At 38.6% G+C, this 144,179-nt stretch overlaps 7 protein-coding genes across 10 annotated transcripts in view; 3 read left to right on the top strand and 4 right to left on the bottom strand.

Annotated features, from left to right (window-relative positions):
• Window positions 1-38,755, top strand: part of LOC130915910 (basic helix-loop-helix ARNT-like protein 1) — a 57,580-nt gene extending 18,825 nt beyond the window's left edge. Inside the window, exons 5-20 of one of the 2 annotated variants that reach the window (XM_057836129.1) lie at window positions 933-953; window positions 1,085-1,117; window positions 4,445-4,474; window positions 4,640-4,797; window positions 5,218-5,297; window positions 10,504-10,596; window positions 10,821-10,938; window positions 17,788-17,937; window positions 20,065-20,311; window positions 24,742-24,848; window positions 27,844-27,994; window positions 28,076-28,155; window positions 28,272-28,380; window positions 29,519-29,612; window positions 31,071-31,164; window positions 31,518-38,755. In XM_057836129.1, the coding sequence (XP_057692112.1) occupies window positions 933-953; window positions 1,085-1,117; window positions 4,445-4,474; window positions 4,640-4,797; window positions 5,218-5,297; window positions 10,504-10,596; window positions 10,821-10,938; window positions 17,788-17,937; window positions 20,065-20,311; window positions 24,742-24,848; window positions 27,844-27,994; window positions 28,076-28,155; window positions 28,272-28,380; window positions 29,519-29,612; window positions 31,071-31,164; window positions 31,518-31,675 (1,723 nt within the window). In that variant the 3' untranslated portion in view covers window positions 31,676-38,755. Of the gene's footprint in view, window positions 1-932; window positions 954-1,084; window positions 1,118-4,444; window positions 4,475-4,639; window positions 4,798-5,217; window positions 5,298-10,503; window positions 10,597-10,820; window positions 10,939-17,787; window positions 17,938-20,064; window positions 20,312-24,741; window positions 24,849-27,843; window positions 27,995-28,075; window positions 28,156-28,268; window positions 28,381-29,518; window positions 29,613-31,070; window positions 31,165-31,517 lie in introns of both variants that reach the window. The other variant, XM_057836128.1, reaches the window with a different exon arrangement.
• A 6,654-nt stretch (window positions 38,756-45,409) lies between these two features.
• Window positions 45,410-59,729, top strand: LOC130915914 (cytochrome c oxidase assembly protein COX16 homolog, mitochondrial). 2 transcript variants are annotated; one of them, XM_057836139.1, is made up of 5 exons: window positions 45,410-45,548; window positions 48,435-48,512; window positions 53,481-53,537; window positions 54,795-54,928; window positions 56,164-59,729. In XM_057836139.1, exons 1-4 carry the CDS (start codon window positions 45,489-45,491, stop codon window positions 54,894-54,896), a joined length of 297 nt encoding a protein of 98 aa, XP_057692122.1. In that variant the 5' UTR covers window positions 45,410-45,488; the 3' UTR covers window positions 54,897-54,928; window positions 56,164-59,729. The 2 variants fall into 2 exon arrangements, with proteins under 2 accessions (XP_057692122.1, XP_057692121.1); XM_057836138.1 differs by having other exon boundaries at window positions 54,795-59,719.
• Window positions 55,536-116,297, bottom strand: LOC130915913 (BTB/POZ domain-containing protein 10-like). Of its 2 annotated transcripts, none has more exons than XM_057836137.1 (8): window positions 116,228-116,297; window positions 92,438-92,672; window positions 88,316-88,631; window positions 85,873-85,975; window positions 79,492-79,612; window positions 71,782-71,979; window positions 65,342-65,452; window positions 55,536-62,442 (listed from the first exon to the last, which is right to left on the bottom strand). In XM_057836137.1, exons 2-8 carry the CDS (start codon window positions 92,616-92,618, stop codon window positions 62,018-62,020), a joined length of 1,455 nt encoding a protein of 484 aa, XP_057692120.1. In that variant the 5' UTR covers window positions 92,619-92,672; window positions 116,228-116,297; the 3' UTR covers window positions 55,536-62,017. The 2 variants fall into 2 exon arrangements, with proteins under 2 accessions (XP_057692120.1, XP_057692119.1); XM_057836136.1 differs by lacking the exon at window positions 116,228-116,297 and adding an exon at window positions 104,140-105,024 and having other exon boundaries at window positions 92,438-92,676.
• A 902-nt stretch (window positions 116,298-117,199) lies between these two features.
• Window positions 117,200-117,642, bottom strand: LOC130916651 (parathyroid hormone-like). Its single transcript, XM_057837525.1, has 2 exons — window positions 117,560-117,642; window positions 117,200-117,452 (listed from the first exon to the last, which is right to left on the bottom strand). The coding sequence occupies exons 1-2, from the start codon at window positions 117,640-117,642 to the stop codon at window positions 117,200-117,202; spliced, it is 336 nt and encodes a 111-aa protein (XP_057693508.1).
• A 9,703-nt stretch (window positions 117,643-127,345) lies between these two features.
• On the top strand, window positions 127,346-139,576 carry LOC130916251 (THO complex subunit 2-like). Its single transcript, XM_057836829.1, has 3 exons — window positions 127,346-127,429; window positions 131,056-132,393; window positions 139,170-139,576. Exons 2-3 carry the CDS (start codon window positions 131,062-131,064, stop codon window positions 139,314-139,316), a joined length of 1,479 nt encoding a protein of 492 aa, XP_057692812.1. The 5' UTR covers window positions 127,346-127,429; window positions 131,056-131,061; the 3' UTR covers window positions 139,317-139,576.
• LOC130916253 (phosphatidylinositol N-acetylglucosaminyltransferase subunit Y-like) lies at window positions 139,457-140,506 on the bottom strand. Its single transcript, XM_057836831.1, has one exon. The coding sequence runs from the start codon at window positions 140,504-140,506 to the stop codon at window positions 140,294-140,296; it is 213 nt and encodes a 70-aa protein (XP_057692814.1). The 3' UTR covers window positions 139,457-140,293.
• Window positions 140,507-140,605: 99 nt separating this feature from the next.
• On the bottom strand, window positions 140,606-141,218 carry LOC130916252 (protein preY, mitochondrial-like). Its single transcript, XM_057836830.1, has 2 exons — window positions 140,945-141,218; window positions 140,606-140,754 (listed from the first exon to the last, which is right to left on the bottom strand). Exons 1-2 carry the CDS (start codon window positions 141,145-141,147, stop codon window positions 140,619-140,621), a joined length of 339 nt encoding a protein of 112 aa, XP_057692813.1. The 5' UTR covers window positions 141,148-141,218; the 3' UTR covers window positions 140,606-140,618.
• Window positions 141,219-144,179: the final 2,961 nt, after the last annotated feature.

The following is a 144,179-nucleotide window of genomic DNA, read 5'->3' as shown; positions in this document are numbered from 1 at the left end:
AATAAAAGCTAAACAGTACAAGAGGGTTTGTGTACTCACCTGTGATAGACAGACATGGGACTTAGCAAAACACGGACTTTTTCTTATAAACACAACTTGAACCTACTGCTGAACAACTGAAAGACAAGGAGCACTGAACTATCTCTCTTCCCCTCTCGCTATAAAAAATAACTTGCGCTCAGAAGAGGACCCAAAGCGCGACCGCCTTGCCTGTCTCATACACAAATTGATTTTTGAGTCTTTTGAAAAGGAGTAAATCTCTCGCTCAGTAACCAGCAGCATCCATCATAACGTTGTGCGTGCGTTCATTAAAGGTGTCTGGGCAGCAGACGTGTCTTGAATTTCATTCCGCTACTAGCGGCTGTCATAAAGTTATTAGGGAAAATCATTGTTTTTGAACATTTATGAATTGTAATTGAATCGGGATGCATCTAATAATAGATTTTGTGGCACTCCCTTAGTCTTCAAAAAAGCACGGTGGAATAACCTTGACCAAAAATATCGCTGTATCACAGTATTGTGATTACACCTCTAAAATGTATGATTTTTACCTATTTAGATTAATGGTAAACTATCTTTCTTCATTAAAAAACATTTAGTTTTGACCCCCCAAAAAATTGTTGATAAATGTCAATAAATGAATGCAAGTAAATATCGAATGCAATGACAAAAAATTCGCGCAAGTTGCATGTTGTTTTTAGGTCGTTGTTTTGTGGAATTTTTTTTTTTTTTAAACGACTGTATGAGATGGGGTAGACATATATGCACCAGTTATGATGACTCAATATGATTTGTTTGTGAACCATTGTTTTCTTAGGCAGAGTTTGCTAAAAAAAAAAATACCATTTGCAATATAACACATTTTAAATCCTTGAAGGGACCCTGAAAGCTTTATAATCAAAACTAACAGATAAATGTGTCTTTCTCTTCAGAATCGATGGCTTCCCATTTGAGTAAGTTCAATCATGCAACAGTCATGAGCCACCAGATTTTTGTTGACTACCAAGAAAATACCATGCCAAGCTTTTTACACTGCTGCATGTATTCAAATGTTTGGTTAACATGTAATCTCTCCTTCTTGCAGTGATATGGACTCTGATAAAGATAAATTGGGAAGGTAAGTTGCCATCCTTGCATGAGATTTTACAATTATCCATATATTTCGTAAAAGAATAAGGAAATATACAATAAAAATGCATTGAAATTGATGTCCTGTGGCGGCATTAACAAATAAATCATCACGTTAGTCTTCAGCATGTGACTTTGCAGCAAGCACTTATACAGAACTGTATTTCCAGTTACTGACCAGTGGTGTTTATTTGCTCGAGTGCAATAGAGATTAACTGTTGAAGGGGGAGTATTCCAGCAGGACGCTGTCTTTTTTTATCATGCCAGATCTTCTCCAATCAATTTTATGCAAAAGAGTTGCTAGCAAAAAAGCCCAATTGGAACTAAGGCTGAACGATATTTGGGGGGAAAAAAAAAACATTGTGACTTTTTGGGGGTTTGCGATATGTTTCGATATACTGTATATTGCAATATTAGAACTAGAAGAATTTTCACCAGATAATTTGAATAGGTCAGTGTGGGAAGTCTTTGGTTGACTCACCATGTTATTGTACTAGTGTAGTGCTGCAATGATTAATCGATTAACTCGAGTATTCGATTAGAAAAAAAAAGATTCAAATTAAATTTTGCTGCTTCGAGTATTCGTTTAATTATTGTGGCATTGTCATGGTTTATTTTGAAAGTGTTTGCAGTCAGTTTTATAGATTTGAGTGGTTACACTGCCCTCTAGTCTGCCTCATTTCACATGGCTGAATCCAGCTGCTCCATGTTAAAACCAATATAAGCTAAGTTTTTGTTTGCGCTAATGTTTTTTTTTTTAATGCATTCATAATTTAGTTTATGGGTATATTTAGCCATTTTTGCGGGTACATGTGTCTGAACCATTTGTTAAGAGCATTGTTTAAAAAAAAAAGTTAATGTTTTATAGCATTTAAGCTAGCGGACTTTTGCTATGTAAGTTAGCCAATTGTTCTTTTGTTGTACATAGATCCTTATTTAATTGTTTTTCTATACCATTTGATGCTCAGCTCAGGTATTTTAATTTTTCATGTTTCTTATCCGATTACGCGATTATTCGACAAACTAGTTCATCGATTAATCGACTACTAAAATAATCAATAGCTGCAGCCCTCTACTAGTGTATTGCATTCTGTGTTTTATTGGAGTTTCTTTGTCATTCATCCGTATATTCTTATTTTTTTCCTTTATTTTATATTCTTTAAACAATTTATCATATTTCATAAAAATGTCATCTTAGTTTCAGTGTTTTTTTTATTGTTGCATTATAGATTTAAGGTGCTTCAATTTGGGAAGGCACCTCTGTGAATGATGAAGATTGCTGTACGTAAAAGGGATACAGGAAGCTATGTATCTGCACACTTGCTGCTTTTATGAAGCAAACCAAAAGTTTACGTGTTCAAATAATAATAATAATCGCAAATCCTGCGATAGGACTGTTGCACATGCGCATATCGCTATGGCGCCATTCAAACGATATATTTTGCAGGCCTAACCGGAACCTTAAATAAAGTCGTTTCTGAATGAGAGTTTCTGTAACCTGAGACAATTAATCCCTGTATGGAAAATGTGACATTAACATTCCCTCTACATGGTTAGATATTTTATTTATACTCAGCATTAATGATAATCCATACAAATCATTGCAAATATTTTTTTTTTTTAATGCAAATATTGTTGAGTTTTTATCAAAGATGCACAGATACCGATACTAGTATCGGCAGGGGGGCGCCGATCCGGCCCAAAATGGTGGTATCGGTATTGGCGAGTACCAACAAAGACGGCGCCCATACCATTTACCGGTCCATTATTATAACATTTGACCGCGGCCTTTTTTTTTCTCCTGGCCCTCACTACACTTTGTCTCTGTGTTGTGTGATGACACGTGAACACCAAACAGCTATCGCTATTGGCCTGCTCCAGACCAATGAGAACGGGCCAATAGCCACTTCTGACAAATGACATGGCCGACATGGCCAACATGGCGGCGGTCGGGAAATATTTCAAAATAGAAATCCCGTCAATTAAAATAAATGGCTGCGTGCAAGATTTGCGGCCTGAAAGTTTCGAGATGTGGAGTTAAATCGGCCAGTTTCAATACCTCGAACCTGATAAAACATTTGAAGATGAAACGTGAATGAGTTTGAGCCTGCAAGAGCAGGACTGCTCTCCAGAGGAAGGGCGCTGGACATGTGCAACAATCTCTGGTCAGTTCACTACGTCAACTTTACTTTGTCTTTTACTTAAAGAAATGCTGCAGTAATTTGGGAACTGTTTCCAAAGTAGGGTTGCCACCTTTCAGAAATAGAGATAAGGGACCGCCCCCTCCCGAAAAAAGGAGGCTAATAGAGAGACGGAATGCTGTGGTCAATTATTATTACTTATAATTGTTGCGTCCGCAAATGCGGAAATAAGGTTGAACCTCGAAGCGGACAACAAGCGGGGGATACGTACAAGGGTTTAATGATTGCAAACAAAAAATAACACGCGATCGCGGGATAGTAGAAATAACAAAAGGAGTCCGTGACAGCAAGTCGACGGAGCTCAATACTACAAACTCGAAGGTTAACTAAGACGATAGGCAGCGAGCCAAAAAGCCAAAATAAAAACACTCAAATACCTACACAGGGTAGAGGTTACAAACGAGTGCAGCACACTAACAGAAAAAAACCAATGCAGGGGCATAACAAGCAAATGTAGCGAGACTATAGTGCGAGATGTCAAATGGCGATCAGCAAGGCAAAATACCTTTGAGATCACCCGTGCTTAAATGCTGCGTTGATGAGCTCGCATTGGATTCAGGTGTGACGTCAGGAACGCCCCCACTAACAGCCCAGCAACAAAACACAATCTAACCAGCAGCAGAATGTGACAATAATTTCATGAAAGTTGCACTGTTTGGCCTTTGAGAGGTTTAAAAAAAGTTTACTCAGTTCATTCGGAGTTTATTATTATGAACTTATTTGTACTTTCTTACTGTTGGGCTAGTATTATACTTTGTACTAGTCTTTTTCCTATTTTGCAAAGGTAAGCAACAGCCTGACAAAGCCTTGATAGCAATGATTTCACATCCAATTATGTAGCTCTTTGGGGGGGGGGAATTATATATATATATAAACGGGGTGGTATCGGCATGGTATCGGTATCGGCCGATACTGCACAGCCAGGTATCGGTATCGGGGCCAAAAAATGGTATCGGTGCAACACTAGTTTTTATTATGCTTTTAATATTATAATTTTTGAGCGGTACAGTATAAGAAGGCTTGTCTCTTTTTCCGAAACTGATTATGTTCATTAGCCCATGGAGGGAGTGTACTTGGTCATATTTTCACTATGCATATTTATTTTCTTTTCGCAGTGACCAACCAGGTCGGATAAAGAATGCCAGGTATAACTTGTTTGTTATTATTTCTCTTTGATTTGAGAAAGCATTTGTTCATGTTAAGGAAAACACCAGGATCAAATCTAGAGTACAACTTGGAATAAAGCATGTAACACAACTCCACATGTACAGTAAGTGTTAATGCTCACTTTCCTCTATGCTTCTACACAGAGAGGCTCATAGCCAGATCGAGAAGCGTCGAAGGGACAAGATGAACAGTTTTATTGATGAATTGGCATCACTGGTGCCAACATGTAATGCCATGTCTCGTAAACTGGATAAGCTCACAGTTCTTCGCATGGCTGTTCAGCATATGAAGACACTCAGAGGTTAGAATGAACTACACCAGTGAATGAGTGCAGTTCTACAAATTCCAAATTAATAGCTGCCTAAACATAAACAAACCTTTTTCACAATCTTTGAAGCAACTTTCAGAATACCAGAACAACTGTTGTATTGATCCAGGCAATATCCATCAATTTTCTCCAATTTATTTTCTATGAAGTTCTGACTATGTAATTTCAAACAATGTTTACATGGCCATTGGTCCTTCTGGTTATTGTATAGTCAAATACAGTAAATTACCTACTTTTGATCAAACTGCTTCCCTCACTGCTAATCGATTATCACTTTGCTGCATTGACTGTTTAAAAGAAATTAGTTGGTCAGGTAGAAAAAACGAGTGCAATAAAAAAAACTTTTCAAATTTATTCCCGGTCCATGATGACTACATTTTCTGTCGTATGCAGGAGCAGCAAATCCCTATACAGAGGCCAACTACAAGCCTTCCTTCCTGTCAGATGATGAGCTGAAACATTTGATCCTAAGGGTGAGTACTACACATAATGGACTACACTATTAATTGCACAATATACATATTGCAGGGTGATTCAAAAAGAATGCGCCAAAGTCATGAAATTCAATCAAACTGAAAAACATGGAGTGATGGTAGCATCTTCTCTCTTTCATGCTTCTATCTATGAGAAGAAGCTCCCCAACACCAGCAGCACTCATGCGGTCCGATATAAGGACACTTTTACTGTAGAGACTATACACTTTGCTGTGTACTCCTTACCCTTGCGACGCCAGACAGTATAGAAGTCATTGGTTCCAAAACGATCTTTGTCTTATCACTCCACCGTATAGAGTCCCAGAAGTGTAGTTTTATGTCAGCATTGACCCTTGCCAATACCGATCTGACTTTTTGTACATTGGCTTAAGGAGATGACACCCCTCTGCAGTATGCGCTGTAATGTGTGATGGGAAATATTCACTGCAGTATGCCTTTGTAATTCTTGAGCTAACCGCAGAGAACTTGCATAGTGATTTTTTTACTCCTAGCTTTTTCAAAAAGGTGACGCTCATGTTGAGCTTTTAACTTCATTGGATGGCCAACATACTGTGTATGATTGGATTTCCATCTTTTTTAAATACTCGCACTACTTGTGCTACAGTGTTTTGACTGACAAGTACCAGTAAAGCTTTACTGATCTTCTTGTGACCCTCACCCTTTCTGTCTAAAGAAATTATTTTCTTTCTGAGATCTTGAGAAATTTCTTGTCCATGTGGTGGCATTGCTGACAACATGTATTGAGGTGTTTCCTCATTAGTCAACTTCCCTTTTATATGGTAAACGGAGTAACACTTATGTATATCGTACCTTTCAACCTTCAAGACACTCAAAGCACTTTAATTCTATAGATGCTCATTTACGTACTGATGACGCAGCATCAGGAGCAACATGGAGTTCAGTATCGTGCACAAGGATACAGTGGGGCAAATAAGTATTTAGTCAACCAGTGTTTCCCATAGGATTTTTTGAAACTGTGGTGGTGGGCTGCATCGGAGTCGGACAGCCTCACCATGTCGTGCCACAGCGAATTTTTTTTTTTTTTCTTCATTTTTTTCTTCCCCCAAGAAGAACCATAACAAAGATATATTTGAAATATTTCATTAGCTAGGCTAATGTTATAGCTCTCAGCTACGGTACATGTATGTAAAATGCGTAGCTGATTACAGCTACGTTACCCTATGTAATAATGTGACTTTTTTTCTCGTAGCAATAGTACGACTTACATCTCGTAGTGACTCAGGGTTGGCAACCCAAACTGTTGAAAGAGCCATATTTGACCCCCCCCCCCCCCCCAAAAAAAAAAAAAAAAAAAAAAAACACACAAAAAAACTGATAAAGTATGTCTGGAGCAGCAAAAAATTCAAAGCCTTGTACAAGCCTTATAATTATCAATACTAGCTATATTGGCCTACTATAAAAATGACTAAGTTGGCTAGAAATACATAATTAGCCTTCATGATTAAATGTCTATTTTCCCTGCAGTGGATCCTATAGCGCACCACGTGACTACTCTGTTGTACGATGCCACCACAAGTTTAACTTCATTACTATATTAATGAATTGAAAGAATGTTTGTGCCATGTTTGTCCTCCTACAAAATCCTATTAAAACAAAAAATATATTTCCCTTCCTGAACTTTTTCCATTTAAAAAAAAAAAAAAAGCGCTAAAGAGCCGCATGCGGCCCGAGAGCCGCGGGTTTCAGACCGCCGTCGTAGTCCTCCTTTTTCCTTTTTATTTGACCCTCGTAAGTACTACATTACCACAACAATAACAGTCCTTCTGTCAACTGACCCATTTACAGGACTGGGGGAATTCTAATAGCCGTGTAAAGACTTTTACTTGATTCGGTGAGAAGGTGAATAGTTTTTTCCCCGTTGTTCATGAACTAAATTTCCACACAAACGCACATCGAGGTACCATTAACTTAGCAAGGAGAGGTATGAGAGTCATTTTTCGAGTGTCCCAGAGCTCGCGAAATTGGGGGGGGGGCATTTATCAAAGTTTCGTCAGCCGTAATTGTCTGAAGTTGGCGCGCCGGTGTTGTGCCGAAAAATAGCCACTCCACGCGAAATGTCCCCCCTGACGGGAGCGCCCACACGTCACTCGTACAAACAGCCTTTTCTTACCAATCGATGGACACGGAAACCACGTTCTTGTACCGTGAATATGTATCATTTTACTCTGCTTGAACTAATAAATATTTTACTGTGACCAACGCTCTGAAAATAGAGCAAGGCTTTATTTTGGGCCCTGCCTCTCCGCGCAAGTTCAATCAAAGTTTGCTTTCCGTCCAAGACGGCCGTCCACCGCTCACTTTCGCCGAAAAGTCCGATCCAAACTATTGTAATGCCCCGGATATGGGGAAGAAGGAGAGAAGTCTGTATTTGCTTACCCACTTGATTGTGGTAACAATAATACAGAAAAACAATAACAAAATAACAGCGTGCTGCTAAGACATGCGACCGCTATCTCCCGCTATCTCGCTCGTTCTCCCATTCTTCCTACTTGTTCCCCTTGCGTCTCTTAAATAAATAAATAAATAAATAAAATAGTACTCTAAAAAGCTACTCTACTACCCGCGCGCGCTCTCGCGGGTAGTAGAGTGGAGTGGGCTACAGCTGTGTAATCGGCTGACTGACGCATCTGATTATTATCTTTTTTTTTTTTTCGGCGGGGGGGCAAACGAGACTGTGGCATTTGTGGGAAACACTGAACCAGCAATTGTGCAAGTTCTCCTACTTGAAAAGATTAGAAAGGCCTGTAATTGTCGACATGGGTAAACCTCAACCATGAGAGACAGAATGTGGAAAAAAAACAGAATCACATTGTTTGATTTTTTAAGAATTTATTTCCAAATTAGAGTGGAAAATAAGTATTTGGTCACTTACAAACAAGCAAGATTTCTGGCTATCAACTTCTTCTAACGAGGCTCCACTCGTTACCTGGATTAATTGCACCTGTTTTAACTCATTATCGGTATAAAAGACACCTGTCCACAACCTCACTCAGTCACACTCCAAACTCCACTATGGCCAAGACCAAAGACCTGTCGAAGGACACCAGAGAAAAAATTGTAGACCTGCACCAGCCTGGGAAGTCTGAATCTGCGATAGGTAAAACACTTTAAAGAATTCAACTGTGGGAGCAATTATTAGAAAATGGAAGGCATAGAAGACCACTGATAATCTCCCTCGATCTGGGGCTCCATGCAAGATCTCACCCCGTGGCGTCAAAATGATAACAAAAACGGTGAGCAAAAATCCCCGAACCACATGGAGGGACCTAGTGAATGACCTACAGAGAGCTGGGACCACAGTAACAAAGGCTACTATCAGTAACAATGCGCCGCCAGGGACTCGAATCCTGCACTGCCAGACGTGTCCCCCTGCTGAAGCCAGTGCACGTCCAGGCCCGTCTGTGGTTCGCTAGAGAGCATTTGGATGATCCAGAAGAGGACTGACAATGTTTTATGGTCAGATGAAACCAAAATAGAAGTTTGTGGTAGAAACACAGGTTCTCGTGTTTGAAGGAGAAAGAATAGTGAATTGCATCCGAAGAACACCATACCCATTGTGAAGCATGGGGGTGGACTAATCTGTGTAAAGGAAAGAATGAATGGGGCCATGTATCGAGAGATTTTGAGTGAAAATCTCCTTCCGTCAGCAAGGGCATTGAAGATGAGACGTGGCTGGGTCTTTCAGCATGACAATGATCCCAAACACACAGCCAGGGCAACAAAGGAGTGGCTTTGTAAGAAGCATTTCAAGGTCCTGGAGTGGCCTAGCCTGTCTGCAGATCTCAACCCCATAGAAAATCTGTGGAGGGAGTTGAAAGTCTGTGTTGCCCAACGACAGCCCCCAAACATCACTGCTCTAGAGGAGATCTGCATGGAGGAATGGGCCAAAATACCAGCAACAGTGTGTGAAAAGCTTGTGAAGAGTTAAAGAAAACATTTGGCCGCTGCTATTGCCAACAAAGGGTACATAACAAAGTATTGTGATGAACTTGTGGTATTTACCAAATACTTATTTTCCACCATGATTTGCAAATAAATTCTTTAAAAATCAAACAATGTGATTTTGTATTTTTTTTCCACATTCTGTCTCTCATGGTTGAGGTTTACCCATGTTGACAATTACAGGCCTCTCTAATATTTTCAAGTGGGAGAACTTGCACAAGTAGTGGTTGACTAAATACTTATTTGCCCCACTGTACGTGATCGGATCGGGACAGCGCACGACATCTGGTTTGGTGAACGACTATTTAGATTCACCGGAAATCTTATTTGGGGCAAATTTTTCTGCTTTTACCCAAATGCTTTGATCGGGTTGTATCTATTTCTGCAGATGATCGCTACAGATTTGGTATGACAATTTCTTTTTGACTGTGCACATTCATTAATATTGGTCTAAATTAATGGCCCACATTTGCAGGATTGTTTTCCAATGTAGTTTGCAATTCAAACAGTTTCTGTAAAGAAAAAAAAGGATTTCTGAAATGTACAGTATATCTACTGTGTGTATATATACACAGGGGTTGGACAAAATAATGGAAACACCTAAAAAAAAAAAACAATTTAATTTGGTGTAGGTAGTCTTTTGCGGCGATTACAGCCTCAATTCTCCGAGGTATTGATTCATACAACTTGTGAATTGTTTCCAAAGGAATTTTAAGCCATTTTTCTGTTAGAATACCCTCTAACTCGTTTAAGCTAGGTTCATACCGCAGGTCTTAATGCAAAAATCCGATTTTTTTTTTCTTTTGACAAAAAATCTGAATTGTGCATCAAGACCTGCGGTATTAACCCAGCCTTAGAGACTATGATGGTGGAAATCGACGTCTTAATTTAACCTCTAAAACTAACCATAAATGCTCAATAATGTTGAGGTCTGGGGATTGTGCCGGCCATAAGAGATGCTCAACTTCATTAGAATGTTCCTCATGCCATTCTTTAACAATTATGTTCAATGGTTATGATGCCAAAATGTTAGGTGTTTCCATTAGTTTGTCCAACCCCTGCATATACTGTATGTGTTTAAATTTGTGCATTGTTTTCCAGTTTGTTAACTAAACTAAATGTACAAAGGCCAAGTTAGTTTTGCACTGTAGGTTTTTTTATATTCTATTTTTTTTTTTTTTTTTTTTTTTTTTTTTTTTGCATGATCTGTTCTTTGATGCAGGCTGCTGATGGTTTCCTGTTCGTGGTTGGATGTGATCGTGGAAAGATTCTTTTTGTTTCTGAATCGGTTTACAAGATTCTTAACTACAGCCAGGTATGCATTGAATGTTTGCTGCACAGTGTGGGAAAATATCTGTATTATAAAACTGATCATGTTTCTTCTCAGTCTGTATAAGTACAAAAAACTGCAGATTGGACTTGTGTTTGATACACACTCTTAACACAAGCTACTCAATACAAATACTATAAACCCTGCAGGAAATGGGAGTAATGATGAAGTGAAACAATTGACATTTCTGTGCTGATATCTGCTTTCAGAATGACCTCATAGGTCAGAGTCTCTTTGACTACCTTCATCCTAAGGACATTGCCAAGGTCAAAGAACAGCTGTCTTCTTCCGATACAGCCCCCCGTGAGAGGCTAATTGATGCTAAAAGTAAGCAAATTCCTTATCAATGTCTTTTGAACAGTCTATAAAATATTAAAGAATAGGTGCACAAAAATGTCTAGTCTATCATCCTAAGCAGGCATACAACCAGAGATGTATTCTTGTTTCTACAGTAAATAAACAATTACAAACAATTGATAACTAATAAATGATCAGACAAATGATCATTACCATCCATTTATTTTATAGGTGACATTTATATATTTACTGCATAATGACGTGTGTTTGTACAGTATATAAACAGGGTTCCTGCAGATCCTTGAAAACTCTTAAAAGGCACTGAATTTATTATTTCCCAAATAAAGCTTGAATTGGCATTAAAATGTCATAAATCCAATTTTCAAAAGTCCTAAAAATGTGAGGAAGTACGATTACTTGCTCACATTACTTGCTCAGTACACGAAGTATTGTAATTTCAGGACTATAGAGTGCAAAATTTCCAAAAATTGAAGAAAAAAATCATATCCAGAAATAATATATATGCTGCACCAGACTATAAGCCTGGAGGTCCATGTCTTAATATAAGATTTTTACATAAAGTGATGTTACACACAAATATTTGATTGATCAAAAATAACTATTAACCAAATGAACACGCATTAACAAATCAAATTGCATCCTCTTCGTTCATATGCTAGGTTATGCAGCTACGACTGGAGCACATGACATCACATCCCATGGCGTTTCTTTTTCCCTTCAATTTTGGTTTGTTGTCCAGTTGAGCTTAAATTTGATGTTAAACGGCATTAAAAGTCTTGAATTTTAGCTTTGAGGTTTAAGAACTCTGTGTGAACTAATAATTATTTACTGTATTTATGGATATTTTCCAAACATCTTAATGCTGATTAAAGTGGGCTACTTTATCTGGTTTGACTGATAACAGTATTTTGGAAGTGGGGAAAAATGTACTTCCTGAAATTATTTGACCACATTGATATTAGTGGATATGAATGAAGTATTTCATTCATTCAAGAAGTACTGACATCTGGGAACTGAAGGGGTGTCCTTGTCTTTAAATAGCCCAATTCTCACCAGGGTAGAAAGACAGGCAGAACCAAAAGACATAATTGTTTCGTTTTGTTTTTGGTTCGTCTTTGTGTAGTTTTTGTCGATTAATCCTCGAGCAGTTTTTTTTTTTTTTTTAAATTTGTTTTTTTATTGAATTTTCCAAAACCAAACACACTTGAAATGACAAACACCAAACCAAAACAAAGCACAACCCAAAAGAAAGAAAGAAAAAAAAAAAATACATAATACATAAATAATACCACTAATTTACAGTATCATGGCCTGACCTTCAATTTCCCCTTAATCATCTTGTTGACATGTCAAAGTTCTTTAATATCATTTAAATTGGTGACCTATTTTTCCTTTCTAAAGTCTCTCCATTTCTTCCATTTGTCTTCGAATTGTCTTTCTTGTATTCATAGTCTAAATGTAATTCTCTCCATTTCACATATCTCTTCCACTGTACACATCCACTGTTCCGCAGTTGGATGGTCAGCTTTATACCACAGTCTCGTGATTACTTTTTTGCTTGCTGTCATCAACACTTTAACAAAGTACTGATCAACCTTTTGTATTGTTTCCCGAGTTAGATTCCCCATATAAAGTACCTTGAATGTTCTTGGGATCCCATACCCTGTTATTTTTCTCAGATCATTCCAGATTGTATCCCAATATTCTTTTAATTTTTTACAAGACCAGAATATGTGTAAATGTCCCACATCCATATGCCCGCATGCCCTCCAGCACGGTTGTTGGGCAGATACGATTTCTTTTCTTTGCAAAGGGGTTAGAAAGAACCGTACGATGTTTTTCCAATTAAATTCTCTCCAAACCTTGGAGCTAGTGGATGTGCACAGTGTCTCACACATCCTTGACCATTCTTCCTTGGTTATTTGTGCTTTGAGTTCTTTCTCCCATTTTTCTTTGATATATAAAGATGTGTGTGTCTGACATGACATAAATGCTTTATAAAGTTCAGGGATAACTTTACATTTCTCCCCATCATAAGCTTTCTTGAACACCTTAATGATCTCATTTTCAGTTACACTCTTAACCTCTTTGTCATAATAGTCTTTTAATTGTATATACCTATAATGGTCGTCGTCCTCCAGTCCAAATCCCTGCCTCAATTTTTCAAAACTCTGCAGCTTGCCTCCTTCCACCACTTTACATATTGCTGTGATGCCTTTTTTAGCCCAACTCCTAAACCCTTTATCATTTAGTCCTGGTGTGAAACCATCATCGAAACTTTTATAATCAACACCAGGTTCATACCAGCACTAAATCAGGTCTAGAGGCACAAGAGCAGTTCTGTCTTAACAATTACCATTACTAAAAACAAGATGTAAACTGCTACTGCTAGTTATGACAAAACCACCGAATGCAGCACTTCTCATGATAATACTCACTCTGGGGGAAAACAATACAGTATTTTCAAATAATTATACCAACCTGGACCACACGGATCGCAAACTTTAAGGGGATGTTCACCACGCTCAAGCTAATGCTAACGCGAATACTATGCTAACCCTACGAGTTACCTTTTAGTGTATAATGATATCTCAGCACAAACTTTGCAAAGGCTAAAGCACCATTGCATATTCTCTTTTGCCAAGATAAGAAAGCAAAATTTAGTGCCATGCGTTGTGCCATAATAAGCAAGCCTGGAGTGAAACATAGCTTGAAGAATTAGGTGAGTGTATGTGTGTGTGGGGGGATTGGGCAGCACGCCACATGAGTGACACAGCAAAACATGGCTACAATGCAGGCTGACTAACTACAGTGCAATAAGAAAATGTCATACATTGTGAATACATAATAGAAACTGGCGCATTTTCTTCTTGTCAGATGAAAACTGGCATTCGTCTCATAACTGTTTTACTGTCCTAAGTCACGTTTTTAGCTTTATGTTGTCTCCTCATCGTCATGAAAAAAATACTTTGTCAACAAAATATTCTCGTTATAGTCATTGTTGATTAAAACATCAATATGCCCAACTATTTGATTGAAATGAACAATAGGCAAGTATTAATCTCAGCCATATTGGGCCTCCTGGCATTGCATCTTGTTTAGGCAGATTTTTAAAATTATATATGTATATAGCAATTCTTGTACTTACTGTAAGTATTTTAAGTACTGAAAATAATAATCATACTTTTAGTGTAATATAAATAGCTGCAGTTGCGTAAACCTTTGTCAAAATCACACAGATGAAAAAACAGTCAGCTTTAACTAAAACCACCCAAACATTTATAGGTTTTCAAATTTTAATGAGGATTGTATGCAAAGAATGACAGTACTAAAAATAATAATCATACTTTTAGTGTAATAGAAATAGCTGCAATTGTGTAAACCCAGACTGAAATTGTCTTTTACAGTGGTATGAAAAACTATCTGAACCTTTTGGAATTTCTCACATATCTGCCTAAAATCACCATCAAATGTGATCTGAGCTTTGTCAAAATCACACAGATGAATAACAGTGTCTGCGTTAACTAAAACCACCAACATTTATAGGTTTTATGTTTTAAAGAGGATTAAAGAGCAAATTCAAACCAATTTTTACCAAGCAATTTAAGTTGGGTGTGTGCCCAATCACTGATGAGTGGTTTAAAGCTGCCCTGCCCAGTATAAAACACATACCTGGTAAGATTTTTTTTTGATGAGAAGCATTGTCTTATGTGCATCATAGCTCGGGCAAAAGAGCTGTCTGAAGATGCGATCAAGGATCGTTGATTTGTATAAAGCTAGGAAAGGATACAAAACCATCTCTAAAAGTCTGGATGTTCATCAATCGACAGTCAGAGAAGTTGTCTACAAATGGAAAGAATTTGGCACTGTTGCTTCTCTCCCAAGGAGTGGCCGGGCCCCAAAGATGATGCCCAGAGTTCAGCGCAGAATACTCAGAGAGGTAAAAAGAACACTAGAGTGTCTGCTAAGACTTGCAGAAATCACTGGCACAGTCCAATATCTCTGTGCACACATCAACTACTGTATATGTAAAACTATGGCCAAGAATGGTGTTCATGGGAGTACTCCAGGGAGGAGGCCATGCTGTCAAAAAACATTGTTGCTTGTTTAATGTTCACAAAAAGGCACTTGGACACTCCACAGATGTTTTGGCAAAATATTTTGTGGACTGATGAAACCAAAGTATAGTTGTTGAGGAGAAACACACAATGTCATGTGTGGAAGAAAAATGGAAAAGCTCACCAACATCAACACCTCATCCCCACCGTGAAGCATGGTGGAGGGAGCATCATGATTTGGGGCTGTTTTGCTTCGTCAGAGCCTGGACAACTTGTAATCATTAATGGAAGAATTAATTCAAAAGTTAATCGGGATATTTTGCAGGAAAACCTGAGACCTGTCAGACAGTTGAAGCTAAAAAGAGGATGGATGCTGAAACAAGACAATGATCCAAAAAACATAAGAAAATCAACATTAGAATGGTTTCAGAAGAACAAAATACACGTTTTTGGACTGGCCAAGTCAAAGTTCTGACTTGAACCACATCAAGATGCTGTGGCATGGACTAAAGACACAGATTCATGCCAGACATCCCAAGAATCTGACTGAACTACAACAGTTTTTACGAGAGGAATGGGCCAAGATTAGTCCTAATCGATGTTCCGTAGCGTCTGGTTGAAGTTATTGCTGCTAGTGATGCACGATAATGCATTTTTCAACCGATACCGATAACCGATAATTTCCTCCTCATTCCATCCGATAACCGATAATGTCAAGCCGATAATTCTATTAAAAGATTTATGTAAAATTTTAAAGTATACACAAAAGAAAATATTACTGTGCAAAAATATAATTTATTGCTCTTTTTTTTTTCATTACAGTGTATGAACAAGTCGTCAATTCAAACATCTAAATAATGACAGATTGTCTGACATTGTGTAATGGTAAACCTTTGGCAACAATTACTTACAGAGTAAATACCTAAGTTGCACAAAAATGCATTTAAAAGTAAGCCATTCCTAACATATATAACATTAATCCGCTGCAAAACACACCTCCTTAAAACTAGTCAGTTTTAAGTGTAAATCTATTGGCAATAAGTGAAATTATCTGCCATCGCTTCAAGTGTATTTCTCTCAGATTTCTTGGAAGAAAAATAGCTAGCTAAAAATAATCTTAACAGCCTTGTTTTAAGCAATACATTATTATACTTACTCCTAAAAAAAAAAAAAAAAAAAAAAAAACTTGAAGAAGGAAAGATTTTGAATAATATTTGTGGCTACAGAATATTGATTTAAGAATTTGATTATCTACTGTGACTGTAATTGAGCAAAGAAATAAGTTAAATAATTTGAAAAGTGATTGCTAATGTTATATGCTTTGTTGCACACTGTGAAAATGATTACCTCAAAAGAGCGAGATGTCATGTACCCATTCTGCAGCGCTTTGTTTACATTTGCGGCTTTCACGACATTTGCGTTACAGCAGCTAAACTGCTACACGGCAGTACTATTTGGACGGAGTTGGCGCTCGCATCCGTGTGCGTGTTGTTTTGTGCCTGAGTTTTATTAAGCCGAAAATAAAGGCAGCGTTACAAAGTCATCTGACCGCTCGTCATTTCACATTCTGAATGCATTACTGACTGGCTGACTACGTTTTCTCCATGTTTAAATTATCTTATAACCACTGTGCCGTCATGATAAGCTTGCTTACCGGACATCACTTTTTCATGAAGAATGGTGGTCGTATAAACTGCATTATTTCTTTTATCCAGGGCTTTGGTTCTCGTGTCATTAAGGTAAAAAAAAAAAACTGTGTCTCGTCTCGGCGGCAGCTACATTCGTACCGGATAATCCGCCCGGCCGGTTCGCCGCGGCGTATTCGGGTCCTGGCTCTGCTCGCACGCCATGGGGGAACGCTCGAGAAACCGGGGTGTTCGCCGGAGGTCCAGAGGCCGGGGAACCGGGCTCGGCCCGCCCCGCCTATGGCGAGGCGGCGGCGGCCTGCCAGACTGGCCAAAGCGGCGGGCTCCGTCGGAATTTACCACCCGCCTTGGGCTGCATTCCCAAACAGCCCGACTCTGTATCGTCACAAGCCCTGTAGTTTAGCTTAGTGTTTACAATAGCTTTAGCATTCCTGCTAGCAGCAGCCTCGTATATGTTCCAAAATTCTTTGTGATGCAGTTTTAAATGGCTGCTGGGTTAGTGGTTTTGAATGAGGACGCGTTCTTTCTGCCTCGTGGAACTTGTACGGTACATGTTTCGCAGATGGCGAGAGCGTCATTTTTTTAGTAACAGCCGCCATAATATTCAACTACTTCTTGTCTTGTAACTCCGCCTCCTCAACCCCTCCTCCCTCAGGGGCTTCAGAGAGGGGAGGGGTTGAGGAGGCGGCGTGCTGAATTCTTCGGTTGAGCACATTTGGAGGCAAACTCAAGTATATAATTATCGGATTGCATTATCGGTTGAATTTTTTTTATTATCTGGATTATCTGTGTGACGTCATAATTGCCATTATCGGCCGATAATTATCGGTGACCGATATTATCGTGTATCTTTCAAAGGGGTGGGCACAAAATATTAAATGTGATGGTTCACTTATTTTTGCCCCTTCTGTCATTGTTTGCATACTATGCTCATTAAAATATGAAAACCTAAAAATGTTTGGGTGGTTTTAGTTAAAACAGACACTGCTTTTTCATCTGTGTGATTTTGACAAAGATCAGATCACATTGATGGTGATTTTATGCACAAAGGTGGAAAAAATTCCAAAAGGTTCAGGTACTTTTTCATCCCGCCGTATGTTTGACTTTCTAAACCATGTTGTTTTTTGTGGCGTTTGCGTTGTTGTTTTTTGCAGCTGGTCTTCCAGTGAAAACGGACATCACGCCTGGGCCGTCAAGACTTTGTTCTGGTGCCAGACGGTCGTTTTTTTGTAGGATGAAGTGCAACAGGCCGTCTGTCAAAGTAGAGGATAAAGACTTTCCCTCAACCTGCTCAAAGAAAAAAGGTAATTCTAGCCACCCAAATATTTATTTCCCTACATCCATCTTTTTTTAAAGCCACATCCTCGTTATAACCAGGACTCACGCTTCTCTTACCACATGGCATTACACAACAAAGGAAGTTGGCCTTTTAGGTGCATATTCATTTAACCAAAAGATATCTGCGAAAGCAACATAGGGCAGAATTTTAAATGCAAAACTTATTCATAGTAATGATTAGACAACTTATGCACAAATTATTAAAATTAGTCTTTTTTTTTTTTTTAACTGTAAATGTACTGAAAACTGGAATTTACCAATGAGTTTATATGTAGTTGTTTTAAATAGTAACTTTTAAATGGAAATATCACATTACTTTAATCCTTGTTCTGTTCAAGCACTAGAATTTGTTGTATTTTCTGCTGTCATTGGCAGTAGTCACTCAACCATCAGAGTACACGCTTGATCATGCAGTTTGAACAGCGATCAAAATGCTAGTTCATCAAAGGCTTCAAAGTTTTGTGTGCAAGTTTTTGAATCAACCATTTATTGGGAATAAGAACTGGACAAACTGGACAAATCCTTACCTATAGCATTTGCCTTCATTCGCTCCCAACTTTTCAATGCTCAGGGCTCAGGGTTTTACATCTGTGAAGAAGCCCATGTCGCCATGTAGGGTATTTGGTCGGATTTTGTTGCATTCATCACTGCCTCACAGCTAAAATATTTTTAACTCAAGTGAAATGCAACAGCTTGTTTGCCACTTCAGATCAACTCCAAAAAATTGCGAACATCGTTAAAGGGGAGGTATTGCATATTTTGTAGGCGTATGGTATCATTATAAAGCACATTCAAGTAACAATTTCACCTTGAGTTGATTAGTGAAAGCTATTTGTTTCAAACACAACTTAATAGAAAATTGCTTTAGCATCATGGCTGTCTCAAATGGCTGAAAATGGGACTGTCTCATTAGGAACCCCTTCCCCAAGGTACCCTATTCTTTTTGGAGCGGTCTTTAAGTAAATTAGTGATTGTTTGAGAGATTGTTGCAGGACTCATCTGATTGGTAAACATACACACTACGGTACATACAGTGCCAACTAGCTTGTTTACATTTGTAAAAATTTTTGAAGCCAGACAAAAAATGACTTTCGTTTACCCGTGACTTTTCTGTTATAACGCGGCCAAATCTGAGCTGTCACATTAGCTGCTACTTTTGGTGGACGGTGGGTAGCATAACGTTCCATATGTCGAAGCAAGGGAGGTGCTATGCATAAAAGTAGGTGCTGTAAATAACTTTAAAAAAAACATGAGAGGCAATCAAAATGTTATTCAAATTCCTTTGACGGATTCAATTAAATATGTTATTGTGTGATGCTGCCAAATTATAATCTGAATTTATCACGTGTTTATTAAATGCATAAATATATGTAATATATAGCCATAATATATAAATAAATGTACTACATGTCAGTATATGCAATTTGCGAGCTTTCCAATAATATCAACTTTTTAAAAATATAAGATGGAGAGAGGGCATCTCTCATACCTTGAGACCTCTGTGCATTGGCTTAGATGTGTCAAATCGCTCTTTCAGAGAGTGCTTATCTGAATAGAAAAACAGTGAAATGTAAAGTAAAGTACAGTAAAATTGAATTTTAGGGGCTGTTCCACTCATATTTTGTGCTTTATCAAATGCTTTCAAACATTTTTTTTTTTTTTTTGGTCCCAGGACAATTGCAAGTTTGAGTACTTTGTATTTGGATTGCTTAACAGTGGAACGATGGGATGTCAAATGTCTCCCAATTCTAGAATGACTTCTATTTTAATTGCAGTAAAGCAATAAGTAATGCATTTTTAAGTTTTGTTTTCACACCAAATATCAGTTAAAAATCCTTGGCTTTATAAGTACCACCATCATGACCAACATTAAAATACAATAATATTGTTGGCCTAAGTGTTCATTCAAAACGCAAAATTGTACCTCTAGTGGAAGCCTGGATCCCACTCGTGGTACATTTATCAATCTTAATGGCAGGTACACATCATAATAACCACACAGAATGCTCTTGATCCTATAACGCATAGCACATGAAAGTTTAAATATTAACAACTCGACCTATTGTTATAGACTTGTTGTATTTTCATTACAGCTGATCGCAAAAGCTTCTGCACCATCCATAGCACAGGGTACCTAAAAAGTTGGCCGCCAACAAAAATGGGTCTCGATGAAGACAATGAGCCTGACAACGAAGGTTGCAACTTGAGCTGCTTGGTAGCCATTGGTCGGCTGCACCCGCATATTGTCCCCCAGCCAAGTCTGGCAGATATCAGAGTGAAGCCCACCGAGTATGTTTCCCGGCATGCCATTGACGGCAAATTTGTCTTCGTTGATCAGAGGTGAGTCAACAAAATGTCAATCAGCAACTCGATCTTTTGCATCCGAATTGTTGACTTGTCATCACTTTAGACACTAATTTCCCATTGAGCTCAACTATATTTTGAGTACATGCAACTACAGACTAAATTCAAAATTGTCATACAAAAAGAAATTGGTACTTTTTTGTTAATCCATTAAGGGAAAATGTCCTTTCAAACACTCTTTTTAACCAGTGATGAGTGGGCAGGGATAATATACACGCCTCACTTGGCAAAAATACTAATTGTCTGTGTCAGTGTTTTATGCCTCAAACTAACTGGTTAATAATTTAACTATTTTTTTATTAAAACATCTCCCCCTATCAGTTATTATGACTCATCCTACTGACCAGGAGATAATTCTGCACACAGGAACCTATTCCTTAGTCTAAACCAGGGGTGCCCAAGTCAGGTCCTCGAGAGCCCCTATCCAGCTTGTTTTCCATGTTGCCCTCCTCCAATACACCTGAATCAAATAATCCGGATCATTCTCAGGCTCCTGCAGCGCCTACTGATGAGATCATCATTTGATTCAGGTGTGTTAAAGGAGGGAGACGTGAAAAACAAGCTGGGTAGGGGCTCTTAAGGACCAGACTTTGGCACCCCTGGTCTAAACCAAAGTTCTAAATTGCCTTCCTCTAAATTAGAAAAATGTGATCATCCAGTCCCAAAACAGCAAATAGAACCTAAGCCTAAGGATACTGCTGATGGATGAATCCATCTATTCAGTGAATGATTACTGTCAGGTCTCCCAGTTCAATGGACTGGACATCCATTGCCATCAGTGGCATCAATAGGCCTGTCACGATAATTATTAAAATAGAATTAGAAATTAGAATTTCCCAGAAACTATCACAATAAAAGTATAGTTTGTTGATATTTTTTACCCTGACGACATAATACAGCATACAGTGTAAATTATCACGGAAACACTTAGTCTTGAAAAATGAGATTTTGCAATTTTTCTTCGTACGTATCACGGTAAATTGATGAGATTTACTTCTCTAACGATAAATGACGATAAAGTCGCCCAAGTGGACTGTTATATTATTTGAAAATCTGAATCAATGCATTAAATACAAATTAATCGTTTGTCGTTGTTTTATCTATCAGCTTTCAATTTAGCAATTGTACACACAGTCTAAACATTAAGTATATAAAAATGTCTTTTAAAGAATAAGAATTCAAGTATGAACATTTATAACAGCTTGTATGACTTGAACAATGTACAGCATTATAAAAATCAATACAACGACTGTGCAAACATGTCATTATAACACAAATGACTGACAGCTTGAACAGTACACTTCAAACGACCACTTATTGTTAATGGCTGCTGTGACATAATTACTCAACACAAGTGTGTGCTTTAAGCTTTAAGCTTTTTTTTTCCACAGCATTTTTTAATACATGCAAGCACACATCCACCCACCCCCACATAGACACAACCACTTTAAAGCTATATTGCTTTTATGGCAATGAAACATTGAAGATTTTATGATGACAGAAATGACACAGAATAAAGCAAGCACATACAGAAAAATAGCTGTGGCCATTACAGTCATATTATAGGCTTCACTGTTGGATTATACTTTATGCTGAATGCTTTACATAAAAACTTCATAAAAGCTATCAGAAAAATCACGCACACACTGAGATACAAAATAACGCCACATACTGATTGCAAGATTCAGTCCGTGCCCAATCCACTCAATAAGTTCAGCCATTTTGACAAGGTTAGAGCCACTGACTCCTTCATGTTCATTTGTAGCGTTAGCCGGCAGCGTTAGCCTGTGGCCTGGCTACCAGTAGAAAGCACTGAAAGCACCCTCTCCTAAAATCGTGAGAACCAGGGAGGACAGCGAGTGAAAGCCCGTCTGGAGGCTGCCAAAAGTCTACTTAATGTCGGGTGAAAGATTGGCGAATCTTTCTTAAGCCCGACTCCATCACGTTTGTGTGTAGCGTTAGCTGCTAGAGTTAGCCTACCGGGCTTCTGTTTGTTTGATTTCCTGATAGCCTTTCATACATAAGCACACTGACTGCTTTCTTAAAGGGTAATCAACATAGCCGAACAACACAGTGTCAAAGGGGGGCAAAAAGACTTTTTTTTTTTTTTTTTAAATTAAATTACCAAATTTACTGACATGGTCAAAATTACGTCGGTCATCGTGAAGAATTTCGGTAACGGTAAATTTTCGGTAAACCGCCCGGATCTACTGTGTAGTATGGGTGGAAAACTTTTGGTACCTCCCGATACGGTACGATTTGCGATACAAAGCTCACGATAACAAGGATCTTACGATATGGCGGTACAACAATTATCGATAGATTGGTTAGTAAATCATTCTACAAAACAAGAAATAAACAGATAAACAAGCTATCTTCATCCTTCTGCTGTAAGTTTATCACTTGTAGACGTCCAATCCATTTGAACTGGAGGTTAGCAGCGAATAATGAATGGGCAGGGATTCAAACTCAACAGGAAGAGACTTGTAAATGCCCTGAAAATCGGAAAGAATGACTGTAAAGGCCCTGGTTTCGAATGAATGAACGTTCATTCGCCCTTCCCAGTCATAATGGATTGCGTGTGGAGCACTGTAAATGTCAGCCATCCAGTTAAGCGGGGCACTATTATGGTGTAAGATTTTGGTAGCAACTTGTTTTTTTTTGTTTTGTTTTTTTAAATAAAAACATTGGCCCTTTTTAAAACGATATCTCGATTATAGGCATGAGCGTATCGATAACCTTTCAGGATGCAAAATATCACAATCAACATTTCAATATTTCGATATCACACACCTACTCTGCAGTTACTTGAGCCAGATCGATGGCAAAATACGCAGTGTCAGACACCAATGATCAGTGGTGGAATATAACAAAGTGAAAGTACTTCGTTCGTTACTGTACCTAATTACATTTTTGTGTATCTGTACTGTACTGAAGTACAAATATGAAGTGGTACTTTTTACTTCACTACATTTTATAGCAGTTAGCAGTACTTTTTACTCTACTACTTTTTAAATTGTCACCTGCGTTTTCATGCACCCGGCGGAATTGATGAGCCCTGTGCAACTATACCGTAACTGAGCACTAGAGGCAACAACACGAGTACAAGCAAGATTAGGCAGATGAACAATATATTGACAAATAAAAACCACCACACTCTTGTACAGTGGGTGGCGGTATGCAGCTGATAGTTGCTTGCAATCTGCCGTTAAGCTAAGTTTTGGAGTTTTTTAGCTTGTTAAGCTTCTGTCTATAGTGCAGTAAATTTTATTGCTTGTTTTTTCAATTTCAAATAAAACTCAGCAGTTATTAAATTTTTTGGTTCTTTCTGTAAATATTTACTCAGATATGTGTGTAGGTATATTTTTGCATCTGGAGAAAACACTTTTCACTTGTAAATTTTAAAGCAAGTACTTTTGTGCTTGTGTCATTTTTTTCTGAGATAATGGTACTTTTACTAAGTAATTTTTTGCACCTGTATCTGTACTTTTACTTAAGTAGTAAAAAAAAGTACTTCATCCACCACTGCCAATGATATGCCACATGTCTATCAGTATGTCTGTGAGTCTTGCATTCTGCAGAGAGCTACAGGGGTTGGACAAAATAATGGAAAGATCTTAAAACCAAATCAACCAAAACTAATATGGTGTACGTCCGCCTTTTGCGGCAGTTACAGCCTCAGTTCGCAGAGGTATTGATTCATACAACTTGTGAATTGTTTCCAGAGGAATTTTAAGCCAATCTTCGGTTAGAATAACCTCTAAGTGTTGTAGAGACGATGGCGGTGGAAATCGACCTCTTAATTGAATCTCTAAAACTGACCATAAATGCTCAATAATGTTGAGGTTTGGGGATTGTTCCGGCCATATGAGATGCTCACCTTCATTAGTATGTTCCTCATGCCAGTTTTGAACAATTATGTTCAATGGTTATGATGCAAAAATGTTAGGTGTTTCCATTATATTGCCTAACCCCTGTAGTTGTCTTACAGAAGTAGAGAAAGAATGTTGATAGTAAATTTTGTGTACCCTGAAAAACTATCGTTTGCCATTTCATAAATTGCAGTGCTAAGTGGATATAGTAATTATCGTGATGATGGTCATTCACTGCCAACCCCCCTAGTACAAATGGATTGACACCTATTTCCATCAATAGCGGTGAATAAGTGGAAAATGATAACACATAATGAGTGACTGAACAAAATTACGGTAACAAATCAAGTGTAAAGAAAGTTTTTGTCTGCCAATGAAGGGTTCAGATTTCAGAACACTGCCATTAAATTTTGGCATAGAATATATACTTACATATTTGCCATAATTGTCTAAAGTATTGTGATTTAATGCTGTTTAGTGGAAATGTGGCTTTAACGGCCAAATTAAGTTGTTTTTTTGCCCTCTCTTTAACAGAGCAACCGCAATCCTCGCCTACCTGCCTCAGGAGCTTCTTGGAACTTCTTTCTATGAGTACTTCCACCAAGATGACATCGGCCATCTGGCAGAGTGCCATCGACAAGGTATTTTTTGAAAGGCATTCGTCTTATTAAATCAAGTAAACCTTTTTTTAATTACTGGATGACAGTTGATTACAATTTACATTCCCATAAATCTGTTTACCTTAACTGTTGTGGCCATCTTGAAAATGTTATCATTTGATTTTTTTTTCTGTCAACCTGAAGATAAAGGCTAAATTATGATATAGATGGATTTTGGCTGTAATTTTTTTCCCCAGAATTGGCATAAAATTGTTTTTAGTGGACTTAAAAAGGTCTTGTAAAGTCTTAAATGTAACCTTTTGAGACCTACAAGAAACATCTTTCAGTAATCCCTCACATCCTAAAAAAAAGTTAAAAAGATTATTATTTTATTTACATGTATTTACACATTATTTCACATACTGTATACTGTAAAGTACAGTATTTAAATCTGTTTACAATAATAACAGTACCTCATGCATTCACTGCGTGATCCGTGGGGGAACTTGTCGGCACACCTCCTGGATGTCGTGAAGGTCCACTCGCAAGACAAGCGAGCATGTAGCTTGGATATGACGCTTAGTTTGCCATCCATCCATCCATTCATCATCGACCGGTTAGTCCGGGGTCGGGTTGCGGAGGCAACAGCTTTAGCAAGGAAGCCCAGAATTGTCTCTCCCCAGCCACTTCAACCAGCTCGTCCGGCGGGATCCCAAGGTGTTCCCAGGACAGCCGAGAGACATACTCTCCAGCGTGTCCTGGGTCGTTACTCTCCAGCGTGTCCTGGGTCGTCCCCGGGCCTCCCGCTGGTGGGACATTCCCGGAACACCTCTCCAGGGAGGCGTCCAGGAGGCATTCGAACCAGATGCCCGAGCCACCTCAACTGGCTCCTCTCAACGCGGGGGAGTAGCGGCTCAACACAGAGTCCCTCCCGGATGACCGAGCTTCTCACCCTATCTCTAAGGGAGAGCCCGGACACTAAGGATGCAACAATACTCGGTTTTATATTGAACCGTTCGATACGCCCTCTTCGATTCAATACGCAAATCATTCGATCCAAATGAAAAGCTCCTAAAATGTATTTTCTGAATTTATTTTTGTCGCCTCTCTCGTTAAAATGTCCGGCGCAGCTTTGCCTTGAAAAAACAAACTCTGCTGCTTGAAGTCCCCCTCCTCCACTTCTCCTCCAAACTGCATGAAAGGTGGGAGCTGAGGCGCAATATCGTACAGATACATTGTTTGGCAGCATTTTGGGTGAGCTGATATGCTATCCCCACTCCGACATATTAGACAAAGACTGTCTTTGCAGATACGTTCAACAAAGTTCGCCAAAATATATTGTTGCCAACTTGGCTGCTACGAATAACCTTGCTTTGACAATAGGTTAAGATCGTGGGTCACAGAGAGCTAACTCGCGGTTACATGACGAACAATGAGTGGCAAATTAAGAGCGCTGTACTTCAAACTCATCCTGTTAATGAAACTCTATTGTCAAATGCTCGTGTTGTGCAGTAATGAGCAGACGTGACTTCTGTGGTGTTTGTTAACTTTTTTTAATGCCCGACGACACTCGCGCGCACACACTAGATGTCATCAAATAGCAACCTAGATGTGCTACGTTAGATCTCCCCAAGTCCCCTGCCATTGGCTGCGTGAGCCCAGAGTGATCATGGGACGCGTAGTCCATATACCACATCGATGAAATAAAAACCGCCGTGACTGAATGGAAGTTAAGCAGGCCAAATCAATCCATACCAGTGACTATAGATAAGGCTGCAAATATTGTTAATTCAGTACGTAACACAGATGGACTCAGACCACAAATAGGATGTTTCTCTCATTTGGTAAACATACCTGCTAAAAAAGTAATAGCTATCAACAGTGTGCCCCACCTCACTTTACGAACAGTAAAGATTGTTCTCAGCACTTTTATTCAAAATTTCTTCAGATCAGTAAGATATAAGCACATACATATTATGCACTATAATACATGTTTATAAGATGGCATTGTTGTTTTTGCATGTGAGCAAAAAAAAAAAAAAAAAAGAAAAAGAAAAAAAGAAATAAATAAACACTTGTATTTTTGTTTCAGAGCATTACATTTATTGAATCAAATCAAAAATCGTGTCCCTCGTACCGAACCATGACTTCACTGTATCGTTGCATCCCCACCGGACACCCTGCGGAGGAAAATCATTTTAGACGCTTGTATCCGGGATCTTGTCCTTTCAGTCACGACCCACAGCTCGTGACCATAGGCGAGGGTAGGAACGCAGATCGACTGGTTTACCGAGAGCTTTGTCTTTTGTCTCAGCTCCTGCTTCACCACTACGGGCCGGTGCAGAGCCCATCACTGTGGTTAGTTTGTGAGTAACATAAAAGTTTAAATTCCCCTCCATGGATGTCGGAGGTGTCAAAACGGGTAAAAACGGTGAAAGGTACTGCTGAATATCCCCTCAGAGGTCCTGGAGGTGTTTGGAAGGTTAGAGTGTCCCATTTTTGGATAAAAAAGTTTAAATTTCCCTAGAGGTTGTGGTGGTTCGTAGTGGGATTTGGTTGCTTTCAAAGCTGGTACAAATGGTGAAAAGTACCACCAAATATAACCCGGCGTAGGTGTTGAAATTACCCCGTGACACTGGCGTTAGAACAAAGGTGCACGAGATAAATTCGCTCTCATTTGTTCTCGTCAATCTCCATACCGGAGGCTGCGTTGGTGCACATCCAATCCGCTCATGGGATAAAGCCACTGTTATTGGCGGTCACGTTTGTCAATCGCCAAAGGAGAGGCTGCGTTGGTGCACATCCAATCCGCTCATGGGATAAAGCCACTGTTATTGGCAGTCTCGTTTATTAATCACCATAGGGAAGGCTCCGATGGTGCGCAGCCAATAAGCTCACGGGATAAAGCTACTCGTATTGGTGGTGTAGTCATCTATTGGAGCTCTATAGGTAGAGCAGCAACAGACTACAATAAAGACGGAGAAAGTGAGCCAAGTGTCACATAAATCATTTAATTAATTTCTTTGGTGTACTGTAGTGCTGCAGATGAGAGAGAAGATTAACACCAACTGTTACAAGTTCAAGATCAAAGATGGCTCTTTCATCACATTGAGGAGCCGATGGTTTAGCTTTATGAACCCGTGGACCAAGGAGGTGGAATACATTGTCTCCACTAACACCGTTGTGTCGTAAGTGGCAAAGGACAAATACAGGATGTGAGAAAATTATGTTGTGAAACAGATGACTTCCACATGGTTGTCTCTCACTAGGTGTCCTTTGATGGAAGGATCAGAATATACTCAATCTGCTGCCTCCCCACAGAGTATGGACAGTGTTCTACCTTCAGAGGGTAAGCTCAAAATACTGACTTGCACATTACAAACTGCAACCATGACCATGGTCTGCTATCAATGATCCTTTACTAAGGGGAAAAAACTACTATTCTGGGTTTCTGTTCACTAGTAGGTGGAGGAAGACGGGCGTTGCAGACGGTGCCTGGTATTCCTGGTGGCACAAGAGCAGGAGCTGGAAAAATTGGAAGAATGATTGCAGAGGAAGTGATGGAAATCCAAAGGTAAGGGAATATTGCTCTTGTAACTGCAGCAACATACTGTAGTTGTAAGGCAACAAAAAGCACTGTAAAATAGGATATCATACAGAAAACTTAGTGTTAGAGAAGCACACCAATGGTCCATCATTTTTTTATGAAAAAAATGTTAAGTTCAATGGACTTTTTTAAACGAAGTAAATTGTAATTAAGTGCAGTGACCCCTCGCTAATTCACGCCCTCAGTCCATCGCGGATTTTTTTTTTCAATTAATACAGATAACCCGATTCTGTCAGGCAGTGCACTGGAGTTGCTTATTAAAGTTAATGATGATTGACAGACGTTTGTCTGATCCTGCCAGAGAAGTGAACTTCAAAGTGCCGCATGCGTAAATCATCATTTAACTTATTAAACAGTTGCTGTGGCAACTCATTGTGTGTAAGTAAGCAGCTTGAGCGGATTTGAGTGGACTCACTCAATGAAGTATTTCATAAAGCCAAACATTTTTCTGCTCAGTTCTTTTTTAAAAGTCATTCGGTAGGACTGTAACGTGTTTAAAACTTTTGACATTTGAAGTGCTTAAAAACCATTTATTGAAATATACATATACTAGTATTTTTTTTATTTATTATTATTATACTTTGGGGAAAAAAAGTGAAAAACATGTCTTCTATCTCTTTCCACTGCTAAATCTGAATGAATACATTGAACATACACACAAAAAAAATGTTTTCTACTTCGCATTTTTCACTTATTGCAGCGGGTTCTGGTCCTTGTTAACCGCGAAAAATGAGGGATCACTGTAAATAGTTTGGTTGAAGTATTCATGCAATCAAAATGTGTTAAAATGAAGTCCTTATCTACTTAAACATTGATGTTTGAAAGTAATTATTATTGTGCTCTAAATGTGTAGTTTAATGTCAGTAAATTATTCTGATGAAAGTAAGATTTTGTAAAATTCCAAGGATATCGTAATTGAAATAGTCCATTTAAATGACATCATTTATTGCCATGCCCTCACAGTTCAAATTGATTAACGTTAAAATATCAAATGTGGGTTATATTGCTCAGCACTAGTCCAAATGTGTTATTGGCTGTTTAAATACTAGTATATATTTTTAATCTCTTATGGCTATTGTCAAATCATTCACTCTTTTGATTGCAGGATCCGGGGCTCCTCTCCTTCCAGCTGTGGTTCCAGCCCTTTGAACATTACCAGTACCCCTCCGCCGGACACTTGCTCTCCTGGGGGAAAGAAGGTGATAAGGGTGCACACAGACACACAATATCTACTGGAAAATATAGTCCTGATGTCATTGTCAAGTCTATGTGGCCCAACAGATGAACAAGAATGCACAAGTGTATTCTTGCAGAGTTAACTACAGGATGTGTGCTCCACTTATCAGCTGGGAGTCTCTTTCTGAAAATACTTGCTTGAGAGATCAATCTTTGCAACTTTTAATGAAATGCAGGTTCCTGCAATCTCAAATTTGTCATCAAATTGAAAAAGATATATACATCATTCTTGGTGATGATGGAGTTTAATATAAATTGGTGTTTTGATGCAAAAATTGGTTGATAACATATATGGTCAGATTGCTATGATTTAACTTCACAGTTGCATATTGCCCTATATTGGTAAATTATTTTTTTTGGTTAAATTGACCAGTTTTGTAGATGTTCTTCACCATTGGGGAGCAGTTCATTTGGCACTATATTGCAAACAGCATTCGCTTATACGCCATGACTCAGTTATAGATTTAAATTATATCACATTCATAAACCGTAGGGTTTAATACGAAATTTGTCCCCCTTTTGCAGCTAGAACGTTATCAACTTTTATTTAGAATATACAGTCAGAATATACAATATTTATTCAACCGTATATTTATTTATTAAACTTGCGTGTTTGTCAAGGGAAAACACTGTAACAATATTTTCCAGAGCCACTACTGAAGTCCATGCAGGAGGAAGTATTTCTATTGCAAATGGTATCAAAAGCAAAAACAAATCTGCTTGGCACAAGGAAACAATTCAAATCAAACTAGAATACTGGTGCAATTATCGGATCTAACTAGGGCTGCAGCTATCGAATATTTTAATAGTCGATTAATCGATGGACTAGTTAGTTTGAATAATCGAGTAATCGGAAAAGGAACATGAAAAATTAAAATACCTGAGCTGAGTCTCAAACGCTATAATTTTTTTTTTTTAAATGAGGATCTATTTACAACAAAAGAACAATTGGCTATCTTACATAGAAAAAGTTTTTTTTTTTTTTTTTTACAATTCTCTTAACAAATGGTTGAGACACATATTCCCACAAAAAAGGGCTAAATATATCTATAAACTAAATTATGAATGACATTAGCTCAAACAAAAACTTTGGAACGTTGGTCTTAACAGGGAGCAGTTGGATTCAGCCATGTGAAAAGAGGCAGACCAGAAGGCAGTGTATCCACTCTAATCAATAAAACTAGATGCAAACACTTTCAAAATAAACCATTACAACGCCACTTTAATTACACGAATACTCGAAGCAACAAAATTTAATTCGAATATTTTGTTCTAATCGAATACTCGAGTTAATCGATTAATCGTTGCAGCACTAGATCTAACACATTTTAATGTAATGTCATTCTTCTAATTTGTTTTGTTGAATTTGAAGGTGAATAACGTCATCTGAAATGTCTGCCTGTGATATGTCATGTTAATAGATTCACAATGGAGGAACCCCTGATCTGGCCACCACCGGGATCCTTCCTGGACCTGATTCAGTCGGCTACCCCTACTCCAACCAGTCCATCATGAGTGAGTTTTACATCCATTACAATTCCAACACAATTACAAACTGGATTGCAAAAATATTGAAACTAATGATGTGGAAGTGAAAATTTCAATATATTATTAAAAATAGAATATAAATGACAAATCAAAATTTTAAACTGAGAAATATATCATTTTAATGAAAAAATATTTGGGGTCTGTAATTCATAATACTTCCACGTCATTGATTAATTTGTATAGTATCACAACTTTTTGGGAATCTGGTTTATACGTGACTAGATGCTAATTTCTGTAGCAAACTTAAAAATACAGCACGCGCTCATTTTTTTTTGATGCACTCAACACTCGGGGCTAATTGATGGCACCCCTCACTACAGGCGACAACTCCCACCTGAGTATCGACATCATGGACGAGCCCGGCTCCAGCAGCCCCAGCAATGATGAAGCAGCCATGGCTGTCATCATGTCCCTTCTGGAGGCGGACGCCGGCCTAGGCGGCCCAGTGGACTTCAGCGACCTGCCTTGGCCTTTGTGAAGAAGCTCAAGGATGTGAAAGACAAACAAAGACCCCCTTCCAGCACCAGAGTCACCAGTAAAGAGTTCAGTCAAAAGGAAATGACTTTCCTCTTATATTTCCCTTTCTGTTTCCTGCACTTTCTGGCCAGCTCCATTGCAAAAGTCTCATTACGAACCAAGAGATGGAAAGATGAGTACTTTTTCAGTGAGAGTTGCCTTCGCAGCAACCAAATGACGGTAGCAGTGACCTTTTGGAACGCTGCTTCTCTGTCAGCTGCCGAGGTCCAAAAAAAACAGCAAAGTCTGAAACATGGGTAGGTTGAAGCGAAGAACGGAGTGTCAGTGTCCGCTTTAGACTACGTGTGGACCCTCTGGATCTTTTCTAAGAAGACACTTGACTTCAACAGTTCCACATGAAGGTGTATTCCACTTCTTTATATAGCGAGGGAGGCATCAGGCTCAGACTTCCACTTGTTAAACTGTGCATTGCATCGCGGTTTGAGTGACTCTTTCTGAAAGTTCCACTTTGCTCAAACTTGCGCATTTGAGTGGACAATCTTGATGAGGAAAGATCTGTCATGGCCTTTTTAGCGACTCTTCAAACAAAGACCATGTTAGAATTTGACAAGAGCAGCAGACTGAAGGGCTTTTAAGGCATAAAAAGTGCCCCCATCGTTTATTTTGACGCTTGCACACTGTCCAGTCAAAGACTTCCTGGTAAGCTCTAAATAACATCAAACTGTGTTCTCAGTCACAAAACCATTTCAAAACATTATCTCGCTGTAACTCAGACCCTGAAAAAGTCCACACTTGGTTGTTCTTTGTTTAAAGGAAAATTAGACCATGAACAAAAGAGTTTAGGGGCACGTTGAAAATAGTTATTTGTCCTTTTTTGAGGATCTGAGGCAGAGAAGTCCTAATATTATGAGATTAAAGTCAGTGTTCGTTATCGTAATACTTTGTGGCTTTTTCCCCCCTCGTATCACTTTTCAGGGAGTTCTTGGGTTATGATGTCCTCGACCTACGATGTTTCGACTTTACGACACCCGTGCCTAGTCTGACATTTAGTCCCCAGCGTTGTAGTTTCTGCATAGTTATTTTAGGCCAGCTAGGTATCTTTTAGCCAGCTGGATAGACCCTTTTTCACCCTCCTTTTTTCATATTATGGCTCGAAAGAAGAAAGCTCGGTTTACGAGGTCCAGCCAAAAAAATGCAATCACCATGGAAATGACGGCGAAAGGAAAGACACATTGGTAAAGATTTGCGCTGCATTCAGACCAATGTTTTGCGCAAAATCGCTTTTTTCGCCAAAAGCCAATTGTGTGTTGACACAGGGCTTACGTCGCCCGCAGTCGAAGTCCGCGAAACGTAAAGACAGTAATGTAAGGAATCTGATAGCATGTATGCTTCAGGTTGCAACGTCAATGTGTTGAGTGCTGCGTTTTCTGGGCTGTCCCTAAACGCACCGCCTAGAGTGAGTGAGAGAGGGAAGGATGGACATACCAAGATTGTTCACAGTAGTCGTATTCTGTGTGTTCGGTTGCAAACCATTGAAAACTAACTCACCATTCACCTCAGCAGTAGTGGTAAGTACAGCATCTTATTCATTTTTTTTAACGTAAATAATGACTTTAACGGTGAAATCAGACTTAGGCAGAAATTTGGGTTACGTCGCCAGCGTAGGAACGGAACTCTTTCGTAACACAAGGACTCCCTGTCTTCTAAAAAAAATTATATGCTAATCATTTTTTCAGAAAAAAAATCTTGAGTGTGTACATGCTCTTATGTGGGTGAAGTTCAAAGTGAACATTGTAATGTAATCGTAAATTGTATCTGATTGTGACTATTTCTAAGAATACTATGGATTTCCGCATGATCCTAAACAAAATATTATCCTAAAATTCTGACTTTCATTTCCTAATATGACGTACTGCTTGCAACATTACAAGTTCTCAGCATAATAATGTGTTCTTGTATTAATATTTTCCTGTCAAACTACCAACTTAATGCTTTAAACATTTCAATTTTTTTTTAATGAGAGTCAGCGTGGCCCTAAACTCTTTTGTGTGAATTTGTCTAAAAATGTTACTAGGGAATTTGGTCCATTTAGTACGTAGAGCACTCGCATACTACATGAAACTCACTGCAGACATACTGTAACACTTGAAGACAATGGCTAGAAAAAAACCTGACAAAAAACGCCACCTAAAATCCAGCCGAGTATGAAGAATGGCTATACTGTATTTCATGGTGGCGTTATATACTGAAAGCGGTTATATTTGAGACAGGATGTCAGGAGGCCCCCTGCCCATATGGAGATAGCATGGCACAATGCTAAATACAACCCAAAAGTCATGGAGGTGGAAAAGAGTGTTATAAAGAAAAGAGTAGTACAACTATTTGATGGCACATTCTTCATTAGAGCCAGTTAGTTTTCAAAACCTATTTCAGTTGACATTAAATCGAATGGAAAAAAATCTGTCCAAATCTGTCCATTGGCTCATGAACTATTTCAATTTAAGGGAAAGACAACACCTAGTATAAACAATCTATTTAAGTATGTCATTAGTGATTTTCTTAGACCTCTAATAATAGAAAAAAATAATGTTTAAAGGTGCTTTGAAATACTGCACAGTGATCCCTCGCTACTTCGCGCTACTAACTTTGTTCCCTCAGTCCATCGCGTTTTTTCCCCCCAATTAAAAACTAAATTAATGCAGTATTTTATAGAGCTGTCCCGATCCGATCACGTACAGGGGGGCAAATAAGTATATAGTCAACCACTAATTGTGCAAGTTCTCCCACTTGAAAATATTAGAGAGGCCTGTAATTGTCAACATGGTTAAACGTCAACCATGAGAGACAGAATGTGGGAAAGAAAAAAAAAACAGAAAATCACAGTTTGATTTTTAAAGAATTTATTTGCATTTGGAAAATAAGTATTTGGTTAATACCAAAAGTTCATCTCAATACTTTGTTATGTACCCTTTGTTGGCAATAACGGAGGCCAAACGTTTTCTGTAACTCTTCACAAGCTTTATACACACTTTTGCTGGTATTTTGGCCCATTCCTCCATGCAGATCTCCTCTAGAGCAGTGATGTTTTGGGGCTGTCGTTGGGCAACACGGACTTTCAACTCCCTTCGCAGATTTTCAATGGGGTTGAGACCTGGAGACTGGCTAGGCCACTCCAGGACCTTGAAATGCACTTACGAAGCCACTCCTGTGTTGCCCTGGCTGTGTGTTTAGGATTATTGTCATGCTGAAAGACCCAGCCACGTCTCATCTTCAATGCCCTTGCTGATGGAAGGGGATTTTCACTCAAAATCTCTCGATACATGGCCCCATTCATCCTTTCCTTTACACAGATCAGTCGTCCTGGTCCCTTTGCAGAAAATCAGCCCCAAAGCATGATGTTTTCACCCCCATGCTTCACAGTGGGTATGGTGCAATTCAGTATTCTTTTTCCTCCTAACAAGAGAACCTGTGTTTCTACCACAAAGTTCTATTTTGGTTTCATCTGACCATAACACATTCTCCCAGTCCTCTTCTGGATCATCCAAATGCTCTCTAGCGAACCGCCGTGTAGTTTCTTCAGCAGGGGGACACGTCTGGCAGTGCAGGATTTGAGTCCCTGGCGGCGCATTGTGTTACTGATAGTAGCCTTTGTTACTGTGGTCCCAGCTCTCTGTAGGTCATTCACTAGGTCCCCCCGTGTGAGTCTGGGATTTTTGCTCCCCTTTCTTGTTATCATTTTGACGCCACGGGGTGAGGAGGGAGTTGAAAGTCCGTGTTGCCCAACGACAGCCCCAAAACATCACTGCTCTAGAAGAGATCTGCATGGAGGAATGGGCCAAAAATACCAACAACAGTGTGTGAGGGTACATAACAAAGTATTGAGATGAACTTTTGGTATAGACCAAATACTTATTTTCCACCATGATTTGCAAATAAATTCTTTAAAAATCAAACAATGTTATTTTCAGTTTTTTTCCCCACATTCCTTCTCTCATGGTTGAGGTTTACCCATGTTGACAATTACAGGCCTCCCTAATATTTTCAAGTGGGAGAACTTGCACAATTAGTGTTTGACTAAATACTTATTTGCCCCACTGTAGCCTCTGACTCTCGTTCCTACCACTTTTCTTGGTCAGGCAGTGCATTGGAGTTGCTTATTAAAGTTAACGATGTTTGACAGACGTTAAAGGTTTGATCTTGCCAGAGACGCTTGGAAGTCAAAGCATCAAAGCGCCACATGCGTCAATCATCGTTTAACTTGTTAAACAGTTGCTGTGGCAACTCATTATGTGGACGTGAGCAGCTTGAGCGGATTTGAGTGGACTCACTCAATGAAGCAATTAATAAAGACAAGTATTTCCTACTTTATTGTTTAAGAATAATTCGGTGAGAGAGTAGCATGTTTAAAATTTATCATTATCTCATTTGAAGGAACTGAATATATATTGCGGGAAACACTCCGGTGACTTGAAGTTCCGCTTTGAGATGTGTGATACATCATTGGAAAGCTTAATATCTCAATTTTCTGGGGGAAGAACCATTTTTAACAGGAGGGCATTTTTTATTTTTAAAAATTTTAAACAGCAAAACCCTAACTGTAAGTGAGAGCATGAGAGGGCATAATTAAAGACGCCATGATTTTAACGAGATATTACCGCTTACTTACCTCTTTTCGATCAAAAACTCATGTAGCTTGTATCACCGAGTGTCAAGACACTGTGCCAATTCACAGCTGGATTTTGGGTATTTTATGGGTGAAACATGGTAATAAAACAAGGGTCGTGATGCAGAAATCGCAGACATCAAGGAGTGGTCGAGATTTTCTTTTTCATATATTTACCCTTTTAAACATTTTTTTTTCTATTTTTCTTTGTTTGGATTGATTATTTATCTTCTAAAATATTGTAGGAAAATGCGACAGTAACAAAAAAAATACAATTAAGCAATAGTTATGAGGTAGATATCCGTGACCTATTTAAAGACACTATTTTTTTCACTGTGATGTAATTTGTTTAAAAGTTTAAAATATGTGCGTGAATATTTTTTTTTTAAGTCATTTATTTTTGTTTTTTTAACTAAATATTAGACATCAATTAATGACGCCAAAAATTATAGACATTTCGAATAATAAATATAATGACTTCTTTTTATGACCGGGTTGAAACAAAAGCGGTTGCGCGGTGTCTGTAAACGGGTCTCCAGGGTAAAACAGACAAATAAAAATACTTTGGGGGCTTAATGCGCCATGAAACTGCTATGGCAGCATATAGACGTATTGTTCTATCAAACACAACAGTTCTTTTGGCTGAAAATACAGCAGTTTACTTTAAAGAGGGGTGCAAGAGCAGAAACTGCTTTTTCAGCCTTTTCTGTGTTTTCCGCCATATACATAAGATAATTTTTTCAATTATAGTTTGAGGAAAAAAGTGAAAAAAACATTTCTTATATGTATTTCTTGTCAATGCTAAATCTGAATAAATACATGGAACACACACACGCAAAAAAAAAGGGTGGAGGGGGCGCTACTTCGCGGTTTTTCACTAATAGCTGCGGGTTCTAGTCCCCATTAACTGCAAAAAACGAGGGATCACTGTAGTAACTTACTTTAAAATGATAACGTGCCATATTTTGGACACAATCCTACCCCAAAAAGTTATCCTAGATCCTAATTAGTCTTCCTTTCTCAGCTGCCTTAACCCTGCTTACGAAACCATCTAGAACAGAATATGATTTCACACCCAGATTGAGCTCAGATGTTTGCAGTATGCTAGCATGCTATCCATAGGCTTCCTATTCTCTTGTTGCTGTTCTGTCTTTCTGTCAACACGTACTAGTTAGAACAGCGCTAGAAAGCAAGACATGATCAAGTAAACGTTCCCCGATGCATTGTTTTTTGGTGGAATAACTATGAAATGGTTTAAAAAAAAAAAAAATTAAAAAAAATAATTTTTGAGATGTACATTACATTATTACAGTCATTTTTGTTTTCACAGCACCTTTAAACGCCCCCAAAAATTATGCTGCGTATGTGCAGAGCCATGTGAAGGCTGTGAATCAGATAAAGGAATGCTCATAAACGCCAATATTCTCAAACACACGTATGATATAGTAATAAAATGAATTGGCACACAACTATTTTACTAACTGTACCTGTTCAATCTGTCGCAGTCTTCCTCTTTTCTCCATCTGAGAGAGAGTAAAGCTCATTTCACCTCTTGGGTCTCCCTATATCATGCAGCTTCATCCCTCAATATCCTGAACACTGGCATTCTGACACGTTTTTTGTGAAGAGAGAAAATCTGCGTATAAAACGACTATTAGAGTGATGGCTGACGCAATTTTATTCTGTATAGCTGCATGATACAAAGTGTATGAGTGATCACAAAAAAGGGCAGACGATGTGGGAAACTTGCATTTGATTAGCTAAAATTTCAAAATTTCTGCCACTATTCATGATGACCACCGTATTTTTCGGACTATAAGTCGCAACTGAGTATAAGTCGCACCAGCCCAAAAGTGCAACATATAACATATAAGTCGCACCGGACTATGTCGCATTTTTGGGGCAAATTTACTTGATAAAATCCAACACATAGAACAGATATGTCATCTTGAAAGGAAATTTAAAATAAAAATAAAATAGAGAACAACATGCTGAATAAGTGTACAGTATGATGTTGTTACATGATACATGAACAACGAAATGCAAACGTGGCCGGTATGTTAACGTAACAGAGCTATTAAGAGTTATTCAGATAACTATAGCATAAAAAAGATATTTACAAGTTTACCAAACCATCAGTGTCACTCCAAAACACCAAAATAACATGTGAAATTATATAATAATGTGTTGATAATTTCACACATAAGTCGCTCCAGAGTATAAGTCGCACCGCCATCCAAACTATGAAAAAAAAACAAAACTGCGACTTATAGTCCGAAAAAAAAACGGTACTTCCGGGAAAATAAGGGCTTTTATTGGCGTTTTTCTCCACAATTACGCATCAGGCAAAAACTTTTTTTTTTAAAATATTAAAGTAATTTTCTGAAATGCACATAACATAGGTGCTGTATTTGTTAATACCATAGTGTGTATTGGAAAGTCGGAATGTTTTCAATTACATTATTTAACAAACAGTATGAGGATAAGCAGTATAGAAGATCCCAAACCTCGAAAATCCTACTGTAACAAAATGCTCCTCTCCATCATGTGATCACCCCAAGATATTGTTTTCTTCTGAATATCGAGGAATAGGGGGAAGATAACCTCGAAAAATTAGTACAGAAAGTCAATACGGTAGAAAAAAATTACAAATGGGCTTTCCCGTCAACTTCGGCGCACTCAATCCACCATTTTACGAGCAAAAAGTAATTTAAAAAATTTTTGGAATATGCCACAAAAGCTAGTTCTCTCCACACGGGCAGGATTTTATTTTTTCATATAATTGCTTTCTTAAAGTCTCTCTATTTATGATTTTGCTAACACTCAATCATCAGATTGTTAGCGCAGCCCCAATTCCAAGCGCTCCATTTGAGCCGAGCTACAGGTAGAAGACAGACTGTCGGGTTGTCCAATCTGTCTGCTGTAGTGCTTTTTCCTGTGTTTTTAAAAGCTAGACACTACAATAAAGTGTTTTCCGTGTCGATTACCCGTCCCACTGGGACAATAATGTATCAAACTATAAATATTATGTTAAGAGTATACTTTATGCAAATATATGACTATGATGAGTGTATTGTATCGCAGTGAAATATTTTTAAAATAAAACTATTCATCTCTGTCAGTTCAGATGTGTGTGTTTGTATTATTTGGAATAAAAAAAAAACTTTCACCTTCATGGTTGCTTTGCTTGGGCATTTTCATCCAATCAAGCAGATCTGCTGTCTTTTTACATTATGATTGACTTAAAATATGTTGTCAAAATACTTCGCAACAGAGTTAAAACTTGCGACTTCTGTTTTACAATTCCTCTAACCAAAACAACAGTGGAGTGGCATTACTCATCAAAATCCCTAGAAAAAAGACAATTTGGAAATGCCGCCTCCATCTGCCATGATCATGTCACGTGAGGACAACATGAAGAAATAGCCTAAGAGTCGCCAAAATCAAAGTAGTTTTGTATTTTGTTGATTTAATGGCGGTGGATGGAATCGCAGTCAGGGACCTGAAAAGCTCTGAAGCAGCCAGTTGAATGTCCTAATACATGAATATGGGAATTTTGTGTTCATGAAGGCAGATGTCAAACCAAGACCGTGCCATTACAAAGCAATAACTGGTATAAATATGTTCAATTTGACCATAATTATGTGTGATGCGTCACAGCTAAGACATCATTAGCATTGCATTAGCTTCAAAAATCAAGAAAAAGAAAACACTCATCTACTACAAGCCATACTCAGGCTTTTTACCCTAAATCAAGGGCGTGGGTTTGCATAGGGATGCTAGGGACATAACACTACCGACTTTTTAGGATGATCAAATTGCCCCACCATTTTTTAAGCAACATTATTTGCATTATATAATGACTTCAGTTCTATATGTCATTTAGATTGTATTCACATATGCCGTAAGGATGGAATTAACCCTACTATTATCAAGTGATTTATTTTCATTATGTTCAGACTTACATTTACCCCTTTTAACTTGCTGAATGTGCCAGTCCATTTTTTCCCCCTCAAACGCATGTTTGATTGGTTGATTACTTATACAACATGTTGACAACATGTCGCCTCCTCTGCCCCCTTCAAAGAGGAAGGATATTAGGTTGTTTTTTTTTCTCCAGCCAACAGCACCAGCAGCTACTGCAAGTAATGTAAAAAGACGTCAATGTGGTGGAGGTGGGGAACACACCACAAATTTTGCTACTGATAATCCAACCTGAGTTAACATTAAACTGTGTGAATTTGCTAACCTGCAAAACTCGAGTAGGAAGCTGCTTAGAGAGAAGTGTCCTCCTGTATGTGCTTTCTCCTTAAACTGTTATAAATGTAGTGAACCGAGGTTTGCTCCCTTCTCAATTATCATTTTTATTTTAGTTATGTGGCATTAAAACAGCCCAAAGGAGCTTTCATTTTCTGTTGCGTTTGGCTGTGCCTGTGGACAAAAGCCGTATCTGAAGGAAGGCTCCATTTTTATTTATTTTTGTTATTTCCTGAAGAAGTTTTTTTCAGTTATATTTAATTAATTTATTCAGACAATGTTGAGTTGTCTTAAAACAAATGTTAATTTTTTTTTGCATTTGCATAGTTAACTGATTATTAAAGTTTGAATTTATTGTGTATGTTAATGTAATTTATGTTCAAATATCGCAATTTAAATTGGCTAATAAAATCCAGACATTTGTTTTCAAAATGTTTCTTTAGTAGTTTTTGAAAACAAAGGTTTGACTCGAACGGTTTAGCACCTGAACCAATACATATGAAAGTTATCATAAGTCAATACAGACTTATTTTGCATTGATCGTTTAGCCTATCAATTAATTAGGTTGATATTCGTTAGAAATGTAGCCCTGACCCCCATTCACCCAATCAGTTTGGTCTTATTAATGTCCTGTCCCCCAATGTTGAGACCAAACCTATGCCCTTACCCTAAATGCATAAATTCAAGTGTTACATGTTGTTGTTCAATTGTTGTTTTATGCTCCACCTTAATTAATAATTTTTTAATAATTTTATAAATTGTGATTTATTGACCTGTTTTGCACATGCACCAATTGTTTTAAATAAAAAAAGAAATGGAATCGTGTTGTCCAAAAGTTTTATTGCGATCAATATCTGCAATAAAAAATAATGAAATACTATTTGTGTTTATATGTACAGTTCCCTCCATAATTATTGGATTTATAATAATTTTGTGTTTTTTAGCTTCTAATATTTTTTTTTCTCCTAAATAATATGGGACCTGAATGGAAAAAAAGAGAAAAATCCAACCTTCAATACAAGTGCATTTATTCAGTGGGGGAAAAAAATCCCACATAAAGAAATAATTATTTGACATCAAATAAAGTGTGTCACAATTATTAGCACCCCTGGTGTTAATACTTCGTACAACCCCCTTTTGCCAACAAAACAGCACCTAATCTTCTCCTACAATGTTTCACAAAATGGGAAAAGACGGAAAGAGGGATCTTCAGCCATTCCTCTTTGCAGAATCTCTCTAAATCATCCAGAGGCCTGGGTCCTCTCCTCTATACTCTCCTCTTCAGCTCACTCCACAGGTTTTCAATGGGGTTGAGGTCTGGGGACTGAGATGGCCATGGGAGGAGCTTGATTTTGTGTCTGGTGAACCATTTCTGTGTAGATTTGGCCATATGTTTCGGGTCATTGTCTTGCTGACAGACCCAGTGACGACCCATCTTCAGCTTTTGGGCAGAGGGCAACAGATTTTGATTTAAAATGTCCTGGTATTTCAAAGCATTCATGATGCCATGCACCATAACAAGGTTCCCAGGGCCTTTGGAAGCGAAACAGCCCCACAGCATCACTGACCCACCCCCATACTTCACAGTGGGTATGAGGTGCATGCCATCATTGGCAAGGACGTACGTGGTTGTCAATGGCATCGACCTACTTGGACGCCAGTTGAATGTCAGCAGCTGTAATGGTAAGGTTTTGGTCAAAAATCGCAACCACCCATGTTTTTCTGCTGTTAAAAATGAAAGGGAAATTTTGACTGTTTGAAATGAATGGAAAGACGTACGTGGCCATCAATGGCATGCCATTAGAAACGAATGGGTAAGTTTGGGGCAAACTTGGGGGGGAACTCGATTTCTTGAAATTAGAAAAATAGCTAGCCGAAATTAAGCTTAACAGATTTATTTTAAGCAAAAAAAAAAGTACAGTGGGGAGAACAAATATTTGATACACTGCCGATTTTGCTGGTTTTCCCACTTGCAAGCCATGTAGAGGTCTGTAATTTGCATCATAAGTTCTCTTGAACTGTGAGGGACGGAATGTAATACAAAAATCCAGAAAATCACATTGTATAGTTTTTAAATAATAAATTTGTATTTAACTGCATGAAATAAGTATTTGATACATTACCAACTAGTAAATATTTCGGCTCTTAGTTCTTTTTTAAGAACCCCTCCTGTTCTCACTCATTACCGGAAGTAACTGCACCTGTTTGAACTTCTTACCTGTATAAAACACACCTGTTCACATGCTCAAACAAACAAACTCCAACCTCTCCACAATGGCCTAGACCAAACAGCTGTGTAAGGACATCAGGGATAAAATAATAGACCTGCACAAGGCTGGGATGGGCTACAGGAAAATAAGCAAGCATCTTGGTGAGAAGGTAACAACTGTTGGAGCGATTATTAGAAAATGGAAGAAGTTCAAGTTGACGGTCAATCAGGCTCGTTCTGGGGCTCCATGCAAGATCTCACCTCGTGGGGCATCACTGATCATGAGGAAGGTGAGGGATCAGCCCAGAACTACACGGCAGGACCTGGTCAATGACCTGAAGAGAGCTGGAACCACAGTCTCGAAGAAAACCATCGGAAACACATTACGCCGTCATGGATTAAAATCCTACAGCGCACGCAAGGTCCCGCTGCTGAAGCCAGTGCATGTCCAGACACATCTGAAGTTTGCCACTGACCATCTGGATGATCCAGACGAGCAATGGGAGAAGGTCATGTGGTCGGATGAGACCAAAATTGAACTTTTTGGTCTAAACTCGGCTCATCGTGTTTGGAGGAAAAAGAAGGATGAGTACAACCCCAAGAACACCATACCAACCGTGAAACATGGAGGAGGAAACATCATTTTTTGGGGCTGCATCTCTGCCAAGGATACAGGACGACTGCACCGTATTGAGGGGAGGATGGATGGGGCTATGTATCGCCAGATCTTGGCTGACAACCTCCTTCCTTCAGTGAGAGCCCTGAAGATGGGTTGTGGCTGGGTCTTCCAGCATGACAACGACCCAAAGCACACAGCCAAGGCAACTAAAGAGTGGCTCCGTAAGAAGCATCTTAAGGTCCTGGAGTGGCCTAGCCAGTCACCAGATCTGAACCCGATAGAAAATCTATGGAGGGAGCTGAAAGTCCGTGTTGCCCGGCAGCAGCCCCGAAACCTGAAGGCTCTGGAGAAGATCTGCGTGGAGGAGTGGGCCAAAATCTCTGCTGCAGTGTGTGCAAACCTTGTCAAGGATTACAGGAAACATTTGGTATCTGTAATAGCAAACAAAAATTTCTGTACCAAATATTAAGTTCAATTTTTGTGATGTATAAAATACTTATTTCATGCAATTAAATGCAAATTTATTATTTAAAAATCATACAACGTGATTTTCTTTTTTTTTTTTTTTTTTTTTTGTATTAGATTCCGTCCCTCACAGTTGAAGAGAATTTATGATACAAATTACAGACCTCTACATGCTTTGCAAGTGGGAAAACCAGCAAAATCGGCAGTGTATCAAATACTTGTTCTCCCCACTGTATATTAATCTAAAAAAAAAAATGTTTGTCAGAAATGTTCTCAATGTTTTGAACAGTATCCATTCTTGAGTTATTTGAAAGCATTTTTTCTGGATTTAGGTGAAAAATGACTTTTAGATGTATGGGCTGAACAAGTACAAATAGTAATATTTACTTAAAGTAAGGAAGAATCTGACGCATTAATCTGTTAACTAGCCTTTAATACTCAAACAATATGGAGAAAATTATTCGACTGGATTTAAGAAAAATTAACAGATTAAGATTGTGTGTTATATGTATATTAAGGAAAACAAGTGGACCTTCAAAATTATTCTCCTAGTTATTTAAAACATTCTAGATGTTAAAAAAGAGTGGGGAAACCATTTATTTTCTTATTAGTTTACATTTTAAATGAAACAAAAATAAAAATTGGTAAAATATAAAAATTATATTTTAAATAAAAAGATCAGGGAAATAAATCTTTTTTCTTTTTTTTTTTTTTTTTACCCCTCATTCTTTCTTTTCTGCTCGCTTGGGCGTCACCAACATATGCATAAAATATAACATGCTAATTAATTAATGAAAAACATTAAAGACATTAGAATAGTAGGAAGCTTGTTGACGTGTTTCCTGAGTTTCTGTACTGTAACTGATAGTTTGGCAATGACATAACTGGGTTAAATTGCGATTTTTGTGCATTCACAACAATAAAGAGTGAATTATTCATCATTACGATGATCAGAAGAAATAAAAACATGCGAAATGACATATTGGAACCATTCGTTGCACTACGGAGTTCGGACATATTATCACGTTGAACCAAACCCGGAACTTCATACCATAGATATCACATATATAGAACTAGATATCAAAAGTCGGAGTCGACTGCATCAGTAACTGGCGGCCATTTTAAAGCAGTTAACTCCTCGGTGGGGTCTAATGCAATTAATTGAAGTTGAGTGATTTTATCCACGAAAATAAACTTAACTGGCCGAAATCTTGACGGATTTTGAATGAGTTTGGTTTATAACAAACCGTGTTAACGTATGTATAGCTTAGGCTGTCTTATGGAAAAGATGTACAATTATTTTTAACCACGAACTTAATTTACGGCATCTCTAACGTTTATGAATGACCAGGCCATTTGAAGATGTTGTGATTCATAGATATTTCAAAGTACGCAATCTGCTAACGACTTTAATGTTACATTGAGGGTATGCCACTGACACAAAATGGCCGAAAAGTGGTAATGACCGTCCTGATTGGCTTACAGCGCGCATTGTGCATCTAGTTGTGTATATATATTTGATATTTTAGCTACAAGATGCGCACTTGCTATGTAACCTTTGGATTTCATAAACATTGGCGTTTAACCACAAAAAGTAAATTATGTTTAACTTGAAAGCACTGCAGAAGAACAAGACTGTTAGATATGGGGTGCCAATGCTTGTAAGTACATGTTTGTATGTTTAATTGCATCTTTGTGTGGATGTCAGTGTTGTCATAGAGGCTTTTTAATTTTTTTAAATTTTTTATTTATTTAAAGAATTTGTGTTAAATGCAGTGTTACTTTATTACATGATAAAAGAGAGCAACCATACATTAACAATACCCATCTTGTAGAGCCTTAGCAATGTGGAAGTTAATTTTAAAGTCAATGTTACTGTCATTGCACTGCTAATGCCACAACATTGTCACATGCATCTCACTAAGTAATATATTCGAAGACATCTGCCACAATCAGGGTACTGCATAATATGCACACTACATCTGGTGTATTTGCACAGTAACATTATAGCATATTTACACTGTTACATCAACATCAATGCACAAACTGTCATTTGCACTCTCATATCAAGTCAGCCATCGGTCTCCTGAGTACTGTAAATTGTCATCTACCCACTGTTACATTGGTATGGAAAAGTATCTGAACCTTTTGGAATTCCTCACATTTCTGCATAAAATCAACAAACGTGATCTGATATTTGTCAAAATCACACAGAAATAAAAACAGTGTCTGCTTTAACTAGGACCACCCAACCATTTATAGGTTTTCATATTTTAATGAGGATAGTATGCAAACAATGGCAGAAGGGGGAAAATAAGTAAGTGAACCATTACATTTAATATTTAGTTGCCCCCTTTGACAGCAATAACTTCAATCAAAATCTTCCTGTAGCTGCAGATCAGTCTGGCACATCGATCAGGACTAATGTTGGCCCATTCTTCTCTACAAAACTGCTGTAGTTCGGTCAGATTCATGGGATGTCTGGCATCAACCGCTGTCTTTAGGTCATGCCACAGCATCTCGATGGGGTTCAAGTCTGGACTTTGACTTGGCCACTCCAAAACGTGTATGTTGTTCTCTTGAAACCATTCTGAAGTTGATTTTTGTTTTGGATCATTGTCTTGTTGCAACATCCATACTCCTTTTAGCTTCAACTGTCTGACAAACGGCCTCAGGTTTTCCTGCAAAACATCCTGATAAACTTTTGAATTCATTCTTCCATTAATGATTGCAAATTTTCTTGGCCCTGAATCAGCAAAACAGCCCCAAATCATGATGCTCCCTCCACCATGCTTCACTTTAAGGATGAGGTGTTGATGTTGGTGAGCTGTTCCATTTCCCACCCTTTTTATCTTGTGTGTTACTCCCTAAAAATTCAACTTTGGTTTCATCAGTCCACAAAATATTTTGCCAAAACTTCTATGGATTGTCCAAGTGCCTTTTTGCAAACATTAAATGAGCAGCAATGGTTTATTTATTTATTTTTATTTTTTAGACAGCAATGGATTACTCTGTGGAGTCCTTCCATGAACACCATTCTTGGCCATAGTTTTACATATAGTTGATGTGTGCATATAGATATTGGACTGTTCAGTTATTTCTGTAAGTCTTTAGCAGACACTCTTTTTTACCCGTCTGAGTATTCTGCGCTGAACTCTTAGAGTCATCTTTGGTGGACGGCCACTCCTTGGGAGAGAAGCAACTGTGCCAAACTCTCTCCATTTGTAGACAACTTCTTCGGCTGTCGATTGATGAACATCCAGACTTTTCGAGATGGTTTTATATCCTTTCCCAGCTTTATAGAAATCAACAATCCTTGATCACAGGTCTTCAGACAGCTCTTTTGACCAATCCATGATGCACATCAAACAGTGCTTCTCATCAAGACAATTCTTACCAGGTGTGTGTTTTATAGTGAGCAGGGCCGCTTTAAACCACTCATCAGTGATTGGGCACACACCTGACAATTGTTTGGCAAAAATTGGTTTCAATTGCTCTTTAAGTCTCCTTAGGCAGAGGGTTCCCTACTTAGTTTTTCCCCCTTCTGACATTGTTTGCATGCTATCCTCAATAAAATATGAAAACCTATCAATGTTTGGGTGGTCCTAGTTAAAGCAGACACTGTTTTTATATCTGTGTGATTTTGACAAAGATCAGATCACATTTGATGGTGATTATCACATTTGTTGATTTTATGCAGAAATGTAAGAAATTCCAAAAGTTTCAGATACTTTTTCATACCACTGTATATTTCCACTACATCACCACTTGTTGCTCGTCACTTATTCGCTTTATTCCCAATCTGTGTGCACTATAACCTGGGCTTTTATACTGGCCAGCCCAGTCACCAAACAAGCTTTAAATCTCTCTGTACTCTGTACAATGACAATAAAGGCTTTCTATTCTATTCTATTCTATTCTATTCTATTCTATTCTATTCTATTCTATTCTATTCTATTCTATTCTATTCTATTCTAATAAGCTAATCGTTGAGTAAAAAATGTCAATATTTGTTCGATATAGAAAAAAATAGCATAAATTTTAACAGTTATAAACACGTGTTTTCAATAAAGACATCATTATTAGCTCTCTCTCTAAATGAAGGGTAAGGATGAAAGATGAAAATGATTCAAACTGAAATATAAAATGAAAAAAACGAAATTCATACTCTTTACAGTATAGCTCTATACGGTAGGTTTGAGGTACCAGCAGTATGTTGTTGATACTTATGATAAATATTATTTTCAATTATTAATCATGATTGTATTTTTTTAAACATTATTTTTTTTATTATGATAAATTTTCAAATTAATGCGATGTTAATAAAAACTAAATTAAAATGAGTAACACACTTTTTTTTTTTCCCCCATCGTATTTAACTCATTGCATGACAGACGTCCAATTCATTTAGATGGGGAAGGCTTTTTGTAGTTTGAATGCTGATTTTTTTTCTGCCAATGACAGCGAATGAATTCAATGAGATAATTCATGTTCAAGTTTAACAAATACTCGTTAAATGTAAAATTTGAGTGTTTGTGTGGTTTCAGCTGCTGGTGGTTGGCGGTTCTTTTGGCCTGCGGGAGTTCGCGCAGATTCGCTACGACGCCCAGAAGCTCAGGAGAAAAGTGGGTCATTGTAACAAAAAGGCTGCCAAAAAGTCAATACTTTTATTTTAAAAGAGCATAGCTCTCTTTTGTAGACCACTGTATCACTGCACCTAACTATTTGTAAAATGAAAACAACAATGTTTTACACATTAAATACAAATGTATCTTACAGAATCTAACTACCATACAGTATGGCATTATTTGGCTCGCCGAAAAATCACTGACTATTTTAGCAATTTGTCTACGATTTGGCTCTGCTCTTTTGATTTGTAATTTTGGCTGGAAATGTACATTAGAACAAAAAACTGCGCTGAGAAATGTTGGACTAAACTGTGTTACTGTATCATAGTTTTTGAAGCAGATGTTTGAAAATATTTTGCTGCTGTTTCTTGTTGGGTTTTTTTCTTTTAAGTATACAATATTTACTGTAACTTTTCAGTTTAAACCATGAAAAAGAATATTTTTTCATATTGTTTTCATTTTTTAAAAAGTAAAAAAAAAAAAAAAAAAACTCAAACATTCAAAAACATAAACGAAGAAGAAAATTTGGACCAGGGGCACACAGTAAGAGGATTTGGACCATTTTTAGGGATGCAGTGTTTAAATGATTGATTACCCTAAGTTTCGGACTATAGGCCGCTACTTTTTCCCCTCATTTTGAATCCTGCGGCTTATAGTCCAGTGTGGCTTATTTGTTGATTTATTTGCGTTAATAGGTAACAATTTAATTGACAGCAGCGTCATAAGACTGCCATAAGACCGTCATAATGATGAAATGACACTATTATGGGCATTACTGAATGCTTATGACAGATGTCATGAAGTGTCATCCGGCAAATTATGTCACTAACTCCATTTTTGTCCAGCTCGGCTCTTTAACATCCATTCAAAAGTGAGACAATTTGCCGGATGACACATAATGACATCTGTCATAAGCATTCATTAATGCTCATTGCAGTGTTATGTCATAGTTATGATGGTCTTATGACAGTCTTATGGCACCACTGTCAAATAAAGTGTTCCCAAATACCATAACTAGCAACTAATGATATGACTAGAACAGTAACTGTCATTAATCATTAGCAAAGAACATGAATTGTGATTGTAATATACATCTGTGGCCCTGCAATGCATGCGAGGTGTCATGTTGGACGACGACAGTGTTGGCAGCAGTAGTTGACTGTCTCCCCTAAGGGAGCAGTGATGGCCAAATGAAGCTGCTTGAAGCAATGAAGCTTTGAAACCAATTGGTTCAAAGCTCCATGGGGTTCATTTGGTCTTATGACACTCTTATGATTTCCTTGTCAAATAAAGTGTTACCGGTTAATATGTTTTGGTGTGAATATCTCATGATACAGTGAGGACAGCTGCAGCTTAGATTCCAGTGCGGCTGATCTATGAATAAATGCTGTTTTCGTGTCCAATTTGGTAGTCATGTGCGCCTTATAGTCCGAAAATTACGGTAATTGGATTGTCGATTTATTGCCAATTGTTTGTGGTAGCAAAACTGTATAATTAAGTAATAAGAAAATGAGGGTATACTTTCACTCATTGGCAGCCATTGACTTCCAATCCAATTTGACGGGGAGAGCTCAAATTCAAATTGGAGTGGACGTCCATCGACGTCAATGGCAGCGATCATTAGAGGTGTGCATCGGCACTGCCCTCACGATTCGATTCGGTTACGATTCGGAGGGCCACGATTGGATTCGATTGGATTCGATTCAGAGGGTCACGATTCGATTCGGTTCGATTCGGCAATGCATCGCGATGCATTAAAGCCTGGGATGCATTAAAATTCTAAAGCAAAGCATATATTTCGTGAATCATGAGGCAACACAAGCGGTCAGACATTAAACAACTTTTTATGGGCTCTTGTGTCACTCCTGGTTGAAGTCAAATGAAAATACTTCCATATCTATCTATATATATATGTATACACAGTTGTGGTCAAAAGTTTACATACACTTGTGAAGAACATAATGTCATGGCTCTCTTGAGTTTCCAGTTATTTCTACAACTCTTATTTTTCTCCGATAGAGTGATTGGAACAGATACTTCTTTGTCACAAAAAACATTCATGAAGTTTGGTTCTTTTATGACTTTATAATGGGTTAACAGAAAAAGTGATCAAATCTGCTGGGTCAAAAATATACATACAGCAACACGAATTAGCAATTTCTTGTGAGTGATTATTGACTTGAACAATCATTGACTTGAACGAGTCAGGAAAGTCACTTGGAGCCATTTCAAAGCAGCTGCAGGTCCCAAGAGCAACAGTGCAAACAATTGTTTGTAAGTATAAAGTGCATGGCACTGTTTTGTCACTGCCACGATCAGGAAGAAAACGCAAGCTATCACCTGCTGCTGAGAGAAAATTGGTCAGGAGGGTGAAGATTCAACCGAGAATCACCAAAAAGCAGATCTGCCAAGAATTAGAAGAGCTGGAACACAGGTGTCAGTGTCCACAGTCAAGCGTGTTTTGCATCTCCATGGACTGACAGGCTGCCGTGCAAGAAGGAAGCCCTTGCTCCAAAAGCGGCACCTTATGGCTCGACTGAAGTTTGCTGCTGATCACATGGACAAAGATAAGACCTTCTGGAGGAAAGTTCTGTGGTCAGACGAAACAAAAACCGAGCTGTTTGGCCACAATGCCCAGCAATATGTTTGGAGGAGAAAGGATGAGGCCTTTAACCTCAAGTACACCATGCCTACCGTCAAGCACGGTGGTGGTAGTATTATGCTGTGGGGCTGTTGTGCTGCCAATGGAACTGGTGCTTTACAGAGAGTAAATGGGATCATGAAGGAGGATTACCTTCAAATTCTTCAAGATAACCTAACGTCATCAGCCCGAAGATTGGGTCTTGGGCGCAGTTGGGTGTTCCAACAGGACAATGACCCCAAACACACATCAAAAGTGGTAATGGAAGGGCTAAATCAGGCTAGAATTAAGGTTTTCGAATGGCCTTCCCAAAGTCCTGACTTAAACCCCGTAGAGAACTTGTGGACAATGCTGAAGAAACAAGTCCATGTCAGAAAGCCATCAAATTTAACTGAACTGCACCAATTCTGTCAAGAGGAGTGGTCAAAGATTCAACCAGAAGCTTGCCAGAAGCTTGTGGATGGCTACCAAAAGCGCCTAATCGAAGTGAAAATGGCCAACAGACATGTTACCAAATATTAGCGCTGCTGTATGTATATTTTTGACCCAGCAGATTTGATCACTTTTTTTCTGTTCACCCATAATAAAGTCATAAAAGCCATAATATATTTCTATATATATATAAAAATCACAGCATTTAATTAGTGCTTTGAATGAGACCAGGGCTTTCTCTTTTTTTTGTACACACAGTAGCAGCCTTTCACACAGTGCAACATCTGAACTCTTGTGCAAAATCAGTAATAACAGTCACTGTATTTTAGTCACAACGACCCATCAATAAAAATATTCAAGTAAATATTAAAGAAAATGACAAAGAAAATATTGTAGTTCAGCAGCATCTTTATCGCAATATCAATCCAGGGATCAGTTCAGTTGCAAACAAAACATCAACTAAATCGCAATGTAGAACAAAAGTAAAATGTAAGCCTAGCCCACTATATATGTGCAATCAACTTAGAAATGCAATCAGTAACTACCACATAACAATAAAAAATGATGTATTAAAATGAAGTGCAGCAGCATTTTAGCAGCCATAACAATCTGTTTCAACATGAGGAAATATCAGTTTTTTGCAATCGAGAGAGCAGAGAGATAGTAGAGGTTAGATCGGGCCTAAAAAAATCCAGCCCGACCCGACATGGCCAGCTGGTATTGAAGCCCGACCCGGCCCGAGCCCGATCAATTAACTAGATTTGCAGGCCCCGCCCGAAATTTTTTTTTTTTGGGTTGGAGTGACGCGGGAAAAAAACGCAGCAGCAGCAATTTATTTTGATTTCTTCGAGTTGGCAAAAAAAACGCAAGTTTTCTTAATGTTTACATAGTCTACATATTTTTATGATCATTATAAAAGCATTTACACAACGAAATAAAGCTGGGAAAGTTTAATATAAAAAAAAAAAAAAAACATACGGTTTTGCAGACACACAGAGGAGAAGATTCAAAAGGATCACATTTGTGTTGCCTTTGTGTGCATAAAAAAAAAGTGTATTTCGTAACAAATTCTCAGTTGGCAGAAAAAAAACCGCAAGTTTTCTTAATGTTTAAATAGTCTACATATTTTTGTGATCATTATAAACGCATTTACACAACGAAATAACGCTGTGAAAGTTCAATATAAAAAAAACATGCGGTTTTGCAGACACACAGAGGAGAAGATTGAAAAGGATCACATTTGTGTTGCCTTTGTGTGCATAAATAAAAGTGTCTTTCGTAACGAATCGCAAGCGCCACAGTGGGAGGAGAAGAAAAAGCGGGCGGCGCCACTGCGTTCATGTGCGTGCACAAGCAAATTCACAATACAAAGAGCCTGCTCTCGGTTTTATCCCATTTTTAAAAATAATTTATTAGTCCGGCGAGGCGGCCCGACCCGCCCCAAACGTGAATGCTTAACATTTTGGGCCCGACCCTCTAAGAGATAGGACATAATATAACAATGGCTGAAGCGGAGAAAGAGAGCGAGAAAGATTATTGATGCACCTAAGACATTGAAAGCAGACATCTGGAGACATTTTGACTTCTACGAGGTTGGTGGGAAACTTGACCAGAGTTATGCAGCGTGTAAAAAATGAAACATGAGAATAATAATACAAATGGGGAAACCAAATCAATTGCATCACCGGAATTGCGCAGGGAAGATTTTTGAACGTACTTATATATTTTAAAATGCGCTGAATCGATTCGGCTTGTTGTCCGCATCGAATTGAATCAAATCGTCCATGCCCCTCATCGGGATGCATCGCTGCATCGATTATTGTTGCGACCACTATCGATCATTCATTATACTGAATTAATGTGGCCTATTTGACTATTTTGTGTGGTTTCAGCTGGATCCCTCACTAGAGGCCAAAGTGAGGCCTGTCACTTTGGAGCAAGAGTATGAGGTAAGAAAAAAAAATCATTTTTCATCCTGAGCTTTTTGGTCAAGTACAGTGGTACCTCGACATACAATCCTTTCGACATCCGACGTAAAATTTGACTCTTCATTTGTCTCGACATTTGACGACATGCTCGAAATACGATGATTTACAACAGCGTCGCAGTTTTATTGTTTTCCCGCACGGTGGATTTCTTTTTGAGAGAAATTAGCATGGGTCCCAAGAAGGTTAGTGCAAGTGGTGAAAAAAGGAAAAAGGTGACGCCTACTATTGAAATGAAGATGGAAATGATAGAAAAATATGAGCGTGGTGTGCGCGTCAGTGAACGGGCTGGAAAAATTTCAATTATTTCGACAATCCTCCTCTGTTATTATAGTAACAACAGCAAGGAAGTTGCCAGCTTCGTCAGATTTTTAATCATTATTTCAGAATTTGTGCAACTCTGCTGCTGAAGCCGACGCCAACAACCACAACAGAACATTAAAAGAGAAAGTAAAAGCTTCCCACTCTGATGCACATCTCTCATTTTCTCGACAATTACAGGCCTCTCTAATATTTTCAAGTGGGAGAACTTGCACAATTAGTGGTTGACTAAATACTTATTTGCCCCACTGTATATTATTATATTGTAGCGTGTACAAGTACAATGCTATCCTGGTGATGATAATGCACACTCAGCAGAAAGAAAGTACATTATTTTCAATTAATTGTACCCACTTGGACGCCACAAACTGTATATAAAAAAATAAGATGACGCTCGCCACACTAAATGCTAATGCTAACGAGAAAGCAAATGCTATGCTAACGCTCTGAGCTGCCTAGCCAAACATCATCGCGTTTGCGACAGCGTCACCACCCCCTTCCCTCTTCCCCCCTCTTGCTCTGCACTTTTCTGAGCAGGCAGGCGGATGTGCGACGAAGTCAGACAACTTGCGCTACATTCAACCAAATTGTAGTCACGCACTAACAGTCACATCAAATCCTCGGTAACAGACTGTGCTGTAACCCTTATTTAGACTGTCAAAAACATGCAGTCGTCTGTCAATGTTCGTTCCAAATTATTGGAAACCTGTTTTTTTTTTAACACTAAAACCTTTGAATTTTTGCAGACATTTTGAGTATTCGTCGACGAAAACTTCGACATTTTGAAATGCTGAAAATATGACGAAGACTAATACGTATTTTCGTCAACAAGACTAAGACAAAAATTAAAAGGGCTGCCTATAATAACATGCTCTTCGCCATCTTGTTTTGTGGGAGCAGAAGATGATCATCAATGTGGACGAATGGAAGAACGTCCGTGGCCCCCGGCCGTGGGAGGACTCTCGGCAGTACCAGGAGCAGATGCGCCGCAAGGAAACGTGACCGCAGGGAGCCACGACACACACTGCTTTTATGTATGCACAGTGAGATATGAGTTGAACCTCAACCAAAAGTCCAAAGAATATGGAATCAGAACTGTGTCAGAAAACTTTTGGCGTCAAAATAAACCTCCTAAATTGCAAACAGAAAATATGATTTCGAATGGAAGACAAGCAAACACAAGTCTATGAAATCTAAAACTAAACACTTGCAATCTTTACAATTCGCTTTTTCCTTCTATAACTATAAATAATATGTTAATGAAAGTATACTTTCTGCACATAGTGATCCCTCGCTACTTCGCGCTTCAAACATCATGCCCTCAATCCATCGTGGATTTTTTTCAATAAAAAAACAAAACAAAACAGTATTTTATTTACAAATGTTAATATCTATGCATGTACAGTAATCCCTCACTACTTCGCGCTTCAAAATTTGCGCCCTCAGTCCATCGCAAATTTTTTTCAGTTAAAAAAAAATATATATACCGTAATTTCTGGACTATTGGGCGCCTCACCCAGTGCATTTTTAAAGGAAAAACCATTTTGTACATACATAAGCCTCTCCTGGCTATAAGCCGTGTGTGCCCACTTAGTAACATGAGATATTGACAAAGAAATACACACAGTTTTCAAAATTTTAATAACACACCTTAACTTTTCATTCCAATCAGCGCCAGCAAACACGGCAGTTATATAGCAGCGGCACAGAAGTTACATAGCATCAGCACGGCGGTACAGCACAAATTGGGCTGGTTTTTAAAAACATAAAAGTTTTTGTTAGCAATCTTCATCTTCCTCCTGTGCATTCAAACCATGGAAGTCTTCACCCGCAGTGTCAGATATGAAGACGCTCAGATACACTTCGCCACGCACTTAACAAATTACATTTGCAGTGCTTAAAAACCATTCATAAAAATATACATGAAAGCATTTTTTTTTAAATTATACTTTGGGATAAAAAGGGGAAAACAAGTCTTTTATGTAACTCTTTCCAATGCTGTTAAATCTGAATGAATACATTGAAGACACTTTTTTTATTAAATTCCAAATAAGCTTGATCCCCATTAACCACGAAAAACGAGGGATCACTGGAAATGACTATGTATATGAGTGTATTGTATTGCTGTGATTTTTAAAATCAAACCATTTGTTCCTGTCAGTTCAGATGTGTTTTTTTATTATTTGGAGCTTAAATTCTGTCAGCTTCATGTTTCTTTTGCTTGTGTATTTTCAGGCGATTAAGCAGATCTTTTGTTTTTTTCCATTAGGATGGACATCTAAGTCATCAGACTGCTTCACAATAAAGCTGCCACTGTTATTTTATAGCATTTGTTGAGCAACCTGAATTAATTTCAATATAACTAGATGCTCCGTAGTGACAACATGCTTTCTGTTAGTGTGCTAAATCCTCTAAAATGTTTGAAACTAATCATGTCTTCAAAGAACCAAGTCAACATATCAAGATCAGTGTTTATTGTCTAAAATGAATTCAATATACATTGACATCAGCATGTTCTTGCAGCAGTGCCTAACATGTGCAATATTGTCAAGTCAGCCAGGAGAGACCCTTCTCCTTGGTTGGGACAAGAATAATAGACCCTGCGGCGAGTAGATTTGCTTGCAAATCCATCACAAGTGTAAAAAGACTTGTAGCGGTAGTGCGGTTTCAGTCAAAAACCAAATGGCAGAAAAAGTGACATCCAGTGGTCATATTGAATGTGGATTCTTGTAAAACCACTTCAAAAAATTTAAACCGAGTGTCTCCAATTGGCCACAACTGTAACTGTAGCCTCACCATGGCGACGACATGCACAATAAAATGGGTCATTCCGGAATCGGAGGATATTTTACGACCTATCCTTCAAATTTTAAATAATCCAGAACCTACAGCAGTTTATGAGTAAATTTACTGGTCCTTAGACCAAATCTAAAAGATCAAAAACTAGTGTGCTATGAAAGGCTGTAACAAGGAACATGCATGCCCTTTCCTGGCTATCTTACATTCGTGAAGTTGGCCCCCCATCAGATGCAAATTTATAAAAAAAAAAAAAAAAAAAAATCATGTCAATCATGTGTGCTATGTTTGTGCTGTGAAAAGTTTTGTTTGTTCTGTCATTTTTTAGATAATTACAATTGTTTTATAGGTCAATCTGACGTCATCCAGCCCCTCATTTCGATTAAATGGCTAAAAATAGTGACAATCGTTAATGCTGTAAAAGGTTTCGTTTGTGCTATCGTTTTTGCGATATTAATTTCGAGTGATGACGTCTCACAGCCCCCATTTCCTGCAAAATGGACCCGAAGGGTTGATCATTTGTTTATGCTTCGTTTGCGCTAGTTGTAGGGACACCCCTCTGTTATTGAGAGTTGGTACACTCCGTCAGTTGCGACGGAGGGGCTGCGATTGACGTCATCACTCGAAATTATTATCTCAATAGCTATAAAATCACAGCAGCACAAATGAAAATTTTTACAGCACAAACGAAACATGCGATTGACACAATTTTTAATCAAAAAGGGGTTCTGGTTGAACTCTGACTGACCTATAAAAGAATTGTAAATACACTACCGTTCAAAAGTTTGGGGTCTAAGTGACCCCAAACTTTTGAACCGTAGTGTATCATATGGGATTTTTCATTATGTACACTACGGTTGAAAAGTTTGGGGTCGAGAACGGTAGTGTATCTCAAAAACGATAGCAGCACAAATGAAACTTTTTGCAGCACAAACAATTCACATCATTGTTATCTAAATTTGTGTCTAATGGGGGCCAACTTAATGGAGGTGGCTAACTTATAACCTAGATGCAACAGTCCATATGTAAAAAAAAACCCCAAACATAAAAAAAAAAAAAAATTGGCTCTGAGGATTGATGTGTATGAATCCCAAGGATCCCGTATTCCATTGTGATTTGTCCATGAATAATGGAGGAATAGTTAAAAATAATGAAAGTGTACACACCCCCAACTACAACATGAGCTGTGACAGTGTCTACTACTAAACCCTGTAACCTGCAACCCTGTTACTGTGATATGCTGAATGGAAATATCAAATAAATCATAATAAAAATGTAACCACTCATTTGTAAGATGAGCTAATCAGGACTGATAGTTTTATTGATGAATGTGTACAGCGGTATGAAAAAGTATCTGAACCTTACATAAAATCACCATCAAATGTGAGCCGATCTTTGTCAAAATCACACAGATGTAAAAACTGTCTGCTTTAACTAAAACCACCCGAACATCTATATGTTTTCATATTTTAATGAGGATAGCATGCAAACAATGACAGAAAAGGGAAAAATAAGTGAACCCTCTGCCTAAGGAGACTTACCCATTTTTACCCAAAAATTTAAGTCAATGTGTGCCCTATCACTGATGAGTGGTTTAAAGCTGCCCTTCCCATTATGAAACACACACCTGGTAAGAATTTTCTTGATGAGGAGCATTGTCTGATGTGCATCATGGCTCGCTCAAAAGAGCTGTCTGAAGACCTGCGATCAAGGATAATTGATTTGTATAAAGCTGGGAAAGGATGAAAAACCATCTCTAAAAGTCTGGATGTTCATCAATCGACAGAGAAGTTGTCTCCAAATTGACAAGAGTTTGGCACTGTTGCTTCCCTGCCAAGAAGTGACCGTCCACCAAAGATGATGCCAAGAGTTCAACGCAGAATACTCAGAGAGGTAAAAAAAGAACCCTAAAGTATCTGTTAAATACTTACAGAAATCACTGGCACAGTCAAATCTCTCTGTGCACACATCAACTATATGTAAAACTCTGGCCAAGAATGGTGTTCATGGGAGGGAAACATTTTTGCTAGTTTAATGTTCGCAAAAAGGCACTTTGACACCCCACAGAAGTTTTGGCAAAATATTTTGTGGACTGATAAAAACCAAAGTTGAATTGTTTTGAAGTAACACACAACGTCATGTGTGGAGGAAAAATGGAACAGCTCACCAACATCAACACCTCATCTCCACCGTGAAGCATGGTGGAGTGAACATCATGATTTAGGGCTGTTTTGCTACCTCAGGGCCTGGACAACTGGCAATAATTAATGAAAGAATGAATTCAAAAGTTTATCTGCCTCAGAACCTGGACAACCTGCAATAATTAATGGAGGAATGAATTCAAAAGTTTGTCACAAATGCTTTGCAGGAAGACATGAGGCCGTCTAAACGCTAGGCGAAGAAGAGGATGGATGCTCCAACAAGACAATGATCCAAAACACAGAAGTAAATCAACTTCACAATGGTTTCAGAAGAACAAAATACACATTGACAGACATGTTACAGACTTGAACCCCTTTGAGATGCGGTGGCATGAACTAAGGACAACGATTCATGCCAGACATCCTAGGAATCTGACTGAACTACAGCAGTTTTGTAGATAGGAGTGGGCCAAGATTAGTCCTGATCGATGTGCCAGACTGATCTGCTGCGACACTAAGGGGCAGTTTACATGGCGACTCTGCGACACAAAGACGCAATAACTGAGTTGCGGACTCGCCTCGCGTGCATATGGTGTCGGCGAAGACGAAAGGCGAAGACGCAAAATTCTGAATCCTGCCTCGAAAGTGGAAGAATTCGATTGCGGGGGAATGAGGGGGGCTTGCTTCGCATGCATATCAAAGGCTACTGCCGCGTCGGACCCGCGACGATAACGTCAGCACTCGTACACGTCACATTGGGCGTGTGCAGCGGTGCTATTTAACAATAAAAACTACAAATGGCGGAACGCCGGCTTTAATTTACTGTTTTAATAATATTTTTACATTTAAATATGTTTAAAGTTTCCATATTTTTGCCTTTTGGAGCAAAAGGAAAATGCCACTGCTTCGAATGGGCGGGCATGTTTTCTTCCGGGCTGAGGAGCCCCGCGGGGTCAAAGTGCATCATTCGCTATCACCTTGTAAATCTGCACTGCCCCCTAGGGCCTGGCATGAATACTACATCGTTTTCATGCGGAATTGCGACATTGTTCGAATGGAAACGAAACCATGTAGACGCACATTTGAAATTTTTCGTCTTCTCGGAGAGTCATCATGTAAACGGCCCCTAAGTGTCTGGTTGAAGTTATTGCTGCCAAGGGGACTCCCCACAAAATATTAAATGTGGTGGTTCACTTACTTATTTTTCCTCCTCCTGTCATTGTTTGCGGTCTATCCTCAATAAAAGATGAAAACCTATAAATGTTTGGTTGGTTTTAGTTCAAGCAGACGCTGTTTTTTTCATCTGTGTAATTTTGACAAAGATCAGATCACATTTGATAGTGATTTTATGCAGAAATGTGAGAAATTCCAAAAGGTTCAGGTACTTTTTTATCCCACTGTAGCAGAAAAAGTAGTGTCATTTTTTTCAAGAATTTTAAGCCAAAATGTCCTCTAATTCTGGAACGACCCTAATATCCAATATGTGTGTGTATAGTCAGACAAAACACATACAGCACTCCGATTTGCTCTAATAAATAAAAAAAAAAAACAAACACAATAAAAAAAAGGGGGCAAGTAGCCCAGTTCATGTGCTGTTTCTCTGCAGTAAAGCAGCAGTCAAGGTGCGACTACAAGGCAAAGTGGTTTCTTGCCACGAAGGTTGGGGGGGTGGGGTGCATTACTGACCGAGGTCAGTGTGTTTTACTGTGCTTGAAAATGAGGCATAACGCCCCAAAGAAATCATGTGACTTGGGCTGGATTTATACACTTCAAGTATTCTGTGATTTTTTTTTTTTTAACATGTCACCGAAGGCATCACATTTTAAGAACCACTTGGACTACTGTACTTGTATTACAAATCCATAATTGAGTGTACAGGTAGTCCCCTGGTTACGAACGAGTTCCGTTCCTACGCGGGCGATGTAACCTGAATTTCAGTGTCAGTCAGAATTAACCCTTTAAGTGCCTTTAAATACACCCTGAATCTAAAAAAAAACCTAATACTATTAATAAAAACATGTATTATACGTCATTGTACGGTACTCCTCGCCAACACGTTGGAGCTAAATCCGAACTAGACAGCGACCTTAACTCCTGTCCCCTCTCTCTTACTTTCGAGGGAGCAAATGCGCTCTTCTTTGTGTACGCAAATACTCTTTTCTTCGCGTGTATATACGCTCTTACACGTGTGTGGAAGTACCATATTTTTCGTACTATAAGTTGCAGTTTTTTTTCATAGTTTGGCTGGGGGTGCGACTTATGTGTAAAATTATTAACACATTATTATATGTCACATGTTATTTTGGTGTTTTGGAGTGACACTGATGGTTTGGTAAACTTGTTAGCTTGTTCTTTATGCTATAGTAATCTGACTAACTCTAAATAGCTACGTTACGTTAACATACCGGCCACGTTCGCATTTGGTTGTTCAATGCATCATGTAACATTACCATACTGTACACTTATTTAGCATGTTGTTCTCTATTGTATTTTTATTTTAATTTGCCTTTCAAGATGACATATCCGTTCTATGTGTTGGATTTTATCAAGTAAATTTCCCCCCAAAATGACTTATACTCCGGTGCGACTTATATATATATTTTTCGTCTTCGTTGAGCATTTTATGGCTGGTGCGACTTATACTCAGGTGCGACTTATAGTCCGAAAAATACGGTACTACCTGCTCTACGCTTTCTGCGCCAAAATAAAAGCATGTGTCACAAAACAAAAGTCAACATTATAATCAAATACACATTTCGCCAGAGGGCAGAACAGTCATATTAATATCATAACGTAAAACATAAGGTACTGTGAGGTACAATAAGGTTCTGTTTACGAGATTAAAACAAAAAAAACGATGAGACAGCAAAACTGCGGACAAGACTCTGGTGTCGTAAAGTTGAAATCACGTAAGTCAGGTACGTCGTAACCTGGGGACTACTTGTACTATAACCACGTGTACTTGTCTGAACTTGTACCACAAGTACTTGTACCTGCCAAAAGTGGCACTAGTAGTGGGAAAGTGTTACAATAATACTAGTTTGCTCAATTGTGTCTTTAGTCAGATTTACTTTGAAATGAACCGTAAACTTGGTATTAAGGATTTTGAATAATGGACTTCCAAATAACCTCCAAGTGTCATCTGTAAATCCACTCTCAGAGCCATCTTGTAAAGGGGGCGAGGTCTCATGCAGAGGGCGAGGGTGGGTCTGGATCGGGCTCGTAGCGGTAAGCTCCCTGAATGTGACGCGGGTCGCTCGCCGCCAGACCGTGAACGACGAGGTCAAGTGAGTCCCGATCCTGCCGGGGGGCTGCTCCCTCGGCGGACTGAACCGATTGCGTCGGTCGGTGAGGCTGCTGGTCTGCGTCCAACTCGTCCACCTGCGGGCCTGACGGACGCATGACCACCAACTGGTCCTGCGGGATGTCTGCGGCAGCAGCCGCCAGGTTGGTTGTAGACTTAGACTTGACACACTGAAAATCCACATGGCGGCTTTTGCCCTCCTCCTTCTCCCACGACATACGAATGAAAGGTCGCTGGACATAATTGTAAATGACCTCTGGACGACCTCCGGGACGTCGCTTCACCTTCTCTTTGTAGGTCGGGTAGCCTGGAGAAAAAGAAATCCAAACATTTAAAAAAAATCAAACATTTGCTGTGGGGGCAATTCATTTACCTTAATTTACGCACCATAAGGCGCACCTGACGATAAACCTCCACCCACCAAATTTGGCATGAAAATGGCATTTGTTCATAGATAAGCTGCACTGGACTATAAGCCGCAGCTGTCCTTACTGTATTATGGGATATATATACACCGAAAGATATTAACTGGTAGCACTTTATTTGACAGCGACATCATACGACTGTCGTAAGACCAAATGAACCACCATGATTGTTTCAAAAAGCTTCATTTGGCCACCACTGCTCCCTTGGGGGAAACGGTCAACCTCTGCTGCCACCTGCTGTCAACACTGTTGTCATCCAACATGCCTCCTAGCATGCTTTGCGGCACTACAGATGTAAATAACAATCAAAATTCATGTACGCTGCTGATTATTTCTTCAGTTATTGTTCCAGTAGTTTCAATAATTGCAAGTTCTAGTATTTGGTAACACTTCATTTGACAGTGGCGTCATAAGACTCATTAGACAATCATAATTATGACATGACATTAGTGCTGCAACGATTAATCGATTAACTCGAGTATTCGATAGGAAAAAAAATATTCGAATTAAATTTTGCTGCCTCGAGTATTCGTTTAAAGTGGCGTCATAATGGTTTGTTTTGAAAGTTTGCATTTAGTTTTATTGATTTGGGTGGATACACTGCCCTCTAGTCTGCCTCATCTCACATGGCTGAATCCAGCTACCCCGTTTTTGTTTAAGCTAATGTTTTTTTAATGCATTCGTAATATAGTTTAAAGGTATATTTAGCCATTTTTTGTGGGAATATGTGTTTGAACTATTTGTTAAGAGCATTGTAAAAACAACTGGCATTTTATAGCGTTTAAAATAGCGGACTTTTGCTATCTTAGCCAGCCAATTGTTCTTTTGTTGTACATATATCCTCATTTATTTTTTTATACCGTTTGAGGCGCAAGTCAGGTATTTTAAATTTTTTTATGTTCCTTATGCGATTACTCGATTATTCGAACTAACTAGTTCATCGATTAATCGACTACTAAAATAATCAATAGCTGCAGGTGCTAGGGGCCACAGTCAGCCTTTCCTCAGGCTTCCATTCCCAGTCCAATGGCCAGTCAGAGCGAGTTAACCAGGAGCTCGAGAAGTCACTCCGGTGCATGGCATCGTCCAACCCCCGGTCCTGGGCAAAGCAACTGACATGGGTGGAATATGCTCATAACAGTCTTACCAGCTCTGCCATAGGCATGTCCCCATTCAAGTGTGTGTATGGCTATCAACCACCGCTGTTCGCCAGCCAGGAGGCGGCGATCACCTGTCCTTCAGCCCTCGCATATGCCCGACGATGCCGCAATACCTGGTCTCGGGCCCGGGCCACACTCCTACGGTCTGTCAAAAGTTACTCCACTGGAGCCAACCGTCGAAGGACTCCAGCACCAGCCTATCGTGTACGACAGAAGGTGTGGCTCTCGGCCAAGGACCTGCCACTCAAGGTCGAATCACGCAAGTTGGCTCCCCGGTTCATTGGTCCATTCTCCATCCTAAAGATCATCAGCCCAACTGCTATTCGGCTCCAACTGCCTGCATCCATGCGGATTCACCCCACATTCCACGTCTCCAGAGTAAAGCCGGTTAATGAGAGCCCGTTGGTACCAGTTGTACCGCCTCCTCCTCCTCCACGCCTTATCGCCGGTGGCCTGGTCTACACTGTTCGCCGGCTGCTCCAGTCCAGACGTAGGGGCAGAGGTATCCAGTACCTTGTTGACTGGGAGGGTTATGGTCCAGAGGAACGGTCCTGGGTACCCTCTAGAAGGATTGTGGACCGTACCCTCGTCACCGACTTCCATCGTCAGAATCCTGACCAGCCCTCCATACAGCGGGGTCGCCCTAGGGGCACCCGTCGGGTTACCCATCAGACACCCGACCCAGCACCTGACCTGGACTCCGACCAGTCAGAGGAGTTTTGACCCTCCGCCGGCTCCCCATCCGCCCGCCCTTGGTGGTGGTTCCCTTTGGGGGACTTCTGGGGCCGTCCCTTGAGGGGGGGGGTTCTGTCATGGCCTCAGTCCCTGCTGCAGCATTGCCTAATTGCCTTCAATTATCTCCACCTGTCCTCAATTCACCTACTCACAGCCCAGCCAATAGCACTGCTGCATTCAGCAGTCAACCTATGTATTCAAAGCCCAGATTTTCACTTCCACTCTGTCAGACCGTCTGCGAAGCCTGCCTGTTACCTGCCTGCCTAGCTCTCTGAATCTGACTCTCGTTGCCGAATCTGAACCTGCCCGACTGCTGCCTTCTCTCCTGCCCTGGTAACTCGACCTGCCTTTTGCTTTTGGAAACCTGTCTTCTGCCTAGCCCTTGTCTGTACTGCTGCCATCATTACACCTGCCCTGCTGGTCCTGTCAATAAATTGTTGAAAACGTGACGCATTTGTGGTCCTCCTCTGTCGGGTCCGTGACAGTAGGCCTACATGACATTGTCATGAGCATTAATGAATGCTTATAACGGATGCCATTTGGTGTTATCTGGCAAATGATCATACTTTTGAATGGATGTAAAAGATCCAAGCAGGACATAAATGGAGTTATTGACATAATTTGCCGAATGACACTTAGTGACATACTGTAAGCATTCAGTCATGCCTATGATAGTGTCATGTCATAATTATGATGGTCTTATTATCACAGTCATATGACGCTGCTGTCAAAGTTAACCCAATAAATAGACAAATAAGCCACAGGATTCCAAATGAGGGAAAAAAGCGGCTTATAGTCCGAAAATTATGGTAACCTTGTTAAAACACTTGCATGTTCATCTTTAATACAGAATTTGAAAGCAAAGAAGGGTCCAAAATTGAGATACCTTCTATTCCCAGTCGGATCTTCTTCAATCCTCTGTCCTTCAACACAGACTTGGCCACGTCTCGGTTCTCAATGTATTTGAAGAAACGGTACAGTTTGGTGCTGTAAAGTACTGTTAATACAGAAAGACACATTTATGAGGAAAGCTCGTTTAAGTCAACCTTTGACATCAAATCAGCACAACCTCAAAGTATGATGACTCAAGAAAAAAAAGTGTGACAATTCTGGTAAAAAAAAAAAATGCAGCTGTGTGTCCATAGTCACTAAAGTCAGCATTTAGCAATTCTTCTATTAATATGGTAAGAGCAAATTGTGCACGCTGCAGAAACCAATTTCTAGCCCACTTTTGCTTCTAGGCTGCTTAAAAGGTGAAAAGTAGTCACTTTGCTGTTTGGTGACGTGTTGTGGATCACACTAAACATGGGCTACAGGAAACAGAGTTGTCCCAAGAGATTTAAAAGAAAATTAGAGACAAGCATACAAAAGTAAAGGCTATTATTGCATCTTCAAGCAGATTTATATTTACGTACTGTACCAACAGTTTCCCATATCTAAGTATTTAGGATCCATTAGACCTCTGCCTGGATGTGGCCCCCTGGTGGAAAATTGATGACAAAAAGATACAGTGGTATGAAAAATCTGAACCTTTTGGAATTTCTCACATTTCTGCATAAAATCACTATCAAATGTGATCTGATCTTTGTCAAAATCACACAGATGAAAATACAGTGTCTGCTTTAAAGTGATCCTCTAACTTAAATACATGTAAGCTCTAATAAACCACAATTGTTCTCTTGTACTAAAATATGTTGTTAGAAACACATAAAATGTTAAATTAATGGCAATATTTTATAATATTTAGTCCATATTTTGACCGTTAGTTGGCGCCATGGTTTGCGGGCTCGCAGTGATGACGTCATTGGGATCTTTCCAAATGTTCAACAATTGCTTATTGCTGCCTAAACTCGCGAAGTAAAATGCCACGATGTGCTGCTTTTGGATGCAATTTCCAGTCAAATGGGACCAAGGGGAGTGAAGTGAGTGTTCAAGGTGGAATTATTATTTTTAGTGAATAAATGTGCATATGGTAAATGGTGTTATACCTATATAGCGCTTTTCCACCTTTCAAGGCGCTCAAAGCGCTTTACACTATCTCGCCGTGGAAGCTTCTCGCCCTTTCTGTTCCCTGTATGCACGTATCCTACCCACCACGCATTACAACTGGCGCCCGAACATTTTTCCTGGATCCTCAGTCAAGTAAGGGATCCGTCTATTTTCTGGATCCGACGGTGCCATCGCGTATACAATATTGGTTTCGGATCTGTCCATTCTTTTGATTCGTCGGTCCCACAGCGGCTTTTCGGATCAGTCTATTTTGTGGAATCGACGGCCTGATCGTGGCAGCAACATTGCCATGGATTGGTCTAATTCCTGGATCTTCGAGTGAGTAAAAAATGCGGATTTGGATTACTATTAATATCTTTTTTGTTGACTATTCTTCGTGGGAGTTTTCCCCAAATCATACTAAATAATTAAAGCACTATGGCATGCTACAGTGACGACAGTGACTCTGACGTGGACCTTACAACAATGTTGGAGTTCGTCAGGGAACGCGTGTTTGCGTACTGCTGAGCTCCCGAGTGAAGAGTGGTCAAGGTGGAAATATTTTTTGTGAATAAATGTGCATAAGTAAAATCTCCTTTTTGGTACTTTTATACACCTGTCCTAGCTACCACGCGTTACAATGTACAAGACATGGATTACACAAGGTGTGCTTTTTGTCCTGTACTGTATGTAAAGCACACGACAGCTCTGGATGCTAACAATCTACATAATTATATTGGGATAAGTTTGAAGACGCAATATGGTTACCTTGAATATCTGCTAATAAAACCGGAGTTCCCAACAGGATACACTCTCTCTCCCAACTGGAGTTCCTAACAGCACTCTCTCGCATCACCAGTTTTGCCCAACTTTGGTCTTATCAGGTATTTGCTGCACGCATTTTTCCCTGAAGCTCGTCTTGTGAACGACCGACAGTGCTGTCCTGCTCTTCACTTTTCAAATCTGGTTCAAATAGGAAGGGTAGAACTGACGACATGTTGGGAAAGCTAACGAGTGACACGCTGGAATTTCGGCAACGGGACCGGTGACGTCATGCACTGCGACGTAACAAGAATGGCGACCTATCACTTAAAATAATTTTACAAACTTTATTAAAACAACAACATTAAGAGGGGTTTTAATATCAAATTATTATAACATACTAACATTCATCTTTTAAGAATTACTTGTCTTAAAAATAGAGGATCCCTTTAAAACTATCCAAACATAGGTTATCATATTTTAATGACGGTACCATGCCATTGTTTTACATATAGTCGATGTGTGTACAGAGATATTGGACTGTGCCAGTGATTTCTGTAAATCTTTAGCAGACACTCCAGGGTTCTTTTTTTAGCTCTCTGAGTATTCTGCGCTGAACTCTTTGGTGGACGGTCACTCCTTGGGAGAGAAGCAACAGTGCCAAACTCTCTCCTTTTGACAACTTCTCTGACTGTGGATTAATAAACATCCAGATTTTTAGAGATGGTTTTGTATCATTTCCCAGCTTTATACAAATTTACAATCCTTGACCGTAGGTCTTCAGACAGCTCTTTAGACTGAGCCATGATGCACATCAGACAATGCTTCTCGTCAAGACAATTCTTACACTGTGTGTGTTTTATAGTGGGCAGGGCAGCTTTAAACCGCTCATCACTGTCATCAGTGATTGGACACACACCTGACTTGAAATGTTTGGTAAAAATTGGTTTCAATTGCTCTTCAAGTCTCCTTAGGCAGAGGGTTCACTTACTTATTTTCCCCCCTTCTTTCATTGTTACCATACTATCCTCATTAAAATATGAAAACCTATAAATGTTTAGGTGGTTTTGGTTAAAGCTGACACTGTTTTTTCATCTGTGTGATTCTGAAAACGATCTGATCACATTTGATGGTGATTCTATGCAGAAATATGAGAAATTCCAAAAGGTTCAGATACTTTTTCATACCACTGTAGATCATATGAATGGTAAAGAACCCAGAATAACTTCCAAAGAAATTACCCATTAGTGTCAGATTATTGTTTGAGTCAAAGTGGACTTCAGGGGACACAACGAAAGAGGAGAGTGCTGTTGCAAATAAATAATAAAAAAATGAGAAAGGCATTTGCCAAACTGCATGTGGACAATCACAAAGCACCTGAGAGAATGTCATATATGCGGACAAGACAAAACTGGGACTCTTTGATACAGTGTATATCAAAAGTGAGTGCACCCTTCGCATTTCTGCAGATATTTAAGCATATCTTTTCATGAGACAACACTGACAAAATGACACTTTGACACAATGAAAAGTAGTCTGTGTGCAGCTTATATAATAGAGTTCATTTATTTTCCCCTCAAAATATAGCCATTAATATCTAAACCCTAGGCAACAAAAGTGAGTACACCCCTTAGAAACTACGTACATCCCTAAATGTCCAAATTGTGTACTGCTAGTGAGTGACTCGTTACAGGACTGCTGTCAACATTGCTGCAGAGATTGAAGAGGTGGGGGGTCAGCCTGTTAGTGCTCAGACCATACGCCGCACTCTACATCAAATTGATGTGCATGGCTGTCACCAGAGGAGGAAGCCTCTTCTGAAGACGGTACACATGAAAACCTGCAAACAGTTTGCTGAAGACATGTCAACAAAGCACATGGATTACTGGAACCATGTCCTATAGTCTGATGAGACGGGTGAGCTTTCTTTTGAGTTATTTTGAGGGAAAAATAAATATACTCTATTATATAAGCCGCACACAGACTACTTTTCATTGTGTCAAAGTGTCATTTTGTCAGTGTTGTCCCCATGAAAAGATATACTTAAATATCTGCAGAAATGTGAGGGTTGCACTCACATTTGTGATACACTGTAAGTGATATGAGCTCTATGTTCACAAAAGCCAAAATGAAGAAGGAACCATGAAAAGTACGCTGTCCCTTCTGTGAAACATGGCGATGGCTCTTATATTCTGGGTTTGCTTTGCTACATCTGGAACTGAGTGTCTTGAATGTCTGCCAAGTACATTGAAATCTCAAGACTAGATTATTCCACAGAGAAATGTGCCACCCAGTCACATGACCAAACATCCTCTTTTGCCTGGACATGTCCACTTCCTACATCCTGTCTGGGGCGTCCGGCGGGGTTTTATGGTGTAAATGGTGTTATACTTGTATAGCGCTTTTCTACCTCTCAAGGTACTCAAAGCGCTCTACACTACATTGCCATCTACCTACTGATGACCAGTGTTGTTAATAACGGCGTTACAATATAACGGCGTTATTTTTTTCAGTAGTGTGTAATCTAATTAATTACTCTTCTCATCTTGGCAACGCCGTTACCGTTACTGAGGACAGAAAGGCATGCGTTACTATGCGTTACTATATTGGTCGAAAAGTCTGAGGGAGACGGACTCACCGAGACGACAGAGCAGAGCAGGAGTAGGGAGGAGGCAAGAAAGTTGTGACGCCGAGCAAACGTGATGCTAGGTAGCTCCAATAATACATGTTGTAGCCGATAGCCTACAAACTACGCCCGCATGTTATGGTAGATATGGTAGACATGGTAGATATCACATGTACTGTACATAGATATAACTAGATGCAAAATGACAGACATGGCACTAAATGAGTCAGTAGACAGCCGCCATCTTAAAGCAGTAGACTTTTTAGGACGGCTCTGTTGTAGAGAACCTTCCTAAGTAACTTTTTATCTAAAATACTTCTAAATCGGCAAAATCTTGACTTGAATCTATCTTTAAATGATGAAACAGTTTTAAAACTTTCATATGTCGAAAGTAGAGAGAAGGGAACTAATGCAATAATGGGAGCAATTTTAACAACTTTTAACAGTTGATTCAGGGTAAAGGGTAAATTAGGGTAAAGAATTGGGCTCGGGCCAATTGTACCAAAAACCTTCACAAAAAAACTTCACATAGTGTGGCCAATGTTTTTTTTTTTTTTTTTTTTGAGGGGGAAAAAAAAAAGTAATTATCACCAATTACTTTGCCAAGTAACTAATTACTCTTACATTCAGGTAATTGAGTTACTAACGCAATTACTTTTTGGGAGAATTAATTTGTAACTATAATTAATTACTTTTTTTTCAGTAAGATTAACAACACTGCTGATGACACAGCACCAGGAGCAATGCGGGGTTCAGTATCTTGCTCAAGGATACTTAGGCGAGTTCATCAGGGTGGAGAATCGAACCCACAACCTCTGGGTTGGGGGTCAACTACTCCACCACTGAGCCACGCCATCCCCATTTATAAATTCATTAAAATGTCTGGTTTTCATTATTTTTCTTGGGACCAATTTGCGTGTTTTGAAATTGACTGAAGCTTTACACAGAATACTATGGGACTGTGCTACCTGTGACGTGTTCCCAGAGAGCCTGCCCAGTTGTTAAGACTTTTATTATGATCAATACGTAAATAATCAAATGCTCATGTACCCAAAATACATTTATTCTACTTTGGACACAAATCTGCACATGCCTGCGCAGTCACAGACTGGCTTTAATCAAGGCGTCATTGTCATTCCCAAACAAACCTTCGTCACGCCAGAAGCTAGCAGGCTATCGGTATGTACACTTGCTAAATTTACCTTTCAGCAACTGTTTACTTCTGTTGGAGCTTTGTACTGGTGTGATCTGTTAAATCTTGTTTGGTGTCTCATCGTTGTGCTGCTAATAATTGTAAACTTTTATAGCAATGTTTTGATTTTTTCCTCGGCTGTCTGCATGTGCTCGCTAATAGAATATCTGTCAGTGAGCTAACAATTTGTCAATGACAATTGTATTGATATAATTCATAAAAATGTTAATTGGCACATATCCTACTGTTTGTGTGTGTGTGTGTGTGTGTGTGTGTGTGTGTGTGTGTGTGTGTGTGTGTGTGTGTGTGTGTGTGTGTGTGTGTGCGTGTGTGTATTGGACTACACTTCCATGGGTCTGCATTATATTAATGAAATATTTAGCGATTAGTTTTTGAACAACTTCTGTGTAATAATGACTTAATGATGATGTAGCTAACTATGATTATATAGAGGTGGATTTGTGTCTTGTTATTAAAAAAAAACAGTTCAATCAAGGAATAAAAGTGTTAGCAAAAATAAAACTGAATTTCCCTATCCAGACAGTGGAAGCACACTTTTAAATACATTAGTGATACAGCATCTTTGAGTGAACTTCGAGTAAAATTTAAGTATCTCTTAGCCAGGCCGAGTGTGCTCTTTTTTGGAAATCAAAATATGGTTACCCTATCATGGGTCTCGCGATAGCATAAAGAGCCATAAAATACAGCTACCAACACTGAAGATTAACACTGGATTATTCGGACAATAAAGCCTTACTCTGAGAGTACTCCTCTCCCATCTGTGGGGGGTACTCTTCATCCCAGTCCACCACGTCATCATCAGTCAGCACCACCACGTGGCACTCCCGCTCTCCGCTCTGTGCACTGGCCACCATCAGAGGCAGCACCATCTCCTCCAGGTAACACTCAAACTGACGTCTGGCACCGTCGTTGGACAGCTCATGCATCAGGGCACCTACAAGGTTCAATGGTGAGAGGAAGGAGAAGCGACTTAAAGGTGCGATGAAATACCAAGTGACTCTAAAATGATAGCAGACTACTAGTATATTTGGGACACAAATCCATAACAAAAAGGTGACAGAAAAAGCTTAATAATTAGTAGGGCTGTCAAACGATTAAAATTTTTAATCGAGTTAATTACAGCTTAAAAAATAATTAATCGCAATTCAAACCATCTATAAAATATGCCATATGTTTCTGTAAATTATTGTTGGAATGGAAAGATAAGACACAAGACGGATATATACATTCAACATACGGTACTGTATTTGTATATTATAACAATAAATCAACATGATGGCATTATAATTATTAACATTTTCTTAAAGCGATCCATGGATCGAAAGACTTGTAGTTCTTAAAAGATAAATGTTAGTACAAGTTATAGAAATTTTATATTAAAACCCCTCTTCATGTTTTCATTTTATTAAAATTTGTAAAATTTTCAATCCAAAAATAAACTAGTAGCTCGCCATTGATGATGTCAATAATTACACCATGCTCACTCATGGTACTAACCCATAAAATCAGTTGGACCCAAACGCCAGCAGAGAGCGCCAAACACCAAAAAAACAAGTAACAAGCGGACATTACACTCTATTGTCATTTTAGTCTGTTTGAGCGGGGCATGTGTGTTAATTGCGTCAAATATTTTAAGGTGATTAATTTAAAAAATTAATTACCGCCCGTTAACGCGATAATTTTGACAGCCCTAATAATTAGTTTAGATCCCAATTCGTCTTCCTTTCTCAGCTATCTTGTCCTGCTTACTAAAAAAATCCCTAAAATAGAATGAGCTGCTGATGTTTGCAGTCTGCTAGCATGCAATCCATAGGCTCTTGTTGTCATGTGACCGTTCTGTCATTCTGCATTCAACATGGCGCTACAAAGCTAAAATGATCATCAATTCTGGTTGTGAAAAAAGGGGGTCTTCCCTGATGCATTGTTTTTGGTAGTTTGCTTTCTGAAAGAAATAGTTTGGAGTGTAAAAAAAAATTTTTTTTAATTGTTGCGTATTGAAAGTGTTGGAGATGAGCTGGTTGCAGATAACTTTTCAGCTTGAAGACTTCATTACCATATGACATGGTAGCACAAAATTTTGCTTTCCCATACATCAAATTCTCATCCAAAGTGTACAATTTTCTTTTCTTTTCTGATTCATTAACTTAGGGCAGGTGTTGGGCACCTATGGCTCGCGAGCCAGATCTGGCTCTTTTGATGGTTGCATCTGGCTGGCAGACAAATCTTTAATAATTAAAGAGAAAAAAGTTTTGTTATACTCCATTGCGCATTCTGCAAAACGGCGATGGTGACCGGTGACTAGGAAGCCAGTTTGCAGTAATTTTATTGGGAAACTGTGTCTATCTATTTATCAATTGCAAAGGCAACGCAGATGAGGCAGACACTGTTCAAGTGGGGTTGCCGTATTTTGCTGTCGAAAATAGCGGCCAATGTGCGCATCTGCGTGAAGTAAATTTCCCTCGTTTTTAGTTTTGTTTTCCGCGGTGTCAGCTAATTTTAGAAACCCTTTTGAGAAGATGGCAAAAAGACGAGGAGTATCGTACTTTGAAGCAGGAATGGACAGAGGAATTTTTCTTTGTGGAGAGAGCAGGTTCTGCGGCGTGTCTAATATGCAATGATAAAATTGCATCCATGAAAAGGTCAAATATATAGTGGCACTTTGACACCCGCCATACTAAATTTGAAATATCCTGCGGAGGACAGCAGGAAGAAAGCATGTCAAAAGCTACTATCAAGAGTGCAAGCTAGGCAGCAGCAACTCCGTTTTTGGACCCAACAAGGTGACTGGAATTCGACTAGCGTTACAGGCGTTTTAAATTGTGAGAAATTGGAAACCATTCACTGATGGGTGTATGCCAAAGCATTCATGCTTGATGTTGCTAATGAACTTTTTGGCAACATTTTGGATAAAGACAAGGTAATTAAACGGATAAAAGCTCTGTCGGCAAGAACTGTTCCCGATCGTACCATCATGATGTCAAACCAAATTGAGGCAACGCAAGTGAAGGACATAAATGCGGCACCGTTTTCTTTCTCTCCCTTTGGATGAGTCAACAGACGTAAGCAATTTATCCCAGTTCAGCGTGATTGCAAGCTTTTGACTATGAAAGGGACAACAAGAGGGGAGGATATATTCAAGCCCTTCACTGAGTTTGCTAAAGAAAAAAAATCTACCGATGGATAAACTTGTTTTGGTGTGCACTGATGGTGCTCCGTGCGTGGCGGGCAAAAACAGAGGATTCGTGGCCCTTCTTCGTGAACATGAAAGGAGAAGCATCCTAAGTTTCTCGACGCCTGTATGAAGCTTAACCTCACCAAGTATCAACCAGACTACAAAGCCATTAGCAAAACCATGCAGCACCAAAAGTTGCATTAATGGTAAGAAATACTCATCAATGATTAGCAACAGCATAGCAGTGTTATTAAAAAGAATTCTGAGACTTATCACTCCTAGAGTCTCGAGTCTTCCTGTGAGTCATCGCTACACATCGAGATGGCATGACGAATCCCGCGAGTAAAACCCAGAAAATGTTTGCAATATATGGCGAGGATAGCGTGGTGCTATATTTCCGTGTTCAGAATGGTGGCGAGGCTTCCTGGAAGTTACGTCATGAGGTAGCTGTCGGCAGGACGGCGCGTCCCTCGTTGCTATGGTGTTGCTATGGCCGTAACTCAAAAACTATGCAGTCAATTATTATTATTATTTTTTTTTTTTATGTGACTTTTTGAGAGAGCGAATGATGCATTTAATACAATTCAACTGAGTAAAACACTTAAGAGCGAAATCTGAAAAGCTCTTCAGTTGCCCTTTAAATGTGTTGAAATTACATAAAATGCACATATTACTTGTATTTTTAGTTTTAAAAATATTGTATGGCTCTCACAGAATTACATTTAAGAATATGTGGTGTTCATGGCTCTCTCAGCCAAAAAAGTTGTCCTGCGTTAGGGTATGAACCAGTGGTTCTTAACCTTGCTAAAGGTACCGAACCCCACAAGTTTCACATGTGGATTCATTGAACCATTCGGAATTAATTATCAAACCTGATGTATCTAAGCTAGCAAGCTAATATTTTAGCAAATTCCCGTTCAAAATTCTTCTCATTTTGACAGCATGTTTTATAAACAGGCCAAAATTTGTGACCACGCTGACCATTGTTCTGTTGTATTCCCTCATAGCAAGTACGAGTAAACCTCTGCTGAGCAAACCAATTCTTCCTCACATCAGATCGAGGACTAGCAGTTAAAAGAAATGGATTACGCCTGTAAATTAGGAGCAAACAGGTCCAAAACCTGGTCTAAAAAGCCACTTTGCCTAGATTTCAGTGTACGAAAATAGGGCTCTGCGTTTCTTTACCTTCGCCGAACTCTTTAGACTTACTTACCGAACCACTGGGGTTGATCGAACCCAGGTTAAACCACTGGTATGGACAAAGGCCATTCTTTCCCATTAGTAGTGGCAATGTGTGGCACTTTCATAACTCATTCACTGCCATTAGATGTGAGTAGTAACACGTTACATTTACTTGAGTAACTTTTTGAGAAAAATTTACTTCAAGGAGTAGTTTTACCAAGCCATACTTTTTACTTTTACTTGAGTAGATGTGTGTAGAAGAAAGGGTACTCTTAAGGCCTTTTCACGCTAGCCCAGTGTGAAGAGCGGTCCACGGTAAGCGCAAAACGGGAGTAGCCACGTAGCCTGACATAGATGCTGTCAGGAAGTGAAAAGCGGCAAGCATATTTACAATAGTCCCAAGCATCAATGCGTTAATTTTTCATTACTGAACAAGAAAACAGCAACTTTTCATATTTCAAGGATTAGGGGGCCTTATTATAGCTGTGTAGAGTTTTACTCATTTCAGTGAGGTGAATAGTTTTTTGTTGTTGTTCGTTGAACTAAGTTTCCACACAAACGCACATAGAGGGACCATTGAGCTTAGCAAGGAGAGGTATGAAAGTCATTTTTCAAGTGTCCCAGAGCTTGCGAAACTTTAAAAAAGTATATTTATCAAGGTTTCATCGACCGTGGTTTGCGTATATCTGCTCACCGAAACAGCCTTATAACACAGATAGGAGCACGCCTGCCTCTCTGCAATTGGATGAGTTGTTGACGTCAACGCACAAGTCTCTATTTTGGGCCCAGCCCCATAGCGAAAATTCATTCAGGACTTTCCGCTCCGGCCAAAATGACCGCCGCCGCTCAGTTTCGCCGAGAAATCTCCTCCCACATACACAATGAATGGGTCACCCTTCAAACTGTGCTTTCACTAGCTTGAAACGGCCTTTACTTTGCTACTTTGGGCTACACGAGAGTTTACATTTTCCCTCTTTATCCTACATATTAGATTTCACTTTAATTTTTCCTGAGATGCCCACAGTGGCTCTACCAGCTTCACCAAATGAGACATCGCAACAATAATCATATTAGTCCATTATACCAATCAGATGTAACAATACAGTCACACGACCACACAAAACCATGCAGTTGGAATTCCTATAATCATGCCGGCCTATTCAATCATGGTGCATCTTTAAAGCTCCGTAAAAAAAACAAAAGACAATTTCAATAGAGCGCTGCATTACTGGAAAGCACGGATTTCAACTCTCTCAGTGTTTGTTTGGCACTGAGACAACTGAAAACCGGACATGTGATCATTTTAATTTTATAGAAGTAAATGTTTTCTCTGCCAGAAGGCACTAATGCTGGGTGATGGGTGATCTTTATATCTGAAGATTTTTTTTTACTTTAAATCTTTTCTTTAAGCTACATTAAACAGACGACTGCACATGACACCTCGCAAGAACCAGTCTATCCATTGCACCCTTAACTTTGTGTGAAATATACATTGAACAAAAGTATCCACGATTCAGGTTTTGCAAATTCAAGGACGCAAAATGTCTTATCTGGATGAATTAGCACCAGAAAAAGATTTTTGCTCTCTGCTAGCATGCTATCGATAGCCTTTCTATTATGTTGTTGCCGTGTGACCGCGCTGTCATTCTGTCAACATGTACTTGCTAGTGCAGCAGTAGAAAGCTAGACATGATAATCAATTCTAGTTGTGATCGCACAACCAGAATTCCTTAAAAAAAAAAACGTGAACATTCGCTGATGTATTGTTTTATGATGGAATCACTATGAAGTAGTCAAAACAGACAAACCAACAAAACATTTTCCTATTTTGACAAGGTCACCATTTCAAAGCACCTCTGACCCTTTATAGACAAGTCCGAGGTACCTGCAACCTCCGTTTTCAATTTTTTTTAACCATTGACTCCAACGGCACGGGAGTCGGATCACTCACTAAAAAACCCTGAAAAAACACGATTTGGAAATACCGCATCCTTCTGCCATCTCGACATGGGAAGACAACATAAAGAAGTGGTCGAGGGTGACCACAAGTAAAATATTATCCTATTTTATTGACTCTATGGCAGTGGATGGAAACGCCACCAGGAACATGAACAGCTCCAAGGCATTCCAGTACCTGCACAGTCACAAAGTTGGATGTGTCCTCATACATGGACACGGGAGTTTTGTCTTCATGAAGACGGGTGTAGACCGAATCCAGTGCCTCAAAGCTTTGAACCACAAACCATGGGTGCTGGTAACATCGGAGGGTGGAGGCATGAAATGATTTGTTGCCTTTGCTATTGATATTACGATGATGATTGTAATTATGAAGTTTAATAATTTTTACTACAACTAATGCTGCTGCTGCTAGCCTGTTGCTAAACAGTACGTATTGGATGGCACCGCATAAATGCAAGTGTTACAAGTTTTTTTCCGTTTGTTTACAGGTGGAAAATGCTGTTAGGCAAGGTTAGATAAGTTGATGTGCCTCACGGCAACACTTACTGTACATTGATGGACATATATCGAGACCACGTCGTTCTACCCGGAGGCGGCCAAGAGAGGCTCTGGAGTTCTGCTGACTGATATCACATTCTCGTATGCTAGTATTTCAAATATTTTATAAATTGTCATATAATGACCTGTTTTGCGCAATCACCAAACTTTTAAATAAAACAAGTAATGGAATCATTTTGTGCAAATGTTTATTGCAATCTTTAACTGCAATAACAAAGAATGACATAGTATTTTTGTTTATACGTACATACCTTGTAGTATTTCCTTGTAACAACGGAATCCGTGTCAGCCCTTCTGCATTTGGCAAATGTAATATAATTTGTAATTTCACTGAAGTGGTCGGCGTATCAATCTACACCCCTCGTCAACACAGGCTGACAGGTTGTTATAATTTTGTCCACGAACGATCAACGAAGGGATAAGAACAAACGTACACACTGCTAACGTCAACCGCAACTAATGAGGTTTTTTTCTAAACCGGAAGTTCAAGGCAGACATTGTCCAAGATGGCGCCGCCCATATTTGGCACAGGAAACCTGTCTATAGGACAAGTGACTAGTTTTGGTTATTACACAAAACCAAAATATTAGCAATTATTATGATTACATGGTAAATGGTGTTATATTTAAGTTATTTATCGTTATTGAATTTATTAATTTTTTTATATAATTGTAAATAAGTCTAAATGGACTGGACATCTAGTGCCGTCAATGGCACACAGTGAGTTCAATGAGTGCTCAGTTTAATCATAAGTTGTGCATGAAAGGGTTAAAATGGTACCAGTTTCATCTTACTACTATTCGTCAAAAGATATGAAGACTTAATAAGTGCCCAAGACTTCTGGAACACCCTGCATATCCCCATATCGCCCAGTACTAAGGCTGAGTCATATTTTCTTATCTAGAACATGCTGTAACTGCTGCCTGTGTGAATTCTCACCCAATATGAATGGTAGCAAATACCATTTCCATGGTGGTTTGTTTTAGTACTTATTGATATTGACAACAACCTTTGCTAGGTTCTGATACTTTCGCATAGCTATTTGATAGTATACTGTCTCTCTCACTATATTTTTTGTTAACTGAATGAACATTTCCATCCCATAGCCTACCACTGAACCTTAACCTAATACTAATAATTCAGATCCAATTAATAGTTCTCACAGAGAACCTCTTTGAGGATCAGACATGTTCATGTGGGTCTGTGCTTTAATAAAACACTGTAAATCTCTCCGCTAATCATGACCTAGTTAGGCCATCAACACACACGCAGAAGCAGCCATGGTTGGAAGCGGCCCCTCCCACACAATCCTGAACAAGCAGGCATAACATTAAAAAGTCCCACGCAAACATGAGCCCATGCAGGACTGCAACAGACACACATTATGTCTACACTTGCAACCCTGAAATGCATCTGGTTTGAGTGTCGGGTCAGGAAGTCAAATTTGTCATGCATCAAAAGCAAGCAAAGTCAATGGCATTCATCTAGCGACACTTACCAAAGCCAGCACATCAGCAAATGCAAGTAGTACATTGACGTGCAGCTCCACACAGTGTGCACGGTGCGAGTACTCACTGAGGTCTCTGCACTTGATGGTGCTGCAGTTGAAGGAGATACACAGGTAGTCACATGCCTCCCTCAGCTCAGGAATGGAAATGCCGTCAGGGCAGCGGATTATCCCCGATTTGTAGTAATCCTGCCAGTTTCAGCACCATGCAGCCAAGTGAAGGAGGGAGCAGGAAAGCGGGTGTTCACAAACAGACACACATGGAGGATGGTAAACAAGACGCCATTATTGATGCTGCTTCACTTGCCAAGAGGAGGTGGGGATGGAGAGAAAGAGCAAGTGTGTGTGGGAAATAGATGGGGGCGGAGTGCTGACGAATTTAAAAATCTAGCAGCGTCATAGGCGGTGAAAAGGGACTCTAAGGGTAGGAGGCGAGCAAGTATAAAGGGTGAAGAGGAGGAAGCTGCTGTCGTCACACTCCCTGCTCCACTTTCCCTACCCTTCAGCCTGTCTAACATGGCAGAGGAAACGCCCTCGGCTACAAGGGAAGGAAACCAGCTCTTAGAAATGTTCTACATTAGCCAATTGCCTCCTCATAAACAACAACAGAAGCAAGTCTGAAACTAGAACGCGTATTAAATTCAGTTATAACTAAGGCTGTAACAACTAATCGATTAATAGTTGCCAACAAATTTGATAATTGATTTTTGCCGGCAGCTATGAGCAGTCCCATTTGGATCCTTGTTTGTGTGTAATGTGATTCTGCGTGCGCGTACCAGTGATTAGAGCACGGGAGAGAGAGAGTTCACTGCTACACTCAGGTTTAGTTGATGAATAAATAATATTTACACAAGAGTTACATTGTCTTGAGTCCCGTGTGTTGTTAGAGGCACTGTCCCTCTGTCAGAGGTGAGTAAATGAAGCCAATTATATTGTTTGTATTCTTTGTTGATGATACGTGGAGCGCTAAGCTGGTTAGTGATTATGCTAATCAGTGTCTTAAGTGTCCATTTGTATTTTGTTTTGGAGAAGCATATTAGCACTTAAGTTATTTTTGGATAGTAAAGTTGTCTAATTTATTTTTATAACGAAATCACACACATAAATCCATTTATATAACAATTCCCATTCAAACTGTAAATTGTCATACAAAGGAGTGTGCCTTTAAATTCGATTTATGTACAACTGTTTGATAAAGAAAACTGATTCATTACAGTCTGCCTCCTCCTCCTCATTCGATTTTATTGTTTAGTTTGTTTAAATAAAATAAATGATTCATTGACACAATTTATATTAGCGCTTGGCTCACAAGTTCAAAAAAAAAAAAATCAACCAGCAGCACTTTATTTAATTTGAATGAACAGGACTTTTGTCTGTTTTGTGTACGGAAAATTATTTTCAGTTGGTGCACAGTATAGCTAAATCATATCTACAGTACTTCTTGAGTAATATTAGCCCAAAATGCTCCAAAATTAACTCATTGGGCGCTATTGACAGCCAATCCTTTTAAACTGTGAGGGTGGCAGCGAATGAGTCATTGGCTGCCATTCCTCCCACTTCAAACAGATTGGATGTCTACTGGTGATAGATTCATATCAATTCACAGCAGAAGGATAAAATGAGTTTGTTTTTCTGTTTATTAGCTGTATTGTAGAATATTGTAGAATTATTTCCTGACCCCAATAATTATTGCTGTGGTGGAAAGTAATGCAGTACAAGTACATGTTTTGTGTATCTGTACTTGTATACAAATTTGAAGTGGTACTTTTAACTTTTACTTCACTACATTTTACAGCACGTATTTGTACTTTTTACTCCACTACTTTTTAAATTAATGCCTGTATTACACATTACTTTTGTTTGTTTTTTCTCATTATGAATTGATAGTTTCGTTTACATGCCTTTGGTGCAATCGATAAGCCCTGTGCAACTACACCATAATTGAGCACTAGAAGCAACAACGCGAGTATAAGCAAGATTTGGCAGGTGAACAAGATATTAGCAAATAAAATCAAACAGAGCAGCGCGCTTTCAGATAGGTGCTGCACACTCTTGTACCGTAGGTGGGGGGGGGTGTCACTACCCCATTGTGACAAGCTTCCGGATTGCTACTGCACATGTGCGTACCAACGTCATTTCCTCTTGAGCGATAATGGCAGATATAGATATGTACGTGACAGATTAAACAAATATACTTTTTATATTTTTCTTTGTTTTTTGGGGGGGTATATAAAGGTCTCTGAAGTGTTTACTTGGGTGAGGGGAGAGGAAGACAGTTTGGTATGTGGGGAGAGGAAGACAGTTTGGTATGGAGTGAGAGCACTGTTTAAATTCTTGAAAGACATTAAGTTTATGTCTAGATCGTAAGGGTGAAGGTATGGCCGGCGGCCGCTGCATGTTCTTAAACACTAGATGGCGGTATAATCCTGAAAGTTGCTTGCAATCCGCTGTTAATCAAAACAAGGTTTTTTTACTTGCCGCAATGTCCCTAAATTGATCTGTGTTATGACAATTATGTGTTATGTGTTCAGACATAATTACTCAACCCACATGCCCATCCCTCCTCCCGCCGCCCAGCAAACGAGCCACCGTCCCCCCCCCGGTACCCAGGGTGGTCCCCCGGGCCACCCGCACGCCCATCAACCGGCCTTCAGGGATGGCAGGAGGGGACGCATCACCAACCCCACGCCTACACCCACCCCCGCCCGCCCACCTGGGCCACGAGCCACAGCCACAGCCCCCCAACCGGCACGGCACGCCACGGGACCCCCAGCGGCCCACCAAGCCCCAGGCAAGGCAGGGTCCCCCGCCGGTGCAGGCGACACCCCGCTGATACACCGGCGCCCAGCCAGTGACCCGCGATGGAGCGCAGGGCGGATGCCCAGCCAGAGAAGAGAGGGGAAGGCGGAGGCAGGAGAACGCCCAGGAACTGCCACGGGGCGATGCAAGATCGGAGACCCGACCCCCCAACCCACACCCGCGGCCGGCAGCCGAGGCAGAGGAGAGGCCACACCCCGGGAGCCACGCCATATAGAAAAAGTGTGGGACCCACCTACCACCCTATTACTGTGGCTGCCAGGTTCCCGACTGGCAGCCATCACCCAGCACCGTGATGGGGGTGTGAGGGGAGGGTAGTGCAATGTATGCATTAAAATAGGAGAGCTTGGCTTGGGGCAGTGGGACCGCAGCATGGAGTTTCTGTTCAGCCGCCCGTCCCACCGCCCTTTGCCGGAGCTCTCCTGTCGAGTATGATGTGTGTGGTGCATTTAAAAAAGGTGCAGGGATGGCGGGGCCTGTGGTGAGGAGGCAGCCGTGAGGCCCCCCCCCCCCCCCCAACAGGTCCCAACCATCCCACAACCTTGGTGTGTGGTGCATTAAAAACAGGGGGGAGTCGGGCTGGGACTGTAAAGCCCCGTCCCAACTCTCCCCGGAGAAATGTATGAGCATGTAAGTGCCAGGGTGAAAAATATTTACAGTGCCGAAGTGAGAAGTGCGTGAGTTAAGAGGCAGGCTCCCGCGGGCGTGGCCCCATCCACCAGAACCACCGGCCCCAGGGCGGAAGAAGCGTCAGGGCCCCGATCAATCCCCGCCCCAGACCACCCACGGCGCCTCCGCGACCGCCCACCCCCCTCCCACCCACAGAGCACCCACCCCGCACCCCGAGCAGGCGCCACACCAAGCGCCGGCGACCAGGGGGCGTCCACCCCACCGGCAAGGGACAGCAAGCCTCACCCTAGGCCCCGCGGGCCCCAAGAGGTTACCGGTGGTTTAACTTTCTGCTTTGTGCATGAAAAGAGGTGGCGGACCCTCATCTTTGTGCATGAGTAGAATTGGCAGATCCGCATCATGGAAAATGCTAGAAAAAAATTAAAGTGGCACTCCGAGTTGAATGAGAGGCTTGGATGACCAGTGGCGAGAGATCGTTTGCCAAGACTGGCTGCATGCGAAGAGCAGCTTTTGCACGGGTCTGTCGGTGGATCCTGGCAGCGTGGAGCAGTGTGATAGAAGTCCGCCATCACCAAAAGGTTTCGAAGGGCCAATCTGCTGTGTGACGAGGACGGCACGGGCTCAGGAGTGAATTTGCCTCATTATGGTAGACATTGAAGGCGACAGCGAGGGAGAGACTGAGTAGGTGCGTGGCGAAGTGTATCTGAGCCTATTCATATCTGAAGGTGAGGGTGAAGACTTCCATGGTTTCAGTGCACAGGAGGAAGATGAAGATTGCTAAGAAAGACTTTTATGTTTCTAATAAGCAGCCCATTTAGTGCTGTACTGCCGTGTTGCTGCTATGTAACTGCCGTGTCGTTGCTATATAACTGCCGTGTTGCTGGCGCTGTTTGGAAACAAAAGGTATGTTATTAAAATTTTTAAAACTCTGTGTGTTTCTTTGTAAATATATCATGTTACTATGTAGGCACACGCAGTTTATAGACAGGGGAGGCTTATGTATGTACAAAATGGTTTTTCCTTTATAAATGTCCTGGGTGAGGCTTGTAATCAGGGGCGCTCAATAGTTCAGAAATTACGGTATATTGGTATCTACCTTTTTTTTTCAATCCTCTCGCTCCTGCCTGCTGTCTCATGCACTAGTATTCACCCCATCCTCTGATTGTTTAAATGGTAATGGTAAATGAAGTTACACTTGTATTGCACCTTTCCACCTTTTTAAGGCCCTCAAAGCACCTCACACATATCCTCATCTACCTCCTGATGACACAGCACCAGGAGCGAGGCACTTGGACGAGGTCATCAAGGCAGAGAATCGAACACACAAACTCTGATTGGATTCAGTGGCTGCTTTCTTATGAATCATTTAAAAAATATCACTCAAAAAAAAGAAAGAACCTGTATTTTCTATCATTTAATCTAACACTTACATGTATATATATGCCGTTATCGCTCGAGGGAAAGTGAAGGTTTTTTCGCGCAAGTGCACTACCAATCCATAGCGATCCGATGGCCCGTCACGATCGGGTAGTGATGAGGTATGCACCTGGTAGTTGCTTGCAATCATTTTGCAAGGAGCTATTTAGTTTGGGAGATTTTTTTGAGTTTGTTAAGCTTCTGGTTACAGCGCAGCCAATTTTATTGCTTGTTTTTTCCATCATGCACAGTTTTAAATAAAATTGTGAACTCAATTATTTTTCTGGTTATTTTCTGTTTTTTTTAAAATATTGTCTCAGATCTCTGTACGTATCAAATTCTTCACATCGGAAGAAAATACTTTTGCTTTTTATTTGTAAAGTATATTTCCAAGCAAGTACTTTTGTACTTTCACTTGTGTTTAATTTTTTTCTTAGATACTTGTACTTTTTTATTTATTTTTTTGCCCCTGTGCATAGATTTCATAATGATATTGAAGGGACACATTCCTCAGAAACTGCGCCACGCCTTCAAGTAGGGGGCCGCTGTCCCACACTCCGCTTCAGTCTGTCGAAGTCGGTCGCAGTCATTCTCACACACATGAAAAGCGATCCAACGCCGTTTTACGTCCATATCTATAAAATTAAATTAATTCAGGGATTTAAGCATGTATTCACAAGAATTTCAACGTAAAAAGCTCTTTGTATGTGTTTCCACTCTGTCGGCTTTGATGGAGATAGGCCTCCTATGAATCGGCCCCGTGCGCCGTCAATACGTTATGAAGTATATGCCCTGCGTCTGTACATTTACTTAAGTTTAAAAAAAGTGTGTATTTCACCACTGAATTATTGTATCGCCATATCGAGAGAAAATCGTTATCGTGAGCGTTGTATTGCAAATCGTATCGTATCGTGAGGTGCCCAGAGGTTTCCACAGCTACAACTGATTGATTGGCGCGCCTTATTTGTAATTACTTGTTTGCTGGTTGTGTGTAAAATAACCTTTTTTTTTTTAATTATTAAGAATTACAACATTAACTAATAATCAGGCCAATAACATACCTTTAGCATTTTCAAAAATTACTTTGAGAGGACCCTTCACTGTCAAGCATTGGGCACCAGTGCAAAAACAAAAACCCGTTAAGGCACGGTTAGATGACATTGGTGTTAATGAACAGAGTGAGCATGGTACAACCATACTCTAAACCAGATCCCAAACCCATTTAAAACTTCTGGAATGAAGAAGAACACAAATTCTAACTCAGAGTCTCAGACCCTCTCGTCCAACATCTTCTCTCTCAAATACACTCTTCGTGCAACAGTGATTAATCACACTCTTCTAAGAAGATAGATTGTTAGCTATTTTCTGTAATGGTGTTTATGTATTCACATCTGAGATGTGATGAAAATTGCTGCAGGTATTATGCATACATAGCCAATCAGTAAATCAAAGCAGAAGGTGAGAGGAACAGGAACACAAGCCTGAAGGGATAATGGGATAAGTAAAAGTGGCGTGGCCAAGAGCGAAAAGGACAGCAGGGAAATGAATCAATAAGACTAAGTGTGAAACTGTCAGACAGTTCTTACCAAAATGGCTCTAAAAACCGTGGAGCTGATGCCATCAGCAACCTCAAACTCTCCTTTTTCATTGGGCCTAGTGAAATTGTTCTCCCGCCCCGAACCAAACATCCTGAAAACAGATGAGAAAGAAAAACAGCTTCTTAGACTACATATGAAAATTAGCCAACAAAAATTGGACACTGATTTTGAACAGTGGTTTAACAGAATTATTCAAATAATTGCTAACAAATGAAACAGGCCAGGACAAAAGTATCGTGTTGTGGCGTGGTGTGTTTTTTTCTAGTAGGCCTGTCGCGATAACAAATTTTAGTAGACGATATATTTTCTCATAAATTATTGCAGATATGCGATATTATTGTCAATTTTTAAAAAAATCAATTCAACCGCTAATGTAGTTACAATACATCCTAAATCACTCATTCAAATGCAATAAATTGTTATTCTTAAATAATACAAACGGTATTAAAAACAATAAATATCCGCCCCTCCAAAAACACACACACATAACGAGTCATCTGAAACCTAGCGAAGTACATAAAATAAAATAGGTAAGAAACCCAACGCTTTATTTCTCTCGTAATTAGAGCCCATCGAAAATGTTTATTTCAGCCAAAATGACTGTCATCTTGTCCTGCAAAGTGTGAATGTTGGCAAATTTGAAGCCAAATTATTCATTGACAATCAGATTTTTTATCATGTGTATCATTTTAAACCTGTTTTGAGTGTAGAATGTAAGGGAGTGCCAAAAAAATCGATTATTAGATTTGACAAGTGACGATTCGATTACGATTCATAAAGGTTAAAAAAACGATGATTTTGACTAACAACTTTATGACAGCCGTTCGCAGCGGAACAAAATTCAAGACACGTCTGCCGCCTGGACACTTTTAACGGACGCACGCACAATGTTATGATGGATGCTGCCGGTTACTGAGCGAGAGATTTACTCCTTTTCAAAAGACTGGAAAATAAATTTGTGCTTGAGACAGGCTGGGACCCGGCGGTCGTGCTTCTGATTGCAAGTTATTTTTTAGAGCGAGAAGGGAAGAGAGATAGTCCGTTGATCCTTGTCTTTCAGTTGTCCAGCAGTAGTTTCAAGTTATGCGAACTGAAAAATGTCCTGAGTGTGTTGCTAAGTCCCGTGTGCGTCTATAAGAGGTGAGTACACGAACCCTCTTGTACTGTTTAGCCTTTATTGTTGTTGTTTTTGAGATGTTAACAGTTAGCGTTGAGTGCTAAGCTAATTAGCGAATTCGCTAACGTGTATTTCCATTTCCATTTGTGCGTTATATTTTGGTGTACGAAAGTTACTCCAGATGCAGAACGCTTAAAACCAGGATTAAGTACAGTGGTAACACTACAAAAACACAAAATAGTACAGAAATCTGTGAAAACAAAGTATATTGGTTAAAAAGAAGTCTTATTTCTAAAGACACTTTGTTTCCAGAAAATGTGGAATTCATTCCACCAGTGTAAGTATCTCAAGGTCAGCTGTGTGTTGTATGAGCATGTTGAGAGTGCTGCCTTTAAAATGGTTAATGTTTTTGCACTTTCTTGTAAAAAAAAAAAAAAAAAAAAAAAAAAAAAAAAAAAAAGCAAAAGAAAAAAAATCAGTTTAAGGGCAGCTTTTTGTTGTATGGGCATGTTTCCATCGTTCCTGTTGAATCAATAGGATATTTTAAATAAAATAATGAACATAAATTTGTTTGGCTACTTTATTAATTGGTAATGTACGATGCATCGATAATCGTGATAACTGTGATCATCGTAAATACCGTAATCATCGTTCAATAATAGAATCGTAGCATCCTGAATCGTAATCAAATTGAATCGTGGGGTGCCTAAGATGGCACACCCCTAGAAGAATGTGAAGTTTGTAAGATGAACTCCAGAAATCTTTTATTTACATGTTGAACATGACGTGCTTTTATTTTGAAATGTTCACCGGAAGTCTGTTCACTAAGCCGCTAACCGCAAGTTTTACACACAGTAAAAAAGAATACACTTGTCTTCAATTTTTGTCATGCATGTGGTGTCAGTAAAAGATTTTTTTTAAACTTTTTTTCCCATCGTTTGCAAATGCTATAAACCAGCGAGTTTTCATGTTTGAAGTTTGCATTTTGGAGAGGACTGTCAATGTTTTGGTTTTCACGACAGGCTTATTTTTTGGTTTTTTTTTTTTTTTAGGGTAGAAAAAAACAGGAGAAATTTTACAGCATCTCTGTTACAGCAGGGAAAGACACAGACTATTTACTGTAGAGTTTTGTCATGTATATCGACTGGTTTCATCAGTGCTAACATTTCTACTAACAGTTGTGTGCAGCGTTCATACCATAAAAAGATAGAAGATAGGACATTGTATTTGAGTTGCATGCATTGTGCCAAAAAAAAGGCAAATGATCAAATTGAGGTTCATGGAGAGACAAATAGAAAACTTTTTAGTTTTTACCTGCCGAGCATGGTGTTGGGCTGAGCTGTAAAGATGGCCGGATCCACGACAAATCTTGTATTGTCCACGATAAGCGTCACTCGCTCTCCAACTCGATGACCGCCACGATGAACCTCTTTATTGCTCAGGTCATAAACGTAGATCATATCACATTGTCCTTGGCCAAGGGTCCTAGGATGATGGTCACGAACAGTGGGTCCAAAAGAGCGAGGTAGGTGTCCTGCAAACAGACCTCCTCCAACATAGGGAAGTGAACTCCTGGGAGGACGCGGACTTGAAGATCTGGAGGATGAACCGCCATCCCCACGTTCTCGGTCTGTGTGAAACAAGTGTATATTGATTTCAGCGAATTAATTACTTAAGAGAAAACTAGCATGAGTGTGCTACAGCACACTACCGGCTGAAGGCTATGATGAAGAGCATGCATGCCCTCTACTGGGTAACATGCAACCTACAGCAACATTAAGTACGCATTTAATTTAAATCAACCCTGATATAAAGAAATAAAAAATGAGCTCCGATGATTGATTGATATAGCTCTATGCTACATAGCTACGAAGTTTAATGGCAATCGGTTCACGAATGACAAAAGAGTAGGACTTCAAAGTTAGTGCCCACAAGATTAAAAGCAACAAGAACTACTTGAGCGGCAACTTGACAGGCCTACAGCCAGTAGAAAATGGACTGCTGATCCTTAAAACGGTCCATTATTTCGACAGCTGTCACTTTTTTGTGCATTTATTCTTCAAATTATGTGTTAATAATGATTTTTTAAATTGAAATTGTTTTTTGTTTTCTTCACTTCTAAGTTATTATTTGATGCAACAAATTTTAAGGGAGCATTTTTTTAACTTCTTGTATGACCATTGATTACCATATTAGGGCACACTTAAAATTTTTGTTCAAAATGGACGGGTCCCTTATAATGCCTTGTGTGTGCACCGAATACAAAAAACTGTAGATGTTGGTGTATTATTTTAATGAACTCTCCGCTTGACTGACTGGGTGCATTTCATGATCGCCTACATGCTGCTTAATATAGGGAAACGTGAAAGAGGGAAGGGTACCCAAAGTAGGCCAATCAGAAGGGGTGGATGGACATAAGAAAATGGGTGAGGTCACTGAGGTGCATGTTTGTTTTTTAAAACGCTATTCACAACTAAAATTTAAACACTTCACACCCACTGAGCAAAATAAAAATAAATGAATAAAAAGTCTCTTGGTCCTGAATGAGGTGTAGGTGAAGAGAGCGAATGTTTTTATTCCATGCGTCACAGTCCTTTCTAATCTAAGACTCCATGCAGGCCCATCTCGAAGACTGTTAGGTTTTGTGTTGGTTTCCTCCTAGTGTGTCCCCGTGATTGCCTAATTATTTCACCTGTTGTGCCTTCTCCTAGTTCATCTCTGAACTTGCATCCTCCTGTGCTCACCTGTTCCTCGTTCTCTCGTTACCCCTTGTCTGCGTGTGTGTATAAAAGCTCCCAGTTTCTTTTCATTCCTTGTTGCGTCATTGTCAATGTACAGGTCCACGTTCATGCCTGCGCCCCCCCCCCCCCCCCCCCCCATTTCCTCGTGTTACTTGCCCTGCTTTGAAAGTAAGTTTATTTGTTAGCCCGACTTTTGTTTGTTAAGAATTTTTGGATACCCCAGTCGTTTTGTTGGTACTTTGCTTTTTGTTGGCATTAATTAAAACCTTTTGCACCGCCCTTCTGCCTCGCTTCCTTTTTCCTGCTTTTGGGTCCACACAACCTTTCTGCCCGCGTATTCCTGACAAAGACGCTGTAAAAAACCAACCACGCCAATGAACTTGAAACTAGCCATCAGTCCGGGAGGCTTGATGAAGGAATTCCAACTGGTGGATAATCGGTTTAAATAGGGCATTCAAAAAGAAGTGTTGTTTTTGGCAGCCCTTTAAATTTTTGTCTTAGACTTTTGGAGGAAAAGACTAATGTCTTAGTGATATGTTAGTCATTTCAAAATGTGTTCGTCTCCATCTAGTTTTCGTTGACGAAAACGCAGTCAAATTTGTCTAGTTTGACTCAGCAATTACTCCAAATGTTTTCGTCTGTAAATTGATTAGTCCATAAATAAATGACGATAATACACACTTAGCAGGACAACAGTGCATTATTTTCAATAATGACACCCACCTTGACGCCACGAACTGTATGTAAAAAAAAAACAATGTCGGAGAGTTCAGGACGAAGTTTGCTCTGCTAGTGCTAAGGCGAATGCTACGATAATGCCACGAGTTACATTTAGTGTGTGATGATCACTCAGCAAAGACCTTTAAATACTAAAATAGTATTGTCTGTTCTCTCTTGACGATACAGTGCTACCTCTACATATAAAGTTAATCTGTTCCAGGACCTTGTTTGTAAGTCGAAATGGTCCTATGTCGAGCAGGATTTTCCCATAAGAATACATTATAATGAAGTGAAGATATATTGTTGAGCCAGTTCACGGATGCGCACCCCACGCTCTTCTTTTTCTATAATTTGCATCATCATTTCAATGGTAAGCGTCACCTTTTTCCTTGTTTCACCACCTGTACCAACCTTTTTGAAACCTGTGTTGATTTCTCTCACAAGAAAATCCGCCGTGCGTTTGTCTGCGTTGCTGTCATGTCGTATTTCGAGCATGTCGTCGGATGTAGAAACAAATGGCGAGTCCAATTTTACGTCGGATGTCGAAAAGATCGTGTGTCGAAGCGATCGTATGTTTGAGGTACCAACAAACAAATCTTACCATTGTTTCAAAGCAAGCAAGCCAGGAGAGGACACCGGTGTGTAGGAGGGCGCAGCACGTCACATCAGGGACACAACTTAGCACTGTTACGAGGCAGGCTAACTACTATACGAAAATGTCACACATTGTTAGCATATGGCAGAAACTGGCTCATTTGCTTCTTCCCGTCTCGTCAGACGAAAACTGTCATTAATCTTGTTACGTTTTAGTCTCCCAAAACACGTTTTTAGTTCGTTATCATCTCGTCATTGTCATTAAAAAATTTTAGTCGATGAAATATTTTCGTTACCGTCATCGTTGACGAAAACAGCAATGGCTCAAAGTAATGTTGCTAGGGGCATGGAAGCAATGGATTACCGAAGGCAAAAACAGCTTGACCAAAATTGGCCCCAGCCTGCCTGTTGGGCGATTTATGGCACAATTTGTGAATGAACTATGGATGCTTGAGGTCGCTCTGAGAGGGACGTGTTGGTTAACCAACTTACCATCTTGGCCGAACTGTTAGTTTCAGATACATAAAATGAGGACTTTGAGGAATTTGTGAATGATTGATCAAAAAGTACCGCGACTGCATTGTTCACGACAGTACTTAAATTAAGCAGAACCGAATTCCATTTTGCTCCCGCTGCCTTTTTAAAAACATACTAGCAAGCATGCTAGTGGGACATGTTTTAGTGTGCATGCATGCATTCATGCATGCATATTGTGTGGCTTGCGGCCAGTAATATTGATCGCTTTATATATGTGCACCCGCAAATGAGACTTGGCCTTATAATAATGTGTGCCTTATAGTTGCGAATATACAGTAAATTAAGTTTTAGTTTTTTCTTTGTTTTTATGTGTTTTTATTGCGATAACTCCATAGAATAGTTCTGGCAAAGGGGAAAATGTAATTTAGACCGTAATAACAAACACAAAAGCAGAAGACAGACTTCTGCCCTGGTTAATCAAAATAATATGGTTATTTGACGACCACTGGGAAATGAAGTGAGTGTATTCTTCAGCTCTTTTATGGCGGCATTGAATTTGTTTTTCTAGGTCACTGTTCTCTATGGCTCACTGGGTTTGCTTCACGGCCTGCCACTCACACGAAGCATGGTGAAGCATCTGTCTTTCTACCAGGTCACTGTGTAAAAATCACACATTGTTGGCAATGCGCAAAGACTGCTAAATGCCTGATGCCCTGTTCCATTTATGTACCTCTGAAGTACAGTATATGAACTCAGTTTCATTTACAGTCACCGTAAGGTCATTACAGTTAAAGGCTTGTGTACATTTTATATAAGTGAGAAGCATAATCACGCTTTACCATTCGTAACCGAAACTGGACTGGAAATGCACTTTATTACCAGCTCATCTTTCTGGTTTCCTCACCGTGCTGCCGAGTGGGGGATGTTACATTCCGGATGCATGGGGTCAGCTGACTCTCTCCTCTCTCGTGGGACGAATCACGTGAGCGGTCACTGGAGCGTCGCCGCTGCTCCCAGTAATATTCACTTCCTCCTCTCACTCCGCCACTGGCATCACTAGTGGCGTCAGCCCCATGCAGACTCATTGTCCCAGTCCACCTCTGCTGTTGCTGGTCGCAGTCCACCACTGACACACCACACTGCCTGTGATTGGGAATGCCACACATAAAATATCAGAGAGAACGCCGATAAATTAAATGAAAATAATGTAGAATATGATTTGTTTCAGTCACAAAATAACAAACTGAAAAATTTGCCTTCTGTTTTTTTTGCAGGTTTCAAAGCAGGACTTATTTGAAAAATAAAAAGTGAAGCCCCAAGAGTTATAAATTGTGCCACGTACAGCACTATACAGTATATACTGTATTACTGTGCACTGTATATCACTGTGTATTGAATACAGACATGCTATAAAACTACATATAAAAATATACTGTGTTTTGGCACTTGGGACGGTTATGTCACACAATAATTGAGAATATTTTTGGGCGATTTCCTTACTCTGATGACTTCCACTGAATGCACTGAATTTTCACTCCTTAACTTTCCTGTGTCAAATCCCTCTTAATATTCGGTGTCCTGTTATGAATGAATTAGAGATCTTGTGGTAAAGAAGTAATGCAGACAAGGTTGGATGCGCTGCAGCCTGCATGTGTTCTGAATTGTTTGTGCTGGTTTAAGTCAATCAAAAGAAAACTCCATTAGAAAGGAATAGAAATTTTTATAATCGATTAATCGAACGATTAATTAAACGATTAATCAATAATTGAATAAATGTAACTTTTTTCCCAATTACCTTCACAATTTAACTTAGATTTGTTTTCGGCAAGTTGTAAGTAACAATGAAGAGAAAATGGATGACTATTTCCTTCGAAAATATTTTATTACAGCTTCCTGACCTAACTGTAGTCTACAACTGTATTAGTAGAAAAAACTTGTTAAAGTTTTTAATAAACGATTTAAGTACAAAACATAAAACAAATTTGTCAGTACACAAATCAGACAAAAGTCCTGTTTATTCAAATTGAAAAAAAAAAAGTGCTGCTGATTGACATTTTTGTCCTTGTGGGCAAAGTGCTGATATAATGTGTCAATGACTCATTTATTTTCTTTAAACTTACAAAGCACACTCTCTTGCACAGTTTGAATGGGAGTTTGTGTTGAAAGGAGACTTTTAAGTTGTTATATGAATGGGTTTATGTGTGTGGTTTCGTAATAAAATTAAATGGCACAACTATCTAACAATAACTCAAGTGCTAATATGCTTCTCGAAATCACAATACAAATGACCACTTAAGACACTGATTAGCATAATCGCTAACTAGCTTAGCACTTCGTGCTGAGTAATAACGTCTCATCAAAAAAGAACACAAACAATACAATTTCCTTCATTTACTCACCTCTGACAGAGGCACACTGGATCTAACAACGCACATGACTCAAGACAATCTAACTCTCGCGTAAATATTATTGATTCAGCAACTAAACCTGAGTGTAGCAGTGAACTCTCTCTCTCTCTTGCCTAATTACTGGTGCGTGCTTAGCCTCACATTATACACAAACACAAACCCAAACATGACTGCTCATAGCTGCTGGCAAAAATCGATTATCAATTTCCTTGGCAACTATTTTAGTAATTTATTTTAATCGAATTAATTGATTCATTGTTGCAGCCTTAGCAAGGAAGGATGGACAGACAACCCCACCCTCTTTACAAGAACACGATCAACTGACACTATTTTAAGACTAATTATGATTGACGTGTTGGGCAGTTCTGCTGTAAAGTATCGAATTCCGGCATTACGTGAGACAAAGAATTATTACTGATGAAAGGTGATTGAGTGGTGAGGTAGAGAATCTTCCTAAAGTAAATAATTATAGCAGAAATAGAGAATATTTGGAAAACAGGAGTATAAGAAGAAAGTCAAGAAATGTCCTTGTAACTTTGTGTCAATGGACCACACAAAATATCACACCACTGACCTCAACTTGCGACTAACTAGCGAGCTGTCTTGCCTGAAATGCGATAGTAGAGGCAAGAACATTAATAAAATTGGGTAGCAAAGTTGTAGTTACTGTTATCGAATATTTATTCTTACTACGATGTCATCGCTATAACATCTCAGTATGTATTAGAGATCGGACGCTCGAGCCTTCCTGCTCGAATCCGATTCGAGCAAATGAAGTAGAGGCGTGTCAAAGCGGTGTTCCGAAAACGCGTCAAGCAAGCCAAAAATCACATGACCGCTGCTGAAGAGGCCTTGAACGTCACAGATGTGTCAGCCAGTAACACAGTTTCCACAGGAAAATGAAAACTCGATGGGAGCCTGCCTGCTCCATCGGTGGGAACGCAATAAAAAGTGGCAGAATAACGCAGTTATTTGGCGGTTTTTTGAGAGGAGGAATTTTCGCAAGTGCTACAAACATTTGCTCATTTTCAAGTCATGAGTGAGAATATCATAATCACTGTAATTTCATCAAATTCATACATATTGTTATACACTAGATAGTGGCATACGTTTAGATATTTAGAATAGATACAAATACGACACAACCACCCCCCAGAAATTATACTTAATTAAAAAGGAAATATTTTACAAACCTTTCCTTCCTTTTATTTGGCTCAGTTATTTCCATCTTATGATTTTGGAAATCCTTATACTAAGCAATAAATAATATACCTGTTCCAGAGCACTGTGCTTATTGTACTGTAATATTTACGAAAAACTAACAATACAGAGTTACTCCTCGACATCTAGGATGAGCCAATTACAAGAGTAGCACTGTCATGTATTACAAATACTGCTTTCAAAACATCTTCACAGACAAAGCAATGACACAGGCTTAAAAAAGTTTGTGTAAATCACACTTAATGACGACACGATCCCACGATTGAAATAGACGACATCCACTTAATTCTATTGAAGATATGTAATACTGAGGCAATTTGAGAACCTTAGTTTTAAAAACGTGGACTGTTTATCCATTGCAGTTTGTCAAACGCCTCGAAACAGTGATTCAATTTAAGGCAATTGTCTTAAAAGTGGTTAATTGTTTCGGAAAGCCTCGGTTTCTCCATCCCTAGTATGTATGGCTGTTTTCACTGGCCTAAAGTTCGTTGATTTCATGTCCTCGTTCACAGTCCGTTCCACGAGTGTGCTAGCATTAAAGCGATGTTTCCTCTTTTACAAGAAGTAAACATAGTGTCCTAATAAGCGCCTTGAACTTATTTTGTTTTTATCTTTCATGTAACACTTTTCAAACGGACATAAGTGATGAAGCTGTATGCCTGCTACGTTTTTTATATTTTCAATACTTTCAATATAACCTAGGCTTTCGCTGCACATTGTAAACCCTTTTGCCTCAATCTGGAGAATGTTGCACTGGTATTACTCAAAAATAAATCACTTAAAACCAGTGTTGTTAATAACGGCGTTAGAATATAACGGCGTTACTAACTGCGTTATTTTCCTCAGTACTCAGTAATCTAATTAATTTCTTTTCTCATCTTGGCAACGCCGTTACTGTTACTGAGGCGGGAAAGGCTTGCGTTACTATGCGTTACAATGTTGGTTGACTGACGCGAGAAAAGTCTGAAAAAGACAGACTTACGGAGACGAGAGAGCAGAGCAGGAGTGGGGAGAAGGCAAGGGAGTGTAACGCCATTACAAACACGATGCTACTATGCTAGGTGTCTCCAATAATACTTGACTATAGCCGATAGCCTACAAACTATGCCCACATGATGCTTCGGTAGATATCACATATATAAAGAACTAGAGGCAAACGACAGACACGGCAGCATTAGCAACATGTATAATAAAGAACTAGATGCGTTGGTAAACTGCCGCCATCCTAAAGAAGTAGACTTCTCAGGAAGGCTCTGTTGTAGAGAATCTTCCTAGCGAACCTAAGTAACTTTTTATCTAAAATGCTCCTAAATCGGCAAAACTTAACTTAAATCTATCTTTAAATGATGAAGCAGTTTTAAAACTTACACATGTCGAAAATAGACAGAAGGGAACTAATGCAATAATGGGAGCAATTTTAACAACTTTAACGGTTGATTCACAACATTAAATGACTTCCACACATAGCAAAGGTTACTATCTAGTTATCGCAATATCCGCAATACCCCTGTGTCTAGTTAACTTTAGGGTAAAGAATTGGGCTAGGGCCAATTGTCCCAAAAACCCTTTAAACTTCACATTGTGTGAACTGGTTTGGTTTTTTTTTGAGGAAAAAAAAACATGAAAATGATCACCAGTTACTTTCTCAAGTAACTAATCACTCTTACATCAGGTAACTGAGTTACTAACGCAATTACTTTTTGGGAGAAGTAATTTGTAACTGTAATTAATTACTTTTTTGATGTAAGATTAACAACACTGCTTATAACACTCTGGTATATGTCTGGTGTTACGAAGCTTAGCAACCATAACTAAGGGGGGGCGTAGCTTTTGTGAAAGGTCAATTCTTGATCATTTATGTCCAGGCGGTAAGACATTTAATAGATCATCAGCTTCCAATGTCAAACAGTTTAAATGTGCACTGCTACATTACCATTTTCTGTCTTCAATACTGTAGGGACCGTGTATTGCAAACATTTCTTGTAACTCAGTCTCATTGGGCTTGTGCAAAGCAGTTTTGATTGTTTAATGTGCAGTGGTAAACATCTGATTTAGGGCTGCCATGAAAGAGCCCAAAATCTACCGTGAACATGTTTAACTTATTTTTGACAACATTGGCTGGGACTCCTGATATAATTGGACAGGAACCATCTGGCCTGTCATAACATGCTACAGACCTCAGCACTGTTTAATTTCTTTTCCACATTCACCAAGTACAGAACTGAATGCAAACGACAGAGTAAGAAAACTTAATGCATTTTGGACCTTCTCAGTCTCAATTGTAAGTAAGAATGCAGATTTTTTTAAAAATGTTTTGAGGTACATTTTAAATTGTATTTAAATTGTAGTTTTTTAATATTTACTGAGAGCTGGGGTACAATTTTTAGATCTCTGATTTAGGGGTGTCAAACGATTAAAATGTTTAATCTAGTTAATTACAGCCTAAAAATTAATTAATCGTAATTAATCGCAATTAATCGCAATTCAAACCATCTATAAAATATGCCATATTTTTCTGTAAATTATTGTTGGAATGGAAAGATAAGACACAAGATGGATATATACATTCAACATACGGTACATAAGTACTGTATTTGTTTATTATAACAATAAATCAACAAGATGGCATTACCATCATTAACATTCTGTTAAAGCGATCCATGGATAGAAAGACTTGTAGTTCTTAAAAGATAAATTTTAGTACAAGTTATAGAAATTTTATATTAAAAACCCTCTTCGTGTGTTCGTTTTAATAACATTTGTAAAATTTTCAATCAAAAAATAAACTAGTAGCCCGCCATTGTTGATGTCAATGCTCATGGATGCTGAAGCCTATAAAATCAGTCGCACCCAAGCGCCAGCAAAGGGCGGCAAAACTCCGAAAAACACAAATACAGCTTTCACTGTGCTGTCATTTTAATGTTTGGGCAGGGCATTTGTGCGTTAATTGCGTCAAATATTTCAGTGGGATTAATTTAAAAAATTAATTACCGCTCGTTAACGCGATAATTTTGACAGCCCTACTCTTGATTATTTCATTACTGGGGTAAAAACATTTTTAGGCCAATTCACTGTAATAGGTACAAAAAGCCAGACTTTCATTTTTTAAAGAGGGGGTGTTGTGTTTTTACTACAGTTGTTCTTAAAATACTGTGACCGAATATATTCAGTCGAAACCGGACTAAAACTGTGGTTTTGGTCCTATCCTGCCAGTTTTTGTCCAAAAACAAATTATCCAAAACTAAATGGGAAGACATATGCAAAATTTCATTTTATGTAAAGCACATTTATGCTGTAATTCTGTGCATGAAAAGTGCCACAGAAGTATTGATTGATTGATTGATTGATTGAAATAAGCTCACACATCACTAAAGAAGCAACCAGTCAACTAAAAGTGAATCAAATTTTGGCCAAAATGGAAACAGAATGACCAAATCTTTTAATAAGCTATAATTATTCATTTCAGTGTTACGGTTTCCTACCTTGTTTCCTCATTTTAGGTTTTCCATTTTGGCCAAGAATTTTTTTTCCGGTGCATTCCTTGATTTAACTCTCAATTTTGCTGGGACTTCTGATGATATACCGTATTGGCCCGAATATAAGACGGCCCTGATTATAAGACAACCCCCTCTTTTTCAATACTCATGTTTGAAAAAAGACTTTTTGAACACCAAATAAATTTTTATACAGAAAATAATTCCAGTACATCCAAAACAAATGATAATAACAATATATTTGAGAGAAAAAGCATGTTATTTTGCCTCATTCAAATCTTAATATCTGAACATTTAAATATGTAAACTAAAGTCCAATCACGTTCGTAAATGAATGGCTTCTGGCTTTTGAAATGTAAATAAACCAATGTATTGTGATAAAACAACAAAATTACAATAACTGCATTAACCATCAAAGTGAAGTCTAACTGTAACTGTAGTCTTGAAACAAATCTGAATAAGGAAAAACATTGCAATAAAATAATGAAAACTGGTTAGACTTGAGAGTAGCTGAGATCTGTCATGACAGAACATCGCTTCAATGATATCTGGCGGCATCCAACGTCGTGAATGGGTATGATGTCTAATACGCGAATATAAGACGACCCCCACTTTTTCAGTCTTATTTCAATGCAAAAAACACCGTCTTATATTCGGGCCAATACAGTAGTTTATTTTCTTTTCTGACTGGAAAAATTCAACTTGCATGACATAATTCTGGTTCTCAAATTATAGCTAAAACTTTTGGAAAGCATGTCAATAGCATTTTTTGCTGACCTTAAATTATCCCTCCCCCCATGTTTATGAGAGACCAGCCTTCTACAAAAGCTTAGGAGAACATCACTTGTAAATGTATACAACATTGAAATAGTCTAAAACATTTAAAGTGAAAAGGCTCAATTTGTCTAATGTAATAGAACAGCGATAATCTGTCACCATCTGACCTCTCTAATTTATGCAGAAATCAACCTCTGAAAATATCAGCCAAATGGTTTGGATTTGAGAGACGTAGCGCATTATCTCCTCCATGGGAACCCACTATAAAAAGAAACGCTAAATGTGGCTTACGAAAATATCATTCAATGGTCCCCAAAACACTGATGCCTACTTCAACCTCTGAAAAACATCAGAAAAATTGCTTTTCTATTTTGGATTTCAAAAGACTGTTCCAGCCTTGTCCAGCGCCATCTTAAACAAATGACAACTCACACTTTGAAACTCCCGTTATTTTTATTTTATTTTATTTTTTTTACAGAAAAGTTGTCATTTTGGAAGTGGCACAATGTTATGCCAATGCTGGCTTATGGCGCAGTACCTTAGTTGTACACACAGGCTGGACAATGATTTTAGTGTCCATTTCACACCACGACATCAATTTAGTTGAGTTCCAGGGTCAATTACATACTACTTTAAAGATTACTCCAAAGCAGGTTGATACTGTAGATGGATATAAATTCCAGTTTGCTTTTATTAGGCAAAAACACAAAGTGATATATCGAAGGTGTAAGCTACGAACATCTTATCGTAGTTATCCACAAACCACTCGCTGTAAATGTGAACGTGATTATGTTTGAATTATTTTATGTGTAAATATGTTAACAGCATCATCAGAATTATGGATGGGCATAAACTTTAATTGGGCAATAACTTATTGTGACAATGTGTTTAGTAGTGTGGAGTTGAAGCAAACTGTACTTCGCTGCAGAAACTGTGCGGTCAGTCTCAATTTTTATGTAGTTGGGGCTGCAACAAACAATAATTTTTATAATTGATTAATCGAACGATTAATTAAACGATTAATCGAATAATTTGATTTATGTTTCTTTTTTCAATTATCTTCACAATTTAACTTGAAAGATGTTTTAGGCAAGTTGTAAGTAACAATGAAGACAAAATGGATGACTATTTCCTTCGAAAATAATATTTTATAACAGCTTCCTGACTTAACTGTAGTGTAGTTTACAACTGCACATAAAGTACATAAAACTTGTTAGTTTTTAATAAAGGTTCTGAGTATAGAACACAAAAATAATTTCTCAGTACATAAATCACACAAAATTCTTGTTCATTTAAATTTTTTTTTAAAAAGTGCTGCTGACTGACATTTTTTTCTTCTGAGCACTGCTATAAATCGTGTGAATTACTTTTATTTTCTTTAAACAAACTAAACAACGAAATCCAATAAGAAGGCAGCAAACAGTTTTATCAAATAGTTGTTAATAAATAAAATCCAAATCCAATTTCAAAGCACACTCTCTTGTATGACGTTTTACAGATTTAGTTTGTGTTGAAAGGAGACTCTTAAGATGTTAAATGAATGGGTTTATGTCTGTGGTTTCTTTGTGAAAAAGAAATGAGACAACTTTATTATCCAGCAATAACTCAAGTGCTAATATGCTTCTCCAAAACACAATATAAATGGACACTTAAGACACTAATTAGCATAATCCCTAAATATCTTAGCGCTCCGTGCTAAGTAGTAACATCTCATCAACAAAGAATACAAACAATACAAAAGGCTTAATTTATTCACCTCTGACCGAGGCACACTGGATCTAACTCAAAGGACAATTTAACTCTCTACACTTTGTAAAAATATTGATTCAGCAACCCGAACAGCAGCAGTGAACTCTCTCAGTCTTGCTCTACTCACTGGCGCGCGTCTCACATTACACACAAACAAGAACCCAAACAGGACTGCTCATAGCTGCCAGCAAAACTTACTATCGAATTAGTTAGCAGCTAATTTATGAATCGATTTTAATTGATTTCATCGATTAGTTATTGTAGCCTTATATGTAGTCTAACCTTTTATAGCCATATGTATCACATTTGATACACTTAGAATTTCATGATTTTGATTTTTTTTTCTCAAAACATTTGATGGATACAAGTCAGCACATGCATCTGCAGGTTCCATGAGAAAAAAAAGCCAAGATTTCGCAAAGTTCATCGATTTAGAGCGCTGAGCACACATATTCATTTAGATTTTTTTCTTTTTTCTTACAAATTTGAAAAAAGGTTTTATTAGGACCTTTTTTCAAATTATTTTTCAAAATTTGGGATTGTCTGACAATTGTTTCATGTTGCAGGTCTTCAAGGGTTGCTAAGAATGACAACAAATTTAGAAAAGTGAGTTATCCATCCATTCATCTATCTATCCATCATTTAAGCAAACTTCTACCATAGTACAACTATTAGAGAATAACATTGTTTAAGCAAAATATTTAGTACACCGGTAATTTCTACCATAATAATTAAAGTACCATAATTTGGGGACTATAAGCAACTACGTTTTTCCCACATTTTGAATCCTGGTTTATAGTCCAGTACGGACCAGTTTTTGATTTATTTGGGTTAATAGGTAACACTTTATTAAAAGCAACGTAATAAGACTGCCATAATAAGTGTCAACTGGCAAATTAAGTCACTAACTCCATATATGTCCAACTTGGATCTTTTACATCGATTTAAAAGTGAGATAATTTGCCGGACGACACAAAATGACATCTGTCATAAGCCTTCATTTCAGAATTATTATGGTCTTATGACAGTCTTATGGCGCTACTTTCAAATAAAGTGTTACCAAATACCATAACTAGCAATTAATGAAATAACTGAAACATTAACTGAAGAAAAATTAGCACAGAACATGAATTTAGATTTTTATTTACATCAGTAAAATCAATGCATGCTAGGAAGCATGTTGGACGACAACAGCGTTGACAGCAAGTGGATTGACTGCCTCCCCTAAGGGAGCAGTGATGACCAAATGAAGCTTCTTGAAGCAATGAAGCTTTGTAGCCAATTGGTTCAAAGCCTCTCAAGGTGATTCATGTGGTCTTGTCGCAGTCTTATGATGCTGCTGTTAAATGAAGTGTTACCGGTTAATATCTTTTGGTGTAAATATCCCGTGATACAGTGAGGACAGCTGCGGATTATTGTCCAGTGCGGCTTATCTATGAACAAATGTCGTTTTTGTGTCAAATTTGGTGGGTGGCGGCTTATAGTCAGGTGCACCTTATCGTCTGAAAATTATGGTAAATCTACCTAAAATATTTGTCTGTGATAAATGAACATTTCAACTAATCTATAAGTGTACACTGTTGACAAAATGAACTTAATACAACTGTTAAGGTAAAGTAAATCTAGTCTGATACCTGATCAATATGGGGTCTTAATTCATATATGTCAAATCATCAAAACCACGTTTAATTTTCCAATTCTAGTTTCAAAGTATGCATTTCTAGCATTTTGTAGATGACAACTAGGTAGATGTGTCAAATTCTGACTGAGGGAGCAGGTGACTCATTGGCTCATGTCTCAAAAAGAATCCCTGACAATGCAGTCCATGATACAGCGAGGTGATTTAACTATTGTATGACATTTGATGGAAAATCTCACAAATCACCTTGTCTTCTGGTACACTAAAAGCAAGCAAGGTCAGAAATAGACTTTTGATTAGCAACTGATCAGTAATATGTTTGGCAATGTAATACAGGTACTATGTAAATAAAACATATTTGGGAAATTGTGTCGACATAGACCTATAGAAATAGGGGAAATATCATCCTATAAATTGTGATTAATATCTGTTTAAAAGAAAGAAGACTTTCCATCACAGCTGCAATGTCCTTGAAGAAAAGGGTCACAACAACAGATTACAGTTTAAAGACACTATTAACTGCCGTGCTAAAACACAGAAAATGTACTCTCTTTGCTCCTCCACATATTCAAGTGTACTCTCAGAAGAGATTCTAATTGCTGGCTGAAATTGGATAATAAATACAAAAACAGGCAAACTGGCAGACAGCCATTCAGCCAGAGCAACATGGAGAAGGGAACAAAGGAACTGAGGATGCTACATAAATATATCTATCACGAAAAGCTGCATCTGTCATCTTTTCTCATAAAAATAAATCTCCACTATGGAAGCTTTTACTATAAGTGCAGTCGCTCCTCCAAATCTTTCTGTTAGACAGCAGTAGACCTTTTTGCTTTTTTTTTTTATATTACAATTTAACATCATCTTGCTGACTATGTCAATGGCCTCCAAACCACGTGGGTGTCTAGATGTAAAGGCTTCACTGTATCAAAGACAACTTTAACATGATAATGATACAGGCTGGCATGGCTATCTATTAAAAGTAAGAGGTAAAAGACTCAGGGGGTGAGGAGAGCATCAAATATTTAGAGGTTGCTGACACAGCTCTATAGTCAAAAACGACCTGAGCACCAGCCTTAAAGCCTGGAAAAGGGGCCATGCACTTCAACAGTACATCGCTTATTTTAGGAGAGAAAATTGCATTGAATGTTGGCATTTTTAACAACGACGACCATTACAAACGTGCAAGAAAGTCAGTTAAGGTAGTCAGTGCTTTGTTCCTTACAGGAGCACCTTTACACAGTGCAAGAAAACAAAAAACTCAGCAAAGTATAAGCGTGGCGCATAAAAAAAAAACACTGAAAGGAAGCAAACTTACCGGTCTCTATCAGCGGGCCAAGTGTAGACAAAGCAGCAAGGGATGAGGCACGGGACGACAGCGGCACAAAAGCCTTGCGCTGCTCCGAACAAAGCGGGCTTGCCGTCAGTTTCAGCATCCTCGCTCATTACTTTTCAACTTCATCGGCATCGTTTCACAAACTAGACTTACAGCGCTCCTCCCAAACCTTCCTACTTGTCTTCAAAACGAAAATGGATGGAGTGCACCGGCGAGTGTTTCAAAGCCTCAGAAGGGAGCTTAAAATATGAATGGCCGCGTGCTTGTCTGAATCAGAGCGATGCTGCCTTCGGGTGTAGCTCGTAAACCACCACTTCTCCATGCCTTTCAGACACTACTGTATGGATGGGGTGGATGTCGCAAAAAAACAGCCGATAAAGATTTAACGAACGCCTACATTAATCTCGCGAATGCATTTTCTTTATTTACAATGAACAAAAGAAAGCTGTGATCTAGAGCTCTGGTGTCCAACCAACGACCCACGGGCCAACTGCGGCCCACTGCCTAATTTTTTTGGGGCCCACAGCAAATTACAATGGTACCTCTACATACGAAGTTAATTGGTTCCAGGACCTTGTTTGTAAGTTGAAATGGTGGTATGTCGAGCAAGATTTTCCCATACGAATACATTATACAGTAATTCCATTAATTCGTTCCAAAGCCCAAAAACCTAAACTAAATCCTTAATATATACTGCTGTTATTATTGCAAATAGTAATTACAAAGAGCAAACCAAATACATTATGAATTAAAAAATATATAATAATTAGGGCTGTCAAACGATTAAAATTTTTAATCGACTTAATCACAGCTTAAAAATTAATTAATCGTAATTAATCGCAGTTCAAACCAGCTATAAAATATGCTATATTTTTCTGTAAATTATTGTTGGAATGGAAAGATAAGACACAAGACGGATATACTGGACTGTCTCAGAAAATTAGAATACACAATATTCTAATTTTTTGAGACAGTCCTGTGTATATATACAGGACTGTCTCAGGAAATTAGAATACACAATATTCTAAATTCCTGACTGTCTCAGGAAATTAGAATATTGTGTATTCTAATTTCCTGACTGTCTCAGGAAATTAGAATATTGTGTATTCTAATTTCCTGAGACAGTCCTGTATATATACACAGGACTGTCTCAAAAAATTAGAATATTGTGTATTCTAATTTTCTGAGACAGTCCAGTATACATTCAACATACTGTACATAAGTACTGTATTTGTTTATTATAACAATAAATCAACAAGATGGCATTAACATTAACATTCTGTTAAAGCGATCCATGGATAGAAAGACTTGGCGTGGGATGGCGTGGCTCAGTGGGAGAGTAGTTGTCCCCCCAACCAACTCGCCTAAGTATCCTTGAGCAAGATACTGAACCCCACATTGCTCCTGGTGCTGCGTCACCAGTAGGTAGATGGCAATGTAGTGTAAAGCGCTTTGAGCGCCTTGAAAGGTGGAAAAGCGCTATATAAGTATAACACCATTTACCATTTACCAAAGACTTGTAGTTCTTAAAAGATAAACGTTAGTACAAGTTATAGAAATTTTACATTAAAACCCCTCTTAATGTTTTCGTTTTAATAAAATTTGTAAAATTTTCAATCAAAAAATAAACTAGTAGCTCGCCATTGTTGATGTCAATAATTACACAATGCTCATGGTGCATAAAATCAGTCGCACCCAAGTGCCAGCAGAGGGAGACAAAAACGCAAGTAACAAGTGGACATGACACTGCTGTCATTTTAACCCTTTAACACCTAAGCCTATTTTGGCCGAATTTGCATGCATTTGATGTTGCCTTTATATTTCAAAGAAAAAATTGTTTACAATGGCCAAGTTGGGTCCCTTTTTTCAGGACACCTTGAACTTCATGTCCAACCTGTTGTATTCTTCACTGACCAATTATAATCCACATTTTAAACCCAAAAAGACAAAAAAAAATCCCAAAATCTTTTTTTAAAATTTGTAATGTTGATGTTGACCAACCGTTTTGAAGCTTGATGATATTTATTCAACTTGTTAGGATAAACATTCAATAGAAAAAAATAAGATTGAATAGTTTTATGTTTAACAATTCAACATAAACAGCAGGTATGGTCATAGGCGTTTTTGGCCTTTACACATACTATGGTCAAAACAGGTTATATACTGTGCAAAATAGTGAGAAAAAAATTATATATATCATCCAGCACAAGAAGGGTTTGGAGGATATCTCTTTGTGAAGTTAGGTGTTGTACCCATCACCTTATCAAAAGTATGTACGTACATGCAATCAAGGTTCTCGAACACACATCTACATAAAAATTGAAAAGATTATAGTGAAGAAAAAATATATATAACATTGAAAAAAGTATTTTAAAAAATATTGACAATTAGTTCCGTTCAATTCAAATTTTTCAGGCATGCGACCCAATAAAGTTTTTTTTTTTCTTTTTTTTTTTTTTTTTGCGCACTCAATAAAGCTTCTTCTTGAACAGGTCACGGAGCTGCGTCACACACAACGTCACACAGCCTACTCTTTCGCCGCTTGCGCGCTGTTGTCACTTCTACTCGCCGAGACGCCGACTCATCCGAAGAAAACAACGACAAATACGGCTCATCTTCTTCCTTCAGTTAATGAAATAATGCATTAGCTTGCGCTAAATGTAGTTTTAGATTCATTCTGCACGTTTCAAAGTCGCTCGCTCAAACCAACCGGCCGTTGTTTGCTTCGAATGCCTCCTTATTTAAAAATTATCACATTCGGTTCGTCCTTCTTGACATCACTACACAACGGCTCTTGGGATATGTAGTCTTTTGTGCTGCTTTCGGTTTTGAAAAAGGACAAGAAATGATGGAAATATGGAGATGGATACATGGTCCATGCAGCGTTTTAATGCATATTTATGAGTGCAATAAAACTATAAAACTCAAATGACATTATCTCCCGTTTTTCTAGGCCGACTGACTTCAAATAAAAACTGGTGTGGACATCAACTTCCGCACTTTCAAACGAGACCAACCAGCGGCACGTGGGTGACGTAATTACAGCGTCACAAAGCTTCAAAGACGATATGCGTAAGCGCGTCGCTGCCGACACGTTCAATGTTAAAGGCTTAATCTGTTTCAGCGGGGCATGTGCATTAATTGCGTCAAATATTTTAACGTGATTAATTTAAAAAAATAATTACCACCCGTTAATGCGATAATTTTGACAGCCTTAATAATAATAATATAATAATAGTAATTATAAATAATAATACCTGTAATAATGTAACGAATCGGTTCTAAAGTGGCTGACTTTTTTTGCTGTACCTGAATGCACCGCGGGGCTGATGTGACGATGAGCTAGACAGCGTGGCTCTATTTTGCTTTCTGTTCTGATGCTGGTGTTGTGTTGTGCAAATTCATGGAATAAATGATTAGAAACTTGACGAAGCTGGCGGTTTCTTTGGGGATGTTACCACAATTAGAATTGTCACTTTAACTTGTAAAGACTGGTCAATGAAGGCGGACCGCCGGCCGAGATCGACATTCTACGGCCCTATTGACGACCTATTTCATGGATGCACACACAATATTTTGCTATCATTTACAGCTTCATTTCAATGGTAAGTGTCACCTTTTCTTTTTTTCTCTCCAGCTGCACTAACCTTTTTGGATCCAGTGTTGATTTCTTTCACAAGAAAATTAGCCGTGCGTCCGTCGTCCGACAAAACAAAGAAACTGCTGCGCTGTAAAAATCGTGGTATTTCAAGCATGTCGTCGGATGTAGAAAAAAATGGCACGTCAAATTTTAAGTCGGACGTCGAAAGATCGTGTGTCTAAGCGATCGTATGTCGAGGTACCACTGTATTATTAAAGGGTACCACAGATAAAAAGACATGTAGTTCTTAAAAGATAAATATGAGTACGAGTTATAATAATTTAAATATTAAAACCCCTCTTAATGTTTTCGTTTTAATAGAATTTGTAAAATTTTAAATCAACAAATAAACTCGTAGCTCGCCATTGTTGTTGACATCGCAAGGTGGTGACGTCACATGGGCCCCCTGCCATACTTCCACAGTGTCACTCTTTAACTATGTAAGGTAGTGATTTAAATACACCACAAGGTGTCAATGCCGAGTTTTAAATTAATTAGAGATCAAGCCAATGACGTTTTGTCCCTCGACTGACGCCGTAGTTCCCTGATTTTGGGGGGTTTATTGTAGGGCTGTCCCAAACGACTAATTTTCTCCCGATTAGTCAGCCGACTATTTTTACGATTAGTCGACTAATCTAATAATTTAAAAAAATATTTTTTTTGTTTGTTTTTTGTTTTCTAATTTAGCAATGAAATTTTTGTTGACGCTTATCAATTCACAAAAAAACATATTGGAACACTTAAATTATTTATTAAAGTACAAATAAACGCGTAAATAACAATAATAAATCACAAATAAACAATGAGTTCAAATGCTGATAGAATTAACTAGTGTAGCATCCCGATTGAAAAGACGGTCTCTTAAACTGATGGTTTACAACTTTTATTCCATCCTTGATGTAATCACACTGTAAAAGCTACGGTGCACACAAGTAAAACAACACAATTAGAAATTAACAAAAACTTTTCACCTTTTTCCTTTTAAACCTTATTTATATATCAATGAATTGCCTATATGAATTGCCTTTACCTTAATTTATTACTTTATCATTAACAATCTCTCCCTTAAGTGCAATCACTGTATATACTGTATATATTTATGACCTTTTAACCTTATATAATTTTCTATACCATAAAATAAACCATAACATGAAATAAACCTTTCAGTTAGCATTAAGAACAATACTAATAGCACTTATAGGCCCATTGTCAATGAAACATTATTATTTAGTAAGGCGACAGCACTCTCTGGTGTACAAAAAATGAAAAACAAAACAAAAAATTACAAACTGGGTTACGGCGCTTGAGGTGTTTATTCACGGCCTACGTGCAGCCAAGCTTGGCATTGAAGAGACAGGACGGAAGAGTGTACGCTCCTTTGTTTCTTTGAAATAAGTCAATGTTTTGGACACTCTGGTGCGCTTTTTTGGCTTTGTGCCGCTTTCCCCGCTTGCATACAGAGCATCTGACATTCTGAACTTTCCGCGCATATATTTTTTTAACCCTTCATTAACCGTCGACGGGATGTTGTGCTCGTCGACGGATTTACGTCATCGATGACGTCGACTATGTCGACTAGTCGGGACAGCTCTAGTCTATTGTACTTTACGTTCATTTGAGTGTTGTCATCACAACGTACAAGACTCTTGATAATGGCTCCCAGCATCATAGTTTGTATATTGTGACTAAATATTTCCATCCAGGGAATTTGTTGAGCTAAACAAGTGGCTAAAATGTTTGACTAGAGTATGGCCAAAGTTTGAGTAAGTTTTATGTAAATTTTACATATCTATTTTGATTGTGAATGCCAGTTCTCTTGTTTAACTGTGTGAGAATAGGGTCTCATTGATACAGATTGAAGCGCTTTTCTTTTTGTGAATGTGAACATTATTTTTTTTAGAGATAATATTATTTTTGTTGTATTTTCACTTATGATTCTAATTTTTGCTATGAAGGAGTTGCCGAAGTTAAACGGTGCGGTCCAATGAATGCCTGTGTCCACTCGCCTTTCTGTGCCTCTTAGATCTCAATGGGCAAAATAAGGCGTCATTATAATCTGTTGGGCAATAATAAATTTATTTGTTTTCCTGTCGCTTATACACCGGGAAGCAACTGGCAGCATGATCAACAATCTGGACATCTGCTTTTACAAAAATAAGGTAAGACGTCATTAGACGCCATTAGACGTCTCATGTGTTGACGTGTGTTGTGATGCATGGCCCCGGGCTATCAGCAAAAATAATCAAACTGCTGTGTTTCACTGTATACCCTAATCATATGTAAAGCACACCGCGGCTCTGGGTGCTAACTATCTCCATAATAATATTGGAATTGGAATAAGTTGGATCACACAATAGTTTACCGTGAAGATTTGCAAACAGTTTTTGACATCAAAAACTCTCCTACTCTCGTCACTAGAGCAGGGGAGTGCTGTCACTAGCGAACTTGACACATGAACGCTACTCGACCCTAGGGCTGCAGCTATCGAATATTTTAGTAATCGAGTAATCGACTGAAAATTCTATCGATTAATCGAGTAATCGGATAAAACATTAATTTTTTTGGTAAAGAGCAATTATAAATATACATGAGTAAAAAAGACATTTAATCCAATATTGAACCATTTTCAGTCAATCAATGTCTTTATTTTCGATGTACTTTGTTGAAAACAGCCAACAATTGCATCTCAGATGTGACTAGAGAAAAAAATCACTGCTTTGACTCAAAAAACTTCTGGATCTTAAAAAAAAAAAAAAACATATTTCTTACCTAAAAATGTAATCACGCTTGATAACACACATCACTTGAAAGCTGCGTGTTTTCCCCACGTGTTTCAATTGAATTTCCATTTGTGTCAAGCTATTTTTAAGTTTTAATTAAGTTTTAAGTTAGTCTAAACTGTAAGTACTGATAGGATTTTGAGTTTTTGCAGTGATCAAAATACTGTAAATGTATGATACCTGCTTTATTGGAGCACATTAGGGACCAGTGCTACTTGGTGTTTTATTCAGCAATGACTACTGAGCTAAAACTGACAGTTAGCTTTATTATGTTTTAATTTTACACCCTCATCACTCTATTGTGTTTTTACAGATTAAACAAAGCCTGTATGTAAGACACGTTGGCCACACATCGACAGTGGTCATAATCAAAAGAAACCTAGCCCTCCGAAGGGCTAACGTTACGTGAGCGAGTGAAAGTAATGTTATATTAATTCGCGCTGAGAAGTGTACTGCTTAAAGATGGCAGCTATTTACTAACGCCACCAAGACGTGACCGAGTGTGTCATTTCGCATCTAGTTCTAAATGCATGCGATATCTATGAGACGCATCGGACACTGCCTGCTACCACACTGGTCTAGCATCATGCGGGCGTAGTTTTTGGCAACGTCGGCGTAGTTTGTAGCGGCTGTCGGCTGCAGTAAGGTATTCTTTTTTATTACTTCTTCCTCTACGCACATGACGTCAGCGCTTTGTCCCGCATTAAAAGTAGTCCGGGCAAAACGTGATGCTTAGAGCTGGCAAAATTAAACGATTCCTCGAGGTGAATAAAATTACTTGGATCAGTTTTTAAACTCAAGTTACTCGAGTTGCTCGAGTATTCGTTTCAGTTCTACTCGACTCATTCGCGTCTTTTGCTTTTGCTGTCCTTCACATGTTCCACTCGGGTTCAAATTGGAAGGGCAGACCCGAGGACATGTTAATGTAGTTAAAAAATCACACAGTGGAAGTCCGGCAGCGTGGCCATGTGACGTCACCGCCCTGCGACGTCAACAACAATGGCGACCTACTAATTAAAATAATTTTACAATTTTTAATAAAATGAAAATATTAAGGGGTTTTTAATATCAAATTATTATAACTTGCACTAACATTTATCTTTTAAGAACTACATGTCTTTTTATCCGTGGTACCCTTTCAGCTTGAGTTCAGCCGACATTCTTAAGCACTACTCAGCTTTAACAGTAGCTGGAGCTTGTACTATCTTGGTTGTGAGTTTCTTGACGTTTTTGTTACCACTGGACATTTTCTCTTTGTTCCGTTTGTTTCAGTAGACGAAATATAAATGTACAGTGATCCTTTGCTACTTCACAGTTCACGTTTCGTGCATATAAAGCGTTCAAAAAAAAAAAAAAAAAAAAGCAAGCATGGTAGTCATGACTCAGGGGCTTTGCACATACCCAAGCGCACTCACACAAGGCTCGTGATTGGTTCCTGACTAATGGAAGCACCAATGAGAGTGGATTTTTCTCATGAGCTGATTGGCTGCACATCAACACAGCCTCCCCTTCAAGATTGACCAACAAGGGCATCAATAAGAGTGGATTTATTCCATGAGCGATTGGTTGCGCACCATCGCAGCCTTGCCCAGCCCAGAGCCATGTAGAAAAAGGGTTGCGACACTCCCATACAGACCTATTATAAGATTTTACTTCCTATTACTTCCAGGTTGCGGCGCCTCGAATAGATCCAAACATCACTTCGACGAGGAAGGGTGCCATTTATTTGAATGGCTGACTGTCAAGTATATTCAGAGATAAGTTGAATATCCTACTGTCTGTATTTTATCTGTGGCTCTTTAGGATGTATGCAGTATGTTTAGCTTTACTTGTATATGCATGGCGTAATTATATATATATATATATATATAATCTTGGTTGATGAGTGATTTTTTTTTTTTTTTTTTTTTTTTTAGCCGACTGTGCTAACTGGGAGGGTATTTCCAGGGATAAACTGATTAAGGTGTTACCTCTTTTAAATTGTCAACTCTATATTATATCAAAGGCCCATAGTGATGCATATATGCATTTGCAAGCTGTGAGGGTATCACCCTCATTAAAGACTACCAATGACAACCTGTATTCTTGACATCAAAATATAATATATGATATCTATGATATATTCATATATTTATATTGGTATTAATTGTCACATATTTATCATAATCTGTATGTAGTGAGCACTGAAATGGTAAACATATGCAGACCTTAGTGTGGAGCATGATTGATGGATAAATGAGAAACTCGCCACTGGTAATGACCCTGTATTTTTGGGGGATGCTAATCATAAGTGTTAGTATGCACAAACACATTTGTTCTTGTTGTTTCACCAATTCATTCATTCATTTTCCAAGCCATTTATCCTCATGAGTGTCACGGGGGTGCTGGAGCCAATCCCAGCTAACTATGGGCAGTAGTTGGGGTACACCCTGAATCGGTTACCAGCCAGTTTCACTTTATACTTTGACTTGAGTAGATTTGTAAAGAAGACACAATACTCTTACTCCACTATTTTGGGCTACACTAGAGTCATTACATTTTTCCTCGTTTTAAATAGTGACTTTATTTTTGCCAAAGTTGCAGACAGTTTATCTTTCAATGAGATGTCGCAACAATAACCACATGATTACATTATAAAAATCAAAGGTAACAATGCTTTTTCTCCACTAGAGGGCACTCATGCTCTTTCGGCGGGTGAATTTTCATAATTTTGTTCTGGTCTGAATTTGATGATTTTTGTGTTTTTTTTTTGTCCTAATATGGTCATTTAATAGCTCATATTACAAAATAATAATAACAGGTCATATAGATGAAGTGCTAAGAAAAAAAAATACAGTATACTATCTTTTTTTTTTTTTTTAATCAGACATGGTAAGCAGTTACTCACAATTTTACTTATTACTTGAATATTGTTTTCAACTAATACTTTTTTTTACTTGTATTTGAGTACATTTTTGGATGACTACTTTTACATTTAATTGAGTACTACTGTTTAGAAGTAACGCTACTCTTAGTTGAGTAAAATTTTTGGCTACTCTACTAGAGATAGACTGATTATTGACCAGGCCGATTATCTGTCCATATTTGAAAATTTGACGTATATCATATGGGCCTTTTTCTTAATTCGACAGGCTGATATGAAAAAAATCCATTCAAATCTCGGTTATTTTGGTACAGATGCAGGCGTGTTTCTCTCTACTGCCCACTGTCTCCTGCACTAGTAGTCACTCCGTCCTCTGGTTAAATGGTAATGGTAAATGGAGTTACACTTGTATTACGCCTTTCCACCTTTTTAAGGCCCTCAAAGTGCTTTACACAATATCGTCATCTCCCTACTGGTGACGCAGCACCGGGAGCAACGTGGGGTTTAGTATTTTGCTCAAGGATACTTAGATGAGGTCATCAGGGCTTTCTTTTCTGTGGAAAATTTTCAGAGAGCTCTTTATATTACATATTATTCAACTTTATAAGAGATGTTTCTGACTCTAGGAAATTCAGGCAATTTTGGAGCTATTGTTTTCTACTTGTGTGATTCAATAAACACGATTTAGGAATTTCAATGAAGTTCAGTGTTTGCATTATGAAATTTTTACGCCAATATTTGCACATTTTTCTAGCAAATAAATATCGGCTCCGAAAATTGGTTATCGGCTCTTCTAACTACTTCTAATCAGTATCGGTCCTGAAAAATTCATATTGGTTTATCTCTATACTGTATCCACCTCTGCATATGGCTAGTCTTTAAAATGGTTTATGATTAAATCCTGCTTCAGCAGAGGTAAGCTGTTGCATCCACTGTGGCTACACTTGATTTTCAATCAATAAGTGAATCAAGGGACTTAGTTTGTAACAAACTATATTAATGTGGCTTTGATTCAGGCTGGATGTTGAAAAAAAAAGTGTATGTATATATATATATATATATATATATGGCGGAAAACACAGACAAGACTGAAAAAGCAGTTTCTGCTCTTGCACTCCTCTTTAAAAGAAACTGCTGTATTTTAAGCCCAAACAACTGTTGTGTTTGATAGAACAATATGTCCATATGCTGCCACAGCAGATTCATGGCACATTAAGCTCCCGAACTATTTTTAATTTGCCCGTTTTACCATGAAAACCCCCGTTTACAGACGTCGCACAACCGTTTTTGTTTCAACCCACCCATGAAAACAAGTTAGGTAATCATATTTATTATCCAAAATGTCTGTCATTTTTAGCTTAGAATCATTAATTGATGTCTAATATTTCGTTTAAAAAACAAAAAACGACTTAAAAAAAATTATTCACTCGCATATTTTAAACTTACAAAAATTACGTCACATCGAAAAAATTGGTGTCTGTAAAAAAGTCACGGATATCTTCCTCATAACTATCGCTTAATTGTATTTTTATTGTTACTATCGCATTTTCTCCGATATGTTAGATGATAAATAATCGATCCAAACCAAGAAAAATTGAAAAACAACATTTAAAAGGGTAAATATATGAAAAAGAACATCTCAACTACTCCTTGATGTCTGCGATTTCTGCATCGCAACCCTTGTTGTATTACCATGTTTCACACATAAAATCCCCCAAAAATCCAGCTTTGGCCATTCACAGCTGTGTCTTGACACTCAGTGATACATGCTACGTGGAGTTTTCAGATCAAAACAAGATAAGTACGCGATAATATCTCGTTAAGGTCATGGCGTCTGTAATTCTGCTCTCGCGTGTTCTCACCACCAGATAGGGTTTTGCTGTTTAAAAAATGTTTTTTTAAAAAAAATGCCCTCCTGTTCAAAATGTTTCTTCCCCAAGAAAATTGAGATTTTAAGCTTTCCAATGATGTATCACACGTGCATATTGGACAGTTTTGAATTCTGGTCAAATTGGGGGTCTCAGAGCGGAACTTCAAGTCACCTGAGTGTTTTCCGCCATATATATATATATATATATATATATATATATATATATATATATATATATATATATATATATATATATATAATTTAATGTACGCAGTTTGAAAAATTGAGCAATTTGCAACTATTTAAAAGTACACACTCCATTAACTATAACGTTGTTTATCGAATGGCACTGACACAAAACGGCCGACACGTGATGACAGCATCCCAATTGCCTCACGGAGCACAATGCGCATCTAACTCTCTCTATAAGTGATATCTATGTTGTCACTCGTTCTCGCATTCTTCCTCAGAAAAAAAAACGTAATAAATAAATTAAGAAAAAAACGTTAAGATGCATGATTCTATTACTAAAGTTTTAAGTGATAAAAATAAATAGCAATTACTATGATTTCAGAGTATACGCTTGATTTTAATTCATGAATCCCGGTTTCGAGCTCGTGAAGTGTGCGCGCGTGCGTCTGCCGTTCATCAGTAGGTCAACCTCGGATTATTAGAAGGGAACCGCTCGTTTGTCTGCAACCGCTAAAGATAATCGTTTGCACTTATTTATGCTGTACGATTTTATCACTTTTAAGCAGGTTTCACACTTGTCTCTCTGTAAGTAAGGTCTCATGAAACATTAACTGTAAAAAACTCCCATTTTCTGTACTTTCTTGTGTAAATTGCGAAAGTGAAGTTGCATTCCGGAGTCGACACCAGTAGTTAATTCTCGCCTCAATAAACAAACATGACAATACTTGCCTTTCTACTCTTGAGGCTTGGCCAAGTCGCTACATTACTCATAACTGTACTTATGTTTGTTGCGGTTGCTGTAGATGAAATCTCGCGAAACATCACGAGAGAAAACGGACTTCTTGCGAAATATTATATAAATTAGGATAGATGGATGATACTCGCTGAGCCAAAGGGGACGGGAGTCGTCATGCACTTTTCGGCCATTTTGCAACATAACCACCATAACCACCTCTTTGTTTTTGCATGAACCTTTCATTAGCCTATGCACTGCATATTTAAAATATGTTTTGCAAAAAAAAAAGCCTGCACATTGCCACGTTTGCACGATTGGCTATAAACCAAAACGTTTGTAAATCTGTCACCCAGCTTGTTACGCCGCCGACTTTGTTCTAAGACATCTAGTTTTCTATATGATATCTATGGGTTCACAGTTTTGGCATCCATGACTATAAATATATATAAATATATAACATTGCAGACCCACACATGAAATAAAACATGACCAAATTATACAGTATACAAACAGGATAGTGTGTGTATATGTACAGCGTAAGCAACTAAGTATTATATCAATATAAAATGACATCAAACAAATAAATAACAAGTGCCAAGGATGTAGTGATTGTACAAATATATAATTTTAATAAGGTTATATTAATGACATTATTGGTCCATCAACTCCAATTTTTTGTTTTGCAAATAAATAAATACAAAATAAAGGGAATAAAGTGCCTACTCAAGTCATTGCTCTGTATGCATTGCATGCACTAGTCACTTCTTAAATAAGAGTTTAATAAATACAACTACAAGTAACATGAAAATATAAATGCATAAAACTTACAGTAGCGTGTGGAAATAAGACGTACCCAAGGAGGAACAGGATTTTTTAAAAATGAACACAAAAACGCTGGAATATTGCAGTACTTGGTCAGATTGTCTCATGCTCAGTGAAACCCTCAGTGAAACCCTCAGGCTCACGAGTATTTAGAGTTGAGCAGCTTCTCAAATATTTTCAAGGCTTCTTGGAGCTCCTCCGTTGTCATGCCGGCGAATTCGGGCAGCTCGTCGGGAATCAACCTCCTGCTCGACCGGCCCGTCTCCCATCGGCTGTGGCCCGGAGCGGTGAGGATGCCCTGGAGCCTCAACTGCAACCAGTCTCGGCGCTCCTGCATCTGTTTGTGCTCCCCGAGGTTGTGCATGAGCTGGACTTCGCTCACCGTTCTTTTCCTAAAGAACGTAAGATTTTATTTTATTATTATTTTTTTTTTAGTCGTACAAATAAGGAAACGAGGCCAATTATAAAGTGAATGTTGTTTCATTTTGCACACTCTTACCTGAGGGGGCGCCCTTCGGTGACAACGGAGAGGTCCAAGATGCAGAGAGAAATGAAGAGGACTTGACGTTGAAATCTTCTCATGATGAACTTGAAAACCTGTTAAGAAGGAAATGTAACATAAAAAAAAAATCACGATTTAATTAAGATCAACTTGAGTTTACTGCATCTCCATGTTTCTTCCATTTTGAGATTGTGTAGACTATTTCTGAAGTTTATTTAACAACAAAAAATAAATGAATTACAAAAAATAGACACGCATATGCCTACGATGCATCTGCTTTCCCTAAACAGAAGGAGCTTAACATACCTGCCGTGGCCCTTATCCTGAGTAATAAATGTATTATATGAGTACAATAATAGTTCAAATTTACTTTGGTTGATGGTGGCTATCAGTGATAATAAGAGCTCTGGACTGGAGTTCCTTTTATAGCAAGTTGGTCCAACCATTGATGACTTACCGTCATTAGTGATGATGTCACACCACACATTGGTGGTGGCAGCAAAGGAATGGCAACACCTCCTCTTCGCTTTGGGCTTTCACCATGCTCATACCAATCCAAAATACCTACACACACCCACACACACAAAGGCGCAAACTCTTTAGGACCAAAATTCCAACATTTATAGCAATGCATACTTTTCACTGGCTGGCTTCCAACACGTCTTTCTATGATATTTGTAAAGACATTTTGTACTGTTTTCCACACAAAGATATTGTATCGATTTTTTTTTTGCCAAATAATAGCTTTAAGAATCTTCAGCATCAATATTAAAGGCTCATTCTTTTCTTCCACGTGGACTTGCCATTTCAATTTGTTCACATCTGACGCCCTTTATCTGACTCTTAACCTTCCACACAACAATAGTTCCCACATTTGGATGGATTTATGACTGCCTTTGACCATTAGCAAGTCTCCTTGGTTACATTGGGTCTTTACCCAAGAATTACCATTGTTTAAATAGTTTTCCTCCAGAAAAGGAGCTTTTAGACTGATCTGACGTCAGAGAAAAAGTTCTGAATGAAAGAGTATGTAGAGGTTCGCTGGTGGCGTCAGCGGGTATCCTGTAGATCGTCACGCTCTTTATTTTTGCTGATGAGTGTATGTGCCCACTCATCTTTGAGTTTGAAAGTGATTTCGATACAGAATGTTTTGTCATGTTTTAGATTTTGATCATTTTCAGTTTACAGACCTTATTTCAAATTATCGATCATATTCTCAATTTAAGCAATGCAATTATTTAGATTCAACAAAGAATATAACTTATTTACTGTTAGGGTCTTAAACATTATATTAACATTATAATAACTTTAGCCTAATTTAATTCAAGTTAAAGATTGCACTTAAATTATTCATTAAATGGCCCTAATATTTCATTAGACATCAAAGAAATATATCTTTTGGAAATACTTTTAACACTGAGATTTTACCATTTTAAAAGTCGATACTCAGCCCGTTTTAGTTGTTAATGTTTGGATTCTGAGTTTACAACGGATGTCCTGCCCTCCACCAATCAGTCAATCACAAGATAAGTTCTTTGTCTTTGTACTGACTACCACAGCTCTGCCGGCTTTGTAAACTAAGGTTGCTAAAACTTTCACAAACAATCGGAATTAATCATGTCATCTACAACTAGAGCGAAAAGAGCAAACAAAAAAAACTTGTTGCAAATCTCAAATGAGTCATGGCAAAATCAGAAATTAAACAAGGATATGCATTTACAGAACATTTTGCACTTGAATTGCAAATACGTTTACTTACTGTATACTACAAGAATGTGTAATTAATTGTACTCAACTAATGTTACTTGTACTACAAGTACGTATTATTGAGTGTACTTGAACTATTAGTACGCGTACTTACTGTATGTTGACTTATACTAAAAGTATGTGTACTTGTTCTACAAGTACATGTTCTTGAATGTACTTGCACTACAAGTATGTGTACTTGCATATACTTGTAATACATGTATACCAATCAGCACGGCAAAGCTTCCTATGCAGTTTCTCCAGAAATTACATTTAATACTAGTTTCCGATTGAAATGCAACATTGGGATGATAGCGCATCTTGATTCTATATTGCGAAGCACTTATATGGCAGTCCAAAAGGAAGGGGAGGTTGTGTGCGTCAATATTTTTTATCCTGGCTGCACTATCATTTTTGGCCACCAATTTTATACATTGCTCCTTTAATTTTCTTATGTGTTCAAAGCGTATCTTTAAGATGGAAATGAGAAAAACAAGAGGTTGTGTTCAAATCGAAATGCTAAACGTCTAAACATAGTAGGATCCTGCTGTTGTTTTCTGCAACCGGTAGTCTATAACAACTAGAGTTGTCCGACATTTTCAGGTAGCCGATAATATCGACCGATAAAAACATTTTAAAATGATATTGGATAATATTGGCATTGGTTGTTCAATATCGATTTTGGCTCAATATGCGTGTTGCCTTCAAAGTGAATGTAGAAGCCTTTGTACAAAGGCTGATCACGACTTAGCACAGCAGTTATGCTTATTGACCATTAGATGTCTCCAAACTAAGATGCTTGGGATTTGTTATGTGAGCATTGCCATTATGAAAGCATCCAGTGGAGCGTCACAATGCAATTAGCCATAATAAATTAAGTCCACGACTGTGTATGTCAGTATCGGTTTGATATTGGTATCAGACTTTTGGAGTTGGACAATATCGTGATATCGGTGAAAGAGTCTTCCAGACAGCTCTAATAACAACCTCTTTTTGTAATCTTCAGGAAAAAATCCAAATAATGATGTTCTTCAACTTAAAATAGGACCATTAAAGATACACTTTTCAGTTTGACTTGATATGCTCTGTGTGCAAATACAATGGAATGGAAAAGTTTGAGCATACCAAGTTAAAGGTTGCCCAGGCTTTTTCATGGCACTGTCCATGGTGGTAAATCACCAAATCAATCACTGTTGCCACGGTTCTGCAGTCGTATTGTAGTTGCAGTTTGTTTCATGCAGTAGACACAGGATTTGAATGAAATTCAATGTTGAATGTAAAGATCCGTTATTTGCAAGCATCAGTGCATAATACAATTTTAGTTACAGCAGCAAAAAAAATGAAACAATGGAAGTACATGTGCTCTGAAAGATATAATACCGCCTACACTTTATTTGACTCTTTTTGGGGTAGTGGTATATGTTCTATTCTGTTTACTAACTGGACTATCTGTCATATGGGTTTTTGTGCTAAGCTGTCATGCTGCCCTCAGTTTTCAGCAGGTCTTTCAAGGATGACACATTTGTCAAAGAAAAATTTAGGGAAGCCCCCCACCTACTTTGTTCACATACGTTGGGTAACCACCATGGTAGACAGTTTCTAAATATAGCTGGAGCTGGAAATGACAATGTCATGGCGCAGCTGCTACGTTCACATGTGACCCATAAATCTGTGTTGTTGTTGTTCTTTTTAAATGAAATAAATTGTATCCAGATTTATGTATTATAAGAGTCACTTTCAATTTATCAGGTCTTTGAAAGACAAAATCTCACACTGATTATCACTCTGGCATACGTTATAAAATCCACTGGTCATTGAAGAAACTCACCTTAAACAGGTTGGTTAGAGGAATTATCATGTTGATACAGTTTCAAAATACTGACCTGGTGACTCAGTTTTAATTAAGAGTGAGTAAATGATCTGTCTTACTGGCTAATTTGAATAATCAGTTGTAGCCCAGAGGTTCATTGGCTGCTTTCTCTGTAAAGTCAGTCGTCGGTGATTGAAGTTATTTACATAGCAACCTTGCAAGGTTTATAGCGAAGGGCCCTCCGGAGAAGTTGATCCCCATTTACTTTGCTATGATATTGTTACAGACCACAGTCCCCGCTTGTTTAAGTATTTTGACCTGTGGCCTGAGCTTTGGATTCAGAACTTTGCTGCATTCATTACCTCATGCTGCCTCAATGAGTGGTATGTAGAAGCAACAAGGTACGCAGGAATATAACATTGATAGTCATAGTCTGGGGGGTATCCCAAGGCACTGCTAAAAAGGCGACTGTACTAGGAGGGCAAAGTAGATAAACGGGACCTGGAAAACAATATTATTTATTTAATTAATGGAAAAAGGGTATAATAACTAACATCTCATAAGTTCATTATTCAGCCAGTTCTGAACAGCTATCTTTAGTGGGGCACATCAGGAGCACACTGAATGAATTTCAAGATGATTGACGAATATGATCTAGTAAGAGATAGCATCTGATCATGAGTGGAGTGAGTGTCTTTTTTGCTATTTTGTGGTTTAACAATAAATGAATGTATTTACATTATAGGCCACAGGGAGTTTAATCACTCCCACGTTTCCTGGAACTGTACTCTCTTGTCCTTGCTTCAAAGATAACATACTGCTTCCCTTGACACCAGACACCACACACGACCATAACCACAGGCAGATCTCACAATGTGCATTTCTCTGATTTCTATAGAGATTCAATAGATTTTTATTTGTGCTGCACCATTTGAAATAAAAACATAAATCTGTCATACAGCATTAAGAGTAGAATGTTTGCATCACGAGTCATCTGTTCATGCTCACAAACCAGAGACAGACAGAAAGATGCATACAAGGGGCCCAATGCCAGCCAACCAGTTTGGTCTGTATGGGCTCTGCACAGAACGCCATAACATCACGTACAGATGAATTTTGCTGTTGACTCTTTCCGATTTCAGTTTCCTCCCACTGATATTCTAACTTCTATGACCCCGTTTCCACCCAAAGAATGAGCGTGCTCATTCGGTGTTGGTGCTTGTGCTTTGTTGGTTCGTTTTGCATGCTTCCCAAACAGCAGTTGGCTTTCCATGCGCAAAAGATCCAAATTGGGGCCACATCATGCGTCACCAGGATACATCAGTACATCAATACGTAAACCATGCTGGCGGCATCGAGTCCGCGGAATATGCAATGTAGAAGAAGAAACAAAGAAGGAAGCTCACAACAACGATGGAGAAGTTCGTTGCGTGCGTCCAGTTGATAAGCCAGTGTTCGTTTACATCAAAATGCAAGAACTTCCATTCTTCTCAAGGGTTGGATTCGGTATGAATTTACACGTCTTCACCTGCACAATTTTTTGTTGTTCTTGTTGCATTATTTTAAATACATTTTACTTGCTACTATTTAAGTAATTGACCCCCCCAAAATATATCCTTCATTTAAATTTATTCATTTTATTAAAATTATACAGTATGTATATTTTATTGCCCAAAACAAAATACAAGCGGGCAACAGAAATAGTACATTTGATGGGGGCCATGTTGTCCTGTGGGCTACAATTTGGCCCCCGGGCTGCAAGTTTGAGACCACTGTCCTATATGAACGTGATGACATTATTTAAGGGGAAAAAAATCATAACAGTGGTGTTACCAGGATGCCAGGTGTGGGTGGGCATTAGTCTTATCTAGGGGGGCAAAAAAACAAAACAAAACAAAACAAAACCAAAAAAACCCAACAATGCTCAAGTAGGTCGAAATCCAACGTAGGGCTACTGCACCTTAAAACATGTTTTGTTTTCTCCTTGAGATAACTGTTGTGGTGATTTGGTCTAAACAAATAAAAGTTGATTTGATTTTATTTGACTTAGAACACATCCATAACTGAACAGTATGGACATGCAGGTGACAATGTTTTATTTAGGTAACCTATTGTGGTTCCTCAGTTTTATTATTATTATTCTAGTTATTCTTTGTTCCGCAGCCCCTTTGAGCTCAATTTGGCCCCTTTAGAATGCTTCAAAATGCACCAAAATCGACAGGCAGGACTCAAGACAGGTGCAATCTTTGATACCGTGTAAAGAAAAATTCCAAATACACTATATAGCCCCCCCTTGCAGTCATTCTTTGTCCCGCCGACGCTTTGAGCCCTACTTTGATCCCCTCAGAATGCTTCAAAACTCAACAGCCAGGTGAACACTGGTGAAAACTTTGATAAAATGTAAAAAAAAAAAAAAAAAAAAAAAAAAAAAAAAAAGAATCAAAATATGTGTAAATGTATGTAGCACCCCATAGGGACAAAACAAACATTTCAGTTCAATTTTTTTTTCTTTTAAGGTGAAAGAGGAGGAAACAACGCAAAGGTTAAAACTTAGAACACATACTACAATATGAATGGGATACCATACGCGGTGCCCAGACTGCCTTTAGTACTACATCCAGTTTTCTTTGGGTGGGCAGAGCGTGTCCGTGGGTGGACACTGCCCAGTTACCCCTCTGTAATTCGTGCATGAAAGGGTTCATTTTGGCACTCTTAGGCTAGGTTCATACGACAGGTCTTAAAGCACAAATCCGATTTTTTGTCATATCTGTTTTTTTGGCGTGCCTGTTCAGACTGCCTTTGTCCATTGAGACCATTCAAGTATCCCGCATGCGCACTAATTCGCTCAGCAAAGAGACCCGCATGCGCAGAAGCATCAAAACGAATTACACATGCTACCTGTATGTCATTCCAGAGTGATCATATTTTGATTTCCAAAAAGAGGACACAAATAACAGATATTAATAATCCACGTTTAGTCTTATATTCAAAATTTATACGGACTGATAGAAAGCATACACGCACACACGAGCCTTGACATGTGTGCGTGAAATGACGTGGGTGCGTCAGTTTGCCCCGACTCGGCCATGTGTGCAATAATGAAATATTGCTCATTCAGCTCACAGAATGAAAACCGAAAATTATAAGGCTTATTCTTTTCTTCATTTTATTTTTTTATGGCTGTGGTCAAGCCCGCTTCGTTTTTAAAAGCAGAGTTCAAGCTAGGCGCTAATGCCTACATGGTTGCCGTCCTCCGTGCCTCTTGCTCTTTGCTGACGTAATTGCTGCATGAATTCCGATTTGGGAGTCTTGACAGTTCAGACCGCCAGTCACGTTCTGAAATAATATGGCCCAGATCGGATTTTAACCACATACGAAAGTGACTCTGATCGGATTTGAAATGGTCCACTTCTATGAGACTTGTCCCGTTCAGACCGTCAAGTTAATGCTTGACTCAAGTCGGCAAAACACAAAAAAGTCGGATTCGTGCATTAAGACCTGTAGTTTGAACCTAGCCTTAGTCATTTGCAGTTCAGTGATCCCTCACTACTTTGCTCTTCAAACTTCGTGGCCTTAGTCCATCGCGGATTTTTTTTTCAATAAAAAAAAAGGGAAAAATACAGATGAGCTGTCCCGAGCCGATCGCAGTCTCCCGCCCGCTCCCTCCCTCTCCCTGCTCTTTGTTCGTCAGAGAGTGAACTGGAGTTGATTATTAAAGTAAACGATGATTTACAGACGGTTAAGTTTTGATCTTGCCAGAGACTCGACCTTCAAAGGGCTGCATACGTCAATCATCGCTTAACTTGTTAAACAGTTGTTGTGGTAGCTTATTGTGTGTAAGTGGGCAGCTGGAGTGGATTTGAGTGGACACTCAATGCAGCATTTAATAAAGACAAGCATTTTTTTTTTTTTATTACTTATTTTTTAAATGGGTAGGGCGTCTATTTTTTTCTTGTTCAAAAATAATTATGTGGGACAGTAACATGTTTAAAACTTATCATAATCATTACATTGAAAGGTCTTAAAAACCATTTATTAAAATATCTACATATACAGTGCCTTGCAAAAGTATTCGGCCCCCTTGAATCTTGCAACCTTTCGCCACATTTCAGGTTTCAAACATAAAGATATGAAATTTAATTTTTTTGTCAAGAGTCAACAACAAGTGGGACACAATCGTGAAGTGAAACAACATTTATTGGAAAATTCAAACTTTTTTAACAAATAAAAAACTGAAGAGTGGGGCGTGCAATATTATTCGGCCCCTTTACTTTCAGTGCAGCAAACTCACTCCAGAAGTTCAGTGAGGATCTCTGAATGATCCAATGTTGTCCTAAATGACCGATGATGATAAATAGAATCCACCTGTGTGTAATCAAGTCTCCGTATAAATGCACCTGCTCTGTGATAGTCTCAGGGTTCTGTTTAAAGTGCAGAGAGCATTATGAAAACCAAGGAACACACCAGGCAGGTCCGAGATACTGTTGTGGAGAAGTTTAAAGCCGGATTTGGATACAAAAAGATTTCCCAAGCTTTAAACATCTCAAGGGGCACTGTGCAAGCCATCGTATTGAAATGGAAGGAGCATCAGACCACTGCAAATCTACCAAGACCCGGCCGTCCTTCCAAACTTTCTTCTCAAACAAGGAGAAAACTGATCAGAGATGCAGCCAAGAGGCCCATGATCACTCTGGATGAACTGCAGAGATCTACAGCTGAGGTGGGAGAGTCTGTCCATAGGACAACAATCAGTCGTACACTGCACAAATCTGGCCTTTATGGAAGAGTGGCAAGAAGAAAGCCATTTCTCAAAGATATCCATAAAAAGTCTTGTTTAAAGTTTGCCACAAGCCACCTGGGAGACACACCAAACATGTGAAAGAAGGTGCTCTGGTCAGATGAAACCAAAATTGAACTTTTTGGCCACAATGCAAAACGATATGTTTGGCGTAAAAGCAACACAGCTCATCACCCTGAACACACCATCCCCACTGTCAAACATGGTGGTGGCAGCATCATGGTTTGGGCCTGCTTTTCTTCAGCAGGGACAGGGAAGATGGTTAAAATTGACGGGAAGATGGATGCAGCCAAATACAGGAACATTCTGGAAGAAAACCGGTTGGTATCTGCACAAGACCTGAGACTGGGACGGAGATTTATCTTCCAACAGGACAATGATCCAAAACATAAAGCCAAATCTACAATGGAATGGTTCAAAAATAAACGTATCCAGGTGTTAGAATGGCCAAGTCAAAGTCCAGACCTGAATCCAATCGAGAATCTGTGGAAAGAGCTGAAGACTGCTGTTCACAAACACTCTCCATCCAACCTCACTGAGCTCGAGCTGTTTTGCAAGGAAGAATGGGCAAGAATGTCAGTCTCTCGATGTGCAAAACTGATAGAAACATACCCCAAGTGACTTGCAGCTGTAATTGGAGCAAAAGGTGGCGCTACAAAGTATTAACGCAAGGGGGCCGAATAATATTGCACGCCCCACTTTTCAGTTTTCTATTTGTTAAAAAAGTTTAAATTATCCAATAAATTTTGTTCCACTTCACGATTGTGTCCCACTTGTTGTTGATTCTTGACAAAATTAAAATTTTATATCTTTATGTTTGAAGCCTGAAATGTGGCGAAAGGTTGCAAGGTTCAAGGGGGCCGAATACTTTTGAAATGCACTGTATCTACACATAAGCTTTTTAATTATACTTAGGAGAAAAAGGTAAAAATAAAATATCTCTTGTATTTATCACTTTCCAATGATAGATCTGAATAAATACATAAATACATTGAACAAAAAAAAAAGGCGGGGGGGGGCTACTTTGCGGTTTCTCACTCATCGCGGCGGGCTCTGGTCCCCATTAACCGCGAAAAACGAGGGATTACTGTATATACCAGTATGACAAATTGTGATGTAACGAATGGTAATTCCACATCGCTGCCATATGCAGTGGCTGCGTGAAATTACAAATGTAGTATTGCAGGCTAAATCCAGTGTGTTCATGATTGGCAATTGTTTCATTCAAAAGAAAATACTACTAATAATAACTAATTAATTAGAAATAAAAAAGGGGGACCATACCGAGATAAAACAGTGCATGAAAATGACCACAAACGGTTCTGGAAATGCTTTTCATTAATTCAGTTCTATTTTTAATCTGTATTTTTTATTTAATCTGTCCGAAAGTTGTACGACGAAATCTACTGTATGTGGAAAAAAACTCAACGTTCTTGAATGTAACTCTAGTTTGGCAGTGTCGGCAAGACCTTTTGATGTTGACTTGAACGCTAAACTTTCTGCAAAATATCAGGTATGCTCATAATTTCGACACAGTTAAACAATAGAATTTGCTTGCACGTGCTTGTAAAATGAATGTATTAGAGTGTAGGGGGAAAATATCTCGAATAGGTGTACAGCTGTGGCAAATCTGGCTGCTTTACAGCGGGTGGTTTGCATCTTCGTAGTAGTTACACTCGCTTTATGTAAGCCGACTTCTCTCTCTCTTTTTAAGGAATTTTACAACGTTTTGTTACACGCACGAGTAAAAATTAACTTCGTTGCAGTCTACGAAATTCGTGTCAGTTTTATACTCTTGATTGGACTCGTCAATTCTCATCATGGTCTTTTCGTGAAAATGCAAATAAGTAGCGTAATCACCGAATGGGGACACGTTTGGGCTTCAACACACAATAAGACGAACCCCTTTTTAATTTAATTTAAAAAAAAAAACAAAAAACAATTTTGTGCTATACTCCTCAATAATAGGTACAATACTACCAAAGGCTTGATCAGCTCATCTAACAAATAAATGGTGGCCCAAAAGCTTTATTACATTATTCATTTGATATATGCAATATATGCTCACAGTAGCAGGGTTGCAAGTACCAGGTTTGCAAATGCGTGCCAATGTTAATTAGCTTTCTCTCAGCAGTATAAACTCCAGCTTTATGATCTCCTATTTATGAAATCCTGAATTTATAAAAAAAAAAAAAAAAAAAAAAAATATATATATATATATATATATATATATATATATATATATGTATATATATAACAATAACGATTAAAGGGTAACTATATGAAAAACAAAATCTCAACCACTCCTTATTGTCTGCGATTTCTGCATTGCGACCCTTGTTATATCACCATGTTTCACCCAGAAAACTGAGATGATGTATCACACGTGCATATCAGGCAATTTTGAAATTTGGCCAAATTGGGGGTCTTAGAGCAGAACTTCAAGTTATCTGAGTGTTTTCCGCCTATATATTATATAATAATAATTACAATGATAATTTTTTAATTAAAAAAAAAAATCCGCGAAGGACTGAGGGTGCGAAGTTCGAAGCGCGAAGTAGCAAGGGATCACTGTATTACAGTTGTAGTCAAAAGTTTACATACACTTGTGAAGAACATAATGTCATGGCTCTCTTGAGTTTCCAGTTATTTCTACAACTCTGATTTTTCTCCGATAGAGTGTTTGGAACAGATACTTCTTTGTCACAAAAAACATTCATGAAGTTTGGTTCTTTTATGACTTTATTATGGGTTAACAGAGAAAGTGATCAAATCTGCTGGGTCAAAAATATACATACATGGATCTGAAAAAGCGAAATCATTGACTTGAACAAGTCAGGAAAGTCACTTGGAGCCATTTCAAAGCAGCTGCAGGTCCCAAGAGCAACAGTGCAAACAATTGTTTGTAAGTGTAAAGTTCATGGCACTGTTTTGTCACTGCCACGATCAGGAAGAAAACGCAAGCTATCACCTGCTGCTGAGAGAAAATTGGTCAGGAGGGTGAAGATTCAACCGAGAATCACCAAAAAGCAGATCTGCCAAGAATTAGAAGCTGCTGGAACACAGGTGTCAATGTCCACAGTCAAGCGTGTTTTGCATCTCCATGGACTGAGAGGCTGCCGTGCAAGAAGGAAGCCCTTGCTCCAAAAGCGGCACCTTAAGGCTCGATTGAAGTTTGCTGCTGATCACATGGACAAAGATAAGACCTTCTGGAGGAAAGTTCTGTGGTCAGACGAAACAAAAATCGAGCTGTTTGGCCACAATGCCCAGCAATATGTTTGGAGGAGAAAAGGTGAGGCCTTTAACCCCAAGTACACCATGCCTACCGTCAAGCACGGTGGTGGTAGTATTATGCTGTGGGGCTGTTGTGCTGCCAATGGAACTGGTGCTTTACAGAGAGTAAATGGGATAATGAAGAAGGAGGATTACCTTCAAATTCTTCAAGATAACCTAACGTCATCAGCCCGAAGATTGGGTCTTGGGCGCAGTTGGGTGTTCCAACAGAACAATGACGCCAAACACACATCAAAAGTGGTAATGGAATGGCTAAATCAGGCTAGAATTAAGGTTTTCGAATGGCCTTCCCAAAGTCCTGACTTAAACCCCATTGAGAACTTGTGGACAATGCTGAAGAAACAAGTCCATGTCAGAAAGCCATCAGATTTAACGGAACTGCACCAATTCTGTCAAGAGGAGTGGTCAAAGATTCAACCAGAAGCTTGCCAGAAGCTTGTGGATGGCTACCAAAAGCGCCTAATTGAAGTGAAAATGGCCAAGGGACATGTTACCAAATATTCGAGCTGCTGTATGTATATTTTTGACCCAGCAGATTTGATCACTTTTTTCTGTTCACCCATGATAAAGTCATAAAAGAACCAAACTTCATGAATGGTTTTTTGTGACAAAGAAGTATCTGTTCCAATCACTCTATCAGAGAAAAATCAAAGTTGTAGAAATAACTGGAAACTCAAGAGAGCCATGACATTATGTTCTTCACAAGTGTATGTAAACTTTTGACCACAACTGTATATCCTGTATTTTTCACTAGGTATTATCTTGTAAATAAGAGCACTTGAACCCTAGACCCTCATACCAAATGTCTAATGCTCTACCAAATGAAGTGCCCAGGGTTTTTGGTCAGCTGTTAAATATGTAAAAACATCCATGGGTTTTACTCATTTAAGAGTCATTGCAAATATGCATGTAGTGTTTACCTGTTATAATGATATTCAGCAATTATCTTTAATAAAAACAACTTGGCTCTGAGGGTTTGTAAAAAAAATAAATAAAAGACAGCTGGTCGGACTTTTACAATATTTTACACTGTTGTTTTCATGTGCAATCACTTCCTTCTGGAGAAATGGCAGGAACGTGAACCATGGACCCTCAGATTAGAAATTAGCAAATTTCACTGAGTCCTATACTACCACTAAGCAGCTGGTGGATGCGAATCTGTGAAGTAGAAACATATCAGTCTGAGTTTATGTGTTTGAAATTACCTGGCTGTGACAATAGGGATCTATAGAAATCAGGGAGATGCGTCACTGATTGACTCTATTAAGTGCATCTTGAATATCGTTTTAACAGGGATTACTCACTCCACGTGTGGCCAAATTCCACCAAATTTGATGACTGTGCGATTCATAGTTTCAGAATAATGGTGAACTGACATGCTTTGACATTTAATTTTCTTTCAAAGAAACAGCATCGCCTGAACAGGGAGTTGGGCCTCAGATTAAAAGCCTGATGCTCTACTGACTGAGCTATCCAGGCTCTGTACCTATGTGCGGCACAGTATCTATATCAAGCAAAGGGACTCGCTGTTGAACAAGTGACCTGGTATACTGTACTACATATACAGTAGCATAGCAATGCACATTTATGATACCAATGAGTCACTGGTGTGAGAGCCAGGTCATCATCTTTAGCTGCTGACCAAGAGGAGAAACCTAGGCTTTTTGTGTAACCTAACAAGTAAATAAAAAAATAAAAAATAATTGTCTTAATTTTTTTCTCACTCCCACTCTCCCACTCATTGTTAAATTGCAATTATTTTTGTTAGCTTGGATTGTTTTTTACTCAGCCAAAACAAACAGTTATTGATATTTTTTAAAGCAATGTAACGTTCCTGTTTTACAGGCGGACATGGTCTTCATTTGGGATTCGATTATTACACCTCGCAAAAGTAACAAGGAAACGAAATCAAAGAAGAACAAAAATCAGTTCAATATGAAAAACAACATTACTCCAAACATGGATGACAGCAACTCTAATAAAATCTCAAAATTCAAAGATGCCATGAAATCAAAAAAGGCAAAGAAGGAAAAGAAGAAAAAGAAGAAGCGGATAGTTGATGTCAACAGTTTGCTTGGCAGCAGTAATTTCACACCGACATTTGGATCTAATCCTAACATGCCATTTCTGAGCAGTCTCACTAAAAAACACAAGTCGGACCGTGACTCCAAGAAAAAAAGAAAACGAAAAAAAGTGGCGTTTGAGTTGCCGTATGACTACATGCGTGTCAAACGTCCCAATTTCTCCTGTGTACATCCGAAAAACCTAACAGACTCTTCGGAGTTGAAGAAAGCTTGTTTAAAAGATGGTGACAATTTTTCTTCGGTCAGTGAAATAGTGCAGCATCAGTCTCCACAAGAAGATGATAATCAGATGGAAGATATCAACAGCCAGGACTTGTTTATTACACAGAAAACGTTCAGATCCCCCTCCTCAGACTCTACTGCGGATGCCACTTACAAACCTATTACTACAATTTTGCCATCAACAAATGTATTACACTATTCGCACCAAGAAAAATACCTGGACGTGGATTCTTGTCAGCGTCTGAAAAAGAAGAAGCTGAAGAAGACTAAAAATGCAAAGAGTGCAGGGAAATACGAATCAAGCCTCCAAAAGAAGACATATTCCTTCCAAACAGAAGAGGAGGGCCTCAAGAGGGACAGGGACCACTCAGGTTCTCCATTAAGGCCTTGTGTGATGAATCATCACATGGACGAGAGGGGAATAGCAAATGGGTCACCAGAGGTTGCAAAGTCAAAACATTCTCCCATTAAGAAACTGAAGCCCACAACATCCACCTCCACTCAGACAGAAAACTTCTTCACTGCTGAATTGTCCTCCTACTTTGCATTCTCCAGAAGAAGAATGGCTGCGAGTGCTGATGGTGGGAAACCTCTAGACCTGAGCTTGCCGCATAGGGCCAGGAAAAACCTCGGCAGTTGTTTGTATGCGAAGGCATCAGTGAGTGAACCCTCGTCTGGAGAGATCGACGAGGCTCCCATCTGTTCTTCAGCCATGAAAGATGTGAAGGTGAAGAAAAAGGTTGGTGTTAGTGATAAGAAGAAAGGAGAGACAACCGTGAGTCCTCTGACAGAGTCCGAGTTCAAGTCTGGTGACACGACGACCTCCAGCGAGTGCAATGAGCCATCGTGCCGGAGCAAAAAAATGGACAGGATCCAGGTGATAGCAACCAACATCTCACTTATTCAGGGTCATTTTGTTACATTTTGGCTGAACACATCAAGTCGCCACTCAGTTGTCTCAGCTGTCCCAATGGTAATTTTTTTTAACTTCTGATCCGATTTTTTTCTGGATAGGTTTTGCCGATACTGATCCGCTACCTATATTTTTAGACCAGTAAAAATAATGGGGGAAAAAAAATCATAGTTCATGAATTAAACCAAGCTCTGCTGGTGCCTTCTCAAGAATATTACAAGATGCTCTGTTACTATTATTGGTTTTTAAATAGCGGTAGTCTCACTTAGTGTACATATTTGCCTCGTGGTTTGATTTACAGCAGCCGAAAATCATGATCAGAATACTGGATTAGATCGGATCTTTTGATGAAATCCGATACCGTACGATACGTACAATCAAAAATATCCATATCGGGTGCCGATAACGATACTGTAGATCGGGACATCCCTATATTCAGGTTGTTCTTGTACTTCTGGGTACTAACCCCTGAGTTACATCGCATCCGTACCAGCTTCAAATCGAGTGTCAGACGGTGAAGCGCTTGAGATATTATCAGAGGTGCATTTACATTTACTTGAGTAACTTTGGGGAAAAAAATGTACTACTAAGATTAGTTTTACCACACCATACTTTTTACTTGTACCTGAGTAGATTTGTGAAAAAAGAAACTTTACGTACTCCGCTACTTTGGGCTACACTAGAGTCTTTACATTTTTCCTCTTTATTCTACATATTAGATTTTACTTAACTTTTTCCAGAGATGCCCACAGTGGCTCCACCAGCTTCACGGAGGAGACGTTGCAGCACACGACTCCATTTTACCAGTCAGATGTAACAATAAAGTCACGTGACCACACACAAACTTGTAGTCGAAAGGCCATTGATCACACCGGCTTGTTCAATCATGCGGCGTGTTTAAAGCACCGCAAAAAAACATACAAATTGACATAGAGCAGTGCCGTGAACATTACTGGAAAGCACAGATTTCAACGTTTTTCCTATTTTTTATTGGCACCGATAGACCACAGAAAAACGGAGATCTGAAAGTTTTAATTTCACGGTAGAAAATATGTTTTCTCCAGTGGAGGGCATTCATTCTCTTTGAGCGGGTGGTGTTTAATTTCTGTAGATTTTGTTGTTGGAATTCAATGCTTTTTGCTCAGAAATAATGTCGAATTTCATATGTGGAATAAAAAGGAAAAAAGTAACGACTCCAGTGCAGTCCAAAGTAACGGAGTAAGAGAATTGTTTCTTCACAGATCTACTCAAGTAAAAGTAAAAAGTATGGTGTGGCAAAACTACTCTTAGAAGTATATTTTTCTTGAAAGTTACTCAAGTAAATGTAACTGAGTAAATTCTAATAAGAGTTAGCCTTGATTGAATGTTTCACCTTACCCCATGCAACCCTGTTATTCATATGACAAGAATAAGACAATTATTATTATTTCTTACTAACATAAATTTGTACCCTTGGTCAGCAGTAACAGCTAGATTTGCAATTCCGTTACTGTCAACTCTGTTACTGTGATTTTGTCAAATATTGTCAGAAGTTTGTGGAGTAGCCAAAAATTTTACTCAAGTAAGAGTAGCGTAACTTCAAAATAATATTACTCAGGTAAAAGTAAAAGTAGTCTTCCAAAAAATATACTTAAGTACAAGTAAAAAAGTATTTGGTGAAAAGAATACTCAAGTAATGAGTAAGATTGTGAGTAACTTATATATGTATATATATATATATATATATATATATATATATATATATATATATATATATATATATATATATATATACATATATATATATATGTTTTTTTTTTTTTTTTTTTTTTCAAACAATGGTATTTTTTTCTGAGCACAAAGTTATCTTTATGGACTGTTGTTATAAGGATACTGTACAATAACCCATTACATAACAACATTAAGCCAAAGGAATACAAAAAAAATCCCAAACAAAAATCATTGAATTCCGACGATAGAGAAAAAAAAAAAACATAAATCAAGCATTATTCGTCCAAAGAGCATGACTGGCCTCTGGTGGAGAAAATAGTTCCTTGTTTGAATGAGTGATGAGTTCCTTCATTATTAATGTTTTGAAGTTAAATGGATCGTATCTCCTGTTTTCCGTGGTCAGTCGGTGCCAAATAAACCTGGGAGAGAGGTTAAAATCCGCACTTTCGAGTCATGTTGAAGGCAGCACTCTATATCAAATACTTCATTTTTTACAGTGCTTTAAGGACACCACATGATTGAAAAGTCTGGCGTGATGATAGAACGGCAAGCTTGCGTCTGATTGGTATAATGTAGTCATGTGATTATTGTTGCCATGTCTCATTAGTGAAATCGGTAACGCTACCCCGGTAATACACCAGGCACGTCTCTATTCTTGGCATCGCTTGCATTAAAATAAATAAATAAATAAATAAATAAATAAAAATCTAATATGTAGAATAAAAAGGAAAAATGTACACTCTTGTGTCCCCCAAAGTAGCGGAGTAAGAGTAGCGTTTTTTCTTCACAAATCTACTCAAGTAAAAGAAAAAAATATAGCTTTGTAAAACTACTCCTAGAAGTACGTTTTTCTCAGAAAGTTATTCAAGTAAATGTACCAACAATATTCAGAGGTGGGTAGTAACACATTACATTTACTTGAGTAACTTTTTGAGAAAAATGTACTTCTAATAGTAGTTTTACCAGGCGATACGTTTGACTTGAGTAGATTTGTAAAGACGAAACAATACTCTTACTATGCTACTTTGGTTTTCTGGTTAGTTTTCCTCTTTATTCTACGTACAGTATTGGCTTTATTTTTGCCAAAGATGCCGACAGTAGCTCTACCAGTTTCACCAATGAGATGTCGCAAAAATAATCACATGACTCCATTATACCATTCAGAGGTAACAGTGTATTTTCGCCACTAGAGGGCAATCGTGCTCTTTGGAACAAATAACAAATCAGACATTGTAAGCAGTTACTCACAATGTTACGCATTACTTGATTATTCTTCTTTTTAGCTAAACACCTCTGGTTAGTACCAAATAAATTAAGTCATACAAATTGTACCTTTTATCTGTTAACTGAGCTAATCAAATAGGATCTGATAGTTTATGAGCTATCATTAATGACTTTTTCCCCTCCTTTTCTTCCAATTCTGGAATGACCCACATATCGTATATTAATTTCAAGAACAATGTAATGGGTGTTGTAGAGGATCACTTCCCTGAATTTTGTGGGTGTTCATACTCAATAAAAAGTTGTCTGTCCAAATGTGACTTGACGGACTTGCGACCAGTCCAGGATGTAGTCTGTCTCCCTTTCGCTCAATGTCAGCTGGGAAAGTCTTGTAGTTCCCGACAATAGAGAACAGGATGAGCGGGAAAGAATGGATGATACAAACTGGAAGCTACAACTCTAAGTTATAAAGAGTAATTATTTTTTATCCCCCTACCATCAGTTTTGTATCATGCTCGTCCTCATTGGGGTCAGTGTAGATGGAAGTTATTGCAGCTCTCGGTTCATGGGCAGGCTACACTTTTGAGTTGCTGCCAACCAGTAGTTGGACAAATGGATTACGCACCTCCATGAAGTTGGCCCTCCATCAGGTGAAAATTTATTTTAAAAAATGATTTCAATCCTTTGTGGTATGTTTGTGCTGTAACAGCATTTGCGTCTGATGGAAGGCCAACTTCATGGAGGTTGATTGTACAAACTAGTTGACTTTACTACTGAACATACGTTTTGAGTATAACATTGACTGGCAGAAGTGAGTAGTAATGTGTTACATGTACATGAGCAACTTTTTGAGAAAAATGTACATCTAAGAGTAGTTTTACTCAGTCATACTTTTTATTTTTACTTGAGTAGATTTGTGAAAATAAAACAAGAAAAAAAACACTATTCTTACTCCGCTACTTTGTGCTACACACGAGTAGTTACATTTTTCCTCTTTACATATTACATTTTTTTTTCCAGCGATGACAAGAGTAGTTCTACCAATTTCACCAATGAGTCGTAGCAACAATAATCACATGACTCCATTATACCAATCAGACGCAAGTTTGCTGTTCTATGATCACGCCAGCCTGTTCAATCACATGGCGTCTTCAAAGCACCGTAAAAAATGAAGTATTTGACATACAGTGCCTTGCAAAAGTATTCGGCCCCCTTGAACCTTGCAACCTTTCGCCACATTTCAGGCTTCAAACATAAAGATATAAAATTTTAATTTTTTGTCAAGAATCAACAACAAGTAGGACACAATCGTGAAGTGGAACAAAATTTCTAGGATAATTTAAACTTTTTTAACAAATAAAAAACTGAAAAGTGGGGCGTGCAATATTATTCGGCCCCCTTGCGTTAATACTTTGTAGCTCCACATTTTGCTCCAATTACAGCTGCAAGTCGCTTGGGGTATGTTTCTATCAGTTTTGCACATCGAGAGACATTCTTGCCCATTCTTCCTTGCAAAACAGCTCGAGCTCAGTGAGGTTGGATGGAGAGTGTTTGTGAACAGCAGTCTTCAGCTCTTTCCACAGATTCTCGATTGGATTCAGGTCTGGACTTTGACTTGGCCATTCTAACACCTGGATACGTTTATTTTTGAACCATTCCATTGTAGATTTGGCTTTATGTTTTGGATCATTGTCCTGTTGGAAGATAAATCTCCGTCCCAGTCTCAGGTCCTGTGCAGATACCAACAGGTTTTCTTCCAGAATGTTCCTGTATTTGGCTGCATCCATCTTCCCGTCGATTTTAACCATCTTCCCTGTCCCTGCTGAAGAAAAGCAGGCCCAAACCATGATGCTGCCACCACGTTTGACAGTGGGGATGGTGTGTTCAGGGTGATGAGCTGTGTTGCTTTTACGCCAAACATATCGTTTTGCATTGTGGCCAAAAAGTTCAATTTTGGTTTCATCTGACCAGAGCACCTTCTTCCACATGTTTGGTGTGTCTCCCAGGTGGCTTGTGGCAAACTTTAAACGAGACTTTTTATGGATATCTTTGAGAAATGACTTTCTTCTTGCCACTCTTCCATAAAGGCCAGATTTGCGCAGTGTACGACTGATTGTTGTCCTATGGACAGACTCTCCCACCTCAGCTGTAGATCTCTGCAGTTCATCCAGAGTGATCATGGGCCTCTTGGCTGCATCTCTGATCAGTTTTCTCCTTGTTTGAGAAGAAAGTTTGGAAGGACAGCCGGGTCTTGGTAGATTTGCAGTGGTCTGATGCTCCTTCCATTTCAATATGATGGCTTGCACAGTGCTCCTTGAGATGTTTAAAGCTTGGGAAATCTTTTTGTATCCAAATCCGGCTTTAAACTTCTCCACAACAGTATCTCGGACCTGCCTGGTGTGTTCCTTGGTTTTCATAATGCTCTCTGCACTTTAAACAGAACCCTGAGACTATCACAGAGCAGGTGCATTTGTACGGAGACTTGATTACACACAGGTGGATTCTATTTATCATCATCGGTCATTTAGGACAACATTGGATCATTCAGAGATCCTCACTGAACTTCTGGAGTGAGTTTGCTGCACTGAAAGTAAAGGGGCCGAATAATATTGCACGCCCCACTTTTCAGTTTTTTATTTGTTAAAAAAGTTTAAATTATCCAATAAATGTTGTTTCACTTCCCGATTGTGTCCCACTTGTTGTTGATTCTTGACAAAAAAAATTAAATTTCATATCTTTATGTTTGAAGCCTGAAATGTAGCGAAAAGTTGCAAGATTCAAGGGGGCCGAATACTTTTGCAAGGCACTGTATATCCGCATTTATTTTTTTATACCGTTTGAGGCGCAGGTCAGGTATTTTAATTTTTTTTATGTTCCTTATGCGATTACTCGATTAATCGAACTAACTAGTTCATCGATTAAATTGCGGATTTTAACCTCTCTCCCAGTCTTTATGTGGCACAGATTGACCACGGAAAACTGGAGATATGATCCTTTCAATTTCATAATAGAAACTCTAAAGGAACTATTCACTATTCAAACTAGAAACTATTTTCTCCAATAGAGGGCACTCATGCTGTTTGGACGAATAATGCTTCATTTCGGTCATGTTTTTCTTCAGTGAGATAATTTGCCAGTGATTTTTTTTTTTGTATTTCTTTGGCTTAATGTGGTTATGTAATGGCTTATTGTACAGTACCATTGTAACGACAGTTCATATAGATAACTTTGTGCCGAGAAAAAAAATACCATTGTTTAAACCAAAAAAAAAAAAAAAAATCTAATTTGTAAGCAGTCACAATGTTACTCATTACTTGAGTACTGTAATTTTATAAACCACTACTTTTTTCCTTCATTTTCAATCCTGCGGTTTATAGAAAATTACAGTATTCTTTTCACCAAATACTTTTTTACTTGTACTTGAGTACATTTTTTAAATGACTACTTTTACTTGAGTAATATTATTTTGAAGTAACGCTACTCTTGAGTACAATTTTTGGCTACTCTACCCACCTCTGTTGACTGACTACATTTTTATCAACGGATGAGTACCTTGAACTAAATTAACATGGCACCTTTTCTTTATCTCGTCTTAACTGAGTCTGCAGCTTAAGTAATTTAGGGATAACCATTTAACACACATAATAGTGCAACAACCTCTTCCTACTAACAATTACCAATTACGCCTGTGTGCAATTTTAAAGTATTCGAACAACCCACCATGCATGTTTAATTATTGTCGGGAAAAGACTGAGGTAACTAATTGAATTGAAATACAAAATGTACATAAAGGCCTCTTTTGCTTCTAGGTAAGGCCGGTGCAGACGAGGTTGAACGAATCATTTTTCTTCAAGGCCAAAGGAGACACATCTTCACCTAGATCGGAGTCACCACTGTTGAAACTTTTTCAGAGCAGACAGATTGAGAAAGACGTGAAAGGCAAAAAACCAACGTGAGGTTTTTTAGGTGCTCACAGTATCGAGCCGTTATTTGTCTAAATTTAAGGGAAAATGTTTTATTGTTCGAGTTGGAACAGCAATTTAAGTGTACACTAGGGGAATAGTTAAGCATAAAAGACTCAAGTAGTTCACGAAAAAGTTCAGTGTTAGTCATTGAAATGAGATGTAAGTACACTTTATTGCATATCTTGACTGAAAGTTGCACATGCTGTTCATTTCTATTAAAATAAAAAGTGACTTGATTTTCTTGAAAAACAAAAGGGACAAGGCAGATCATCAATTGATGCTTTAATGTTATTCATGATCTAGGGCATAGGTTTGGTCTCAACATTGATAGGGACGTTATTACCGTAATGCACACAATGCAAACAACGATCCAAATAAGGGACGGCTAGCTTGACTTAGATGTTCCTTGTGGAGGCTGGCCTGACTGCAGTAGTTTTACAGGTTAGTAAGTTTAATGTTATGCTAACTCTAATTCAGTAGCAAAATCAGTAATGTTTCCCCCACTTCCACAACATGTACGTCTTTTTACATGAGTTACAGTGGCTACTGCTGGCCGAAAATATCTAATATCCCTCCTCTCTGAAGGGAGTGGAGGAGGCGGCATGTTGTCATCATGAATCTGTTGGGGCTGTGTGAGGAGTGGACTGGCACATTTAGCAAGTGAAAAGGGATCAATGTAAGTTTGAATAAAATGAAAATAATTTACTTAATCATGGTGGGGTCTATTCTATCATCACAACATATGGGAGGACAATCTAAATTACCTATATAACTGAACTATATCATGCAAATAAGGTTGCTTAAAAGGTGGTGGGGACAATTTGAGCATCCTGAAAAGTTGGTAGTGTTATGTCCCTACCGTCCCTATGCAAACTTACGCCCTTTTACATGATATATAATAGAAAAGAAAGCCTTTGTCTTTGTACAGAGCACAATGAGATTTAAACCTTCGCCATTACTAAACAAAATTAATTGTGCCTGAAAAGCTTGATTCCCATCGTGCTCCACAGGTGGAAGAAGACATAGACTGGGATGGTTACAGGAAGCAGCAGACTGTAGAAACAAGGATTGTTGCTGCTAGTGCAGCCCTGAGGAAAGTTCTCATCCACTGTTGCTGAATAGAACAAACCGAAGAGAGAGACAAGAGGGACCAGTCCTACCATCATAGACAAGGAGAACATGATGCAGGTGGGTTCAAATAAGTATTTCTCATAAAACTGGTTTGACTAGCAACACCTTTCACTCTGCTTTTGTGAATAATGTATATGATTGGGGAAGAACAGCGGAGAATTTCTATTCTTGTGCAGGTGAGTTTGATTCTTTCTTTATGAGTCTGGCCTCCTGGGGTATCATGTTGGGGATTCCGTCGCTGATGGAGTAAGCGATGCCGAGCTCGTCGTTGATCAGCTCATTAGTCTTTGCTTCAAACCTGGAGAGCATAATACATGACGCACTTTGAAAAGGGTTGTTTATTAGGTGGAATGTCAAAGGTCACGTGACCACAACAAACATTGCTCCTTTTATTATAAAATATAACTGCCCATTAAACCCACAAAACGGAGTTACAAAATTAGATGCCACTGTAGCAAATAAAACCCGTTAAGCGTAAAGTATTTTACCTTAGTGGCTTCTTGGACAGTGGACATACTAAGAATTTGAGCAGGGAGGTGTCAAAAGCCTGCAGCGCTTCGTCCTTCTCATCCGTGTAGTTCCTCACCGAATTAAAAGCGGATAAAGCTGCCCGAATTGAAGGCGTAGTTCTCACGTCACGGTGAACTAAAACCGACGCAGTCAAAAATCTGGCCGAAACATTACGCAGCATGACCACAATGGCGAAAGAATTGTCTACTAGATTTGATTAACCGGTCCCGGAAGAACGCTCGGGTGCAACTTCAATTAAAGTCCCCCTCCGTTTCACACTGAGCTCTTTTTATAAATTCTTTATTCGGGGAATAAATCAATTTCCTGAACGTGTACTTTGAAAATAATTTACAGTTACTGTATTTAAATGCTGTATTTCGTGTGAATGCGTTGTCAAAAGAACGCATAAGATTTAGAATTGGTTGTACATTGTACGTCCGTATTTGTCCATGTGGTGGCAGCATTGTTCTGTAATGCAGTGAATTCTTTTTTGTTATTATTTTTTTTCATTATTTCTTTTGACATTATAAGTCAAACCATGTCTTGCATTGTGACCATGGCCTACAAATATGTGTTTGACTTTTTCCCATAACATTGCTTTGCTGTGGCATCATATGCAGCACAAGAACACTCGACTGGCCAACACATCAATCAAATAGGATTGACAGCAAACAAAACTAAAACCAAGGTCATGCTCATCAACATGCAATCTATGGAATTGTGCAAGATGTAAATACTCTTGATCAGTCATTTACATACATAAGGAGTAACATATAAAACGAATTAATCAATTAGTCAATGTCAAAAGTATTATATTTATTTGAAAGTGATTTTTTTTCTTTCTATTGTTTTGATGGTACTCGATGTCTTAAGTAGTGGTTGTTTTATATATTTAAGAGAATATGACTTTTTGAGGACCCTCATGTGGAAGCAGTTCTGATGTCTCAGCGGACTCAGGTGATACATGGAAGAAAACAACAAAATAAACGCACATGAACTTCACTCACATGAGCATCCTGTTCTAAAAATAACTTAACAATAATGAAACCATGTGATTATATAGAGATAAACTGTGGCATATCGATATTGTTTACGAACTACGATTAGAAATAGTATGAGTCTTGACATAAATGAGTCTCATGTATAAGGACTACAGTGAACAATGTGTAATGATATGTATTTCTCAATAACAACAGATAATTAAAGATAAATTGAGTAGATTTGTTATATCAGAAGCATGTATGAAAGTAGTAGGCTGGACATTTTTAAAAATTCTTTTTAAATTATCAATTTGTACCTAACAGTGGCCTTCAGGATCAAGTATGAAGACATGAATTATTCATTTCGATACATTGAACAATACATTTTTGAGACGCTTTACTTAGCCTCAACAACAAGAGAGCAATATTTCCTGAAAGTATTTTCACCTCTTCATTGAATATTGACTTTCAGTGATAGAACCCCCCCCCCCCCCCCCCCCCACACACACACACACCCACACACCCACTACAAAATAAAGTTATTGCTATGAGACTTGTTTTAGCAGTACAGCACAATAATATATATAACGCCCCACAAAAGAATGACAGGTGATGTACCATACTGCAGCCGGCATTTTCTCACTTCGTTTCGGGATTGTTTACTTATGAACTGTATCCATCAGCTGTCTGGAGCACTGAGCTGAAATTACACTGACACAGAAGAGTGATGTATACAAACCGCGCAGATGACTGAGTGCTTTATGGATGGCTGTTATTGATGAGCAAGTGAAAACCAACAGCAGTATGACACTGTATCCAGTAGCCTATACAGTAAAGCAATTGCTGTTAACATTTGAGTTGAATATTTTAATTATTGGCACATGACCAATTGGGGGGGGGGGGGGGGGGGGGCTTAATAACGCGTTACAATTGTTGCTGTTACATTTACTTGAGTAACTTTTAAAAAAAAAAAAAACTTTTAAGAGTAGTTTTACCACGCCATTCTTTTTACTTTTACTTGAGTAGCTTTTTGAAGAAGAAACAGTACTTTTACTCAGCTATTTTGGGCTACACTAGAGTCGTTACATTTTTCCTCTTCATTCTAAATATTGACTTTATTTTTGCCCACAGAGGCTCTACCAGTATCACCAATGAGACATCGCGACAATAATCACATGACTCCATTATATCAATCAGACGTAACAATACTAGTGCTGCAACGATTAATCGATTAACTCGAGTGTTTGATATGAAAAAAAGATTCGAATTAAATTTTGCTGCTCCGAGTATTTGTTTAAGTGGTGTTATAATGGCTTATTTTTAAAGGGTTTGCATTTACTTTTACTGATTTGAGTGGATACTTTGCCTTCTAGTCTGCCTCATTTCACATGGCTGAATCCAAGTGCTCCCTGTTAAGACCAAAATAAGCTGTTGTTGTTTGTTTTGTTAGTTTTTTTTTTTAATGCATTTGTTATTTAATTTAAATGTATTTTTAGCCTAGTTTTGTGGGAATATGTGACTGAACCTTTTAACCAGTATACTTGATTATAATTGATTAACTCATCTGGTTTTGCACTGACTTATAACTGTTCTTATCAGGTATATTTTTGCTCTGCACTTTAGCACTGACATGACTTTATGCTGCTGTGAAATCTTTTCTTGTACTTATGTCTTATACTGTGTCAATGTTTACACTTGGGACTTAAGGGTATGTATTATATGGGTTTTGCACTTTACCAACTTAGTTGTATGGATGCTCCAGACAAAGTTTCGTTGTGCTTTTTGCAACAATTGCAATAAATATTCTGAATCTGAATCTGAATTGTTCTTTTGTTGTACATAGATCCTCATTTATTTATTTATTTTATACCGTTTTAGGCTCAGCTCAGGTAATTTAATTTTTCGTGTTTCTTATCCGATTACTCGATTATTCGAACTAATGGTTCATCGATTAATCGACTACTAAAATAATCGATAGCTCCAGCCCTAAACAACACAGTTAAATGATTACACGTTAGCTTGCAATCAGAAGTCCTATGATCATGCCTGGCTGTTCAACACGCGGCATCTTTAAAGCACTGAAAAACATTACTTGAAAGCATAGATGTCAACTGCTTTTTATTTGGCACTTATAGACCACTGAATTCCGGATATATAATCGTTTTAATTTAATGGTAGGAAATATGTTTTCTCCACTAGAGGCCACTCATGCGCTTTGAGCAGGTGATGTTTC

Source organism: Corythoichthys intestinalis, chromosome 5, assembly GCF_030265065.1.
Source record: "Corythoichthys intestinalis isolate RoL2023-P3 chromosome 5, ASM3026506v1, whole genome shotgun sequence".
Lineage (NCBI taxonomy): Eukaryota > Metazoa > Chordata > Actinopteri > Syngnathiformes > Syngnathidae > Corythoichthys > Corythoichthys intestinalis.
This window is presented reverse-complemented; position numbering and strand designations above follow the sequence as displayed.

Excerpts from the sequence above, each read along its gene's own strand:
- LOC130916252 (XM_057836830.1), bottom strand. The coding sequence starts at position 141,147 with ATGCTGCGTAATGTTTCGGCCAGATTTTTGACTGCGTCGGTTTTAGTT. Across the intron at positions 140,755-140,944 it reads CTGTCCAAGAAGCCACTAAG|GTTTGAAGCAAAGACTAATG; the intron begins GTAAAATACTTT and ends TATGCTCTCCAG.
- LOC130916651 (XM_057837525.1), bottom strand. The coding sequence starts at position 117,642 with ATGAGAAGATTTCAACGTCAAGTCCTCTTCATTTCTCTCTGCATCTTG. Across the intron at positions 117,453-117,559 it reads ACCGAAGGGCGCCCCCTCAG|GAAAAGAACGGTGAGCGAAG; the intron begins GTAAGAGTGTGC and ends TACGTTCTTTAG.
- LOC130915914 (XM_057836139.1), top strand. The coding sequence starts at position 45,489 with ATGTTTAACTTGAAAGCACTGCAGAAGAACAAGACTGTTAGATATGGG. Across the intron at positions 45,549-48,434 it reads GATATGGGGTGCCAATGCTT|CTGCTGGTGGTTGGCGGTTC; the intron begins GTAAGTACATGT and ends GTGTGGTTTCAG. Across the intron at positions 53,538-54,794 it reads CTTTGGAGCAAGAGTATGAG|AAGATGATCATCAATGTGGA; the intron begins GTAAGAAAAAAA and ends TTGTGGGAGCAG.
- LOC130915913 (XM_057836136.1), bottom strand. The coding sequence starts at position 104,267 with ATGAGCGAGGATGCTGAAACTGACGGCAAGCCCGCTTTGTTCGGAGCA. Across the intron at positions 79,613-85,872 it reads CGGTTTTTAGAGCCATTTTG|GATTACTACAAATCGGGGAT; the intron begins GTAAGAACTGTC and ends TGAAACTGGCAG. Across the intron at positions 62,443-65,341 it reads GATCCGACTGGGAATAGAAG|GCTACCCGACCTACAAAGAG; the intron begins GTATCTCAATTT and ends CTTTTTCTCCAG.
- LOC130916253 (XM_057836831.1), bottom strand. The coding sequence starts at position 140,506 with ATGTTCTCCTTGTCTATGATGGTAGGACTGGTCCCTCTTGTCTCTCTC.
- LOC130916251 (XM_057836829.1), top strand. The coding sequence starts at position 131,062 with ATGGTCTTCATTTGGGATTCGATTATTACACCTCGCAAAAGTAACAAG. Across the intron at positions 132,394-139,169 it reads AAAAAATGGACAGGATCCAG|GTAAGGCCGGTGCAGACGAG; the intron begins GTGATAGCAACC and ends TTTTGCTTCTAG.